The sequence below is a fragment of the Echiichthys vipera genome (assembly GCF_963691815.1).
Source record: "Echiichthys vipera genome assembly, chromosome: 6".
Taxonomy (NCBI): Eukaryota; Metazoa; Chordata; class Actinopteri; order Perciformes; family Trachinidae; genus Echiichthys; species Echiichthys vipera.
In genome coordinates, this window is record NC_139831.1 from 24,171,310 (window position 1) to 24,315,488 (window position 144,179).

The 144,179-nt window shown below is 41.4% G+C and overlaps 9 protein-coding genes across 9 annotated transcripts in view; 7 read left to right on the forward strand and 2 right to left on the reverse strand.

Moving 5' to 3' along the window:
* Positions 1-422, forward strand: part of nrg2b (neuregulin 2b) — a gene marked incomplete at both ends in the record, with an annotated part of 60,728 nt that extends 60,306 nt beyond the window's left edge. The window contains one exon of the mRNA XM_083915251.1: positions 1-422. This exon is cut by the window's left edge and continues 58 nt beyond it. Coding sequence (XP_083771377.1) covers positions 1-422 — 422 coding nt within the window.
* A 39,499-nt stretch (positions 423-39,921) lies between these two features.
* On the forward strand, positions 39,922-41,127 carry LOC310948356 (N-acetyllactosaminide beta-1,3-N-acetylglucosaminyltransferase 2-like; the record flags this gene model as incomplete). Its single annotated transcript, XM_083915449.1, has 1 exon — positions 39,922-41,127. One exon carries the CDS (start codon positions 39,922-39,924, stop codon positions 41,125-41,127), a length of 1,206 nt encoding a protein of 401 aa, XP_083771575.1.
* Positions 41,128-46,933: 5,806 nt separating this feature from the next.
* On the forward strand, positions 46,934-51,519 carry LOC310948357 (N-acetyllactosaminide beta-1,3-N-acetylglucosaminyltransferase 2-like; the record flags this gene model as incomplete). The annotated part of the gene is made up of 2 exons (XM_083915450.1): positions 46,934-48,036; positions 51,468-51,519. 2 exons carry the CDS (start codon positions 46,934-46,936, stop codon positions 51,517-51,519), a joined length of 1,155 nt encoding a protein of 384 aa, XP_083771576.1.
* A 6,200-nt stretch (positions 51,520-57,719) lies between these two features.
* Positions 57,720-69,991, forward strand: LOC310948358 (N-acetyllactosaminide beta-1,3-N-acetylglucosaminyltransferase 2-like; the record flags this gene model as incomplete). Its single annotated transcript, XM_083915451.1, has 2 exons — positions 57,720-58,105; positions 68,677-69,991. The coding sequence occupies 2 exons, from the start codon at positions 57,720-57,722 to the stop codon at positions 69,989-69,991; spliced, it is 1,701 nt and encodes a 566-aa protein (XP_083771577.1).
* Positions 69,992-72,495: 2,504 nt separating this feature from the next.
* eif1ad (eukaryotic translation initiation factor 1A domain containing) lies at positions 72,496-76,584 on the reverse strand. Its single transcript, XM_083915814.1, has 5 exons — positions 76,444-76,584; positions 75,772-75,890; positions 74,668-74,776; positions 73,646-73,754; positions 72,496-73,406 (listed from the first exon to the last, which is right to left on the reverse strand). The coding sequence occupies exons 2-5, from the start codon at positions 75,856-75,858 to the stop codon at positions 73,184-73,186; spliced, it is 528 nt and encodes a 175-aa protein (XP_083771940.1). The 5' UTR covers positions 75,859-75,890; positions 76,444-76,584; the 3' UTR covers positions 72,496-73,183.
* A 1,317-nt stretch (positions 76,585-77,901) lies between these two features.
* ctsf (cathepsin F) lies at positions 77,902-87,104 on the reverse strand. The gene is made up of 14 exons (XM_083915227.1): positions 86,725-87,104; positions 85,585-85,695; positions 84,860-84,941; positions 83,748-83,809; positions 83,274-83,346; positions 81,919-82,032; positions 81,611-81,759; positions 81,212-81,308; positions 80,974-81,054; positions 80,653-80,772; positions 80,302-80,366; positions 79,282-79,372; positions 78,768-78,826; positions 77,902-78,597 (listed from the first exon to the last, which is right to left on the reverse strand). The coding sequence occupies exons 1-14, from the start codon at positions 86,968-86,970 to the stop codon at positions 78,523-78,525; spliced, it is 1,425 nt and encodes a 474-aa protein (XP_083771353.1). The 5' UTR covers positions 86,971-87,104; the 3' UTR covers positions 77,902-78,522.
* Positions 87,105-89,610: 2,506 nt separating this feature from the next.
* Positions 89,611-103,443, forward strand: aup1 (AUP1 lipid droplet regulating VLDL assembly factor). The gene is made up of 12 exons (XM_083915677.1): positions 89,611-89,865; positions 91,092-91,229; positions 91,728-91,878; positions 93,418-93,605; positions 94,345-94,417; positions 95,905-95,978; positions 98,943-99,009; positions 99,299-99,401; positions 100,109-100,246; positions 100,424-100,563; positions 100,804-100,892; positions 103,074-103,443. The coding sequence occupies exons 1-12, from the start codon at positions 89,825-89,827 to the stop codon at positions 103,117-103,119; spliced, it is 1,248 nt and encodes a 415-aa protein (XP_083771803.1). The 5' UTR covers positions 89,611-89,824; the 3' UTR covers positions 103,120-103,443.
* A 4,785-nt stretch (positions 103,444-108,228) lies between these two features.
* fnta (farnesyltransferase, CAAX box, subunit alpha) lies at positions 108,229-113,556 on the forward strand. Its single transcript, XM_083915648.1, has 9 exons — positions 108,229-108,376; positions 108,799-108,884; positions 109,096-109,210; positions 109,570-109,674; positions 110,634-110,760; positions 111,005-111,153; positions 111,860-111,922; positions 112,178-112,370; positions 112,539-113,556. Exons 1-9 carry the CDS (start codon positions 108,249-108,251, stop codon positions 112,704-112,706), a joined length of 1,134 nt encoding a protein of 377 aa, XP_083771774.1. The 5' UTR covers positions 108,229-108,248; the 3' UTR covers positions 112,707-113,556.
* A 10,976-nt stretch (positions 113,557-124,532) lies between these two features.
* tmem271 (transmembrane protein 271) lies at positions 124,533-125,324 on the forward strand (the record flags this gene model as incomplete). Its single annotated transcript, XM_083914768.1, has 1 exon — positions 124,533-125,324. One exon carries the CDS (start codon positions 124,533-124,535, stop codon positions 125,322-125,324), a length of 792 nt encoding a protein of 263 aa, XP_083770894.1.
* Positions 125,325-144,179: the final 18,855 nt, after the last annotated feature.

Sequence of the window (144,179 nt, forward strand, 5' to 3'; positions counted from 1 at the left end):
CAGGAAGTCTACCGTCTAGCCCTTACCGTCTCCCTGACGATGAGGCCTACGAGACCACACAGGAGTACGCCTCTTCACGAGAACCCATCCGGAGCCGGCGCCGTCCGCGACGCAACCGCCTCAATGGACACGTCTCCCAGCGTACAACAGGCTTAAGAGACTATAGCTCACAGAGCTTCAGCCAGTCAGAGGAGGAGGAGGAGGAAGAGGAGGAGGAAGAGGATGCTCACGGGGAGAGCACACCTTTCCTTAGTATGCAGAACATGAACATGGACCCACCCTTAGCCGTACCGGGTTTCCGTTCATCATCTGGTGCAGAAACACGGACTCACCGCGTGCTGAGTCGGCCGGGGACACGCAGCAATGGGCAGAGCCGCGGCGCCCAGTCGCAGCGCTCCAAGGCTGACAACATGCCCCTTTAAGACCTACCCCCCCCACCCCCCCCCCCCCCCACCACCCACCCCTCCACCTCACACACTCCCCCCACAACTAGTGGACTACAGACCTGCACCTAGGAGAAATATTTTTATTTTGTATAACAGACAGATATTCTAAACAAATGAAATATTTATTTTCATTTCAGCAAAAATTGTCTACTAGCTAACAGCAAAGACTTTTTTTATAACGGGGGAGGTTGTGGGGTGGGGGGGATATTTATATGTAAAATTTTTTGATTTACAGCATTATGAAAGGTGAAAAAAAGAGAATTATGTGCCAATTTTTTCACAAGTTAGATAAATAGAATAATATTGTGGTGCCTTTTGCTGTATGCTGAATTCGGAGGTCCCATTGAGTTTTTGTAGCCTTTCTTATAAAGACTCCTCGTTTTTATAGAGACCAACCCTCTTACTTCCTTTTGCTTTGGTTTTTTCTCTGATTTGGGATCTTCCTCTTTTTGAACTGTGATCTGATTATGTCATCATGCAATATTGATTCCTCCTATGTAAAAGGTGTCTGTTTACATGAATATGATCCACGCGATGCGCTCGTTTAACAGGGACATTAGTCACTGACGCAACCGGAAGTGAAGAGTAGATTTCTCGGATGAATTTTGGATTAATCACATCGGTCATTCATGTCCTAATTCGCTGTAAGTCATGTGTTGTTATTTCTGTGAAAACAAGTGTGTTAGGGAGTTGTTGAGGAGAAGTAATTCCAGTTTCCTGTGTAGGTGTCCAGGGTGCTCCCATGACACTGGTGGTGGTTGCAGAGTGTGTGTGTGTGTGTGTGTGTGTGTGTGTGTGTGTGTGTGTGTGTGTGTGTGTGTGTGTGTGTGTGTGTGTGTGTGTGTGTGTGTGTGTGTGTGTGTGTGTGTGTGTGTGTGTGTGTGTGCCTGTATGTACACCTCATTAAGCCTCATATGGTTACCGCCTCTGTTCACCTTGGAAAGTGTTTTCTCTTGTTTGACTGACATGCTCCTATCACCAATCCTCACGCTGCCAGAAGCTCCATTGCACTGTAAGAGCCTCCCTCCGTGAGCAGTCATTGGCCAGGGAGCTGCCGATCCAAACCGAACCTAACCAATCCAGTTGTAATCCAGCCTGACTCTGGTCTCCCGTGGACTGCCCAGCCCGCCCGTTTCCTATGCCAGCAGCTTAGAGCCGCACTGTGTCTCAGGACTTCCCCATCACATCACAGCCAAAAGACTCAAAGCAGAGAGCGCACGTCATCTCAGTCACAGTTCAGTCCGCAGGCCAGATCGACATCGCCTCACTCTCATTTCTGTCTATCCCAGGTTTGTTGAGTTCACTCGTGGCCATGATTAAGGGTGTGTGGGTAAAAAGTGTTGGAATCAGAAGGGAGATTCAGTCGCTTTTTTTTTTTTTTTTTTTACTTCAGAAGGTTTCGTGTATGTGGGCATGTGTTTAGCTGTGTGTGGGTCATGAAGATGATGAAAAAATAATGCTGAGACCACATCTGTTCATTATGTTGCAGGGGCATAGCTAGGAATTTGGGGCCCCCTGAGAGGAGGATATTGCTCTGGGTTACCCCTTTCTTTTTTTACTTATATAAACCTACTACTTTACGGGCCCTCTCCAGCTGTGGGCCCCCGGAATCGCTACCACCTTTCACCCCTGTAGCGATGGTACTGCTCTGATGGAGAAATCGCTTGCGGGTCGCTGCATGCAGGGTCACACTGCTAGAGAGCGAGTTTCTGAGTCTGATTCTACGTTTTCTTTAGCTCACAGCCAAATGGTGGTATAAGATAATACTGATTACTGCATCCTTGATTTGCATTCCTATACCTTTATTGATTGAACTTATTTTGCTTGGTCATATTGACTGAATGATCTGTTATCTATCTGTCTTTGTCTGCCCCCTTCACCTCACATCAACCCTCACCTTCATGTCTTTCTCACCCCCTTACAAACCTTCAGAAGCAACTAGCAGATTAATTTAGGCCACATCTCCAGATACTGAACAGCATACTTACAGTAGGCTGATCGCGGCAGAATCTCTTTACCTTGTATAGATATACATTGGGTTTAGAGACCATTTCAAGCTCACAGAGGAAAATTATGTGTCAGATACATTATGTGTCCCTTTATGAGATTGTTTTGTTGACATTACCTTTTTTCACACAGGAGATGCATGGATCAGATATAGAAAGTCTCTAAAAATGGTGACAAACCCCTCAGATTTATGGGAATCATGCTAGACATTTCTAAAAACATTATTTGGGTTCATGGCCCAGATGTCTGACTAGTTTTGTCCTACTGTCACTGTTATCAATCTGGGATTTGCAATGTGGAAATGCTACGAGTGAGGGTAGCGTGCTTCTGGAGAAAGTTGAATTGAAGATCCTCCCACCCTCTTTCTCCTCACCCTGCACTCCCCTCTTTGCCCCTTACATACACACATACTGTATTTCACACCTCATACTGTACACACACACACACACACACACACACACACGCACACACACACACACACACACACACACACACACACACACACACACACACACACAATAGTCCTATCATATCTGTTTGTCAAGCAGTTTGCTTTTGTCTTTTTTACCTCCCGGCTCCCTCTCTCCTCCCTCGTCTCTCCCCCCTTCCTCCTCCCACTTTCCTCTCACCTCCAACCCCTCTGCATGTCCTAGTGGTACTGGTAGTTGGGTGCATGGAAAAAGCAGCAAGCAAATTGTTTTTCCACTCCGTGAAAAAATAAAAATCTTCATTTTAACATTCAGCAATAAATCCCCTTCTTTTCATGACCATCATTCTTGGAATATGCTAGAAGATTTTTTGCAAGTTTTATCAAAAACATACTTGTAAAAGAAGAAAAATCCAAAACCACCCATTCATATGAAAAATAAAACTTTATTCCTACCAATTTGAAACACTCCTGTCATCTTTGTAACACAAAATAATGGTTGTTTTTTGTTTTTAATTTAGAATCTGTCAGAATCTGTTGTGCCTTCTTTATTTATATATTCTTTGTTTACATAAAGAAGTTATTATAATAAAATTGCACCAAATGTACAGTAAGACTGGAGCTGAAAAGATATGACCAGTAGATGGCTGTGTGCACCTTGTCTATAATTTGATGTGCCAGTTTAGCAGTTGATGAGCTGAATGATGGTGCTTTCTGTATGGAAAATTTATCATAGACGATTATTCACATAATTATGATTATTCTCATAATACTCCAAAAATGTTCCACAAGTTTGATTGATAATATTACTTCATTGTGGCTGTATTCTATTTACATTTGCCACTTTCAGGGTTGGGTCTAAATGGTAACCCTGGATTTGCGAAAACTCTCATTTGCGTTGCCTGATGACCTAACCTTAGCCATTCGAGGTCAGTACCTTTAATCCATCTTAATCATTTTCTATTGCCTAACCTGGGCCATCTTACCCTAACCATTCATAGTCAATACCTAGCCTTAACCATCTAACCTTAACATTTTGAGAAAGACCTTACCTAACGATTTCCTGGTTGTTCCAATACGGAAGTGCAGAAATTGCAGTTCACTAAGTGTCCACTAGGAGCAGGTTTCATAACAGAACAATTTATCATTGACCCCCATGTTAAATAGGTCTCAGCACAGCATAGGTTTCACAGCGAAATTAAACCTATTTAAGGCCTAGCACAAAAATCCATTAAGGTCTCTATGCTTAGGTCATATCTCCATGACAACACAGAGGGGGGTGCATGCTTTTGTACCAGGCTAGTTAATTAGTAATTAATAAGTAAGGCTAGTAATTAATAATTAGGAGCGTGGCCTCTTGAGTGACAGCTAGCCTCTGGCCCTCATTTCTCCTCTGAGGTATTCGCCAGCCAGATGGACATATCTCCCTCTCCCCAATGTCCCATCAATGCCCTTTTTTAGTAAAAGGAAATGAGGAGGAGTCAAGTTTGACAAGATGGTGACTCCCCTGGACAATTACGATTGATGTAAAGGCTACATCCATTTTTTATGTAGATGGTGTCAAGGAAAATGACCTGGACCTTTTAACCTTAACAATAGGAGGTTAATACCTAACCTTTACCATTTAATCTTAGCATTTTGATGTTCACCTCTCCAAGAACCATCACCTTATTGTGGTGGAGTCGTTTGTGTGTCCCTGTGAACCTGATGGCTGTGTTGTCTGGAATATAGTGCTCCTGGTAGGGTCTCCCATGGCAGAGTGATCTCAGGTGAGGAGCCGGTCTGGAGCCAGGCCCAGACGGAGGGCTCGCTTGCGAGCGCTTGGTGGCTGGGTTTGCTACGGAGCCCGGCCGGGCACAGCCTGAAAAAGTGATGTAGCACCTCACTCCTCTCCATCCTGTGGGCCCACCACTCGCAGGAGGAACCGCTGGAGTCGGGTGCGTTGCTGCACAGGTAGCAGTGAAGGTGAGGGGCCTCGACGGACCAGACATGGGCAGCAGAGGCTGGCTCTGGGGACGTGGAATGTCACCTCTCTGTCGGGGAAGGAGCCGGAGCTTGTGCGGGAGGTTGAGTGCTACCAGTTAGATCTGGTGGGGCTTACCTCCACACACAGTCTCGGTACTCCTGGATAAGGGTTGGACCCTACTCTTCTCTGGAGTTGCCCAGGATGTGAGGCGCCAGGCGAGTGTGGGGATACTCACAAACCCCCGGCTGAGCGCCTGCAGATGATAGGGGGGAAAACTCTGACTGTTGTTTGTGCATATGCACCGAACAGCAGTTCAGAGTATTCGGCCTTCTTGTAGACCCTGAATGGAGTCCTGCATGGGGCTCCAGTAGGGGACTCCATAGTTCTGCTGGGAGACTTCAACACCCACGTGGGCAATGATGGAGACACCTGGAGAGTCGTGATTGGGAGGAACGGCCTCCCTGATCTAAATCGGAGCGGTAGTCTGTTATTAAACTTCTGTGCTAGTAACGGATTGTCTACAACTAACACCATTTCGAAAATAAGGATTCTCATAAGTGTATGTTGTACCAGAGCACCCTAGGCTAAAGGTTGATAATGGGAGGCCTGGGAGTATGCCCATCACCCTCTGGTGATCAGTTGGGTCAGAGGATGGGGGAAGATTCTGGACAGACCAGGTAAGCCCAAACGAGTAGTGCGGGTGAACTGGGAACGTCTGGAGGAGGCCTCAGTCCGAGGTATTTTCAACTCACAACTCCGGCGGTGCTTTTCTGGCATCCGTGTGGAGGTTGGGGGCATTGAACCGGAGTGGGCAATGTTAAAAGCTTCCATTGCTGAAGCTGCAGCGGTGAGCTGTGGCCTCAAGGTCTTAGGTGCCTCAAGGGGCGGTAACCCTCAAACACCATGGTGGACACCGGTGGTCAGGGAAGCTGTCCGACTGAAGGAGGCCTTCCAGGATATGTTATCACAGAAGACTCTGGAGGCAGTTGCAAGGTACCGACGGGCCAGAAGGGCTGCAGCCTCTGCTGTGTCAGAGGCAAAGCAACAGGTGTGGGTGGAGTTCGGAGAAGTCATGGAGACAGACTTTCGGGCGGCACCAAGGTGTGGGGGAAAGGGTGAGGGGGAAACGGGGAACCGTCCAAGCTGTTTACAGTAAGAACGGACATGGAACAACGGACCAGCTCTTCACTATCACAAGGATCCTGGAGGAGGCCTGGGAGTATGCCTGGATAGTCTACATGTGCTTTGTGGATCTGGAGAAGGCATATGACCGGGTACGGGAGTATAGGGTGAGGGGGTCACTTCTGTGGGCCATCCAATCTCTGTACACCCAAAGCGAGAGTTGTGTCCGGATCCTCTGCAATAAGTCTGATTCGTTCCCGGTGGGGGTTGGCCTCCGGTACCAGTACCTCGGGATCATGTTCACGAGTGAGGGGATGATGGAGCGTGAGTTTGGCCAGAGAATCAGAGCAGCGATGGCGGTGTTGCAGTCACGCTACACCGATGCACCGACGAAAAGAGAGCTCAGCCAGAAGGCAAAGCTCTTGATCTACCAATCAATCTTCGTTCCTACCCTCACCTATGGTCATGAAAGCTGGGTCATGACTGAAAGAACGAGGTCGCGGGTACAAGTGGGCGAAATGTGGTTTCTCAGGAGGATGGCTGGAGTCTCCCTTAGAGATAGGGTGAGAAGTTCAGCCATCCGAGAGGAACTCGGAGAAGAGCCGCTGCTCCTTTGCGTTGAAAGGAGCCAGTTGAGGTGGTTCGGGCATCTAGTAAGGATGCCCCCCGGGCGCCTCCCTAGGGAGGTGTTCCAGGCACGTCCAGCTGGGAGGAGGCCTCGGGGAAGAACCAGGACTAGGTGGAGAGATTATATCTCCACACTGGGCTGGGAACGCCTCGGGATCCCCCAGTTAGAGCTGATTAATGTGGCCCAGGAAAGGGAAGTGTAACCCAGGTCCCATGTAGTTAAAATAAAGCTAGAGTGGTTAATACTATGAGACTGGGCCTGGGCTCGTTGTAGGAAAATACAACTTTTTTTATGTTAATTTTAGAATGTGTACCTTTAATAATGTTTGCTACTTTACTAATAATGACCACCACAACTGTATTTTAAATGCAAAAATAGTCCTTTCACAGGTATTTATTTACAGAAAATGAAATAAGAGTGAATGATTTTTAGGAAAGATATATAAAAATAAAAAAACACAGAATTATCCACAACAACACAAAACCTCAAAAATTGTACCTGTGGGCCCACACACTGTTAAACCCATTGCAGGCCTGTTTACTGAAGCTTGTGTGCGGTGGGGCCTAAAACTGAAATGGCCGCTTCACTCAAAGCTGAGCACAAAATAACAGCACATGCATGTGTATGTTAGTACTCACGATTTCAGAGTTTTAGTTAGTAGGGGTAGAAGGGGAATGGGGGATGAAAGTCTCACGGTGATAATGGCAATGGCGGTGATGATCCAAACACACACTCACGGGCAATGGCGTAGCGAAGGAAAAAAACACAGCAGCAGCAGGACTCGGCACGACACAGCCGAACGCAGAAACAGGGCAGAAGAACACACACAGACAGCAGGGCCATCGGCTGGAAACCCGTCTCTCTCTCCAACGTCCGTCTCCTCTTGCAGGTCACACAGAAGTTTATATCAGGACCACGAGTAGTCGACCTCCACGATACAACTTAATGCTTCCCACACAACACGATGCCTCCTCTCTTTAGCTCTCTTTTTTCGCGGGTGCTCCTAATTCCCACACTAACCTGCGGCACTAGTCCCGCCCCTTACACGGTGACTTTACTCTGATTGTCTCGTGAGTTTTAACCACCAAAGGTAAAACAGGAATGAAATGTAGGTGCAACCGGCGCCCAAAGATGATTGTTCATTTTCTGGATTAACTCGAACTGTCAGTTTGATTAAAAGTAGAACCCACAGCCTGCTGGAACAAAGACCTCAAAAGGCTAGGCCGAAGCCTTTCTGCCATGCTTTCTCCCCCACAACAGGTCACACCCAGGTGTGAACTCTCCAAGGCACCCAAACTGTTCATTGGCTGAGTTGACCCCCGGACTATGACATCACCTGGGCCTATATAAAGTGAAGCACACAATCTCTCGCTCTCTTTCTACTGGATCTTTCTACCGGATCTTCCTCCTGCTCTTCTCCAACTCTACGCGATCCTGCAGATCCAGGAGACCAGCTGCCCGCTGTCCCCTCGGCCCTGGACCTGGCCTATGGCGTGGGATCACCACGAAGGTTAACCAACCGGTTATCCTCAACTGAGCACAGCACAGAGCGATCTGTTTCCTCTTTTGCCTAAGAGCCACAATCAGACAAGAACTACCACGGAGCTTCCTTTCTTCACCCAGCCACTGGCATCAAGCAACGCAAAACATCTCCCATCTCATGGACTGGTAACTAATCACCAACTGGGCATTACTACATGTTATAGGACTGTATGAACGGCTAGATACCATTGTAACTTTGTCATAAGAACTGAGAGATCAGGCTTCCGGCCTTTATGTAACAAAGAGAATGTTCACACCTTCTCCGAGCCCCCACCTCTTCCCTTTGTCTCTCTCTCTCAAACACACACACACACGCACACACACACACATACACACAAACATACGTTTGCTGTTAGCTTTAGTTAGTTTATTGTGTCTTGTTTGTTGCATTTATTATTTGTTAATAAATGTCTGATTATTTAATATTACACAAAGATGAATGAGCCAGCTTCTACTAAGAAAAGAACTTTTAAATCCTTCAACTAGTTAAACTATTATATTTATCGGTGTTTAACCCTTAATTAGTAGTTTAATATATTTTATGAGACTTTAATATTAGTTATCACTCCGTCTATGACGGTGGTGCCCCGAGGAACTCTGGTTTGACTAGAGTCATTTTTATTATTATCTTTGATAATTATTGGTGATAACTAATATTTCCTTGATTAACGATAAGTTTATTGAGAATACTCAATCTCATAATCTGAACGTGAGTCAAGGCACTATATTTGATTGGTTCTCCGTGTGACGTTTTTAATAAATTGAAGTTATTAATTTTTAGTAATTTTTCTTTGTTAATTTTCCTTATCAAATATTTCATTTGATAGTCACACTATTGATCCAATTAAACCCAAAGTACCAACATTGGTGCCCGGTGTGAGGCTTAGTTATGTTGGCTTGGCAATAATTCATAATTGTGTGATATTAATATTCGTCATATTTTTGGACATTTTACAATTTTTGGATTTTTCATCCAAAATTTTCAAAAGTCGTTCCATTTAACCCCACTTGTCTTCCACAGGAGTAGACATCCAGCTGTACTTACAAACAAGTACAAAGTGGTGTTATTTGATGAATTCTCCAAATTTAGCTAAAGCGATTTGAGAATATTGATAACCTCTGTAAGCCTGATAGTTACCCTTAAGATTTTGCTGTTGCTACTAGCTATTGAAGTTTGGTTTAGCATTGGAATATCACATATTCAATGCAATCCAATGAGTCTTGTCATAAATTGTTGCTAAATTAAGTGCTCCTTCCCATTTACTCATAGCGTGCCCCCGGCCCTATGAACCCGAGAGCGTGAACTGTTGGAACTGCCTTGCATTTCAACCTGAGTGGAGTTAGATAGAGCCACAGTGTGCTACCAGACCTGTGAAATAAAGTTACATGCCCAGCTGTTTCTTCCACGTGTCTCAGCTTGAGTAGTACTTTATAGATATTATTCCCTGACTGACTGCCCTGCATCTCAGTTAGTGTAAATTCTGGTCCCAGAACCACATGGTGCTCTAGTTGCCCCTCCCCGCGCAGTAAGCAAGCTACCCACAAAGTGTAGATCAGAGGAACTGTTGTTTTAGGCTAGTGTACTACCTTATTTACATCACAAGGTGTCTGCCAAGCAACACCAGAGCCAAAACAATTGCATTGTTGTACTAGACAACAAGTTTTTATCTCAACTTCCATTTTAAACAATGGAGAACCCATGTGTAGAGAATTTCATTTCTTCCCTAGCACAGAGCCTTAAACCTGGCTACCCTGAGTTCATTAACACATTGAACTTAAGTGAGTGCAGTAAAGAAATAGACTCCCTTCTCAGCGACACATCTAAAGGGTCAGTGTTGAAATGTTTGCTCCTGAACTTTCACCGGCAAATTAACATTGTCTGTCAGAGCAAAACAGCATTAGAAAAGGAGATAGAATCCCTTAAAGCTCAAAATGCTAATCTCATTAGTGAAGTTCAGATAGCAAATCACAAAGTCCTGCGTTATTTAGAAGATTTGCACTCAGCAGAGTCACAACTCTTCTCCCACAAAAAGGAATTGTTAGGGCTTAGATGTGAAGCTCTTGCCCCATCAAAGTCATTCATCCTTGCTGATTCTGGCCTTTCAAATTCAAATTCCTCCCTCAATGAGAGATTAACGCCCTCTCCAGAGCAGACCAAGGAAGTTCAGTCCTGCTCTACCTCCTCACAGCATCACTTTGAGAGTGATGACAGAGAGAGCATAGTCTCGCCTTCACAAACGGTGACCTCACAATGTCCCCGCCTTGAAGAGCTTGAGCTTCTAGCTAAAGATATGGACGTGTTTGATCCAGACAACTGCGATCATAACACTGAGGACTATTTTAGGGAATTAGATGAAAATCTAATTGACCTGCCCAATGCAACACAGAGAGAGAAAGTTAAACTTGTGTGAAAAACCAGCTCAAAGGCTGTCCGCAAAGTTATACAGTCTCAACCTGCCAGAGTCAGAAATGACTACAATGAGCTCCGTCATGCACTGACAGAAGAATTCTCTTCTACTGCAGACGAAATCGCTTCTTTGGTTGCAGCTAGTCAAATTAAACATTCCCGTCAAGAGAGTCCCAGAGACTACTTTAGACGTTTGAGACACGTATACTTTCAAGGAAAGAATGCACCAGGCTTGGAAGAGAACCCAACCTTTAAGTCCCTGTACTTGCAGAACCTTCATCCTTGTATACGTACACACGTTATTCTTGAGACAAGAAAAGATAACCTCTCTCTTAACGAGGTTAGGAAAATAGCACAGGTGGCTTGGGAAACTGTTGTCAATTGCAAAGCAAGGGAAACAACATCTGCTTCCAGCAGCTCAAACACTGTGAGGTCACACAGACCTTCTGTCTCAGAACCCCATCCTCAGAACAGATCGAAAGGGGGGGACAAAACACAGCATAGGGATGCAGAGCGTAAACGCCATGTCCACCAGCTGCCACGGGATAGTCACGCCCAGAGCAGGAGCTGTAGAAGGCCATATTCTGAGATCCTGGCCCAGCATAATGACCTGCCAAACCACTGCTCAGATGATGACCACAGCATCTCTGACCGCAGCTCAGAATCCGACAGTGACAGCGCCTCTGAGTGTCTTTCTGCACACGGCTACAGGCAGCGTTACAGCCCTGAGCCACGAGTTAAGAAGAACTTCAAACAACAGAGCTCCAGAGTCCGCTCCTCTCGGTTCTGTAGGTAACAGTCCATCTGCACTGATAGTAAGATTAATGCTACTCAGCAGCCTTACTTTTCTTACAGTTAAATTGGTAAACTTTGATTTGTTAGCAGCCGCAGCAAACTCAATAAGACCCAAATTGTAATTGGACTTAACACCTTGTACAAACTTTGCAAATACTTTGGGATCAACTCCTTGTATTTTGTAATAAGCTCACTGGTAAACACTAGTTTAGGACACATCTCATGATTGAAGCACCAGTCATACACCTGTCCTCATGCAACTGACAGCTGCATCTCATCTGTATCTCACCCCAAGTCATTTACATAACTAACACTTCTGTTCTCACAAACCTGAAGAGTAGCTGAGAAACAATGTTTATTATGTATTTCGTATAGTGCCATTGTCATGTTTAGATTTTGTTTTGTAGCTTTTGTTCTTGCCTAGTCGAGATATAAGTAGTGTTTAGCCAATTCCCAGTTGGTGAAATAACTGCCCAAAACGTTGCAAACACTAAATGAACTGACAAATGAACTCTGTAGATCTATGTACTGTGAAAGATGCCCTTAAAACCGCACATCGGGTGCAGTCTCAAGGACATCGGGGGGATATGAAGCTGCAACCGGCGCCCAAAGATGATTGTTCATTTTCTGGATTAACTCGAACTGTCAGTTTGATTAAAAGTAGAACCCACAGCCTGCTGGAACAAAGACCTCAAAAGGCTAGGCCGAAGCCTTTCTGCCATGCTTTCTCCCCCACAACAGGTCACACCCAGGTGTGAACTCTCCAAGGCACCCAAACTGTTCATTGGCTGAGTTGACCCCCGGACTATGACATCACCTGGGCCTATATAAAGTGAAGCACACAATCTCTCGCTCTCTTTCTACTGGATCTTTCTACCGGATCTTCCTCCTGCTCTTCTCCAACTCTACGCGATCCTGCAGATCCAGGAGACCAGCTGCCCGCTGTCCCCTCGGCCCTGGACCTGGCCTATGGCGTGGGATCACCACGAAGGTTAACCAACCGGTTATCCTCAACTGAGCACAGCACAGAGCGATCTGTTTCCTCTTTTGCCTAAGAGCCACAATCAGACAAGAACTACCACGGAGCTTCCTTTCTTCACCCAGCCACTGGCATCAAGCAACGCAAAACATCTCCCATCTCATGGACTGGTAACTAATCACCAACTGGGCATTACTACATGTTATAGGACTGTATGAACGGCTAGATACCATTGTAACTTTGTCATAAGAACTGAGAGATCAGGCTTCCGGCCTTTATGTAACAAAGAGAATGTTCACACCTTCTCCGAGCCCCCACCTCTTCCCTTTGTCTCTCTCTCTCAAACACACACACACACGCACACACACACACATACACACAAACATACGTTTGCTGTTAGCTTTAGTTAGTTTATTGTGTCTTGTTTGTTGCATTTATTATTTGTTAATAAATGTCTGATTATTTAATATTACACAAAGATGAATGAGCCAGCTTCTACTAAGAAAAGAACTTTTAAATCCTTCAACTAGTTAAACTATTATATTTATCGGTGTTTAACCCTTAATTAGTAGTTTAATATATTTTATGAGACTTTAATATTAGTTATCACTCCGTCTATGACGGTGGTGCCCCGAGGAACTCTGGTTTGACTAGAATCATTTTTATTATTATCTTTGATCATTATTAGTGATAACTAATATTTCCTTGATTAACGATAAGTTTATTTGAGAAAACTCAATCTCATAATCTGAACGTGAGTCAAGGCGCTACATTTGTTTGGTTCTCCGTGTGAAGTTTTAATAAATTGAAGTTATTAATTTTTAGTAATTTTTTTTGTTAATTTTCCTTATCAAATATTTCATTTGATAGTCACACTATTGATCCAATTAAACCAAAAGTACCTTCAAAATGATTGACAGGAAACAGGTTAGGTTACACATAAACACGGCTTCTTCCTCTCTCTTTTTATCTCGGATCACAGATATTTTACAGATTTACTGAACTTAAAGACCTTTATATGAATTTATCTTTTAACTGTAAATAGTCTTATTTATTACTTTATAACTGTACATATTATATTTATGCTTTTAACCAGAACACATTTTAACAGTTTTTAATTATTATAAACTCTATTTATTTATGAACTTTTTAATAAAGCACATTATTATACTGTTAATTACTTTTTATGCTCTGTAACTTATATGATTTTTGTACAGGGCTACAGAAGTCTGGGGTCCCCTGCTAAAGCTGCTGCCCCAGCGACCCAACCCCGGATAAGCGGTTGAAGATGAGATGAGATTTTGATGTTCATGCCTAACCTTTAATCTTAACCATTTGAGGCAAAAAGCTAACCCTTCCGATCTAACCTTAACGTTTCGAGGTTAATGCCTAACCTGGACATCTAACCTTAACATTTTGAGGTTAATGCCTAACCTTTACTATTTAATCTTAACCATTAGAGGGCATTGCCTAACCTTTACCATCTAACCTTATCCATCTGTTATTGCCTTATCGTTACCACTTAAAAGTAACCATTTGTTATTGCCTAACCTCAGCCATCTAATCTTAACCATTTCTTATTGCTTGGCCAATGGCACCTCTCCAGTTACCAATTCAAACCCCAAACTTAGCCTGAATCATAGCACCGAGACAGCAGTGGTAAAATACGATACACCTATAAAATGCAAATATCTGCTGATAATATCGGCCGGCCAATGTATCAGCTTAACACTAGTGCAAGGTTGCATAGGAATGTCGAGAGGACAACATTCAACAAAGGTTACTGGCCAGACTCAAACCAGGGATGTTGTAATTATATTGTAGCATCTCAAACCCCTAGGAAATCAGGACATCCAGGCAATTAAGATGTCTCATTATATTAGACCATTCAGAATAATTTTTACTTAAAAACAATGGAGCAAGTGGTAATATAGAAATGTTTCATCAAACAAGTTTTGTTGTCTTTATATTTCATCTTTTGAAAAATGTTTTCTTGACACTCACCTCTGGGCAAAAGTTGCTACACTAGATGTTTATCTGATAGTGCTGTAACTAGATTTAAGGAAGCAATTCCATCTGCATTTAATTCAATGCCTTATCCTGATACTCTATATTTCTGTACTAACGTCAGTTTCTCTGAAATTGATCACCTTGTAGAAAGTGTTGCGGGATCACTACGAATAACACTCTACTTTGTTGCTCCTTTAAAAAAGAAGATAATGAAACAGAGGAAGTTAGCTCCGTGGTATAACTCAAAAACCTGTGAATTAGAACAAGTATCGTAGAAATTGGAAATAAGTGGCGTTCCACTAAATTGGAGGAATCTCGCTTAGTTTGGCATGAAAGTCTAAAAACATATAGGAAGGCCCTCCATAATACCAGAGCATCCTATTACTCATCTTTAATAGAGGAGAATAAGAACAATCCTCAATTTTTTTTCAGCACTGTAGCCAGGCTGACAGAGAGCCACAGCTCTATTGAGCCATGTATTCCTATAACCCTCAGTAGTAACGACTTCATGACTTTCTTCAATGACAAAATTATAAGTATTAGAGACGGAATCAAATCGCTTGGCACAAATTTTTCTTTAAACCAAAGAACCTTATGTGGCGATAGCAGTTGAACTGCCAATGGCACCAACACCAACAATGCACCTAAAGAGTATACTCCTTTAACTTTAATTTATCTGAGGGTTTCCCAAAAACCACCCATACACATGTTCCTACACAAATGAATAAAGGCATTATGTAAAATAATTTAACAACCTTTATTACTCACAATAAAACAATTTAATTTATCAAGTTATGGCTTTAAAACATTTATATCATTATTTTCTTTAATCTCTAACAAGGGATGTTCCACCTACACCAATACAGTGGTTCAGTCAGGAAGTGAAAGGCAGTACACCAAGGCTAGCTCTGGCAGAGGTCCCTGCACTCAAATAATTCAAAAGGAGAAACAAAACAATATATTTATTCACAAATCACTGCAACTCAAAACAGAAGGGGGAAAAAACATACAAGAGGTATAAATGTGGCAGGTCCTCCACTATAGCTGCTGCAGTAACCCCTCCCGGCCCCACTAACGTCTCGCAATTGGATTGGGGCGGAGCACAAGTGAACTCAACTACACTTTAGAGATTAAGAGAATGTCTATACGACAACGGAACAACTGTTTCCTAATTAGCAAGGCAAGGCAAAAAAAGAAAGAAGAAAAGTTAGAGGCAAGGCAGGGCAAACAGCAGCATAACCCCAGACAAGCTTTAAAGGAAAACAAGATAAACTGTTAGTGACAACATCTAACCACATTAGCAGACACAATAGCATTTAGCTTAAAGTACTGGTTACCTGGGTCCCACACACATCAGTGCTTGTAGCTGCTAGCGGCTACGGCGGCAACAGCAGCTAAACGGACCCGGGCACATGCACACCACCCCAGCCCGACACGTCAACCTACAACAGAGGACCGTCAGCACAGCCTCGTATTACATCTTCACATCACGAGACTAGGCTACATACCTGTAGGACGCACATGGCATATACACACCACCCCGGCCCAACGCATCAGCCTGCAGGACGCACACGGCACATACACGCTCGGACACTACTACTATTTCGCCATCAATGGCTTCTACCTGTCTCATAGACTCTATTCATACTAGGTTACTTAAAGAAGTGTTACCTTTAGTTAGCACTCCTGTTAACTTATATATGATTAATATGTCTTTATCAGCAGGTTATGTACCCAAGTCTTTTAAAGTAGCTGTAATTAAATCTTCTTAAAAAGCCCAGTCGTGATCCAGAGGTACTAGCCAGCTATAGACCTATATCTAATCTTCCGTTTTTCTCTAAGATTCTTGAGAAATTAAGCTGATTTTGTTATGCCTAATGATGCTGTTATAGGCCTAGTCTGCAAGGGGATATTACTGTTCCTTTCTCCCTAACCGCAAGACAGATGGCCGTCCTCAATAGTGCTGGGCCCGTCCGACCTTCCTGCCTGTTATAGGGAAGGTTTAATATGCCACCTTACTCAATGGGGAAATTGTTGAGTTTATGTAAATCATAAATAAGTCATAGAGTGTGGTCTATATCTATTCTGTAAAGTGTCCTGAGATAACGTCACTGTAAATGAGATAAATGGCACTGTAAGTAAAATATAATTTAATTTAATTGAACTGCACTGTGTCAAAGGAAAGTTCTCACTCAAACATTTATCACTTTAGACTAAACTCATTTCGACGTTTGGGGTTGTTCTGTTGGAGGCTCAGTTCTAGGCGGCAATGTTCCTCAGCGTGCTCATCTGACTCCCAAATTTATTTTATTTAAAAAAGTCTGTTGTTATGAAAAAGAGTTCTCAGTACTTGTTTAACTAGACCTTAGTGCGGCCTACGACACTACTGACCATCGCATCCTGCTACAGAGACTGGAGCATCTAATTGGGACTAGACTTAGACTTCTCTTTATTGATCCTTTTGGATGACTCCCGCAAGGAAATTGAGATTCCAGCATTTTACAAAAGACACAAGGGAGGTATTAAAAAAAATGTATAACCAATAAACTCTTAGGTAAATAAATACAGAAAGTATAAAAAAACAATAAACACTTTGCAATAAACTCTTAGGGCGCACTCACACTGTCCATCCGTACCATGCCCCGTGCTTTAGGGTACTTGTCCCCCTCTCCCACTCCTCCCGCGGCCCAGGCCCGTTTGTACTCACACTATCTGGGCCTCGGCGCGAATGCGAAGGGAACCGCATTAAGCTGGTTTAAGTTGTATTTATCAGATAGATCTCAGTTTGTACATGTTTATGTCAAATCCTCCATGCACTCTAAAATCAGTCACGGAGTTCCACAAAGTTCTGTCCTTGGACCGATTCTATTCAAATTATATATGCTTCCCTTAGGAAATATTGTATTATATATATATATTATATATTTATACATAAGGAAACACTCCATATATTTTCATTGTTATGCTGATGATACACAATTATATTTGTCGATCAAACCAGAAGGAAACGATCAGATAAACTTCAATTGTGCATTAAGGAAATAAAAAGCTGGATGACCTGCAATTTTCTGATGTTAAACTCAGATAAAACTGAAGTTATCGTACTAGGCCCTGAAGGCCTCCGAAACTCAATATGTATAGATATTGTTACTCTGGATGATGTTGTGTTGTCCTCCAGCACCACAGTAAAGAAACTGGATATTATTTTTGATCAGGATATGTCCTTCGATTCTCACATAAAACTAACGACAAGGAATGTATATTTTCACCTGCGTAATATTACGAAAATTAGGAACATTGTGTCTTAGAAAGATGCAGAAAAACTAGTCCTTGCATTTGTTACTTCTAGGCTTGACTATTGCAACTCCTTATTATCAGGCTGCTCTAATAAGTCTATCAAGAGAAGCCCGTGCCAGGAGAGGATCCAACAGAACGCATAAAATAATTGATTTCTTCTTACTCGTTAACAACCTCCTTGACTACATGAATGCATATGAATATCGCCCAATAGTCACTTCTGACCACGGTCCTACCACAGTTGACTTTAGTTGTCCACAAGATACAATTCCACGTTCACCATGGAGGTTCGGCTCACACTTACTGTCGGATAGTAAGTTTAAAGATTTTGTAATCGGCTCTTACATAGAGTTGAATGACAACCCTGATCTCAGCAGCGGCACTCTGTGGGAGGCACTTAAAGTTACTGTTCGAGGACAAGTGATATCTTATATTTCTCAAATGAGAAGGGCTGAATGGGCTGGTGGAAATTGTGGAGGAACTGGTAAAACTCAATGGAACTTACTCCACCCTCGATCCCCCCCTCTCTATAAGAAATGGCAAATGCTACATTCGTAACATAGCCTCTTAATGACACGCGTAGTGGAGAGACAGCTGCGACAATCCAAACAAAACTTTTTTGAGCAGGGAGATAAGGCAGGGAGACTCCTGGCAGGCTAGTGCTTCCAGACTAATCTCTAAAACTCAACTACCAGACGGTAGCCACACTTCTGATCCAGTGGTGATCAACAAGTCTTTTTCTGATTTTTACACGGCATTACATACTTCTGAATGCAACCCAATTACTGCAGCGACCCCCAAACCCTTAGACTGCTTAACGTGCCCTCAGATTGATATAAATATCGCTAGGGAGCTCGACCCTAGACCCATCTCTCTGTTGGAGGTGCATGAAGCGATCAAGTCTATGCAGAACAGGAAATCTGCTGGTCCTGATGGTTTTACAGTCGAGTTCTTTAAGGCGTACTCTACACTATTAGCCCCTATCCTTGTGAAAATGTTCGATGACTCCTTTACTAAAGGCAGATTGCCAGCGACCTTGTATGAGGCATCTATTGAATTGCTTCTGAAGAAAGACAGGGACCCTACTTCATGTGGCAGCTACAGATAGGTCTCACTTTTAAGCATAGATTGTAAGATCCTTGCTAAGGTCCTCACCCTCCGCCTCCAAAGTGTGATGTCGTCGATAATTTCACAAGACCAGACAGGCTTCATATTAGGGAGACATTCATCCTTTAACACCAGAATGCTGCTCAACATCATATTCTCACATGGATCAGACACTCCTGAGGTCATAGTGGTGTAGGTACTTTAGGTTTAATTGGATCAATAGTGTGACTATCAAATGAAATATTTGATAAAGACAATTATTAAAGAAAAATTATTAAAAATGACTAACTTTAATTTATTAAAACTTTACACGGAGAACCAATCAAATGTAGCGCCTTGACTCACATTCAGATTATGAGATTGAGTTTTCTCAATAAACTTATCGTTAATCAAGTAAATATTAGTTAACACCAATAATTATCAAGATAATAATAAAAAATACTCTAGTTAAACCAGAGTTCCTCGGGGCACCACTGTCATAGACGGAGTGACAACTAATATAAAAGTCTCATTAAATATATTAAGCTACAAATTAAGGGTTGAACACCGATAAATGAAATAGTTTAATCAGTTGAAGGATTTAAAAATTCTTTCTTAGTAGAGGCTGGCTCATTTATCTTTGTGTAATATTAAATAATAAATATTAAACAGACATATGGTAAACACAAACATTTCTTAACAAATCATTAAATGCAACAAACAAAACACAGTAAACTAACTGAGGCTAACAGCAAATAAGTTTGTGCGTGTGTGTGTGTGTGTGTGTGTGTGTGTGTGTGTGTGTGTGTGTGTGTGTGTGTGTTGAACAAAGAGGGGAGGTGGGGGCTTGGACCCCTGCAGAGAAGGTGTAAATATTTAAGTTACACAAAGGCCAGCAGGTTGAAGACCTCAGAAGTTAGAATCAGGTTATAACAAATTACAGTTCTATCTAGACGTTCATACAGTCCTATAACATGTAGTAATGCCCAGTTGGTGATTAGTTACCAGTCCATGAGTTAAGATGCTTGATGCTAGTGGCTGGTCCTGATGAAGGAACTGGTTGAAGAAAGGTTCTTGTCTTGGTTGTTGCTCTTAGACAAAAGAGGACTCAGATCGCTCTTTGTTCTGCTCAGTTGAGTGGATAACCGGTTGGTTAACCTTTCCCAGTGATCCTACACCATACAGGCCATTTTCAGGGCCAAGGGACAGCGAGCAGCTGGACCCTGGATCCGGCAGGAGAGCGTTGAGTTGAGTATGGAGATTCAACGAGGGTCCAAGGAAGAGGAATCCAAGAGAGAGAGAGAGAAAGGGGTGCCCTACACTTTTATAGACACCGATGATGTCATCACCAGAGGTCAGGTCAGCCAATGAACAGTTTGGGGATCCCTTCGAGAATCACACCTGGGTGTGACCTGTGGAGGAGAGTGCATGGCAGTATGCATTTGGGGACAAAGGCTCCCAGGCTTTTGGGACTAGTTTTTCTGTTTGTCTGAGCCAGGCTGAGGCCTTGTCATAATCAAACTGAAAATTCAATTTAATCCAGAAATGAACAATCATCTTTGGGGTGCCGGTTGCACCTACAGTGGCCCTAGATGCGGAGAAAGCCTTCGACCGGGTAGAGTGGGGCTTCCTATTTTATATTTTGGAGACTTTGGCTTTGATTCAAATTTTATTTCTTGGGTTAAGCTTCTGTATGTAACCCCCTCTGCATCTGTAAACACTAACAGCGTCCGTTCAGCATGTTTCCCTCTCAGGCATGGGACCCGGCAGGGCTGCCCGCTCTCACCCTAATTTTTCAACATAGCCATCGAGCCATTAACCATTCTTTGTCAGTAACTCGGCAAGATCACTCCCACAATCCATATTCCCCTTTAAAACATCTATAAATGCAAGTCAGACTTGTCTAGATGGGCAGGCCTCTCCCTGTCCCTTGCAGGCTGGGCTAATCTTATTAAGATGGTAATTTTAAAGTTTTCTTTACCTTTTTCAACACCTCCCAATTAATCTTAACAATTTGTTTGTCAATAACCTTTATCTGGCAAAATAAACCAGCCTGTATCAAAAAACATATTCTTCAACTCCCTTAACCTGAAGGGGGACTAGCACTCCCTAATTCCCCGCACTACTTCTGGGCTTGCAACATTAATAAGCTTTTACATTGGCTCCGCGGTGAGGTCGCAGATGCCTGCCCGCCATGGGCTCATACTGAGATATCTTCCTCCTGCTACTTGCACACTATGATTTGCTCACAGCTCCCTATAACTGTCCACAAGGTCTCATCCAATCCGGTTGTCGGTAATGCCATTAAAATTTGGATCCGGTTCAGGAAGCAGTACGTCTTGCAAAGGGCAGATAAGGGCCTCAAAACTCTTAAGGACTTGTATGACGAAGAGGTTTTTGCATCCTTTGCATCTGTGTTGGACAAATACAGCCTGCCTCACTTTTTTCGGTACCTTCAAATGAGACATTTTATCCAAAAGCAATTCCCACATTTTCCGAACCGCCCCCCTGAAGCTGAGATGGACCAAAACCTGTCTCTCAACGTACAACACAAACGACTGATGTCTGTCATTTCTAATAAGCTTGCTCTTCTGAGCCCAGTCCCCACTGCCTCACCTAAAAACGCATGGGTAAAGGATTTGGGGTTAGACATTACTGAGGTCCAGTGGAGGGACATTCTGAAACTGGTCCACTTAACCTCGATTTGTGCCAGGCATGGCCTATTACAGTGGAAGGTGCTTCGTAGAGCCCATTTCACCAACGCTAAATTGGCTAAGATATACCCTAGTCACAGTGATGCTTGTAACCGCTGTAAGCTGTCCTCAGCTGACCACGCACACATGTTCTGGACGTACCCGAAGCTTGCTGGATTTTGGTCCCATATATTTCAAACCCAGGCTCTCAACACAAATTTGGAACCAAATCCTCTGACTACTCTTGTAGGGCTTCCTCCATCTAAAAATCTGCCCATTACTACACAACGTGTCGTAGCCTTTATCACCCTGCTCGCCAGATGTAACATTCTCCTTAAATGGAAACATGTTTCTCCGCTGACTCATAATAGTTGGAGCCGTAAAATATTGCAATGTCTCCGGTTGGAGAGGTTAAGGTTTTCACAGAGGGGATCTTTGACAGCATTCCACAAAACCTAGGACCCACTGCTTTTTTAAATACTTTATCTTACTTTATCTACTAATGTTACAATGTTGTTGCTTTTTCATTGTGACCGTGTAGGACGTGGGTTGTTGGGAGGGATAGCGGGATTCAGGTTGGGGTTTTTCTGTTGTCTGTGTTTTTTTTCTTTTTTTGACCTTAAAGCAGACCTACTGTACATGTGCTATACCTGTGGCTGTGTTCTTGTCTGCAAAAGCCAATAAAAAAATAAAAAATTTAAATAAAAGCTCATAGTGCTGACTAGATCGCTGCGCTCTGAGAATGCAGGGCTACGTGTCGTTCCTAGAGTCTCCAAAAGTAGAATGGGAGGCGGAGCCTTCTGCTACCAAGCTCCTCTACTGTGCAACCAACTCCCCAGTGTAGGGAGTCTACATGTATTATGGCTCAAATAGATTAATCACCGAATTAATTGTGAATTAACTCAACTCGTTAAAATTTAGGATTTAATTTACCTCGAAGTAGGGCACCACACCAACTAAGACAGGGTGTTCATTAAACTTTGGTAAAGGTTTAATACCTGTTAATGTAAAAGAATACTGTTAGCAACTTAAAGTAAAATTTCATCAGTCTCGTCTGAAACGTGTTAGTTTGTACCGTAACCTAACAGTGACCATCAACTTCTGCACAGAAGGGAAGATTCTCACAACGACATGAAGTTATAAACATTTATTCAATTAACTAGCAAGGATAACACAGAATCAGGCTGTACTAAATGGATAAGTAATAAAAGGGTTAAATGTGGATATAACAAGTTTAAGACCAGAGTAGTTCAAACCTAAGGACTGGTTTATAATATTACTGGCGGACTTAAACTGGCTGTAATTAGCTTATCAACTCTGATCAGAACTTAATTATCACCAACAGTCTTAACCAGGAGCAGTAGTAAAAGGGCTGACCTTACTTTTGCCGTTGGTAACACAGTCGCCTAGACGTCTCACAGTGACAGATGCTGGGTCCGTGGGTTTGAGGCTCGGTATTGACGGTTCTGCTGTTCGGCTGTGAACTGGGTCAACTGTCAGACTGGTGCAGTGGGAGCAGGGGGACTGCTGCTGCTTCATGGTCCTGCGTTGATTCAGGCCCTTCAGATGACTTGGCTCTGACTGTCGTTGCTGGTCAAAAAGAGTTTTGACCGGTTCTGTAGAGTTGGTGTTGCGCAAAACTAAATGCAACCTGCCGGCCGGACAGATGCAACAAAGATAGGCACGAAGTGGCTTTACAATAGTTACAAAAAGAAGATAAAAACTTATCATAGAAGACTTACAAAGTCGCGCGACAAAAATAGATTAATAAACGAAAACACTTGAGCAAGAAAACTAAATATAAAAGTAAAGTTTTTTGCGAAATCTTGAGCAACGAAGTTGAACAAAGGCAACTTATAACTTTGAAGTTAAAGAAGTGTTCTCCACGGGGAGTAAAGACTAGGTGCTGCAAACAAAGAGAACTAAAAGGAGCGAATGGAGAGGAGCAGAAGAAAAGAGGGTTAAAGAGGTAGAGCACCAAAAGTAAAAGTGAAGTGAAGAGTCCTCCGCTTGTGATTTTATCCCCAGGAGGCACAGAGTTGTGTCTTGGGTGGATCGACTTTCTTGTTTGGAGGGAATTATGCGTCTATATTCCAGCATTCTAACAAGGAAGATTAAATTATCTCTGGGTTATTTTTTGTTATTAATCTTTCTCATATCCAATTTAACCAAAATCTTTAGAAAGGCTGTTTAACAGATAACCTTACCGAGTGAATGGAAACATTATTTAAAACACAGAATATTCAGGAGCTAAACAGAGACTTTGCACTTCTGAAACTACATAAACATAATCGTGAACAATATACTAAACGCATACACAGTTACATATTTAAGAGAATGTCTTTGAACAGCCAGTTCTGATGAAACAGTGAACTTAGCTGTTTTTAATTTCCAGGAGTCCTTTTTGGCTGCTCCGTAATTAAAGTCTTTAGCTTGTCCTTACCCCGTCCTACCACTGGATGTCACTCTTTCTCCTTAGGTGAGACAGCCTCTTAGTTCAATAAGGGGTCAGATGTCTTGCTGATTTAAAAGAAAAGGGGGGTCAGATATCCTGCTGATTTATACTCTTAAAGGGGCTCCATTTGGGGAGGAGGTGTTCTGGAGTGCAGTTTTTATCACCCTAGCAAAAGGGCAAGAGCCGTAAAACTTCTCATCTCACACTCCCCTCCTGTGAGATTTAGCAGATGGCCAAAGGGGAAATAAGGAATGAGAGGTCAGTAAGCAGAACTTCAAACTGAGGTCCCTACAGTCCCCCCTGTTGTCAAAGAAAATACTTGTTGCCCCTAGTTGACTTTGTTAGGGGTCCTACCCAGTCAATTTGGAGGTTTGACTAGGGGAAAGAAATGCCTCTCCTTTGAAAGGGGGCTCTGTGAAGCGAGTTTGATGGTTGGAACTGGCAGCAGACAAGACAGCCTTTGATGTAGTCAGCTACATCTTCCTGCATGTGTGGTCAGTAGGCAACCTGTTGGAGCGCTTGGCATGTTACTTTGGTTCCTTTATGGCCTGCGCATGGGGAGTCATGGGCGTGCATTAGCATCACCCCCCCTGAGGCTCCTAAGAACCACAAAAGATGAGGAAGTGAGGTCCTTGGAGACGTGAACGAGTAGCCCCTCGACGACGTGCAGAGACGGCCGTGCATTATACAGGTGCCGCAAGCCAGGGATCGCGTCAAGGTCTTTGGCGAAGACGCTGTGGACCACACAGATCAGTGGGTTGGGAGGGCAGGGAAAAGACTCAGCGTCAAATTGCCATTGAGACCCTCTGACCTTCTTCCAGTAGACATGCATGTCGTGTGCCTCTACCAGGTGATCACAAGCCATGAAGAGTTCCTTGTGCTATTCAGGTTTCCTGTTGAAGGTCAGGTGGCATGAAAAGCTCAGACGTGCGTAATTGGAGTCCCTGCAGATGACCAATGTTTTGAGGTTTCCCCGCACTGCCAACTGGAGCGTGATCAGAGCACCTGTTATTTCAGCATATTGAGAGGATTTGGAGGCCAGGTTAAACTCCCGAGGTTCAAATGGATTGTCGTCGACCCACGCCACTCCTACACCTGCCGGCACCGTGGCTTTGTGGTGAAAAGAACAGCCATCCACGTAAGCTGTGATCATGCCTTCAGAGACATTTTGATCAAAGTAGTGGTGACATGTCGGTTCTGTAGGCTGGAGGTCTAAGATTACCGTGCTATCAGGGGAGTCATCACCTGTGCACCTTTGGCAGGCTGCAAGACCTGTGCCAAGGGCCGCTCTATTGTTTTGCGCGTAGCGCACCTCCATGTCAAAACTCTGGAGAGCCATCAGCAATCACGCAACTCTGGCGTTGGTCACAACGCCCTCTCTGATTCGTTGGCTGTTGAGGAAGGTCACTGGCTCGTGGTGGTTTTCGACGATGATCTTCTGTCCAACTAAGTAGTTATAGAAGTGCTTAACAGCCCACACGTCACCAGCAATGCCTTCTCACAATCGTTGTATTTGAGTTCGGGGGCCAATAAGGTTGTGCTGGCATAGGCCACGACTCGTTTATCGTGATCATGAAGCTGGTATAGGTCCTCACTCATACAGCCGTCAGAGGAGCCCACTTTCAGGTGGAATTCTTTGGTGCAGTCTGGATAAGCTAGACAGGGAGCAGAGCAAAGCCTTTCTTTCAAAGCCTGTATGGCCTGCTCTTGTGGTGCATCCCAGATGAAAGGAGAGTCTTTCTTAATCGTGGTTTGTGTTAGAATAATTGTACATAAAGTAATCTCATATTTACTCCAATTATCTTTACATTTAAACTAACATTACTTGGTGTGTGTGTATAGCCAATTCGTGCTGAGTGGATGCAGGTCAAGGAAATCAGATAAGCGTGACTGTTGAGGAGTCACCTAAAGGGGGGGGGGGGGGCGGGGGGGTCTGTGAAGACACAGACCCTGCTCAACTGATAAACGACAAGACATGTTTTAAGGCTTCTTTAGAGTTGTAAAGTCATAAAGACAATGAATTGTCCATATGTCTTGAGTTGCAGCTATGTGACCCTCACCTTAAGAATGGTTATTCATTGTAAACATTGTAACCACACCATAAGCCAATAAAATCAAGGGTCCGGCAGAGATTACCTCAGAGCGTGGGAGACTGTAGCTGAACACATCTCTGTCCGTTCTCCTTGCAAGTAAAATAACTCTTGTCTTTCTCTCTTTTGTTAAGTTTTGGGTGTTTTAGGTTGCTTAAACCTGACAGTTTGGCTAAATCTGCATAGTTTTTTATGAACTGGCGAGAATAGTTGCAAACTCCCAAGAAGCTGCGAAGCTCGAATATGTTTGTAGGAGCTTTGATGTTTGAGATGCCTTGAACGCGGTTTGCTTGCGGTTCAACTCCATCTGAGCTTACAAGGAGGCATCATAGTTCACCTTGGTCTTACACCACTGGCACTTAGAGAGGGAGACCCTTGCTCCAGCAGCAGTTAGTTGTCCGAGCACATGGTCCATTTCTTCTAAGTGGGAGTCCAGAGTCGAACTCCACAAAAGAATGTCATCCACGTAGATGACGGTGCCACGACTGTGTGCCACGACTGAATGCCTTGTTCAGGAAAATGTTGAATTCGGCAGGTGAGTTGGCATATCCAAAGGGGCACCTGGTAAAAGTATACTTTCTGTTTGTTAAGGTAAAGGCCAGCTTGTGCTGGTCATCAGGATGGACAGGCAGGGAGTCCAGAACCCTGATGCTATGTCCATGGACGAAAAGTACACCTGCTGGTTGAGCTTGTGATAGTCAATAGTCAGGCGACACTTGCCATTTGGTTTTATCAGGACGCTTTGTACTTGAAGTGTACATTGCGGGGTTTATCGTGATCATCTGCACAGGTAAGGGCATCTGCTTGTGCCACCACCTGCTCAACCTGAGCTGTGAACACTTCATTTGGGTTCCCAGTAGAGTCAGGTTCGGCCTCTGAGGGCTCTTGTCTGACGCTGTTTGAGAATGGCGGGGAAGTTGTGTTGTGGGAATTTTGGATATTTGTAATTCATAATCATAGTTTTGTCAGGTCAGACACAGTTCGGTGTCTCCTCTGTCTCACCTTCTTAATGGATAATGCAAATAACTAACTCATGATGATATATTGGCATATTTGTGCATCTGTACCCTGTGTTAGAGGCCTTGGGATGAGAGTGGTTCAGAATATTCAGAATTTTAATGTCAGGCATGTTTTTGTTTGGTCCAAAGACGTCACCCAACCAAGGCTATTCGCGTCCTGTCTCTTCAGCTAAAAGACTGTGCAAGATTTGGCACATGGTCGTTTCCTGCTAGACTCTTTGTGAGGATGTAGGGATGAATGTATTTTTGTCTGCAGAGGAAAATGCTTTGGAAAAAAAAACACAGAGAAAAAGCTGATCCTGTTTCTTCATCTTTATTGAAGAATCCATTTCCACAACAGTTGTTCTTTGTGACAAGTCAAGAGAGAGGACGGTGACGGTTTGTATTACCATTTTTATCCTGTCTGGCGAGGTCAACAAGACAGGCAGTGTCTGTCGTGGGTCCCGCGGCCGAGAAAATGGCCATAGCTCTTGAGGGCTTAGTGAACAGCACACCGTTCGCTGCTTGGTCTTGCGGCAAGGCAGCGTGCATAGGCCCTATCACAGGGAGTCTTAACTCAAAGTAATGAAACCTTGTGCTGATCATCCACCCCAGCGAAGTGGATTTTGGGATCAAAATGTCAGCTGTGGTATTGTTCTGTACCAGCAGGTAGGCTGACCTAGAATGTAGGTTTAGTATGGGTGTGGCTTCAAGAGGCAGCCCCAGTTCAAAGAACAACGGGGAAGGTTGAAAGAATGCCTGTGACCAATTCAAGCGTTGGCCAGGTTGGATGTACACCCACCTCCCCAGCGACATCTTTGGTTCTTGTAGGAACCACCATGTGACGTCCGCTAGCCACCTCGCAGGCTTCTTGGATAGTATGTCCAGACTTCATGTTTTCTGTGTCATAGACAGTGTCATCGTGTCACCACAAGATGTTGTTAATCATTTCCACCTGCACATTTAGTCTAGTCAGTATGTCACTACCGACATAGACCTGGCCTGGCAGATCTTGGACAATTAGGAAAAGATGGGTTAAGCTTTTCCACTGAACCTTTAAGGCGCAAACCCCCTCAGCCGTCAGGGAAACGCTTTTTCACAAGAGGGTTTGGGCTGTTACTTGTCAGTGACACGTACAGTTCTTTGCTGATTGCAGATTTATCAGCCCAGAGGGCTAAAACCGCGCCATCGCCGTAAGTTTTCTCCAGTTTGATGCCATTCAGGATCTGTGGGCAGAACGTGTTCATCGCAGAGGAGTTTTTCAATGAGCATAGGAAGTTGTCTAGTTGAGTCAAGGGCTCTCCCTGAGGCAATATGGTTGTGACACCGGTGTCTGACTTTCTGCTTTTGTAAGCTGTCTGAGGCCGATCCGGTAGACCGACAGGTGTGAGGGCGTCAGTCTCAAGCGTGTAGTGCTGAGCTTCAGCGACCTGGGAAGGGGTCAAGGGAAGAGGCCTCCTCACCTGTGCCCAGGGTTTCAAACTCTTGTAATCAAGCAGTGGCTCGAAGCGGTTAGAAGAGGAATGGACCCTAGATGAGACACGTACACTGGATGAACTAGGCTCATAGGCAGTTGGTGAAGTGAATGCCGCCTTTGCGGTCACAGTTTCACCTGTGGACGAGTATGGCTGAATCTCCAGCAAGCAGGGTTGTAGAGTCAAGTTCCGGTTGGATTGACGCACCATTCCCTGTAGCTTGTTGAAAAGTGAAGAGGACATTAGGGTGACATCCGCCCCTGTGTCCAGAAATGCTTCGTGTTCAAGCTCATCTTCAAGTGTGGTTGGCAGGTAAAACTTTTTTGCAACCCCCTTTTCTTTTAGGTCACCTAAGAACTGTTGAAAAAAGGTGGCTCACCCTGAAAGACAGAGTGACCTCTGTTTTCGGTGTCATTTGGGTTTACCTGGACCACTAGGACTGCGGTTGAGACTGGGTCCTCACACTTCCTTTCTGGTGATGTAGGTGTAGTAACCTGGGCTACTGGGGCCGAACTTGGCGGAGTCAAGTACAACTCTTCCTCTATCACCACCTCAGGCTGGTTAGGGGGAGTGTTTGAGTGGAGGCAGGGTTTGCAGGCACAGCGGCCATCACTGTATACAGTCCCACCTTTTTCTTCTTCTCCTTACTCAGTTCCTGTATTAGGCGTCTAATACTTTCAATGTCTTTTTCACCCAACGGTGGTTGGTTAGACTTACCTTGTGTTTTGTCGTCTTTGTTTTCGCCTGTTTGCTTGTTTTTTTCATTTGGATCTTCATCGACAGACGGACTGGCGGACTGGCGGACTGTTGTCTACCCCGCTCGGGGTAGTCTTGGGACCCATGTCCGTTGCAATTCCTATAATCTCGGTTTTGCCAGGTTTTCCACCTGTTAGGGGAAGACCTACCTCGACAAAAAATCCAAGGGGTACTGGTTTGAGTCAACCCGTTGAGTATGGGTCTCTACGTGACCACGGTGCTTGTGTGCGCTCACGTCCTGATTCAGGTCGTTGAGAGTGGTCTGTTTTCCGACTGGTAAGACTGTGAGGAGTTTGGGGCCGAGCTCTTCCAGCTCCAGGTCTGAGGACGAAGTGTTGACGTTCAAGACACCAGTAGGTTACGTGGTTTTCACCATTGTTTTTTTGTTTGTTTGACAAAACCCTTCATAGCTAGATCATGTAGCTGTTTACTGTTGAGGGTTTCCAGACATGCCATAACACCAAGATGATGACTGGTTGTAGGATGAAAAGTCGTTTGAAGTGGAATTCTTTTTCCATTTCAGTGTCATTTCTAGACCCAAAGTATGCGGTATGGAGACGCTCATAGTACTCCTGAGGGGTTTCTTGCCTACCTTGTCTGATTGCCAAGGCGTTGGTCAAGTCTGGCATGGGTTTATAGCCTTTGAACTCATGCTTCAAAGCTTTACAAAGGTGATTGTGCGATTTGTGTCACAGATCACCCGGTCAATCATACTGCGAGACTGATACGCGTTGGATGGTGGAGCAGGTTGAGGTGAGGGAGAGCGCTTACCTTTTTGGAGGAGTTCAAAACCATTTTGAGAATATGAAACAGAGGGGGCGGTAGAGGGTGTTGCCAAGATGTTTCAGGAATGTTCTCAGGGGGTTTGGTTTATACCTCCTCCTCACGAGGGGTGGTAACTGAGGAGTCTTGTCGATATAAGATATGCTCCCAGTAGGATGTCTTTTTCTTGAAATTTTCAAGCTCAGACTCTGCTCTTTTCTTTTGCCATCGAGCCGTCTCAACAGCATATTGAAGCTCCTCTATGTCAGCTTCTTTATTTTCCTGATGTTTAAGTACAGCTTCTCTAGCTAATTCAGGAATTTCCAGCTTGCTCTTAGCTGACTCCAGCTGCTTTTTAATCTTTTCGTCACAAGTGTCAAGGTTTCCAATATGGATCTTTGCCTTTTCCAGCTTGTCCACTGCCTCCTTGCACTGTTGCTCACGCCACTCAAGGCATCTAGTGAGCACTTCAGTCTCATCCGTCAGCTTGAGCTGAAGTTCGCTTCTTTCTGCTGTGGATTCATCCCGCTGTTGCTCACGTTCTCTCTTCTAACTCAGAAACTAGTTTTTTGGTTTCTACTAAAGACTGCTTTGTTTCCTCAAGTTCTTTTTGGAGGGCTTGGGTCTCCAGTACCTGTACCTTTGTGTCTGTATGTGTCCTGTTCTAACAGGTGGTTAGCATGTTAGAGCTTGTAAAACAACACCACAGTCAGGGATGCCAACATCTCTTCGCGGGCCTTACCTTTCAGTGATGTCGTTATGGTTCTAAACGAAAGCTCAGACAGGACTACCTCCAGGCCAGGAGGTGTTGTGTCACGTATCTTGGCTATATAACCAGGTATCAACACCGTGTGTACAGGTGTTAAATACCTAATTTGAGACCCACGTTTACTATCAAGATTAATTGACAGTGTCGGGTGCACAAACACCAAAATTATGACACTCCTCCCAGGGGCTTCTCATCGTATCGAAAGCAATGGAAATTGCCGTCTCACTTGTGACACCCTCCTGAAGGTCAATCCTGGCAGGCAACACTCTAAAAATTGAACTCAATTAAGAGTGTGCCTTTAGTCAGTGCTGGAGGGAGAGTAGACCCGGCTTTAAACACCTGACATCAGCTTCACGAGACAATAACATTCCAGGTAAAACCTAAGAAAAGGTGTGACAGTGAATGTCAAATAATCCCTAATTCAATCACTGTATCAATATATTTGATAAGAGTCAATATCAAATGTGTATTTGCAATTACTTTCCAAGTGTGTATTGCAATTGCTATTTGAGTATGTTCTTTCGGTTTACACAACACCTTCCTAAAGCGTGTCTTGGGTGTTAAGTGTTTAGACTTATTCACTTTAAGAAATCTAAAAGTAGTATGACAGATTTCAGAGTGTTGCCATAACGTTAAACTTATTATACAGTATTGCATGGGCCTTAGTCTGCTGACTTGATGGTCCAGGTTGTCAAGACCAAATGTCACCACTAGATGTAGCCACTTCCAGATTTTACAGTTTACTATCCAATTGGGCCACTAGGGGTACCTGTTCCAACTTTAAGGCAGCCAGCCACCAGGGGCTATTTCCTGTGTGAATCTCACTGATTACAGGAAAAGGGCAGACCTGTAGTTTTTAGGAAGAGCTTCCTTGGCTCCACCTCCTCTAATGAGGCTGGCCATCACTCAACCTCTCTCTCTCCGTTTGTTCCAGACACTAAAGAGTTAACTTCGATGCAGCTTAGCTTGCAGTAATTCACAAAACACACAGACGGGCTCTGTGGCCGTTGTTAATACCATTTCCAAACAACAGACCTCAGAATGCAGGGAACTTTCACAACGTTTCTGAAGCACTATATTTCACTTTCCAAGTGATCAGAATCTTTTTTCTTCTTCTATGTGGCTTTGTTTACATCACATGCAGGAATACGAGCCTCACGCTGCGAACAGTTGTCCATTAGAGTCAGCTGCTCTCCAACAAGACGGGCTATTTCTGGCTATTATTGTCTCTGGCTCAGCGCAGCAGGCAAAATACAATCAGAAATTTTTAACAGAACCTTGGCACGGCTTGAACGGTCCTAACACACAACGCACAACAGTCTGCAGAGTTTATTCACTCGCAGTCATTTCACGTTCGGCGACGTGGAAAAGTTTTGGTATAGCGTGGAAAGCTTTACCAGACAAATACCATACACAGTTCCTCAATCATATGCCCATATTCAACAAGAAACAAAAAAAGTAGCTTGCAATGGAAAGGGGGTAAATAACTGCTGATATTATGACAATAATAGTTCCGTTCTTACAGAGAGGATGGTTTGAAAGGCCTCACACGGGGCACCATTAATATGTAGGGAGTCTACAGGTATTATGGGGGGATAGATTAATCACCGATTTATTTTACCTCGAAGTAGGGCACCACACCAACTAAGGCAGGGTAGGGCAGACAGGGTGTTTATTAAACTTTGGTGAAGGTTTAATACCTGATCATGTAAAATAATACTGTTAGCAACTTAAAGTAATTGATTATTAAAATTTCATCAGTCTCGTCTCGAACGCATTGGTTCGTACCGTAACCTAACAGTGACCATCAACTTCTGCACAGAAGGGAAGATTCTCACAACGACGTGAAGTTATAAACATTTATTTGAATAACTGGCAAGGATAACACAGAAAAAAGGCTGTACTGAATAGATAAGTAATAAAAGGGTTAAATGTGGATATAACAAGGATAAGACCAGAGTAGCTCAAACCTAAGGGCTGGTTTATAATATTACTGGCGGACTTAAACTGGCTCTAATTAGAGTATCAACAGAACTCGGATAAGAACTTAATTATCACCAACAGTCTTAACCAGGAGCTGTAGTAAAAGCGCCGACCTTACTTTTGCCGTTGGTAATACAGTCGCCTAGACATCTGACATCAGACACAGTGACAGATGCTGGGTCCGTGGGTGCGAGGCTCGGTATTGACGGATCTGCAGTTTGGCTGTGGACTGGGTCGACTGTCATACTGGCGTAGTGGGAGCAGGGGGACTGCTGCTGCTTCACGGTCCTGCGTTGATTCAAGCCCTTCAGATGACTTGGCTCTGGCTGTCGTTGGTGGTCAAAAAGAGTTCTGACCGGTTCTGTAGAGTTGGTGTTGCGCAAAACTCAATGCAACCTGCCGGCCGGACAGATGCAACAAAGATCAGCACAAAGTGGCTTTACTATAGTTACAAAAAGAAGATAAAAACTTATCATAGAAGACTTACAAAGTCGCACGATAAAAATAGATTAATAAACGAAAACACTTGAGTAAGAAAACAAAATAGAAAAGTAACGTTTCTTTTCAACAAAGTTGAACAAAGGAAACTTATAACTCTGAAGTTAAAGAAGTGTTCTCCATGGGGAGTAAAGACTAGGTGCTGCATACAAAGAGAACAAAAAGGAGCGAACGGAGAGGAGCAGAAGAAAAGAGGGCTGAAGAGGGAGAGCACCAAAAGTAAAAGTGAAATGAAGAGTCCTCCCCTTTTGATTTTATCCCCAGGAGGCACAGAGGTGTGTCTTGGGCGGATCGACTTTCTTGTTTAGAGGGAATTATGCGTCTATATTCCAGGATTCCAACAAGGAAGATTAAACTATCTCTGGTTGATTTTTAGTTATTAATCTTTCTCATATCCAATTTAACCAAAATCTTTAGAAAGGCAGTTTAACAGATAACCTAACTGAGTGAATGGAAGCATTATTTAAAACACAGAATATTCGGGAGCTAAACAGAGATTTTGCACTTCTGAAACTACATAAACATAATCGTGAACAATATACTAAACGCATACACAGTTACATATTTAAAGGGGATGTCTTTGAACAGCCAGTTCTGATGAAACAGTGCACTTAGCTGTTTTTCATTTTCATTTCGAGTCCTTTTTGGCTGCTCCTTATTTAGAGTCTTTTTCTTGTCCTTACCCCACCCTACAACTGGATGTCACTCGTTTCCTTGGGTGAGATAGCCTCTTAGTTCAATAAGGGGTCAGAAATCCTGCTGATTTATACTCTTAAAGGGGCTCCATTTGGGGAGGGGGTGTTCTGGAATGCAGTTTTTATCAGCCTAACTAAAGGGCAAGAGTCGTAAAACTTCTTATCTCACACTCCTCTCCTGTGAGATTTAACAGATGGCCAAAGTGGAAATAAGGAATAAGAGGTCAGTAAGGAGAACTTCAGACTGAGGTCCCTACACCAGTGTTGTTCAGGAGGAAGACAATGTCCCCATATTTAAGAGCAAACTCAAAGCGTTCCTCTTTGATAAAGCTTACAGCTAGGGCTTACGAGCACTTGGCTATGTTGTTATTGTCATTCAATTTCTCTAAGAGCCTGCATGTAAGCTTATTTTGTTATGCTTAATGATGCTGCTATAGGCCTAGTTTGCCAGGGGACAATCCTGTTCCTGATACTCTAAGCTTTTATGCTGTCCGTCTGTATCATTCATATTTTATCAATGCATGTTAGTAATTCAACTTCATATTTATAACCATGATTATTATTGTCATATTCTGTCAACCTGGCTGTGCCTGTCTCTTGCTGTTCTGCTGAATGAACTGCCATAACATGTAAGTCATATTCACATTACTTTAGTTATTATTATAGTTACTGTTACTTTTGTGGTTGCTTGCATCTCTGAAAGTGTGTCTCTGTCTCTCTGTCTTTGTGTCTGTCTTTGTCTCACTCTGTACATCTGTCTGTCTTTTGTCTCTTTCTCTCTTCTTTTGTTCCTCCCCAAGTGGTCAAGACAGATGGCCTTCCTCCATAGAGCTGGGTTAGTCCGGTGTTCCTGCCAGATATAGGGAAGGTTTTCATTGCCACTGGATTCAATGGGGGAATTGTTGATTCTATGTAAATCATAAATAGGTCATAGAGTGTGGTCTATATCTTCTCTGTAAAGTGTCCTGAGATAACTTTTGATATGATTTGGCACTGTAAATAAAATTGAATTGAATTGAATTGAACTGCACCGTGTCAAGGGAAAGTTCTCACTCCATTATTTATCACTTTAGAGTAAACTTTATCTGTCACATTTCAAGGTTTGGGGTTGTTCTGTTGGGAGCGCAGTTACTCAGCATGCTCATGTGACTCTTTAAGTTATTTTAATTTTAAAAATCCATTGTCTTAATTCATTTAGTTTATGAAAAAAGGTGTAAAAAGTAAAAGTCTAAAAAACACCCTAAAATTTTCTCGGAGCTCTAAACCTGAAAGCCCTGATTGGAACTGCCTCCTTAATGATAATCAACAAGCTTTCTATGAAGTTACTAACATGGACAACATGAGAGACTTTGACAAGCTACCAAAGCAGTACCAAACTACCAAAGCAGACTTTATAAAACACATGCAAAAAATAGACTACCCAGTCCTCCTCCAGCCAGATTAAGTATGCGGAGCTGGGGCAAAGGATGAGAAGCAGCCCCCTCTCCTTCTCCTGGCCATCAAGTCATCACGGTTGAATTTTCAGAACAGGCAAGCCATTCGACAGACCTGGGGCCAGACGGGATGGGTAGCAGGAGAGAAATCCAAGAACCATGTAGTAGGAGAAGTTGGAGAATACGTCCGCAGGGTGTTCCTGCTAGGCAAAGAAGATAGTGAGTTACTGCAGATGGAGAGTAAAGAATATGGAGACATTCTTCAGTGGGACTTCAGTGACACATATTTCAACCTCACCTTGAAAAATGTGCTCTTCTGGAGCTGGTTCTCGAACTCGTGCAGCCAGACTCACTTCATCTTTAAGGGAGATGACGACATCTTTGTCAACACCCCAAAAATGATCACCTACCTCCAAGAACAACTGAACAAGCCAGAGGCAAACACGACCATGAAAGACTTCATAGTTGGACATGTCATGGATGGAGGCGGTCCAATCCGAGATAAAGATTCTACCAAATTCTACATCCCACTTAGCTTCTACAAGGGCCTCTATCTGATATATGCAAGTGGTGGAGGGGTGATGTACTCTGACCTGTTGACCAAAAACGCCTCCACGACCTGTCTTAAAGGGTTACCCTTCGAGATCTGGGGATGTGTTTGTTAAGACTTAACATTCGACCGGTCCAGCACTCTGGTTTTCTCATGTTTGACCTTCCCATGAAGGTGGGGCTGTGTTCCTATCACAAAATCAAAACACGTACAAGCTTCAAAATTCACAAGGGACTCAATGACTGATGTATTTTATCTCATAGAACAAAAGGTTTAAATTTCTTAAGCCTGTGTTAACCTCTAACCAAAAACACATTAAATAACCCATTGACTGCAAGACAAGAGAACTGGGAGTGCAAAAACGCTAACTCACTTCTGGGGTTAGGACTCATTCCTACAGCACTCTATACATCCATGGTGAAGTTAATGACATGATATTTAAACAAAATAAATGTAAGGATATAAACCTGCCATAATTTAATCAATGTTTCTAACTCTTATTGCATCTAGTGTGTTTAGTGTGTTTAGTATCTTTGTATCGAATCATGCAATAACAATAAGGAACTGTGTTTAAGCATTTTTCATGAAGCAATCTTTTGTTGTTCCCCTTTAGGAAAGGTTGTTTCTAACGTGGGACAGCATGTTTTGATTACAGTGGGACAATCCTTTAAATACTGTGTTACTAAAATGATAAAATGTGCACTTAGTGTTTTTGATCAATATTGGTGCTTGTAATGCAGCAACTGTATTTGTTTTAAGGTCAGAATCATAAACATTGTGATGATTGGCCAGTTCCCTATCTACAGGCTATGAGCATAGTACTTTGCTTATTAGCTACCAAGCTAGCTAAGCCAAAGTACAGTAATAGGTCTTAGTCTGACATCAAATATACCATATTTGTATTTACATTCTAGGTAGTTATGTTCATTGAACACATTTTTTTTCGTATTCATCTATTAAATAAATTGACTCTTTTACTCCATTGATATGTTTGTAATAAATTATTTAAGTAGTATGTGGTTTCTGTACATAATATTCAGTTTCACATTCCTCATGCTAAAATATAGGCTGCGTTTTGATCTGACAGAGACAGCAAAAACCTGTTCGGCCTCCTGAACTAAATTACCAAACATGTGGAGCAAAATGAACCATGAGGATAAATTGGCTTTGTATAAACTAAGGTAGGCTTTTCTAAGTCTAAAAGTTACTGCCCAACATTACAGCGAAAACTATCCCAGATTTAAAAATCCACACAGACTGAAAAAAATTTCCACAAGGAACACAAATGTGTATTTGTCCATAAATATCACACACACTGTGCCAGCCTGTTAGATCTGCAACTGGATAATATTGGCTGCCTGCAGGTTTTCAGGGATTCTCATCATGACGTTACCTGAAGTGTGGAAACAAGGGTTTCAGGATTCCAAAAACACTCAAAACATTTCAAGCTCTCGAGTCGCCCCCTCACACTTCCAGTTTTACCTGCTCAGTGTTTGGCTTTAGGGGATGAGACAGAGAAATGACTGGTATTTTAATAGGAGGATTCAGCTCCTACTGCACCTGTTCATCAGCTTCTACAACTGTAACCTATGTTTCAATCACGTGGCAGATGAAATCATATGTTGACATTATAGGTTGTTGTGGAAAAACAGTTTTCTTTATCTTATTTACACATTGTTGTGTTGTTTGTTGGTTTATGTGTAAATCCATCTTCACTCACTCTCAGATGAAGGACCAACATTCATCTGACATTCCTGTTTGCTCTCTTTATGTTGGTGGGTGTATTCCATGTTCACTTGACCATCAGTCTCACCTGTCAACAGGCCAGATTGCTTTAGGCTTGACAAGGGAACACATCTTTACTCACAGTTATAGTGACTTTCTGGATCCCATATACTGAGAGAGCTGTTAATCTTTATTGTTTCCTGTGATATAAGCTGAAAACAGGGCCATTGGATAACTAGCTTTGCTCATCAAAACAGATGAGTATTCAGTGAGTGTGAGAGTCTCCACTTAAAACAGGTAAGCACAGAAAGCTGCTCACTCTTGATTTATATTTCAGCACTCTAAGAGAAGACGATCTCTTCTCCTCCAATGATTTAGTGTAAATAAGCAAATTATAGGTCATAACTGTAATTAGCAATAACATTCAGTAAGAGTATTATTACCAACTTTCAGGTTTTGTGGACTTTGGTCATTTCTTTATATTTCATCATTTGAAAATGTATTCTTGACCTCAGAGCAGTAGTAGACGAGAAGATATACGATTTTATTGCAAATTACAATAAAAACACAAAGAATAAGTTGATCCCTGTGAAATTCCAATATTGGAATAATTGGTAATATCATGACTATCCTCACAGGTGACTTTACCAATGAATAACAATTCTTTTTTTTTTCAAACCAAAACATTAATTTGGCCACAACCCATAAGAAAATGTTCAATTCAAGTAGAATTATATATATATATTTTTTTTTTACAGAAAATCCATCATCTCAATTAATGAAGCCTATTAAAAAAAGATAAAGAAAGTAAAAGGGTTTGTTACATGAATTATGTATATTGTTATGTTTGTATTTGTAACCAACTACAACAAATGTAGCTTTGATTTTTGAATAGGCTTTATGCATGTAGAAATGTCCATCTATTCATTTATACTGGGTTTCTCTGTGAATGTCGCTCTCTCTGGGATGACTGCAAGTTTTCCTGTCATACTATATTACAGTTTCTTTATTTTTTGATAACAGGGGTTTATGATTTATAGTTGCCTACCCTACATGTTATGGTTATGGTTATTTTAATTCATAAGAAAATATTTAATCCTATTTTTTTAATACATTGATGCTCTCTGAAAATGTATCAGTGATCAAAATAGTCACTCTTTCCAACCCTCCAAGAATCTTTTGTGTCGTCTCAGGGCAACGCTGTGCTATAAAGGAAGTGAAAATATTTTCTTGTTTCAGATTCAGAACATGCATTTAGGGAAATACGTCAGATATTTATTTGTTTCTATAACGCATTTGTTCAGAACATTTGTATTGTGCAGCCAGCAGACTTTTAGTCATTGTATTGTAACCGATGCCACCATGGTACTGAGGAACATACTCTAGTGTGTTTTTTACACAATTTACAAAAGATTTAATTTGGAGGATCACACTTTTCTTATTTTCTCCTACGCCTTACTTCCACCCTGCATTGATTACAATCTGTTTCAAGATTATTCTTATACTGTGTGATGTAGATTAGACCATAGATTGTATTATATCATTTTAGGAATCAGACATTTGGAGTAGATTAGTATTTTCCTGCCTCTCAAACCTGATTCTTGGATGAAATCATCCTCGCTGTCACTTCCCCCAAACTCACTGTCGTCATTATCAGAGTCTATGTGAGATCCCAACTTTGTGATTAGGCCCATAGAGTCTCCCTGCAGACCCTTGCATATGAATTTCAGTGCATATGTTCGTAAAAAAACATTGACCAAACCTTGTTTTTTAATCACATTACATCTCCTTATTTGAGTACAATATTATGCCATAGTACTATATTGTAGCCTAACTACACAACGTTGCTCTGAGAAAACAAAGAGAAACCCCCTTTATTTCATATGTACTGAAATATTTTTTCTCAAAATCCTATAAATTTTCTTTCTGTAGAAGTTACATATTTTAATGTCAAGTTATCTCGATCTAAAAATGCAAAACAGTGAAATGTATCTTATCTTTCACTCACACCATGTAGCAACCTCACTTCCTGAAAAGAGCCCCCACGCTCATCTCATTGCTTTCTTTTTATTCACTCTTGTCTCTATTTTTTCTGTCTCATACACTTTGATTTATTCTCTGTCCATGTCACAACTCTGGGCTTTCATGGTACATTTACTCTGTTTTGAAAGATTTAAAATTTGTCCAAACTGACATTCTACTTGTGTTTTTTTAGTTGAATGGCGTGGTGCTACCGTCGCAGTCATAAAGTTTTAATCTGGTTGTGCACAGCATGCTTCTCCCTGGCCCTGCTGGTCAGCTACATTACTGCCATGTTGAGTGTGACCATGAAGAGCACATCAGTGCCGGGAACAGAAGTCCCGAACCAGCAAACAGCCCAATTCGCCCCACATCCTAAAAATTTCTCTGAGCTCTTCCTACCTGAAAGCCCTGTTTGGAACTGCCTCCAATTGATCATTGACTGGCATTTCAACTCTATTCTGAACCCCAACGTCATCATGAGAGAATCTGAATATTGTACTTTTAATAAGAATCAACAAGGTATCTCTGAAGTAACTAACTTGGACAGCATGAGAGACTTTGACAAACTACCACAGCAGATCCAAGACTTTATAAAACACATGCAAAGAAAAGACTACCCAATCCTCCTCCAGCCAGATGGAGTATGTGGAGCTGGGGCAAAGGATGAGAAGCAGCCCCCTCTCCTTCTCCTGGCCATCAAGTCATCACGGTTGAATTTTCAGAACAGGCGAGCCATTCGACAGACCTGGGGCCAGACGGGATGGGTAGCAGGAGAGAAATCCAAGAGCAATGTAGTAGGAGAAGTTGGAGGATACGTCCGCAGGGTGTTCCTGATAGGCAAAGAAGATAGTGATTTACTTCAGATCGAGAGTAAAGAATATGGAGACATTCTTCAGTGGGACTTCAGTGACACATATTTCAACCTCACCTTGAAAAATGTGCTCTTCTGGAGCTGGTTCTCGAACTCATGCAGCCAGACTCGCTTCGTCTTTAAGGGAGATGACGACATCTTTGTCAACACCCCGAAAATGATCACCTACCTCCAAGAACAACTGAACAAGCCAGAGGCAAACACGACCATGAAAGACTTCATAGTTGGACATGTCATGGATGGAGGCAGTCCAATCCGAGATAAAGATTCTACCAAGTACTATATCCCATACAACTTCTACAAGGGCCTCTTTCCGATATATGCAAGTGGTGGAGGGTCGGTGTACTCTGGCCTGTTGACCAAACGCCTCCACGACGTGTCTAAAAGGGTTACCCTTTTCCCCTTCGAGGACGTTTATCTGGGTTTGTGTTTGTTAAGACTTAACGTTCGACCGGTCCATCACTCTGGTTTTCTCATGTTTGACCTTAAAGGCAAAGTGGAGCTGTGTTCATATCACAAAATCCTGATGGTCCACAGACTAGGCCCTGAACAGTTAGTTAAACAGTGGGATGACATGAAAAAGACAGAGGAACAGTGTTTGGATCTCTCCCAGAGGCAGACAGATGAACTAAAAGACTAAGACTAAAGTTTCTCTATGGAATGATTTTGCCGCTACAGTCTGATTATGGTGACACTATAAAAACTACACTGTATTCACAGGGGTGAGGGGTGGGTTAGGGTAATGTGGGACTCTGAGCTCCAGTGCATTTATATATTTTTCTACAAAATGAAGGTAAACATGATTGGTGTGGAATTAAAGCAGGAGTGCCTTTTCTTTGAAATGACATGACTTAGACTTAGACTTCTCTTTATTGATCCTTTGGTAGGTCTCCCGCAAGGAAATTGAGATTCCAGCAGCTTACAAAAACACAAGGGAGGTATAAAAATATAAATAATTATAAATTCTTAGCTAAATGAATACAGAAAGTATAAAAACAACAATAAACAGTATGCAATAAACTCTTAGTCACGTATATATGAGGTAGATGTAAGAATACAGGTCACAGAACTGTGACTTTGTTACAACTGATGTTTAATGATGATTATGTGTGACTGTGTTGATTCAGTTAAGTTGAGGATGTTTGTTAGCAATGCTCCACACAGTTATTGCACACACTAACACTGACCTATAACTGTATTTGAACAGACTAAACACACATAACCTGAATTAGACCCTTTTTAGATCTCTCCAGCTGTTGACTTTTGTGTGATTGGAACATTCACATTTTTTCTGCAGGGGTCCAAGCCCCACACCCCTCCTCCTTGGTTACTCTCTCTCTCTCTCTCACACACACACACACACACACACACACACACACACACACACACACACACACACACACACGCACACACGCGCACACGCACAACCACACACACACACACACACGCACACACGCACACACGCACAACCACACACACACACACACACACACACACACACACACACACACACAGATATTTGCTGTTTGCTTCAGTTAGTTTATTGTGTCTTGTTTGTTGCATTTATTAATCTGTTAATACATTTTTGTGTTTTCCATATGTCTGTTTATTTAATATTACACAAAGATGAATGAGCCAGTCTCTACTAAGAAAGAACTTTTAAATCCTTCAACTGATTAAACTATTACATTTATTGGTGTTCAACCCTTAATTAGTAGCTTAATATATTTAATGAGACTTTTATATTAGTTGTCACTCCATCTATGACGGTGGTGCCCCGAGGAACTCTGGTTTAACTAGAGTAATTTTTATTATTATCTTTGATAATTATTGGTGATATCTAATATTTACTTGATTAACAATAAGTTTATTGAGAATACTCAATCTCATAATCTGAACGTGAGTCAAGGCACTATATTTGATTGGTTCTCCGTGTGAAGTTTTTAATAAATTAAAGTTAGTCATTTTTAGTAAATATGCTTTATAAATATTTAATTTGATAGTCACACTTTTGATCCAATTAACCTACAGTACCTACAGCGTTTACACTTGTAATCTCATCATTCATTATGTATAATAAATAATCCTGAGTATTGTAAATGTAAATTATTTTTACAACACCAGAGTTTATAATTTAGATATTCAGCAACAAAGACTTGACTAATAGTGGCTTTTTGTGGCTCATTCTCTTTAAGTCTCTCCAAACTTGCAAGAAACTAAAAATGCTGCCACCACTGTGCCAGCCTGTTAGATCTGCAACTGGATAATATTGGCTGCCTGCAGGTTTTCAGGGATTCTCATCATGACGTTACCTGAAGTGTGGAAACAAGGGTTTCAGGATTCCAAAAACACTCAAAACATTTCAAGCTCTCGAGTCGCCCCCTCACACTTCCAGTTTTACCTGCTCAGTGTTTGGCTTTAGGGGATGAGATAGAGTAATTATTTGCATTTGCATAGAAGGATTCAGCTCCTACTGCACCTGTTCATCAGCTTCTACATCTGTAACCTATGTTTCAATCACGTGGCAGATGAAATCATAAGTTGACATTAAAGGTTGTTGTGGAAAAACAGTTTTCTTTATCTTATTTACACATTGTTGTGTTGTTTGTTGGTGTATGTGATAATCCAACTTCACTCACTCTCAGATGAAGGACCAACATGACATTCCTGTTTGCTCTCCCTCTACAGTGCCTATAGAAAGTTATGATAGCCTTTATTTTCCCATGGAAATAGTCACTTTTTTGCCATCTGAAATGATTATACATTGAAAAAACAAATATATATATATATATATATATATATATATATATATATATATTATATATACACTTTCCAGTGGGATTGACACATTTTGCCTTATAACATTTGTCATGAACAGTTCAGGGAATAACACAGTAAACCGGACCCAAATGCAGCCAATGAAACAGAGAACTGTTTAAAACAAATATTTAATTTAAACAAAGAAAACAAAGGAATCCAAAAACAAGGGGAAAAGGACAAAACGAAACGTGGCGAGGCGGCCGAGGGTAGGCAGGAATGGGATCTCGGGAAACAAAAATGAAAGGGAACAAAGAAACAATATATAACAAACAAATCTACAAGCAGCGAAGATACCATCAAACAAAGAACGGGAGCCGAACGACATGGAAGTTACCACATAAATGAGGAAAACAGTCTGGAGCCGAACACGTCCCACATCCGGCTTCTTATACTGCAGGTACCACACCTCCCAGCTCCAGACAGACAAAACCGAGAGGTGAGACACATGCAGGGAACAACAGAAAGAGGGAGACAAACACAAGCACAAAAGGTAGGAGGGGATGACTGCCAGGAATGAAATCCTGACAACATTCATGTGAATCTTTTTTTTTCAAACATTCTTAAAACTAATAAAAACTGAAAAACTAGAAATGCAGTGTTGGAAAAAGAACATATAGAAGATTCGGATGCCATGTGGCAAAATGTCTTATGGTCAGATGAGACCAAAATGTAACTTTTTGGGCTGAACTCTCAGCTCTATGTTTGGCAGAAACCAAACACAACACACCACCAAAACACAGCATCCCTACAGTGAAGCATGGTGGTGGCAGCACTATGTTGTAGGCTTGTTTCTCTTCAGATGGATGCTGCTTAGTTCACCCAAATTCTTGAGGAAAACCTGCGGCCCTCTGTTAGACACTTGAAAATGGGCAGGTGGTTCACCTTCCAGCAGGACAACGACCCAAAACACACCAGAAAAACAACACAGTGGCTAAAGGACAGGAAGGTGAATGTCCTGGAGTGGCCCAGTCAGAGCCCTGACCTGAATCCTACAGAACGTCTGTGGATGGACTTGAAGAGTGCAGTCCATCACCGCTCACCACAGAATCTGACTGAACTCCAACAGTTCTGCAGGAAGAATGGGGAAATATTTCCCAGTCTAGGTGCACAATAGAGACCAATCCAAACAGACTGATGGCTGAAATTAAAGCTAAAGGTGCCTCCACAAAGGATTAAATCTGGGGACTTATCACTTTTCCAACACCGCCAATTTAGTTTTTCAATTTTTTTTTCATTTAAGAAATTTTAAAAAATATATTTCACCTGAATGTTGTGAGACAAAATGTGTAAATCATGCCAGATATATATATTTTTTTTATATATTATCATTTCAGGCAGTAAAGCAAAGTGACTATTTCAAAAGGGTATCAGCACTTTCTATAGGCACTGTACAGTATGTCAGTGGGTGTATCCCATGTTCACCTAACCGTCAGTCTCACCTGTCAACAGGCCAGATTGCTTTAGGCTTGACAAGGGAACACATCTTTACTCACAGTTATAGTGACTTTCTGGATCCCATATACTGAGAGAGCTGTTAATCTTTATTGTTTCCTGTGATATAAGCTGAAAACAGGGCCATTGGATAACTAGCTTTGCTCATCAAAACAGATGAGTATTCAGTGAGTGTGAGAGTCTCCACTTAAAACAGGTAAGCACAGAAAGCTGCTCACTCTTGATTTATATTTCAGCACTCTAAGAGAAGACGATCTCTTCTCCTCCAATGATTTAGTGTAAATAAGCAACTTATAGGTCATAACTGTAATTAGCAATAACATTCAGTAAGATTATTATTACCAACATGCAGGTTTTGTGGACTTTGGTCATTTCTTTATATTTCATCATTTGAAAATGTATTCTTGACCTCAGAGCAGTAGTAGACGAGAAGATATACGATTTTATTGCAAATTACAATAAAAACACAAAGAATAAGTTGATCCCTGTGAAATTCCCATATTGGAATAATTGGTTATATCGTGAATATCCTCACAGGTGACTTTACCAATGAATAACAATTCTTTTTTTTTAAACCATTACATTAATTTGGCAACAACCCATAAGAAAATGTTCAATTCAAGTAGAATTAAATTTATTTTTTTTACAGAAAATCCATCATCTCAATTAATGAAGCCTATTAAAAAAAGATAAAGAAAGTAAAAGTGTTAGTTACATGAATTATGTATATTGTTATGTTTGTATTTGTAACCAACTACAACAAATGTAGCTTTGATTTTTGAATAGGCTTTATGCATGTAGAAATGTCCATCTATTCGATTTCACTGGGTTTCTCTGTGAATGTCGCTCTCTCTGGGATGACTGCAAGTTTTCCTGTCATACTATATTACAGCTTCTTTATTTTTTGATAACAGGGGTTTATGATTTATGATTGCCTACCCTACATGTTATGGTTATGGTTATTTTAATTCATAAGAAAATATTTAATCCTATTTTTTTAATACATTGATGCTGTCTGAAAATGTATCAGTGATCAAAATAGTCACTCTTTCCAACCCTCCAAGAATCTTTTGTGTCGTCTCAGGGCAACGCTGTGCTATAAAGGAAGTGAAAATATTTTCTTGTTTCAGATTCAGAACATGCATTTAGGGAAATACGTCAGATATTTATTTGTTTCTATAACGCATTTGTTCAGAACATTTGTATCGTGCAGCCAGCAGACTTTTAGTCATTGTATTGTAACAGATGCCACCATGGTACTGAGGAACATACTCTAGTGTGTTTTTTACACAATTTACAAAAGATTTAATTTGGAGGATCACACTTTTCTTATTTTCTCCTACGCCTTACTTCCACCCTGCACTTGATTACAATCTGTTTCAAGATTATTCTTATACTGTGTGATGTAGATTAGACCATATATTGTATGATATAATTTTAGGAATCAGACATTTGGAGTAGATTAGTATTTTCCTGCCTCTCAAACCTGATTCTTGGATGAAATCATCCTCGCTGTCACTTCCCCCAAACTCACTGTCGTCATTATCAGAGTCTATGTGAGATCCCAACTTTTTGATTAGGCCCATAGAGTCTCCCTGCAGACCCTTGCATATGAATTTCAGTGCATATGTTCGTAAAAAAACATTGACCAAACAATGTTTTTTAATCACATTACATCTCCTTATTTGAGCACAATATTATGCCATAGTACTATATTGTAGCCTAACTACACAACGTTGCTCTGAGAAAACAAAGAGAAACCCCCTTTATTTCATATGTACTGAAATATTTTTTCTCAAAATCCCATAAATTTTCTTTCTGTAGAAGTTACATATTTTAATGTCAAGGTATCTCTATCTAAAAATGCAAAACAGTGAAACGTATCTTATCTTTCACTCACACCATGTAGCAGCCTCACTTCCTGAAAAGAGCCCCCACGCTCATCTCATTGCTTTCTTTTTATTCACTCTCGTCTCTATTTTTTCTGTCTCATACACTTTGATTTATTCTCTGTTCATGTCACAACTCTGGGCTTTCATGGTACATTTACTCTGTTTTGAAAGATTTAAAATTTGTCCAAACTGACATTCTACTTGTGTTTTTTTAGTTGAATGGCGTGGTGCTACCGTCGCAGTCATAAAGTTTTAATCTGGTTGTGCACAGCATGCTTCTCCATGGCCCTGCTGGTCAGCTACATTACTGCCATGTTGAGTGTGACCATGAAGAGCACATCAGTGCCGGGAACAGAAGTCCACAAACAGCAAACTGTTCAATTCGCCCCACATCCTAAAAATTTCTCGGAGCTCTTCCTGCCTGAAAGCCCTGTTTGGAACTGCCTCCAGTTGATCATTGACTGGCATTTCAACTCTATTCTGAACCCCAACGTCATCAAGAGAGAAATTGAATATTGTACATTTAATGAGAATCAACAAGGTATCTCTGAAGTTACTAACTTGGACAGCATGAGAGACTTTGACAAACTACCACAGCAGTTGCAAGACTTTACTAAACACATGCAAAGAAAAGACTACCCAATCCTCCTCCAGCCAGATGGAGTATGTGGAGCTGGGGCCAAGGATGAGAAGGAGCCCCCTCTCCTTCTACTGGCCATCAAGTCATCACGGTTGAATTTTCAGAGCAGGCGAGCCATTCGACAGACCTGGGGCCAGACGGGATGGGTAGCAGGAGAGAAATCCAAGAGCAATGTAGTAGGAGAAGTTGGAGGATACGTTCGCAGGGTGTTCCTGCTAGGCAAAGAAGATAGTGAGTTACTGCAGATGGAGAGTAAAGAATATGGAGACATTCTGCAGTGGGACTTCAGTGACACATATTTCAACCTCACCTTGAAAAATGTGCTCTTCTGGAGCTGGTTCTCGAACTCGTGCAGCCAGACTCGCTTCGTCTTTAAGGGAGATGACGACATATTTGTCAACACCCCGAAAATGATCACCTACCTCCAAGAACAACTGAACACGCCAGAGGCAAACACGACCATGAAAGACTTCATAGTTGGACATGTCATAAATAAAGCCGAACCATTCCGAAACAAAGATTCCAAGTTCTATATCCCATACAACTTCTACAAGGGCCTCTATCCGATGTATGCAAGTGGTGGAGGGGTGGTGTACTCTGGCCTGTTGACTAAACGCCTCCATGACGTGTCTAAGAGGGTTACCATTTTCCCCTTCGAGGACGTTTATCTGGGGATGTGTTTGTTTAGACTTAACACTCAACCGGTCCATCACTCTGGTTTTCTCATGGTGGACTTTAGCAACAGGTTAGAGTGGTGTTCATATCACAAAATCATGATGGTCCACAAAAGAAGCCCTGAACAGATATTTAAACAGTGGAATGACTTGAAAACGAAAAAAGTAATGTGTTGGTATCCACCCTTGAGGCAGCCAAGGAAGATGAACTAAAAGGGACTAAGACTAAAGTTCCTGTAAGGAACGATTTTGCCGCTACAGTCTGATTATGGTGACACTATAAAAACTACACTGTATTTACTGGGGTGAGGGGTGGGTTAGGGTAATGTGGGACACTGAGCTCCAGTGCATTCATTTCCTTTTCTACAACATGAAGTTAAACATGATTGGTGTTGAATCAAAGCAGGGGTGTCATGTCATTGTCATGACATGAGGTTGCCGAAGCAATGTTGTAGGTGTGGGTCCCTTCTCTTAATAGAGTGCTGCAGAGATGATGTATGTAAAGTTGTTTCTATTTTTGATTTATGTATTAAATAAGCTCCGTGGCCAGTGGATGTTTATAATGTTTAATCCCACAAATTGCCACCATGTTTATCATTTTTAAAGCGTGATGTAGTCTTGTAGTCTCATTGAGCTACTTAGCAACTGTCTTTTTAAAGACACGTACAAGCTTCAAAATTTGCAAGTGAGTCATTGACTGATGTATTTTATCTCGTAGAGCAAAAGGTTAAAACTTCTTAAGCCTGTGTTAACCTCTAACCAAAAACACATTAAATAACCCATTGACTGCAAGACAAGAGAACTGGGAGTGCAAAAATGCTAACTCACTTCTGGGGTTAGGACTCATTCCTACAGCACTCTATACATCCATGGTGAAGTTAATGACATGATATTAAAACTAAATAAATGTAAGGATATAAACCTGCCATAATTTAATCAATGTTTCTAACTCTTATTGCATCTAGTGTGTTTAGTATCTTTGTATGGAATCGTGCAATAACAATAAGGAACTGTGTTTAAGCATTTTTCATGAAGCAATCTTTTGTTGTTCCCCTTTAGGAAAGGTTGTTTCTAACGTGGGACAGCATGTTTTGATTACAGTGGGACAATCCTTTATATACTATGTTACTAAAATGATAAAATGTGCACTTAGTGTTTTTGATCAATATTTGTGCTTGTAATGCAGCAACTGTATTTGTCTTAAGGTCAGAATCATAAACATTGTGATGATTGGCCAGTTCGCTATCTACAGGCTATGAGCATAGTACTTTGCTTATTAGCTACCAAGCTAGCTAAGCCAAAGTACAGTAATTGGTCTTAGTCTGACATCAAATATAACATATTGATTTACTTTCTAGGTTGTTATGTTCATTGAACAAATTCATTTTCTTAACCATCTATTGAATCAATTTATTCCTAAATGCAAAGCAGCGAGAGACCTTTACTCCATTGACATATTTTTTTGCTGGTGGCAGAAATCTGACATGTTTGTAATAAATTATTTTAAGTAGTTTATGTTTCTGTACATATTATAAAGACATTCATCGTGCCAAAATATAGGCTGCTAGTTTCGATCTGATCAGAAAGCAAAAACACTGTGGGCCTACTGAATTAAATGATCCAACATGTGTAGCACAATTAACCATGAGTGTTTTGGCGGATAAATTGGCTTTGTATAAACTAAGGTAGGCTTTTCTAAGTCTAAAAGTTACTGTCCAACATTACAGCGAAAACAATCCCAGATTTAAAAATCCACACGGACTGAAAACATTTTCCACAAAGAACAAAAATACGTATTGGTCCAAAAATATCACACACACTGTGCCAGCCTGTTCGATCTGCAAATGGATAATATTGGCTGCCTGCAGGTTTTCAGGGATTCTCATCATGACGTTACCTGAAGTGTGGAAACAAGGGTTTCAGGATTCCAAAAACACTCAAAACATTTCAAGCTCTCGAGTCGTCCCCTCACACTTCCAGTTTCATCTGCTCAGTGTTTGGCTTTAGGGAATGAGACAGAGAAATGATTTGCATTTGCATAGAATTCAGCTCCTACTGCACCTGTTCATCAGCTTCTACAACTGTAACCTATGTTTCAATCATGTGGCAGATGAAATCATAGGTTGACATTATAGGTTGTTGTGGAAAAACAGTTTTCTTTATTTTATTTACACATTGTTGTGTTTTTTTTTTTACGTGTTAATCCATCTTCACTCACTCTCAGATGAAGAACCAACATAACGTCCCTGTTTGCTCTCTTTATGTTGGTGCGTGTATACCATGTTCACCTAACTGTCAGCCTTACCTGTCAGCAGGCCAGATTGCTTTAGGCTTGACAAGGGAACAAATTTTTACTCACAGTTATAGTGACTTTCTGGATCCCATATACTGAGAGAGCTGTTAATCTTTATTGTTTCCTGTGATATAAGATGAAAACAGGGCCATTGGATAACTAGCTTTGCTCATCAAAACAGATGAGTATTCAGTGAGTGTGAGAGTCTCCACTTAAAACAGGTAAGCACAGAAATTACATGAATTATGTACGTTGTTATGTATGTATTTGTAACCAACTACAACAAATGTAGCTTTGATATTTGAATAGGCTTTATGCATGTAGAAATGTCCATCTATTCATTTATACTGGGTTTCTCTGTGAATGTCGCTCTCTCTGGGATGGCTGCAAGTTTTCCATGACATACTATATAACGACTTCTTTACTATTAATAACAGGGGATTTATGATTGCCTACCCTACATGTTATGGTTATGATTATTGTTATTCATAAGCCTGTGAATGTTCTCATTTGTCCAGGTCATCGTTATCCTCAGAGCAATTTCAGTCAAAAGCAACTGGACTTGGTTATTTGTCTAGGAAGACGTTTCATCTCTTATCCAAGAGGCTTCATCAGTTCATGTACGAGTCTGACCAGGCTGGGACTTCATCAGTTCATGTATGCATCTGATCAGGCTGGGACTTCATCAGTTCATGCACGCATCTGACCAGGCTGGGATTTCATCAGTTCATGTACGCGTCTGACCAGGCTGGGACTGGTCCAACTAACTGGTGTGGAGATCCAGGTATTTAACCTCTCACAAGGGCGATGATGTTACTGAAACCCGAGTGGCAGATGTTGGTGGGAAGTAGGTTTTGGCTTCGTTAGTGCTCTATTGAGTCTTGATGACAGTCGTTTGACTGGATCCAACAAGGAATGCAAAGATATCTACATTGGAGAAACAAAACAACCACTGCATAAACGCATGGCCCAACACAGGACAGCTAACTACTCAGACCTGGACTCTGCTGTCCACTTACATCTCAAGGAGAAAGCCCACTCCTTTGATGACTACAATGTCCAAATCCTGGACAGAGAGGAGAGATGATTTGAAAGAGGAGTTAAAGAAGCCATCTATGCAAAAGTAGAGAAACCACCGCTAAACAGAGGAGGAGGTCTGAGACACCACTTATCTCCAATTTACAATGCTACCCTTTCACCCCTTCCCAGGAGATTCAACATAGACCTCAAAGAACAACAGTTCACAAATGACCCCATGTGACTCCAACAAATGTCGTCAAGACTCAATAGAGCACTAACGAGGCCGAAAACACCAAACGGGTTTCAGTAACATCATCGCCCTTGTGAGAGGTTAAATACCTGGATCTCCGTCTCAGGGCAACGCTGGTAGAATAAGGGAAGTGTAACACCAAGAAAAAAATATTTTTTTGTTTCAGATTCAGAACATGCATTTAGGGAAATACATCAGATATTTATTTGTTTCTATAACGCATTTGTTCAGAACATTTGTATTGCGCAGCCAGCACACTTTTAGTATTGTATTGTAACAGATGCCACCATGGTACTGAGGAACATACTCTGGTTTATTTTTTACACAATTTACAAAAGATTTAATTTGCAGGATCACACTTTTCTTATTTTCTCCTACGCCTTACTTCCACCCTGCGCTTGATTACAATCTGTTTTAAGATTATTCTTATACCGTGTGATGTAGATTAGACCATAGATTGTGTAGCGAAGCTTCAACATGCTGTCGAGATGGCTCGACAGCGACAGGAATTAGCAGAGGCTGAGCTTGAAAACCTCAAGCAAAAGACATCCTACCGGGAGCATATCTTGTATCGACAAGACCCCCTAGCTACCGCCCTTCGGGAGGAGGAGATAGAAACCAAACCCTCTGAGATCATTCCGGACACACCTTGGCGACACTCTCTGCTGCCCACAGCCTCTGTTTCATATTCTCAAAGTGGTTTGAAACCCCTCCAACAAGGTAGGCGTTCTCCAAAATTCCCCAATGCTTCAGTAGATGACAAAATCTATCTGATTAGGGTGACTTCCGACCAACGCGTCAGCAAGTTCATACAAAGACAACTTTCTCACATCAAAAGTGATTATGGTAACCTTTGTAAAGCTTTGAAGGATGAGTTCAAAGGCTATACACCCACGTCGGGCTTGATCAACACCTTGACAGTCAAACAAGGTAGGCAAGAAACCCCTCAGGAGTACTATGAGCGTCTCCATACGGTGTACTTTGGGGCTAGAAATGACATTGAGATGGAAGAAGAATTCCACTTTAAGCAACTTTTCGTTAGGAATCTTCATCCAACAACCAGTCATCACCTTGGGATCATGGCATGTCCGGAAACTCTCAACAGTCAACAGCTACGGGATCTAGCTATGAATGGTTTTGCCAAACAACAACAAACAATGGTGAAAACCATGGAACCTACCGGTGTCTTGAACATCAACACTCCGTCCTTAGACCTGGAGCTGGAAGGAGCAGCAGGGGCTAAGCCAAGGCCGGCCCCAAACTCCCCAGAGTCTTACCAGTCTGAAAGCAGACAGAAAGGTTACCCCTATCAAAGATCTGACTCCGGACGTGAGCACGCACAAGCACCGTGGTCAGGTAGAAACTCATACTCACAACGGTATGATTCAAACCAGTACCCCTCGGATTTTCGTCAAGGTAGGCCTCCCCCTAACCGGTGGAAAACCTGGCAAAACCGAGATTATAGGGATTACATCTAGGGTCCATCCCTCTTCCAACCGCTTCGAGCCACTGCTTGATTACAAGTGTTTGGAACTCTGGGCACAGGTGAGGAGGCCTCTTTCCTTGACCCCTTCTCAGGGCGCTGTAAACGGCTCGCAATGGCAATTCGACGCTGAGTCTTTTCCCTGCCCTCCCAACCCACTGGTTTGTGCGGTCACTCAGGCCCAGGCAGCGGCTCCTACCCCCGCTACGGCGCCGGCGGCTGCTCCTGTTGCGCCCGAGTTAGCCGATCCTGATCTTTTGTCCCTTCAATCCCTTGACCCGGCTATTAGCCGGATGCTTCTGACTGACGCTTCCGCCCACAGCGTCTCCGCCGACGACCTTAACACGATCCCTGTTTTGCGGCACCTATACAATGCTTGGTCGTCTCTGCGCGTCGTCATGGGACTACTCGTTCCCGACTCCAAGGACCTCACTTCCTCTGCTTTCGTGGCTCCAACAGCCTCAGCGGGGTGATGCTAATGCACGCCCATGACTCCCCAAGCGCAGGCCATAAAAGAACCAAAGCAACACGCCAAGCGCTCCAACAGGTCGCCTATGGGTACTACATCTTTGCTCAACCGAACAGAAAGGACAACCAGGGAGCCAGGAAACTTACTCGCAAGCTTCTCCCTCACTGGGCTGGTCCTTATGTAATCACAGACAAACTCTCTGCCGTGGTTTACCAGATCAAGCTTAGCAGAGGCCAGAAAGAACCAAGGTTTAAATGGGTACATAGAAACCAGATTAGACCACACAAAAACCCCATGGGACTTGTAGGGGATGCCAACGCCCCTATTTAGGTCATAAAAAGGGTTAAACACCTAAAGCACCTAAGGTGCCAATAGCGAGTAGGAAAAGAAGAAATCTCAGAATTATTATTACATTTTTATTTTTTTTTGTGGTGTGTTGTTTGCAAGTTCATAGAAAATTGATTGACTGTTCATCTCAGAGCCACCCAGTTGAAGTACTGGACACTTCAGGGGGGTAGCCGACAGACTAAAATGATATATCTAATCAGGTGTATTCTTCTCGCCAAGATGACCTGGCTGCTGACACTCCTGACGGTGGCGGCTGTCGTGGGCTCCCTTTTTGGATTGGGACTCTCCTCAGTCAACGCAGTCAGCCTGTCCATGGTAAAACGCCAAGTGGGTGAATTACAGGCCGAAATTCCAGACCTCAGAGCACAGGTTAACCGACAACAGCGCGAGTTACAAGTGGTAGGACAATCATTGAAAGGAACCATCCTCGTGGTGAACACTCACAGCGAGGCCCTGAACAAGACCATCCTTGCCGTAAACTCTCTCCTGTCAGTTGTTTCGATTGATCATGCTCACATTCAACTAGTTACCCTGCTGATGAACGACATGCTTAGAGACATAGGATCATCAGTGGATAGCTTAGCGATGGGTAAGGTTCCCCCATACCTCGTTCCCCTTTCTCTGGTGCAGAACATTCTGGCAACCACAACTAGGGACGTAGTCACCCCTCTTCAGGCCCTCTTAGCATACTCGCTAGGTATCGCCGTTCCCATTTATGTCAATCCCGAACAGGGAGTGATGAGTCACAGGAGATTATTTTTGTCCAGCCCCCCTTCACCTTCTAACAGATTTCGAATAACCGAAGAAATCAGTCTAGAGATAGTCAGGTTTGTTTATTAACGGTATGCCCTATCTTTCCTTATTCCCTTTTACCTTTACAAAAATTACCCCAACGTTTAACCATGAGCTGTGCCATAACCATTTTTGCCCCCTCAACGACGACGGGCAGAACTCCCCATCGATGACCAGCGGAGCCCTTCCACAAGGCCCTTCTCGAGCCAAAGGTTCCAAGTCCTTTGCTCGACAACAGGGGGGAATTGTAGGACCTCATGAGGAAGTGCTGTTTAAGGAGTTTTTGTGTCTGGTTGTCTGCTCAGTGTCGCAGGAAGACAACCATAGATAAGACATTTGTATGCTTGTTTCGATGGGAGATAAGGTGTGGTTTACAACCTCGGGCCCTCCTAGGGTAATAAAATAACCCAGAACTCCAGGATTAAGGACCCCCTTTTAACCTAAATCAACGTCAAATCTGACCACACTTCGAACTGGAGGAGCTGTCTCCGGGGGACAGATGGACTTTCATTAAAAAAATCTAAGCAACAGAACTTTGTGTAGATGTTTGGAAAAACAGTTAAAGTTTGATGTTTCATCGAAACTGGCTGTTCAAAGACATTCTTGCAAGTGTGTAACAGTATATGCATTATTTGTATCTTGTTGTGATTATGTTTGTGGTTTCAGAAGTGCAAAGTCTCTGTCTAATTCCTGAAATAATTTGTGTTTTAATAATATGCCTGTCACTATATCCAGGAGAATGTGATGATGTGTAGTATCTGTATCTGTTAAAACTGTCTGCCTAAAGATTTTGGTTAAATTGGATATCAGAAAGCTTAATAATGGAAAATCAACCAAAGATAGTTTAATCTCAGAATTAGAATTCCGGCGTAAAAAGCAGTTGATTCATTCAGAGCCAAAGGGATGTGTTAAACCAGACCCCACCTCTTCGTTCAACTGTGAGATAAAGGAACAAACAGAGGTGTCCAAAATCTCTCTTGTCCTCTTCTCTCTTGTTCTCTTCTGCATCTGCTCTCTTCCCTTCACCTCTCTTGACCTCTCTCTACCTTTCGCACCTCTGACCACCCCTCCTGCTGTTCGTTCCTTTGTTAACCCAAAGTTAGCAAGAGACGTTACTTTATATTTTGTTCCTTACTAAAGTATTTTCGTTTATTAATCTATTTTTATCGTGTGACTTTTTAAGTTTTCTATGACACGTTTTTTTAAATCTTTTATAAGTATAGTTAAACCCCTCGTGCTGTCTTTGCCTTTTTGTCCGGCCGGCAAATTGCATCGAACTCGCGACTCCAGCCCCACAGAACCGATCAGAACTTTTGTCAACCTACGAACCACCTCCAGAGGCAAGCCACCTGAAGCACCAAATCCAGGCCAGGACGGGACCCGACGAGACCCGCCGAGCCAACCGCGCAGCTGACCCAGTCTACAAACCGAGCCGAGGTCCGCAAAACACTGGGACCCGGACCCACGGAACCTGCATCGGTACTGTAAGACGCCAGGGCGACTTTAACATCAACGGCAAAGTAAGGTTGGCCTTTTAATGCAACTCTTGGTTAAACGTTGGTGACAGTTAGATTCTGATCCGAGTTCTGTTGGCAGGCTTATTAGAGCAAGTTTTTGTATCCGCCGTTATAAACAAGCCCCCCCTCGAGTCTCAAGCTTCTTATATCCACATTTAAGTCGTGTTAATTCATAATTAATTCAGCGACTACTATATTCAAGCCATAACAAAAGTAGGCTTAATCTCCTACAATTGTATTATATCATTTTAGGGATCAGGCATTTGGAGTAGATTAGTATTTTCCTGCCTCTCAAACCTGATTCTTGGATGAAATCATCCTCGCTGTCACTTCCCCCAAACTCACTGTCATCATTATCAGAGTCTATGTGAGATCCCAACTTTTTGATTAGGCCCATAGAGTCTCCCTGCAGACCCTTGCATATGAATTTCAGTGCATTTGTTTGTAAAAAAACATTGACCAAACCTTGTTTTTTAATCACTTTACATCTCCTTATTTGAGCACAATATTATGCCATAGTACTATATTGTAGCCTAACTACACAACGTTGCTCTGAGAAAACAAAGAGAAACCCCCTTTATTTCATATGTATTGAAATATTTTTTCTCAAAATCCTATAAATTTTCTTTCTGTAGAAGTTGCATATTTTAATGTCAAGTTATCTCTATCTAAAAATGCAAAACAGTGAAATGTATCTTATCTTTCACTCACACCATGTAGCAACCTCACTTCCTGAAAAGAGCCCCCACGCTCATCTCTTTTTATTCACTCTCGTCTCTATTTTTTCTGTCTCATACACTTTGATTTATTTTCTGTTCTTGTCGCAACTCTGGGCTTTCATGGTACATTTACTCTGTTTTGAAAGATTTAAAATTTGTCCAAACTGACATTCTACTTGTGTTTTTTCAGTTGAATGGCGTGGTGCTACCGTCGCAGTCATAGAGTGTTAATCTGGGTATGCACAGCATGCTTCTCCCTGGCCCTGCTGGTCAGCTACATTACTGCCATGTTGAGTGTGACCATGAAGAGCACATCAGTGCCGGGAACAGAAGTCCACAACCTGCAAAGTGTTAAATTCGCCCCACATCCTAAAAATTTCTCGGAGCTCTTCCTACCTGAAAGCCCTGTTTGGAACTGCCTCCAGTTGATCATTGACTGGCCTTTCAACTCTATTCTGAACCCCAACGTCATCAAGAGAGAAATTGAATATTTTAATTTTAATGAGAATCAACAAGGTTTCTCTGAAGTTACTAACTTGGACAGCATGAGAGACTTTGACAAACTACCACGGCAGTTGCAAGGCTTTATAAAACACATGCAGAATAGACTAGACTACCCAATCCTCCTCCAGCCAGATGGAGTATGTGGAACTGGGGCAAAGGATGAGAAGCAGCCCCCTCTCCTTCTCCTGGCCATCAAGTCATCACGGTTGAATTTTCAGAGCAGGCGAGCCATTCGACAGACCTGGGGCCAGACGGGATGGGTAGCAGGAGAGAAATCCAAGAGCAATGTAGTAGGAGAAGTTGGAGCATACGTCCGCAGGGTGTTCCTGCTAGGCAAAGAAGATAGTGAGTAACTGCAGATGGAGAGTAAAGAATATGGAGACATTCTTCAGTGGGACTTCAGTGACACATATTTCAACCTCACCTTGAAAAATGTGCTCTTCTGGAGCTGGTTCTCGAACTCATGCAGCCAGACTCGCTTCTTCCTTAAGGGAGATGAAGACATCTTTGTCAACACCCCAAAAATGATCACCTACATCCAAGAACAACTGAACAAGCCAGAGGCAAACACGACCATGAAAGACTTCATAGTTGGACATGTCATGGATGGAGGCAGTCCAATCCGAGATAAAGATTCTACCCAGTACTATATCCCATACAACTTCTACAAGGGCCTCTTTCCGATATATGCAAGTGGTGGAGGGGTGGTGTACTCTGGCCTGTTGACCAAACGCCTCCACGACGTGTCTAAAAGGGTCTTCTTCACCGGCTCTGAAATGGAGAAAAAGGAGGTCAACAGAGAGGTCAAGCATGCCATAAAAACTGCCAAGCTGGAGTACAAGAACAAAGTGGAGGAGTGCGTCACGCAGGGTAACCTCCGCTCAGCCTGGCAGGGACTTAAGAACATGGCTGCTGTGAACACTGCTGCCAGCAACACAAAAACCATCCAGGTTTCAGGCAGCAGCTCTTCATCTCTCCCCAATGACCTTAACTCTTTCTACACAAGGTTCGAGCAGGACAACACCACCCAGCTGGAAGAAGCGATGTCCAAGCTCAAGCCCAGAGACTCAGCAGCCTTCACCTTCAGTGAAGAGGACGTGGTTAAAGCCCTCAGGAAGACAAGGGAGAACAGCTCACCTGGCCCAGACAACATCAGCGGCCGCATCCTGAAGCACTGTGCTGAGCAGCTAGGGGCGTGTTTCAGACCCTGTTCCAAAGATCCATGGACAGCAGCATAGTCCCCCAGCAATGGAAACACTCTACAGTTATCCCCATCCCCAAGAAGAGCGCCGTCAAATGTCTGAATGACCTCCGGCCGGTGGCCCTCACCTCTCTTGTGATGAAGGCCATGGAGAGGATCATAAAACAACACATCATCAGGGAAACCCACTCCCAGATGGACCCGCTCCAATTCGCTTATCGAGCTGGCAGGGGCGTCGATGATGCGAAAACATTCATAATAGACACTGTTCACAAACACCTGGAGCGCCCCAACACCGCAGCCAGACTCCTGTTTGCAGACTTCTCCTCTGCATTTAACACCATGCAGCCCCACATCCTGGCTGACAAACTCTCAGCCCTCTTTCATCTGGACCAACTGCTAATCCTGTGGATACTGGACTTCCTGAACAACCGTTCACACAGAGTCCTGGTCAACAGCACCTTCTCCGAACTCCAACACACCTCAACCGGCTCCCCTCAGGGCTGTGTGCTCTCACCTCTGCTCTTCATCCTCTACACCGATGACTGCAGAACCACACAGCCTAACTGTCATCTGGTGAAGTACGCTGACGACACCGTCCTCCTGTCTCTGCTGTCAGGCCCATCTCTGCACCACGGACCAGCTCTTCAGGAGTTTGTGGAGTGGTGTGACAGCTCCTGCCTGGAGCTGAATGTCAACAAAACCAAAGACATGGTGGTGACCTTCTCCAACAAGCAGAGGGAACTGGCTGCATCAGCAAACACCGTGATCCACGGGAAGCCTGTTGAAGCAGTTGAGGAGTACAGATACCTGGGCACCATCTTCGACAGCCTGCTGAAATTCTCCTCCAACACAGAGGAGATTCTCAGGAAATGTCAGCAGCGGAAATACCTCCTTAGGAAGCTCAATTCCTTTGGAGTCAGCAAGAACATCCTCCTGACCTTTTACTACTCCTTCATCGAGAGCATCATCACGTTCTCCATCACATGCTGCTTCTACTCCACCAGCCTCCAGAACAGAAACCGCCTGCAGAGCGTAGCCATTGTCTGCTCTAAGATCATTGGACTTCCTGTTAGAACTCTGTCCACCATCCATGAGCAGCAGACACTCAGGTTAGCTGGTCGGATCATGCAGGACCCCTCTCACGCTCTCTTCTCAGCGTTTGAGTGGCTCCCCTCAGGACGCCGTCTTCGCTGTCCCTGCTGCAGGACACAGAGGAGAAGAGCAACCTTCATCCCCAGGGCTGTCCAGCTCCTCAACTCCTGACCCCTCTGGCCATCCCCCTCCCCACTCTTGACACACTCCCCTGGACACTTCACCCCCCCCCCCCTCCCCCCCCCCCCCGGACACCATCCCCCCCACTCCAGACACCCTCCCTGGACACCTCACCCCCCTCTCCCCCCCGGACACCCCTCCCTTCACCCCTCCTCCTCCCCTCTCCAGACACCCTCCCTGGACACCATCACCATCACCCCCCCTTCCCACCCCTGACACCTTCCCTGGACACCTTCACCCCCTGGACACTTACCGGACACGTGAACTGGCTATCTACCTCCACTCCTGTCCTCAAAGCTGTGAACTACTGGTTTGATGCACAATTCCACTTATTCTGTTCACTCGGTTTATAATGTTACTGGACTGTTGCACTACGCCACTTATTTATTCTGTTTATAATGTTACTCCGGTCTGTTGCACTACGCCACTTATTTACTCTGTTTATAATGTTACTCCGGTCTGTTGCACTACTCCACTTATTTACTCTGTTTATAATGTTACTCCGGTCTGTTGCACTACTCCACTTACTTATTTATTCTGTTATTATGTTCACACCGGACTTATTCTGTTACTCTGTTCTTACTGGTACACTTGATTCTGTTAGTTATGTTAATTTATGGTATTAATGCACTACTCCACTTTATTGTGTCTATCAGGTATTATATTGTATCAATCACAGCACTATGGTCACTTTATTTTTCAGTATTCATCTGTTACACAGAGCTAGCATATACTTAGACTGCTGTTTTCCTGCCATGCACCACTATCACTTTATTATCTAGCTTATAGTTATATATTATATTTATACTCTATTACTGCACTATAGTTCTGTTTACGACTGCTCATTACACACATGTATCACGCCTGACTTCATCTGAATCTGATCACTGTCCACTTATAGCTTCTCTGCACTACAGTTCTGTTTATACCTGTTTCAACAGTCTACTGCATGTTTACATTGTTTACATCATATACACCCGTTCACATGTCTGCTTACATCTGATACACACATGTCTTTCTACATCTCACGCCGACGATGTTCTCTGTATCTAACCTGTACTAACACACTAACATCCTGACACTTATTCTACCTGTACTAACACACTAACATCCTGGCACTTACTCTTCTTTTACACTTTATTCTTGTGTTAGGTAAAAATGTTTTTTGTATAATTGCACTGTCGTTATTTGCTGCTCTGTGTGCCCTGAATTGCCCCCCGGGGACAAATAAAGTTTTTTTGAATTTGAATTGAATTTAATTGAATTACCCTTTTCCCCTTCGAGGATGTTTATCTGGGTTTGTGTTTGTTAAGACTTAACGTTCGACCGGTCCATCACTCTGGTTTTCTCATGTTTGACCTTCATGGCAAAGTGGAGCTTTGTTCATATCACAAAATCCTGATGGTCCACAGACTAGGCCCTGAACAGTTAGTTAATCAGTGGGATGACATGAAAAAGACAGAGGAACAGTGTTTGGATCTCTCCCAGAGGCAGACAGATGAACTAAAAGACTAAGACTAAAGTTTCTGTAAGGAACGATTTTGCCGCTACAGTCTGATTATGGTGACACTATTAAAACTACACTGTATTTACTGGGGTGAGGGGTGGGTTAGGGTAATGTGGGACACTGAGCTCCAGTGCATTCATTTCTATTTCTACAACATGAAGTTAAACATGATTGGTGTTGAATCAAAGCAGGGGTGTCATGTCATTGTCATGACATGAGGTTGCAGAAGCAATGTTGTAGGTGTGGGTCCCTTCTCTTAATAGAGTGCTGCAGAGATGATGTATGTAAAGTTGTTTCTATTTTTGATTTATGTATTCAATAAGCTCTGTGGCCAGTGGATGTTTATAATGTTTAATCCCACAAATTGCCACCATGTTTATCATTTTTAAAGCGTGATGTAGTCTTGTAGTCTCATTGAGCTACTTAGCAACTGTCTTTTTAAAGACACGTACAAGCTTCAAAATTCGCAAGTGAGTCATTGACTGATGTATTTTATCTCGTAGAGCAAAAGGTTTAAATTTCTTAAACCTGTGTTAACCTCTAACCAAAAACACATTAAATAACCCATTGACTGCAAGACAAGAGAACTGGGAGTGCAAAAATGCTAACTCACTTCTGGGGTTAGGACTCATTCCTACAGCACTCTATACATCCATGGTGAAGTTAATGACATGATATTTAAACAAAATAAATGTAAGGATATAAATTTGCCAGGGTTTAACCAATGTTTCTAACTCTTATTGCATCTAGTGTGTTTAGTATCTTTGTATGGAATCGTGCAATAACAATAAGGAACTGTGTTTAAGCATTTTTCATGAAGCAATCTTTTGTTGTTTCCCTCTAGGAAAGGTTGTTTCTAACGTGGGACAGCATGTTTTGATTACAGTGGGACAATCCTTTAAATATTGTGTTACTAAAATGATAAAATGTGCACTTAGTGTTTTTGATCAATATTTGTGCTTGTAATGCAGCAACTGTATTTGTTTTAAGGTCAGAATCATAAACATTGTGATGATTGGCCAGTTCCCTATCTACAGGCTATGAGCATAGTACTTTGCTTATTAGCTACTAAGCTAGCTAAGCCAAAGTACAGTAATAGGTCTTAGTCTGACATCAAATATAACATATTGATTTACTTTCTAGGTTGTTATGTTCATTGAACAAATTCATTTTCTTAACCATCTATTGAATCAATTTATTCCTAAATGCAAAGCAGCGAGAGACCTTTACTCCATTGACATATTTTTTTGTTGGTGGCAGAAATCTGACATGTTTGTAATAAATCATTTTAAGTAGTTTATGTTTCTGTACATATTATAAAGACATTCATCGTGCCAAAATATAGGCTGCTAGTTTCGATCTGATCAGAAAGCAAAAACACTGTGGGCCTACTGAATTAAATGATCCAACATGTGTAGCACAATTAACCATGAGTGTTTTGGCGGATAAATTGGCTTTGTATAAACTAAGGTAGGCTTTTCTAAGTCTAAAAGTTACTGCCCAACATTACAGCGAAAACAATCCCAGATTTAAAAATCCACACAGACTGAAAAAATTTTCCTCAAGGAACACAAATGTGTATTTGTCCATAAATATCACACACACTGTGCCAGCCTGTTAGATCTGCAACTGGATAATATTGGCTGCCTGCAGGTTTTCAGGGATTCTCATCATGACGTTACCTGAAGTGTGGAAACAAGGGTTTCAGGATTCCAAAAACACTCAAAACATTTCAAGCTCTCGAGTCGCCCCCTCACACTTCCAGTTTTACCTGCTCAGTGTTTGGCTTTAGGGAATGAGACAGAGAAATGATTTGCATTTGCATAGAATTCAGCTCCTACTGCACCTGTTCATCAGCTTCTACAACTGTAACCTATGTTTCAATCACGTGGCAGATGAAATCATAGGTTGACATTAAAGGTTGTTGCGGAAAAACAGTTTTCTTTATCTTATTTACACATTGTTGTGTTGTTTGTTCATGTATGTGTTAATCCAACTTCAGTGACTCTCAGATGAAGAACCAACATGACATTCCTGTTTGCTCTCTTTATGTCGGTGCCTGTATACCATGTTCACCTGACTGTCAGTCTCACCTGTCAACTGCCCAGATTACTTTAGGCTTGACAAGGGAACACATATTTACTCACAGTTATAGTGACTTTCTGGATCCCATATACTGAGAGAGCTGTTAATCTTTATTGTTTCCTGTGACATAAGCTGAAAACAGGGCCATTGGATAACTAGCTTTGCTCATCAAAACAGATAAGTATTCAGTGAGTGTGAGAGTCTCCACTTAAAACAGGTAAGCACAGAAAGCTGCTCACTCTTGATTTATATTTCAGCACTCTAAGAGAAGATGATCTCTTCTCCTCCAATGATTTAGTGTAAATAAGCAACTTATAGGTCATAACTGTAATTAGCAATAACATTCAGTAAGAGTATTATTACCAACATGCAGGTTTTGTGGACTTTGGTCATTTCTTTATATTTCATCATTTGAAAATGTATTCTTGACCTCAGAGCAGTAGTAGACGAGAAGTTATACGATTTTATTGCAAATTACAATAAAAACACAAAGAATAAGTTGATCCCTGTGAAATTCCAATATTGGAATAATTGGTTATATCATGACTATCCTCACAGGTGACTTTACCAATGAATAACAATTCATTTTTTTTTCAAACCAAATCATTAATTTGGCCACAACCCATAAGAAAATGTTCAATTCAAGTAGAATTTTCTTTTTTTTTTTTTCTACAGAAAATCCATCATCTCAATTAATGAAGCCTTTTTTTTTAAAGAAATTTAGAAAGTAAAAGTGTTAGTTACATGAATTATGTATATTGTTATGTTTGTATTTGTAACCAACTACAACAAATGTAGCTTTGATTTTTGAATAGGCTTTATGCATGTAGAAATGTCCATCTATTCATTTATACTGGGTTTCTCTGTGAATGCTGCAAGTTTTCCATGACATACTATATTACAGCTTCTTTATTTTTTGATAACAGGGGATTTATGATTACCTACCCTACATGTTAAGGTTATGGTTATTGTAATTCATAAGAAAATATTTAATCCTATTTTTTTAATACATTGATGCTGTCTGAAAATGTATCAGTGATCAAAATAGTCACTCTTTCCAACCCTCCAAGAATCTTTTGTGTCGTCTCAGGGCAACACTGTGCTATAAAGGAAGTGAAAATATTTTTTTGTTTCAGATTCAGAACATGCATTTAGGGAAATACGTCAGATATTCATTTGTTTCTATAAAGTACTTGGACAGAACATTTGTATTGTGCAGCCAGCAGACTTTTAGTCATTGTAGTGTAACAGATGCCACCATGGTACTGAGGAACATCATTCACCCATCACTCATCTTCCACTGCTTATCCGGGGTCGGGTCGTGGGGGCAGCAGCTCTAGCAGGGGACCCCAAACTTTCCTTTCGCGGGCCACATTAACCAGCTCTAACTGGAGGATCCCGAGGCGTTCCCAGGCCAGTGTGGAGTTTTCATGACCACAGGTCAGGGTAGGAATGAAGATTAACCGGTAGATTGAGAGCTTTGCCTTCCGGCTCAGCTCTCTTTTCGTCACTACGGTGCGGTAGAGCCACTGCAACACTCCCATCGCTGCTCCGATTCTCCGGCGCACTCACGCTCCATCGTGCCCTCACTCGTGAACATGATCCCGAGGTACTTGAACTCCTTCACTTGGGGTTAGGACTCATTCCCTACCTGGAATAAGCAATCCACCGGTTTCCTGCTGAGGGCCGTGGCTTTAGATTTAGAGGCGCTGATCCTCATCCCAGCCTGTTCACACTAGGCTGCGAACCGATCGAGTGAGTGCTGAAGGTCACTGACCGACGATGACACCAGGACCACATCATCTGCAAAAAGCAGAGACAAGATCCTCAGCCCACCGAACTGCAACCCCTCCCAACCACGACTAAGCCTCGATATCTTGTCCATGAAAATCACAAACAGGATTGGTGACAAAGCGCACCCCTGGAGGAGGCTAGTGTTGCTTTCGTCAACAAAAATGATGACGAAATATTGTCGTCAAAGAACCTTTAACACGTGACGAAAACTAGACAAGACGAAACGAAAATGCTGGGCATGTGACGATGACTAAGACTAAATGTATAATGCAATTTTGTTGACGAATAAAAACAAGACGAAATGTCTCTTCATTTTCGTTGACGAAAACGAGACGAAATAACGCTGTTTCGTCTCATTTAGTCACTGTTACGTCCCAGCCTAGGGGAACTGGATGCAACATGACGTGTTGAGCCCCCTCGCTCCTCCCATCCCCAAGAACAATGGCCAAAAGCAGGTCTTTCACTCTATACAGTAGCCTTTATTTGCTCGGACATGAGAAACGGCCCAAAACAACAAACAAAACTCAGTTCTCTAAACTGACCTACTCAAAACAAGGAAAACCGAAATACAGGGATCTAACCTAACTAAGGTGCAAAAACAGGAGAAAAAGGGTTAAAGTAAAGGGCTTCTCATTCCTACGGCTACTACTTTAATATAAGAGTTACCAAAAGGTTGCAGAGACACACACATCAGGCCTTGGTTGGGGATGAAGGAGGGAGAGAGAGCGAAGGCCGGAACCAGGCAGTATAAATAGTCCCCATCCACCAATCAGCAGCACTCCTCTTCGGCCATGTGGTCCTGCAGCACACACCTGCACACACACACACTCTTCCACACACACACTGATTGCATAGAGGGAGACAGAGAGACACAGGCACCACACACAGCTTAACACACACAGCCTAACACTAATAAACATAGGGCTATAACAGTCACGTTATTATTATTATTATTATTATTATTATTTTGTAGTTTTTTTCCCAGTCTCACATCTGGGCGACGTCACTTCCTCAATCCCCACACGCGCATTATTTGGATTCTGAAGATGCCGCTGCTGTGGGTCAGTGTTAACAACAACTAAAGAAACATGAGAACAAATTGTGACACCAGTCGGGGGGTCGTGTTTGGGAGAAAAAGAAGAAACACTTTTATTACATAGACGTGGAAAGCAAAACGGAATGTGTTGTAGAAAAAGAAAGAAATGCAGCCACAAAATCACAGGAAAAAACACCACGGATCTTAAGAGACACTTCAGGGCATCCCATAATGACATTTGGGTAAGTCAAGACATTAACTTAACGATACTTTCTGTTTTAGAAAGCTCATGCGACACAAGGCTACGGTTAATGTGTCGGGTTTCAACGCTAGCTTTAGCGTTAGCCACTGGAGCTGAGAACAAGTATGTGTGTGTGTGGGTGTGTGTGTGTGTTTGGTGTGTATGTGTGTGCGTGCACGTGCGTGCGTGCGTGCATGCGTGACTAGCGTTCAACTTGTTGGCCAGATACTTTCACTAGTTTTGTTTTTCACAGAGCAAATCACACTGAACTGAATTGAGCATCAACATAAATTGGATTACTAATTCTAGACCCGTACATGCATGTAAACTAAAGATATCTGCATGGGTTTGGCTAAAAGAAAATGTTGGTTTCGTCAATACTACTAGGTATTTTTATTATATTGATTAAATATAATTGTATTTGTAAATTGTATATAATTGCTCAGACTTTTAGTCATCTAAAACTAGACTAAAATGCTCAGACTTTTAGTCGACTAAAACTAGACTAGACTAAAAGTAAAACAGGCCGCCAAAAACAACACTAGAGGAGGCCAACCCCCACCGGGAACAAATGCGACTTACTGCCGAGGATCCGGACACAGCTCTCGCTTTGGTTGTACAGAGATTGGATGGCCCACAGAAGTGACCCCCTCACCCCATACTCACGCAGCACCTCCCACAGTATCTCCAGGTGGACCTGATCATATGCCTTCTCCAGATCCACATAGGACATGTAGACTGGATTGGCATACTCCCTGGCCCCCTCCAGGATCCTTGCGAGAATGAAGAGCTGGTCCGTTGTACCGTCCAGGACGGAATCCACATTGTTCCTCTTCAATCTGAGGTTCCACTATAGGACGAACGCTCCTTTCCAGCACCTTGGAGTAGACTTTACCAGGGAGGCTGAGTAGTGTGATACCCCTGTAATTGGCACACACCCTCTGGTCCCCCTTTTTAAATAGAGAAACCACCACCCCGGTCTGCCACTCCCTTGGCACTGTCCCAGACTTCCCAAGACAGCCCCTCCAAACCCAAAGCTTTCAGCATTTCTGGACGAATCTCGTCAATCTCTGGGGCTTTGCCACTGTGGAGTTGTTTGACTACCTCAGTGACTTCCACCAGAGATAACGACAATGATTCCCCATCCAGCTCTGCCTCTACAAAAGTGGGCATGTTAGTCGGATTAAGGAGTTCCTCAAAGTGCTCCTTCCACCGCCCGATTACCTCATCAGCTGAGGTCACCAGCGTCCCGTCCTTTCTGTAAACAGCTTGGACGGTTCCCCGTTTCCCCCTCCTGAGGTGTCGAATGGTTTTCCAGAAGCACCTGGTGCCGCCCAAAAGTCCTTCTCCATGACTTCTCCAAACTCCTTTCCACACCCGCTGCTTTGCCTCTGACACAGCAGAGGCTGCAGCCCTTCTGGCCCGTCGGTACCTTGAAACTCCCTTTCGGAGTCTTCTGGGATAACATATCCCGGAAGGCCTCCTTCTTCAGTCGGACAGCTTCCCTGACCCCTAACCTCCACAGGGATGCCAGAAAAGCTCTGGACAGGGGCCTCCTCCAGGCGTTCCCAGTTCACCCGCACTACTCGTTTGGGCTTACCTGGCCTGTCCAGAATCTTCCCACATCCCCTGAACCAACTCATCACCAGATGCTGATCAACTGACAGCTCTGCCCCTCTCTTCACTCGAGTTTCCAAAACATATGGCCTCAGATCAGATGATACGATCACCAACAATCAACATCGATCATCGACCTTTAGCCTAGGGTGCTCGGGAACCACTTACACTTATGAGCATTCTTATGTTCGAACATGGTGTTAGTTAAATACAATCCATTTATTTCATATGTATTGACATTTTTTTTCTCAAAATCCAAAAAATTATCTTTCTGTAGAAGTTGCATATTTTAATGTAAAGTTATCTCTATCTAAACATGCAAAACAGTGAAATGTATCTTATCTTTCACTCACGCCATGTAGCAACCTCACTTCCTGAAAAGAGCCCCCACGCTCATCTCATTGCTTTCTTTTTATTCACTCTCATCTCTATTCTTTCTGTCTCAAACACTTTGATTTATTCTCTGTTCATGTCACAACTCTGGGCTTTCATGGTACATTTACTCTATTTTGAAAGATTTAAAATTTGTCCAAACTGACATTCTACTTGTGTTTTTTCAGTCGAATGGCGTGGTGCTACCGTCGCAGTCATGAAGTGTTAATCTGGGTGTGCACAGCATGCTTCTCCCTGGCCCTGCTGGTCAGCTACATTACTGCCATGTTGAGTGTGACCATGAAGAGCACATCAGTGCCGGGAACAGAAGTCCACAACCTGCAAAGTGTTAAATTCGCCCCACATCCTAAAAATTTCTCGGAGCTCTTCCTACCTGAAAGCCCTGTTTGGAACTGCCTCCAGTTGATCATTGACTGGCCTTTCAACTCTATTCTGAACCCCAACGTCATCAAGCGAGAAATTGAATATTGTAATTTTAATGAGAATCAACAAGGTTTCTCTGAAGTTACTAACTTGGACAGCATGAGAGACTTTGACAAACTACCACAGCAGTTGCAAGACTTTATAAAACACATGCAGAATAGACTAGACTACCCAATCCTCCTCCAGCCAGATGGAGTATGTGGAGCTGGGGCAAAGGATGAGAAGCAGCCCCCTCTCCTTCTTCTGGCCATCAAGTCATCACGGTTGAATTTTCAGAGCAGGCGAGCCATTCGACAGACCTGGGGCCAGACGGGATGGGTAGCAGGAGAGAAATCCAAGAGCAATGTAGTAGGAGAAGTTGGAGGATACGTTCGCAGGGTGTTCCTGCTAGGCAAAGAAGATAGTGAGTTACTGCAGATGGAGAGTAAAGAATATGGAGACATTCTTCAGTGGGACTTCAGTGACACATATTTCAACCTCACCTTGAAAAATGTGCTCTTCTGGAGCTGGTTCTCGAACTTGTGCAGCCAGACTCGCTTCGTCTTTAAGGGAGATGACGACATCTTTGTCAACACCCCAAAAATGATCACCTACCTCCAAGAACAACTGAACAAGCCAGAGGCAAACACGACCATGAAAGACTTCATAGTTGGACATGTCATAAATAAAGCCGAACCATTCCGAAACAAAGATTCCAAGTTCTATATGCCACACGACTTCTACAAGGGCCTCTATCCGATGTATGCAAGTGGTGGAGGGGTGGTGTACTCTGGCCTGTTGACTAAACGCCTCCACGACGTGTCTAAAAGGGTTACCCTTTTCCCCTTCGAGGATGTTTATCTGGGGATGTGTTTGTTTAGACTTAACACTCAACCAGTCCATCACTCTGGTTTTCTCATGTTTGACTTTAATAGCAGAGTAGAGCTGTGTTCATATCACAAAATCCTACTGGTCCACAAACGAAGCCCTGAACAGATAGTTAAACTGTGGGATGACATGAAAAAGACAGAGGGAAAGTGTTGGGATCTGCCCTGGAGGCCGGCAAGGAAGATTAACTAAAGACTAAGACTAAAGTTTCCGTAAGGAACGATTTTGCCGCTACAGTCTGATTATGGTGACACTATAAAAACTACTGTGTATTTACTGGGGTGAGGGCAGGGTTAGGGTAATGTGGGACACTGAGCTCCAGTGCATTCATTTCCTTTTCTACAACATGAAGTTAAACATGATTGGTGTTGAATCAAAGCAGGGGTGTCATGTCATTGTCATGACATGAGGTTGCCGAAGCAATGTTGTAGGTGTGGGTCCCTTCTCTTAATAGAGTGCTGCAGAGATGATGTATGTAAAGTTGTTTCTATTTTTGATTTATGTATTAAATAAGCTCCGTGGCCAGTGGATGTTTATAATGTTTAATCCCACAAATTGCCACCATGTTTATCATTTTTAAAGCGTGATGTAGTCTTGTAGTCTCATTGAGCTACTTAGCAACTGTCTTTTTAAAGACACGTACAAGCTTCAAAATTCGCAAGTGAGTCATTGACTGATGTATTTTATCTCGTAGAGCAAAAGGTTTAAATTTCTTAAACCTGTGTTAACCTCTAACCAAAAACACATTAAATAACCCATTGACTGCAAGACAAGAGAACTGGGAGTGCAAAAACGCTAACTCACTTCTGGGGTTAGGACTCATTCCTACAGCACTCTATACATCCATGGGAGTATATGAGAGTATTTGTTAATGAATAGACTACATACCTATGTAAATTATTTTTCCAACACCAGAGTTTGTAATTTAAATGTTTAGTAACAAAGACCGGACTTATAATGATTATTTGTTGCTTATTTTCTTTTATCCTCTCAACCAGTCTGTTAGATCTGCAACTGGAAAATATAATCTCGAGTCGCCCCCTCACACTTCCAGTTTTACCTGCTCAGGGTTTAGCTTTAGGGGATGAGACAGAGAAATGATTTGTATTTGCATAGAATTCAGCTCCTACTGCACCTCAGCTGCTACAACTGTAACCTATGTTTCAATCACGTGGCAGATGAAATCATAGGTTGACATTAAAGGTTGTTGTGGAAAAACAGTTTTCTTTATCTTATTTACACATTGTTGTGTTGTTTGTTCATGTATGTGTTAATCCAACTTCAGTGACTCTCAGATGAAGGACCAACATGACATTCCTGTTTGCTCTCTTTATGTCGGTGCCTGTATACCATGTTCACCTGACTGTCAGCCTTACCTGTCAACAGGACAGATTGCTTTAGGCTTGACAAGGGAACACATCTTTACTCACATTAATTGTGACTTTCTAGATCCAATATTCTGAGAGAGCTGTTAATCTTTATTGTTTCCTGTGATATAAGCTGAAAACAGGGCCATTGGATAACTAGCTTTGCTCATCAAAACAGATGAGTATTCAGTGAGTGTGAGAGTCTCCACTTAAAACAGGTAAGCACAGAAAGCTGCTCACTCTTGATTCATATTTCAGCACTCTAAGAGAAGACGATCTCTTCTTTGCCATCTGGCAAAGAAACAAGGAGAGCTGCCAGATAAATAGGGTGTGTACAAAAAATTAAGTAAATTGTCACCAGGCTCAAGATCAACACCAATTACTGGAAGGTATCTGATAGTGTTCTCAAATTTTTGCTCTTTTTTTTGCCTTACAAAATAAAGGTTTTTTAAAAATGCCTTAGATTAAAAACACAACATGCTAGTACAGCAGTGGTATGGCCACAGATGATATTCTATCAAATTCTGAACAATAGAGAATAACATTTCACAATAAATAAAGCATTAATAAATTGTCCTCTAATTTTAAACTCTAGTATATCATATATTGTTTTTGTTTTTAGCTACACATCAGTAGGCTATATAGAGTAAATCAAATTGTCCCTTTTTATCAGCGGCAAGGTGATATTTACATTATTCTATCATTTATAATCTAATGATATAATATTCTGTATAAAAACTTTTACTTTTTGTACTTTAAGTAAATTTAATGTAGTTTAGCTAATGTTCAGACAGGAAGGCTGTCCCTCATGATATCTTGCGTATCTGTCATATATTTTAGTGTCCTCAGCCAATCAGGCTGTGGCTGTTAAAAGTTTAAAAGCTGTCTCTCTGTGCTGTCAGCCGTCATCAGGTGGTGGCAAACACCCACCTCCTCCCCACTCACCTCAAAGTCTTCAGCAGCACCTCTCGTTCCTGCTCTACCTTTGGCTTCACTACCCTTTTAACATGATTTCTCAATGGGGTCTAAACGCCAAAGACTCTCATTCAATCATATTATTTGCCCTGCACTTTTAATAAAATCTTACTTTCACATCTTAAACTGGAATCATTAAGTCTCTCCTGATTTAAATAGTTTTGCACTTTTACTTAAGCAACATTTTGAATTCAGGACTTTTACTACAGTGGGGAATTATTACTTTAATTTAAGTAAAAGCTCTGAGAACCTCTTCCACTGTGGATATTTGAATAAATGAATGTTGTGAAAATCAGTATTATCTTTGAGTTATTTTTTATTCACTGTAAAAATTCAGAATGTAGTAATGAATGATTTGCAGATATCAGCAGCCGGTTACACATGCCAACAGGTAAACTTAAAGCAATGACTGGCAGTATAGATATACTGCCCACTGGTTTTATGTTAAATATTGTGAGCTCAGCTTTTAGGAAATTATGTGTAATACATGTTGGAGGAAATGTGTTTAGTTTCATATCCATGCATGTGTGACTTCGGCACAACTGTTTCTAGAAGAGACAGTTCTTTGGATGTGAAATAAAAAGACAAACTTTATTTACAAGGAGTAGATGATTCATCCTTGAAGATGTGGAGAGGATGGTGTCAAGTCAAGTGATGAAAAAAACTGCTCAAGTATTAATCTAAGACCAAACCAGAATAAGCAACTGGGTAAGGAATGTCAGAAAAAGATGAGGTACAAAAGGAGTCACAACGGCCTACATATATTCAATTGAAACTTGTGCATTTTGATCTTTCGATGCTTATGACAAAGAAAATCACCCAAGCTACCAGCAGCCTTCATTTATAAATCAAATCACTACAATCAGCACTACAAGGAGCTCTGTAAAAGAATGGGAACATTCCAGCTAGTTATGACAATATCCCTCAGGGGACCTATACAACTGGAAAGATGTATACATTCTCACCACACCCCTTAAACTAACAACTGCGGCGGCACACTGTCTCCTGATATTCACAACAACACAAGTCCTCAATGCTGCCACTACAAAGGATTTACTGTCCTTTCCGCTTTGTCATCATCTTCTTCCTCGCTGTCCTCCTCCTCACTCTCACTGTAATGGTAGTTACAGCGGTTGGTGTTCACAAAGAGGTCACTCTCATCATCTTCAGAGTCACTCAGTTCCTCATCTTTCTCCTCCGTCTCCTCTTCCTGCTGTTTTTCTGTCTTGTCCTGCTCTGAAGACTCTTCCGTAAACCCCTCTGGCCTGGAGGAAGTCAAGGAAAAAACACAATACACTCAGTAAATAAGAATTTGGTTGTGTGATGGATGTCTTGTTTGTGTGTTTGTGTGTGTGTGTGTGTGTGTGTGTGTGTGTGTGTGTGTGTGTGTGTGTGTGTGTGTGTGTGTGTGTGTGTGTGTGTGTGTGTGTGTGTGTGTGTGTGTGTGTGTGTGTGTGTGTGTGTGTGTGTGTGTGTGTGTGTGTGTGTGTGTGTTCCAACCCACCAAAGCTGTTGTTTTTGCAGGTATTGAATTTGATCTTTGTAGAGAATGAAACTGATCTCTGCCTTCACCTTCTCTCCTTCCTCAATGGGATCAACAATCACGTAGTCACCTAGGGGATCATAAAGGAGAAATATAGAAATAGGGATGGGAATTATGTAAGATTTTATTGATACAAATGCTGTTAGTGATTCTGCTAATCGGTCTGACTCTTCCTAATCTTCTTCTTCTAATTCCTTTATTGATTACTGATCCATTTTCTGTGTGGAAAAAGTAGACCTACACGGGTTTTAAGCGACAGCACAACAGTTTTATTATTACTGGGTCTGAACACAGTACAGATGCTGCTTGGGGGTGGGAAGCAGTGGTACTCGTGTGTGGAATGTCAAAACTGCAATCAGTTATTGATTCCCATCACTATGTATGAACTGTAAACCCAAAAATAAAGGTCATTATAAACAAAGTAAAATAGAGATTTTTTACCGTTTAGTATTTACTAATGTGTCGTCACACTGGTGATTGATATTGGCCCCTTCTACTGATATGTCAACATCTTTTCCCTTGAAAAATCACCAACTACCAAGCTCTCAAAACAGCATTATTTTAAAGCTGCAGACCAATAGACATTGTAAAAGCACATGAAAACACTATAAATGTTCAAAAATGTATTGCTATCACAAGAGCCAAAAATTAAAAGATCAACTGATAATATGTTGGAGTGCATTTTAGAGACTAAATGAAATGAAAGATCCAGCTGCAGACATCAATACAGAGAATATTTAACGTCTAAAGTACACATTCTGATATTCACAACATTTCTGATAAATAAAAGATAATACTGCATGTGATACGCTGCCACCTTAACCTTTTTTGAGTCCTGGGTTATATTTAAAAGATATCATGTTGAGTTATTGATATCTAGTAGCATGATTGAGCCCTTTTTATGAGTGGCTCCTCCTGGCAAACTGAACTGTCTCTGTAATAATCAATAATATTGAATCTACACATCCCACTTCGTCACTTACCTCTTTTGATCCAGATGTTCTTGCGGAACTTGGTGGGCATGCTCACCAGGAAAGTCTCCCCCTCTGCTGTGACAGTTTCATGGAGGTTGTTACCACGGCTACCAGTAACCTACAAGAGGACGGAAACAGAGGGGGGTATGACTTGCTGTATGCTGTAATGTGGGTGGGTGTTTACCGAAAGAGGTGCCACTTGCCAGACGGCGAGGCAGGCAACTGCTTGGGGCCCAAGGCCAATAGATGCCCCCGTGGGCTGACAGACTTTAAACTACAGCAGTGACAATGCGCAAAGCAGGGCTTCCCTAAGGGAGCCCCACCTGACTCCACCCACTCCTTTAAGTTTTTAGACTTGTTTTACTCCTGTTGCAAGTGACGTGCATGATTTAGTTTAAACTAACCCATAATGGTGATGAACGCAGGTTCGAGGGCACCCATGTGAAATGAATGAATGGGCCCCAACCAGGTCCCCAGGACAGGGCTCTTGCCGTATGCCACTATGGGCTCAGCAGCCAAGCCCGGTATTGCAGCACTTGCCTGTTTGTGTGGCGGTCCTGTGTCCAGAAGCACATTGGCCCATTCACTCCCATACATGCAGGGAAGTTCAGATAAGGGAAGAGGCTCATAATTATCTTGAGACCCTCTGCTAAAAAAAATGTAGGTGGGCATAATTAAAGACCCTACCAAAATGGAGTTATAGGCAGGAGAAGGAGGGTGTGATGCTAAAAAGAGCAGCAGCTTAGGCCCCTGTCTCTGTAGAGCCCAATGCAAGGCTCCAGCAGAGGCACAACTCTTGCTCAAACTTTTTCTACATTGTGTCTGATGTTTTCTATTGTTTTTCGTGTTGTTTCGTGCTTGGCGCACGGATATGGACTCAGGGACTTGAAGAGTTCTACATTCGGCAAGTCCTGCCAGGTTCACAAGAACCAAAAATGGCGGCGTCCTTAAGGGAGTCTGCACCACTGAGTAGCTTTCCATAGGACTGAATGGGTTCCATTTTTTTTTATCCCCTGTCCATTCTTTTCTGTGTCCATGCTCTCAACAGACTCTAGAAGCACCTCTGTTTACATCGGTATGTTCAAATCAATGCAGTCAGCACACACAGCTCACCTTCACAATCTGCTGGTTTTCTGTGGGCGTGACAAAGTCCCCAAGAAGCTCCTTGACAACGTGTTTACGTTTGGTGGCCTGTGACATCTCAAATGGTGAGCTTCAGGCTCCTTCTCCAGCTGAAAGAAGAGGAGAGTGGACAAACGGAGACGATAAACTGAAACTTTCATTTGATAAAACACAAGATGAATATAATGTAGTAAGTAAAGTATTATAGTAATTCATCAAGTTAATGTAAAGACTAAGGTTAGCTGAGCTCAGACGAATATTGTTTTTTTTTATTCAGGCAGATAGTATACCTAAAACACATCATATAATACAATGGGAAGACAAGACACATCGACAGCATAAAAAGTATTCAAAGAAAAAAAGGGTAAATAATAATAATAATAATAATAATAATAATAGCCAAACGGAAAGACAAAATAAAAATACATAATTAATAGTAGGTAGGACCCACACACAAATGAGTTAGTGAACGTAAGCTAAGCCACTTCTAGTAAATGAAGTTAACTACAGTGATTACGATGGTTGGACGCATGGAAACGCTTCAAATTCCCTTAACACTATGCTACTTTAGTGCGCGTTTACACATTAAACGAGTGATTTACCTGACTAGGCTAACCTTAGCTATCTCAAAACTCCAGCCGAGTTAGCAGGTTACATAACTACCTTGAAAGCGGAAGAGTGATTCTGTCTTTTCAAAGCTGTGTTGGCGGGTTGCTTGACAGAGGCTTAAAATACACTCTTAAGATAGGACACGTTGAAGTATTTTATCAGAAGAGCCCAACAAACACGCGTTCCTGTTTTCTGACGACACCAAATGTTACACTTCCGGTGTCAAGTGGTCTACCCTTTTCAAAATAAAGTTCAGCGTCTATTTTCTTATTTCTGCAGGCTAAAGGGAATTACACTTAACATGTCAGATGAAGAGGTGGGCACTCGAATGCAACGTTGTCATTTCAGGATCAATTACTGTTTTCTTCCTGACTTTCATTTTGTTCCTTGAAATATGCTGCTCCACTCTGGTGTAGTTTTTCCGTGGCAGTGCCGTTGCATTGTGGGAAATGGAGTTTTGATTGCTCTCCGTTTAAGAAACATTAAAGATCTCTCGCATTCATTGTTGCCAACCTGTTCTCACATACTTAACAACATAATATACAACACAACATGGGTATGACATCTTTTTATTATTAAAGGTTGAATATGAGGGGTATAGAATGAAAGTATTGCTTTTCCATAGAAAATTTATATTTAGTCTGAATTCATATTTTATTTTATTTTTTTACAGGTTTGACAATGACTTTCTGTAATGTTCTGTTTACATTTTACTAGCTATTAAGCGGCCAGCATTGCAGGTTGCCAGGGTTGTCTGTTGTTTGGTGCAGCTACTGTAGGCTGGCACTGGGGAAATGGACTTTGCCGATCCTGCAGCTGAGTGACCGGAGACGAGCAAAAACCAGAGTCAATATAGACCGAGCATTCGCTCCATGGACTGAGAGAAAGGAGTTAAAAGGCATTAAAACGCACGCCCAAATGGCTACAGTTAAGGTAAGCTAACTTTCATGTTTACTTAGCTGTAACAGCTAAAGTAATGGCTAAAGTAATGGCTTACGATAACAGTCAGTCAAACCCCTCTAACACTTGTTTTTATGGTGCGATTTGTCCGAGTGGACGGGTTCAAACAGGCTCAAACAGACTCCGGTCTACTGTAGCCTACTGGACCGGGTCTGACGAACATGGCAACGCCAGTGCTTTTAATTAGTTTCTGTTGTTGCGACTACGATCTTGAGACACTAGATGGCGGAGTTCTGCTCATTCTACATATTCAACCTTTAATGTCACATTTCAAACATCAGCTATTTTTTCTTTAGGCCAATTTATTGTTAAATGTTTATAAGCAAACCACAAACAAATTCATTCTCCATAATAGCAGTGCAGGCTTAAAATGTGTATTACTTTTTACCAGTCACTATGGCACGTTGGTATTTTGATGTTCATTGTGGTTTATGAATTGCCATATATAGACAGTCTAATCTAATTCACAGTGAAATCTTATGTATTTTTAATTGATAAAATTTTATTCTGTCATTCCAGTGCATATAAGAAAAGACCACCATACACAAAGAATACGATTCCACACTTTTTAATTCAACCTTCATTAGTTTCTCACTGTCTTACAGCAGTTTTTACAATTGCATTGGAGTTATGTATTAATGTGCAGACCAATATAAAGGTAAAACCCCCATGTTTCAAAAGCCCTCTCAAATTCTACATAGCATTAGCACGGGCACAGGTAACAGAACATTCAAGAAAACTCACAAGACAGAAGTCTAACTACAATTAGTTGGTTAATTCTGGGCTCAGTGACTCTGAGGAAAGATGAGTTGAAACAGACACTGCCTACGAAAAGCAATCATGACCTGCAGGGCCAAGGGAATTAAATGCACACATAAAGTCTACTTTAAAATTACTATAAATTCCTCAGCAAAGCAAGCTTTATTAGAGCTGGTAAGTTTTTAGTAAACTGACACAATGTGTGAAGTATGAGGGAATACTTGTCTGGTTTAACGGAAAAGTAACATCAGTAGGACTTTACGTTTGCATGACTGTAATCATCAATGCATTCTCGATAGAATGTTTGTGTGAGTAGTGTGATATGATGGTGTGTGTGTGTGGGTGTGGGTGTGTGTGTGTGTGTGTGTGTGTGTGTGTGTGTGTGTGTGTGTGTGTGAACGTGGTGTTAGTGCTTTAGTTGACTACGGCAGAGGAGCACATCTTGTTGATCCCACATGCATTGGACCCCCTGTATAAGTAGTAGTAACCCTGTAAGAGAGAAAGTAAAAGTGGGGACTGGTTTATTCTTATTGTACTGTCAAGTCAAAAAAATGTGGTGAGATCTTTAATTTTAAAATCATAATGTATTATATTTTCAATAAGAATAAAGTATTATTTAAAAAAATAATCTTCGTCACTAATCCACAAAGACTTTTTACCTGTTCTCCATAATCCTCTCCCCAGCTGTTTTTGATGGCCCAGAACGGGATACTTTTACCTGAAAGTATGGAAACATTAGAGTATTAGAGCTGAAAATACAATTTCATTTCTTTCACATTTGCTGAAACTTTCACTTTATCCCGACAGCACAATGAGACAGACACTCTGTGTCGTTCTATCTCTATCTCTGTGTGATCTTAATGGCACGAGAACCAATCAGAGCCGAGCAGTCTCTGATGCAGCTTCATAACTGCTCTGAACTCTGATCAAACTGTGAGACAAACTAGCTTGGCTGGACAAACTTTCTCAATTTACAGCTAAACGGTACACTAAAATATGTTTCTGAAAACATTTTATTTATATGATATTTATATAATTCATTATTTCACCAGGGCTGCCTGAATTCACAGTTTTCAGAGCAGTCATGATCTGGTTCTGAGTGGTTGTTTTTCTTTGGGCATATTGAAAACTAGCAGATGGCACTATGAGCACACAAAGAGAACGAACACTTACGTTCTCCGTATCCCACCAGCAGCACAGCATGGTCTATCATCCAGGGGTTGCAGAAGATCTTCAAAGGGTGAGACACACCCTTCCTATAGAACTACAGGAGTTTAAAGGACAAAATAAATTAATAATATTAATTTATGTTTAAATAGGGTTGTATGCTAAATTATCACATTCTAAAAAAATATGAAGCATGATTGGGCCTTATTATAGGTTTATAGTGGCTTATTTTACTGTCAGTACATGAAATAAAAAAACATGCTTTACAAAGTGTTGTGTGCCATGGTATTTTGCCCTGTTAAAGATTATTAGTTGTGGGTTATAAGTTAAAACCGTTAGTGAAGAGGGGTACGCAGCTTACATAGTCCCCTCTCAATATGCTCACAGCGTGCCCCAAACATAGCGCTCTTTTGCAGCGATACATTATATATTTTGATGCCTATTGATGAGTAGCAGCAACTGTTTCATCTATTAACTGGTATGGCAGTATATATAGTAGGATGGAAATGTGGGTAGGCCAGGAGATCTGGTGGTCCTCTGCATTTCTAACAGAGTAGATGTAATTTCCTGTATTCTGGTTCCTTTTAACAGGGTTTCTCATAACAGGTCAGATGTGGATTTAGTCAACCTGACCATCACTATCACTGGCATCATTACTCTCCACATAAATATTTAGGGCACCATTTCATTACAAAAGGCGGCATTATTATATATATGGCATAGGTATGAGACGTGTGTGTTTGTAAACAAATCCATTAGCGGTGCTCTTGTGTATGTGTGCATGTGTTATACAGCATGAGAATCTGCCTAGGTGTAAAGTCGCGGTGAAAACGAGGTGTGGAATTTAATTTATTTTGGAATTCTTTCTTATGATTAAGAAGCACTGACAGAGCACAGAATGAACAGGCATTGTAATCATTGTAAAAACATGGTAATGGTGAGGGGGTCTGAACGTAGAATTTCATTATAATAATAGCTGCAACACCCGTGGATTCAGTCATTGCTGTGGTGGTCAAAACAGCTTACCTGCATGGCAAAGGCATTCAGTGCAACAGAGATTGGTCCATTCTCTGCCAGCCAAGCTGCAATTTCTGAGGATAGAATTTAAAAAAGAGTCAATTTAACAGCTCTTTTTTGTAGTTACGATTAAAAAAAAAAAAGCAAAATCTCCACTACATATTTGTCTTTGAAATAGGAAATGACAAATCATGTACTAATGTCATTCTTACTGTTCATGCATTAAATTTAATTGGGTGACATTCAGATAAAAAAAAAGCTTCTTGTGCATGTTAGTGATATTTTCTGTTGACGCGTCACAATCAGTGCTGTGTCTTCCTTTCCTTCTTCGTTCCCTCTCTATTCGCTCAGCCCACTCACCCTTCTCGTCTTTGGACAGCTCGAGAGAGCTGTTGATGTAGGCGGCCACCTTCATGGTGGTGAAGTCGCAACTCTGCTTCTGCCCGGTGTAGGAGTAGTCAGTCTCTGTCTCCAAACCACCTAAGAACACATGAAGGATGAATATAAGAAGATTAAAGCTTAATACACTGAGCGTCAGCATAAATCACATGGATGCTTTTGCAGGCTGCTAAGAGTTAATAAATATGTAATATCCAGGGTTAAAAAATTTGTTATTGGAAGGTGAAATTTTTTTTTAAAAAGTTACACATATCACTTGGCCTCCGCCCATGTCTTTCTTACCCAGCTTCTCAATAGCTTCATAAGCATTTGACGGGAGCCCTCCCCTGCACGCCTGGTCCAGCCCGTCACAGTCAACCAGCTCTGTGAGGGACCAATCAATGAATCAATCATGAGACAAGTTATTGAACTATTGTATCATCTGTGTGTGTGTGTGTGTGTGTGTGTGTGTGTGTGTGTGTGTGTGTGTGTGTGTGTGTGTGTGTGTGTGTGTGTGTGTGTGTGTGTGTGTGCGTTTTACCTTGTTCAGAGAGGGACAGCAGTGTCCCATTTTTCAGGAACCACTGGCCTTCAATGTTGCCTGTCACAGAAAATGCCCAGCAGGATCCACACATACCCTGCAAGACACACACACACACACACACACACACACACACACACACACACACACACACACACACACACACACACACACACACACACACACACACACACACACACACACACACACACACACACACACACACACACACACACACACACACACACACACACACACACACACACACACACACACACACACACACACACACACACACACACACACAAATCCTACCTTGAGTTTCTCACACACGTTAGCATGAAATGGGCAGGGGGTATTTGGGCTAACAGTCCTAAAATTAAATCTGTTTGTTGGCACCTGGTTCTTAATTGAACTGACGGCTCCATGATCCCGCCAATCCCAGCTGGCTGGGGCGGGGCCTCGGGCAGGAGAGGCTGGTTTCATTGGTCGATGAAGAGTCCACTGACTCAGTAGGGGGTTCAAGTATGTAGAGCGAAACTCTTCCTCTGGAGAAACGTCAAAGGAGAGCAGTCAAACTTTTGTGTTACTTAAAAGCATTTGTGAAGAAAAGCTGATGCAACAAACGGAAAGCAGAAGGTGCATTACCTCATGGAAACTGTGTGGAAATACAAGAAAGGCAAATGCACACGCATGCTGACACGTACCAGTTAGGTCGCTGAACTTAGTGACTCCATACTCCGCTGACCCTTGATCCAAAGACTGGAGCTTCTCAGCAGTTTTCAGGTTCTCGTGGAAGATGCTCAGGCGATGATCTGCCTCTGCAGGGTCAAAGGTCAAATCATTACATTTAAAAAAGTGATTTGACGTGGCAAAAGAGTTTTACTGCCCTGTTTATTTATTTATGTTTACATTTTATGCGCTAGTTGACTCAGCAGATGTTTTTAGTAGGTGTGTTGAGATAGTCTCTGTTGTAGTGATTTTTAGACTCCTCATTTTATCCATAATTATACATTATATACAAGTATTTTACACCAAAAAGCAAAAAGAAAAGCACCAAAAATCATTTATGTATCACTCCAGCCTTGAGTCTCTTTTATCAAATAACCAGTCAGTCCTTATCTAATCTTTTATTGATTATCTACTATCTGACATAAACAGTTCCTCTGTCTACAACTGTTAATGTTTTTATTAATTGAAAGGGTATCCATGTTCATGTGATTAATGCCATGGTTATGCGTGTTGCATTTAATTCTAAATGTTCTGAATCAATGGGGGATATTTAGCCTGATGTTTAGGTTTTCATAGAGGAAGAATGTCTTTCAGTGTTGTTATGAGTAGGGAGTAAGTACATAAAGGGTTCAGGATGCCTTGACAGGACTCCAACACATTATGCACCTCACTATGTTTGGTGTGTATACTGGAGATCAAAATTAGAGAACAAAGTATTAATACCTGATTTATTCTGAAATACTGTTATTTGTATTGTTCATTATTTGATTGAAGATCTGCTGTGGCTATACCACTGCTGTACCGGCATGGTTTTTAAATATCCAAGGCACTTCAACAAAAACATTTATTTTGTGAAAAAAACGACCAAATCTCTGGAAAATTGTTGGCAACAAAGTAATGTGTAAGAAACCCACTCCAGTTAGTGAACTGTGGAAGAGACTGAGTCAGAATGAACCAAGATCAAACCAGAGCAGTGTGAGAAACTAGTGATGTCCTGTGGGCGCAGATGTGCTGAAGTCATTTAAAGATGTGGCCTCTACACTTCCTGATCATTTCTGAATGAAAACATTATTTAAGTCTTCTCTTCTGACACAACGGTTACTGTTCTCTAATTTTGCTCACTGTTTTTTTTTTAACAAAAAAATAGTTTTTGTTGAAGTGCCTTGGTTATTTAAAAAAAAAAAAGGTACAGCAGCGGTATAGCCACAGCTGATATTCTATCAAATTCTGAACAGTAAAAAATAACAGTATTTCAGAATAAATCAAGCATTAATACTTTGTTCTCTAATTTGTCTCTCCAGTGTACAATAGATCCATGTCAATCACTCACCCTCCTGGCTGCTGTAGACCTTATTGTATTTAACCATGAATTCTTTGAACTGGCCCAACAGTTCCACAGACTCCTGTCAGATAAAGAGAAGAGAAACACGCAGAATCAACAACACAGAACACTGTCTGTCTGTCTGTCTGTCTGTCTGTCTGTCTGTCTGTCTGTCTGTCTGTCTGTCTGTCTGTCTGCCTGCCTGTCTGTCTGCCTGCCTGTCTGTGGCCAGTCACCCCATTAGCACCACAACTGTTCGAGATACAGTTATGAAATGTTACAGGCTTGTAGTTGACGTCAAAATGGAGGTTGGGTATAAAGATGGGTGTGGTCTGAGCAATGGTGTCAGAGGTAAGGGGAAGAGAGTAGTGAAAGAGCCATTGGCCCAGCACTTCATGCCCCAGGCCTCGTTTGTCATGGCAGCTGGTATGATCCCATTGCAAGATGTTCTCTAGTACATACAGAATAGGACATCATTTTTACCTCCAGAGGCTGGCTGGGGAAGGCATCCACAACCTTGTTGGTCTCTTCGGGTTGAGGTTCAACTGATAAGAAAGACATAGAGGACAACATGTCATGGGTTCAAAAATACATTCACTGAAAGTCAAATACATGGAAGCTGCAGGGTGATTTTTGACATGATTCTTTATTGCTTGTGCTTGTAATGAACCAGGTTAGTAAACATTACATAATCAAAGAGCAATGAAGGTCACATTTATCAATGTGCTTTTGGCAACATGCAAAGTTTAAGGCCAGAACAGAACAAGATGGTCAAAATGAAGGCAATGTTTGTACAAAGTATGTCCCCTGTGCCTTTGACCATGCACTCACTGACTGGTTAGTCTGCTTGACAAGATCAGTGACAATCAATAAAAATAGATCATTTGATTATCCGGGAATCCTTCATAATGGCGGTGTAACCCCCCTCCAAGATGATTTTCTGTATATATATTGTTTTAAAGGAGCTGTACTTCAAAACAGAGTTTTTCTGTTGTTTGTTTTTAAAAGCCAATCCAGTCCCATGTTCATGTTTGTGCAAGTGGCCGTTAAAGAATATTGGTATTTCACAAGTTTTTCTTTTTTTTTTTAACCACTTTGATAGAGCCACTGTCATCCTGGAAAACACTGCTGCTATTACTGAGGAAGCAAAGCATCATGGGATGACACTAAAACCACATGAAAAGTACATAAAATACCAGTTCAGAGGAACCCCAGTCACTCACTATGAACCATAGCTTAGTGTTTTTCAGATATACTTTGACCACAGGAGAGCTGGAACTGCAGGCCACAAGACTCTTGAACTGATGAGCTTTTCCACTACACTGTCACTGTCCTTTTACCGTATATACTTACTTACTGTTTTTATATGCGGGTTCACCTCTGTGAGTGTATATAATATACAGTATATATGTATTTATTCTTATTATGCACATACAGTACATTTACTACATACCTGTTTATATTCAGATTATTCATTTGCAGAAGGGAGCATGATTTTCATTGCCAACGCTCACAATAAATGACTTCAAACTAAGTTAAAAAAAAAACATGAATCTCAGATGTTTAATGATCAATTTGTTTATCTCCTGACTGACCTTTAAGCTGGCACTTCTGTTTGAGCAGAGTTGAAGTGCCCTGCCAGGGAACATCCCAAACTTCGAACACACACACCTCCGTCTGACATAAACAAAAACATACACAGGACAGCGATATTTTATATTATAAACAGTATCTCAACCTGATTATGTTGTATTATACAGAATACATTCAAAGCACTGAAAAGTGATTGAAAAAGCCCCCAAGAAAGGGGAACAATGTGTTTAGACCATCAGTTTTCTCCCCATATAAAGGGTTTTTTTAAAAATGGGAATAGGTCTCCATTACGAAGTCTAGAAGAGAAACAAAGAAACAATGAAAACATACGTCCATGGGTCAGTGTTGTGTATGCATGCATGTGGTCGTGAGGCATTAGAGCGCTTGGGGTTACTTCATGTCAAACTCAAGTCACAAGATCAGATGACTGGTGACACCGCTGCCGAACACACAGCACTACACTGCTGCAATAATAAATCGATGAACAATCAGATGTGCATTCCCCATTTTTGGAATATTACATAGCATACATTTAAGAAAACTCTGACAATGACCTACTTATTTTACCACCCCCTCTTTCTCACACACACACACACACACACACACACACACACACACACACACACACACACACACACACACACACACACACACACACACACACACACACACACACACACACACACACACACACACACACACACACATACACACACACAAATCCTACCTTGAGTTTCTCTAACTCGGGATAGAAGTCACATGTCCGGAGCATGGTGGATTTCTTACACTGAGTGTTACTCAGTTCCACTGTTATTGTGTAGCGTAAACCCTTAACCAGCTGGAAAACAGACAAACACACACATACAGTGGTCACTTTTGATTTACAAACAAAAAAAATGAACCTTAAACAAATTGTGTTAGCGTCTAGTACAGTGGTCATTTGATATGTGTGTAATGTGTACCGGTGTTTGAATGACACTTAGCCTGACTAAGCTTTTTTGTGAATGTATATTGACTTTGTTGTAGTATTTGGATGCTTCTTTTGCTGCACAGAGACTCTGGTGGATCTAGCCAATACTGCACAGTTGGATGCGTTGATAGCTGAGGCAAGTTGGTTGTAGTGTCAATAACCCAACGAAAAAACCTCTGGTCAAAATGAAAAGATGAACATATTGAGAAGCATATGTTGTCTATAACACTTCATGGTAGACTTTTTTCCGAAAGTGCCAGGATGCCAATAAAGTCAAAAGCTATGGAAAGTTAAAGACGAGTCTGTAAAAGGTGAAAATAAAAGTGTTCTCTTAAAAATCTATCAAGATACTACTGTTGGTTTACAAAGCACTTAATGGTTTAGGGCCAATATACGTTTTAGATCTTTTGCTTTTCTATGAACCATCTCCTCTCAGATCATCTCTGTGTCCCCAGAGTTCAAACTCAACATGGAGAGGCAGCGTTCAAGTCTCTTTTTTCTTTTGTTTCTTACCAGTGCTTTTAATGTTTTATGTAGAGCACTTTGAATGACCTTGTTGGAAGGTGCTGTACAAATAAAGTTGCCTCTTTCATTTTTATTGTATGCATACGAATTAATTGCGCAGTGACAGGATTATGCCATTATTTTGAAGGTAAATCAGCTTCCTTCCGGCCTCTGTTATCTAACAATCGGTAGCATAATGCAGCTTTAAATGCCCCAAACAAACGTACTGTTGTTTACCAAGCACAAATAGACATTACTGCGACGTCACAAATTGTCATATTATACATGTATAATATGTTAAGACAAAATAAGACGCTACAATACGAAGTAAACGTTAAAAGCTTGTTAAATTCACCGTCTCTGTTCATGTAAAGGGTAATGTTACCATGTTACCTGTTTGGTGGCGGAGAGGAGCCGGCTGACTTTGCGGAGGTGCATGGCGTTGGAGCCCCGGTTATAGCGCTCCTCGGCGAACGCCAGAGCCTTCTTCAGGCCGGGGTCGGACTCCTGCAGCCGGATAGGAGAGCCCGGAGGCCCGAACAGAGGCCGGTCAATGTCCTCACCGAGCCCGAGTACCGAGCCCATCACGGCGGCCGTGGCCAGCCACAGGATTACCGGACAGCGAAATCCGACCGCCATGGCTCCGGTGTGTTATCAGGAAGAAAAGGAGACCTGGGTCCAGTTCTGCGCAGTTAAATAAGAGGGGTGTTTATTTTCCTAGAAGATAAATCGATATTATCATCAGCAGTGGTTATACAAGGTGTAACGCACAGTGTTGCCAAACAAACTGGGTCGAGGGTGTGGGAGGAGACAGGGGTATTAATGGGCGGGGTGTGTTCAAGAAACATACAGTTAACATCGCACTCTCCTGACTCAACCACGTCTCTTATAAATCCGTAATAACCGGTTAACATATAACATAATAACATCACTACATATAAATGGGACGATCAGAATATAATTAATTACGTTTATTGTCAGTGCGTAGCGACTGTGCAACGACATTTCAGTGCGTCTGAGTCTGTGGTTCACAATAAAAGCGCAGTATAAAATATTTAAAAGACCAAAAAAAAATAAAAAATTAAACATTAACCCTCGTATTACCAGCAAGACCAGTGAATAACGTAAATACCTATATAGATTAGATATTGTACGTTATATTGCACACTCCAGCAGACACGTTTTTATATTGCACTACGAATTGTGTTGTGTTGTAATATAAAAAAAAGTGTTATTATTTGAGTTTAGATATTTAATGGCACACGGGCAGAAACTTAATTAGTATTACTTAATTAGTAATAAGTGCGAGTCTTCGGAGACCTGTATCGCCTCCCAGAAGGCAGCAGAGTGAAACGGGGGTTGGGATGCGTCCTGTAACCCGGTTATCACATATGTTTGCCACGTTATATACTAGAAGAAGATCCCGCACGGGGAAATGTAATTTTTTCACTCTTATTATTATACATGTTACACACACAGATCCGAAATACACACATGCACTCTCCTTAATAGCCTATACATGCTATTAAGGAGAGATGTCAGAGCGAGGGGGCTGCCAGTGACCGGCGCCCCGAGCAGTTGGGGGTTCGGTGCCTTGCTCAACGGCAACTCGGCAGTGCCCAGGAGATGAACTGGCACCTCTTCAGCCACCAGTCCACACTCCATACATGGTCCACACAGGGACTTGAACCAGCGACCCTACGGTTCCAAGCCAAGTCACCTATGGACTGAATAATAATAAATAAATGAATAAACAATATATTTAACATCTTTCTTTAAAAAATAACATATGTATTTTAACACAATGTGTGACACTCCTTTCTTTTTAAATGTATATGACATATATAAGAAATCAGGGTACCCAGTAAAGGAGTATTTGCTTATACCAAGCACAATAATCGAGAGCGGATAGGCTACATGTGCACAGCCTACGTTGATGCCTTAATACTGATATGGGCATATATGACAGGGATATTTAAGAACACGGTTTATAATTAGTAACCGTTTTTAATAATCTGCTATGCAGCTGAATAAATGAACGGGTTATCGTACAGTAGCCTGGTGTATCCATCCTTTGTCATGTTCGTGTCACTCTTTTCCATGAACCAATGCTGCGTTATACTTGATATTACGTGACAGGCCTCAACAAACAGTGAGCAGAAATGAATCTCGTGCTCAGACAAGACTCTCGAGTTCAACAAGAGAGTGGGCCCTGCAGAGTCTGCAAAGTGACGCCCCGGAGGATGTCTTATTGATTTTTACAAGCACCAAACAATTTTGTAATTTAGAATATAGATTTTTTTTCTAGTTTTTTTAAAAATACTATATAATATTTTTATGAGCCCTCAAAAGTACGTTAGAATCGAAATTTTCCTTTTTTATACTAGTTTACCACATCATTTATTTTATTTTAAAAACACATATTTTTTTGGTCTTTTTTTGCAAATCTAATTATGTATCAACAGAACAAGTTCCATAAACGCATATTATAAGATGAGGCGCCCAGGTTGAATTTCCCGTTTTTATTCTAACTTTACTTTATTTTATTTTTTATTGAAAAGATTCGATATACACATTACTTTTCTTACATGTTTCAGAGTTATATACACAATACTGAAATTGTATTTGTAATTGTAGAAATAATAATAATAATATTAATAATACTAATAGCAGAAATTAAAATGTAAAAATACAGTAAAACATAGAAAAAAGAATGAAGAATAACAAAAACAAAAGGTATGAGGTCTGCTGCTAAACTAAGGGTGTACTACATCTGTTAAGTTTTATCTGCCTAATATTTGGGATTGTTAAGAATTAATAATAAATCCATCTTTGTTAGTATTACATTTTTACAAAACATTTTAAAAAGGTACTTCTGTAAATCAAACCAAAAAGTCTACATAACATGTTAAATAATCATTAAAAGAAAACCATAATTAAATACAGCCACTAGAGGGTGACGAAATACCGTAGCCTTCCCGCCCCTGGGAACTTTAATTCTGAAAGTAAAAAGACCCGGAAATATAAATGCTACACAGCTAAATCAGGCTGGTTTGGTGGCCTGTAGTTGTTTTCTTTCAGAGCTACAGGTTACACGCTATAATGAGACTAACGTTTGGGTTAGGATGAGTATTAATGTGCATGTACAGTATATTCCAAATGTAGCTAAAGTTGACTTTTTATTGACGCGGCGCTTTTATTCTGGAAGCTGCTGGCCGGAAGTCTCGTTGCTGCTGCTTCCGTAGCGCACACAGGCGCGAGCGTCGTTAGCTCCGAGGACAGAAACATCTCTGCACAGTTGCTAAGCTAACGTGTTAAACTTGCTGAAATACGCTGCAGGGAAGACGTTTAACTCCAATATCGCCACCTCGACGGGGCAACATTAACGTTAGCAGTCACTTTATTGCTTTCGTGAACGTTATGAGTAGTTTATTGTCAGGGTTCAGGTTGTGTTGTTAGCGTTAGCCTCCGAGCAAAGGTCTGACGGGCAGACATGGAGAACCGGGGGGTTGAAGACATGTTTGACTTTCGTCGGTAAGAGCTGTTCACCTTCAGATATCGCTAATTAGCCACAGTTGCACTGACGTTACGGTCTCACCCTGTGTTCTACGTCAACATGTTATTGCTAACGTTTGATATTATGCAGCTTTGTGGAACGCTTTCAGAGCCTCCAACCACTGTAACGATAAATGCGTCAGGTAGCTAGCGTCACCATACATTGCATGACTTGGTAATATTACTCCACAGATAGCTGAGTAAAGTTTTCTGAAAGACCCATATTCACATTATTAGGCTGAGATAACGTTCACCTCTGTATGTAGCGTGAACACCTTTGCCATTACCTTCACCTCACATTTGAAAAGTTTAAAACAACGTTAGGGGGCCCATCTTTGATGGGAATCTGACTATCGGACTGAGAAAAATAATACAAATATTGAGTTCAATATTACCTGTCATCATCATCGTGTTTCAATCATATTGGTTATATTATATGCATTATCATGTGCAATATATCTTCATTACATCATGTTATGTCATTTGCACGTTACCTTAGACACTTTATTTTATATTTCATATCTTCGATGCTCTTTTGTTATCGTATATTGTTATTGGTAACTTGTTTTTTATTTTTTTGTTTATTATTTATGTTTTCTTATATATCTTATCTGTCTTTGTAAGTGTTACTGCAATTTTGGAGCAATCTGGAACAAGACATTTCGTCAGGATTAATAGAGTTATATCTTATCTCTTTACAGCACCAGCACATATTATGTTGTTGAATTTCAGGCCACACAACAGCCAAGAAATTCGTAGAGACATGTTTAATGACGTGTAGAAAAAGAAAGGTGCAGACAGTTTAATCAGAAACTTAAACAATTGCGCAATAATAAAGGAGACAGTGAAGAATTAACATACTCTCAACTTGAGAGAAATGCCCAAATTCATAAGGCAGCGTTAAACTGGGGGACTAGATGTGTAAGCAGGAACAATTATACAATATATAGGGGCAATGTGTATTTTTGTTAGTATGTGATATTATATTGACTAAGAGTTTATTGCTGGTTCAGTACCAGTATTGCAGTCCACACATTTTTGTTGTTTGTTTACTTCTTCTTATTAAATGTTTGTTATTGCTTTGAGTCACTGTGATTCATGTGATCTATTAAGATCTTACCCGCAATTACATTTTGCCGTTTTCAAGTAACATTCACAGCATTTAAAAATATTGTTTGCAAATCTGATTTTTTTTTCTTTAACAGGTTTCCAAAAGATGCAATTGTTCTCCTGCTGTTGCTGATTTACTTTCCAGTTGGCATCTGTTTGATGTTAATACGGATTTTTATTGGTGTTCATGTGTTCTTGGTCAGCTGTGCACTTCCAGAGAGTTTTATTAGAAGGCAAGTATAAAATATCTTCTTTTTTATGAACACATTTATTTATTTGCATGTTTGTCATTAGCACTAGTCTTATTCTAATTCCTATAAAAGTGTATTAATGCTAATTGAGGTACTAGTTGAAATATATAGACAAATCATGCATTTAAGTCATTAAAAATAGTTGAAGCACGGCTTCCTCTTACGGTTATAATAACTGTATTAAACTCAGCCACCCCATAAAATACCATTAAGGCTCGTGACTGCTCAATGTATATTAATGTGTCTCTTAACACTGTAACCTCTTGTAAATGAGACCTGGCTCTCAATTATTTCCATGTTAAATTAAATTTGCTGAGAGGGATTGAAGAACCATAACATATCGTTAAATAACACATGTAAATTACCTCGATGTTGCTGTAAGAGCAGTGAGAAACTGGGTGTTATTGAGAATGACAGTACCTGCATATTAAGAACATACAAACTTCAATGAAATCCATCTTCATTTCTTTGTTCTCTTAGATTTATTGTCAGGATTATGTGCTCAGTCCTGGGGATGCATGTGAGACAGAAAAACCCTCACTCAAGAGACAAAAACACCAAGCTGTACATGTGCAACCATGTGACAGAGTTTGACCACAACATTATCAACCTCCTGACCCCCTGCCATACTGTGAGTGTTTGACTTTTAGATGTGCTAAATTGTCGTATATAGTATGTTTTAATAATTTTAGGAATTTGTAAGAATGCTACATGTTTCCCCGTTTCCTGCTCTGAAAACTGCACATTGTTTAATTCAAAGCTGTTTGCTACACTCTTGATAGTTATATATTAACCCCATGCAATGGCAGCTTATTTCTCTAGTTCTCTTTTGCTTCTATCTGTGTGAATATCTGGTGAACTTACAAACTTTGTTATATCACCTTCATGTCAGTGTCACATTGAAAGCAATGTGAATGTTCTCTTAGAGAAACAGCAGAGATTAAAGTAAGTGTTCTGTTGCTAAACTTCAATGGCTGCAGATGAAACATGCACCTTTTCACGGTAGACTGTACACTGGTGCACATAGCATATTAAAGCAGAACTATTATGCTTTTCTCTATTTTTTGTCATCACACTCACCGATCATTTCATGAGGTACACCTGTACAATGTAATACTTTTAATAATTATACCTTTTTATTATTATTAAGGTTGTAGCAGGTGGTGCTGTTGAGCTGGAGTGCATTTTATTGACCGGTGTTTCTAATATTCAGGCCCTCTAATGTATGTACATGGGGTAGCCAAATTATCGGGAACACCTCTCAATATTATGTCATCCAGTTAAACACCACTGCAAACTACAACCCCAGTAATAAACATGTAGCTCAATTAATAGCTCTCTGACACTGTCATTCAAAACTGGACATTATTGTCTTTTGTAAAGGCAGAATGTATGTCAGAGCTATTGTCCTGGATCACATTAGCCTGTACAAATGTACCTAATTAACTTGTAGGTTTGTGTGTGTATAATGTTACAATGTTGGATGTTTGTGTTAAACAAGGCCAATGCTTCAGATAATGATGTGGAAGTTATCCCTGTGAGCAATGACCTCTGTCTGTGCCATGTTTCTTTATATGGTCTCCTGCTCCAGGCACTACTGCAGTGTCGACATTCATACACTGTTAGCTGTAAGCTTGGTTGCTGATCTTGTTAATTTCTCCCCAATTGCGGATGTGTTTCTAGTTTTTGGTTCAGAAGCTTTTCATCGGTGATATTTCACAGTTAAAGTGCCACCATACTCCGTAACAGTCATTATTTGGCTGCAACGGGCAGCGCAGAGACGGCGAGAGCACATTTACAGAGACCTGGAAACACTGACCAATCAGAGCAGACTGGACTTTTTTGGGAGGGGAGCTTAAAGAGACAGGGGCTATATCAGAGCATCTCAGACAGAGGGTGAATACAGATTCAGAAGCCATGGGCAGTATGAGAAAAATAGACTTTTTTAACATTAAAATATATGAACATATTCTAGTAGTAAACCAAAAATGAAATGAACCTGAAAATTAGCATATTGGATCTCTTTAAAGTCTTACATGTTTAGTGTCCAGGGCAACTTTAGATCCCATCTTGGACTTTTTTGTTTAACCAATGCAAATTATGGCATTTTACTGTTAATACAGTAAAGGCAGTTTTAGGTGAGCTTGCTCTGTGTCTTTCTGCTCTGTAGCCCCAGTTAGAGGGCTCAACAGGCTTTGTGTGCTGGGCCAGAGGCTTCATGGAAATCCATTCAGCATCTGGCCAGGAAGCAATAGGAGAGTCTCTTCAGAGGTACTGCTCCACTGAAGGCACCCCGCCTTTGCTCCTGTTTCCTGAAGAGGACACCACAAACGGCCGTGCTGGCCTACTGAAGTTCAGGTTAGTACTAACATTTCTGTTGCAGGATCCATCTACTGTAACTCCACCCACTGCATAATTTTGAAAAATGCTACAATGTTTGCAAGGGGCTCAGAGGAGGGCAGAGAGAGGGCATGGGTAGGGGGGTTGCCCACATCAGATAGAGGGAGTTTTCATTGTTAAATTTGATGACATAGAGACGCCCCAGCTGTCAACTTTACCTCAGCATTGGACTTTCAAGGTGACGGCTGATTTAAAACAATGGCGTGTTGAGCCATTTTCAACTCGAGTGCTGATTTTTATGAATTTGGTGAGAAATGTTTCTATTAACACCAGTACTGATGTGTTTCATCACAGTACAGTCATTATTTAGTTTACAGCTCAGAAAACATGTTTAAGTATGCAGCATCTCTTTAATTAAGCCAACCACAAATTTACATTCTTCTTTCATGGCACATGAGATAGAGATGAATTACTTTGGTGGTTGTTTGTCCTCACTAATTTCCCTCTAGAGTTCTATGGGCATATTACTGAAAACAGCTGAAAAATTGATTCATTTATAACCGGGAACTTGGAACCAAATAAAACTGTGAGGATCAAGAATATTACAATGCTTTCATTTGCAGAGTTCTAAAATTCAATTGAGTTTAGTTTTTTTTAGTTTTTCACCTTAATTGTATTTTATGAATATATTAAAAAAAACATACAGCCTCACTACCTAGCTTGCTTAATCTAATTTGTCTTTTTTTTTCCCTCTCAGTTCCTGGCCTTTCTCACTGACTGATTCCATTCAACCTGTGGCCTTACGGGTGACCAGACCATTGATTGCTTTGGTAATGTCATTTAAACATACATTTTAAGACAAAAAAAATGCAGACATAATAATATTTAAATTTGGGTTGGATACTTCATCAACATATGATTATTGTGTATTTACAACATTTGTTGTTTGAATCTTCAATGTGCAACAAGTAGAAGAAGCATAGATTTGTTAATGTGAATGATAATGACATAAACCATGCAAACAGCACAAGACACACTCAAAATGCTAATTGTTAATGGTTCCATGTTGTTAAAACTGAGATTCCCATGTTGCTTCTGATTTTAAAGCAAGTCGAGGTGCTACATACAGTACATACTGTGATAGTATCAAAACGCTCAATCCTCAGAGTAATGCCGACAGCCTCTATTTAGGCTATATACCTTAAACAAGCCATCAGGACTTCTGTACGGTTGTGATGTGACAACTATACTATTAATACGTAGAAAGTTCTGCTACAGTGCTGTCACAGTCATCCCCAAACTGTTCAAGGCTCCCGTTCATTATATGTTCATTATAACTATGAAAGCTACTCAGCAGAACAAAAAAAAGTTCAAGTGCCACGTTTAAAAGACGTCTAAATCGGCACTACTTCTGTACTATTGGGCCCATAGAGCAGGCGCACTAGAAACATCTGCCGGTCGAGGTGGCTACTTCTAGATTAGCGCTATGGCTAACATGAATGGGAATTAAATTATATAATCCTGCAGCTCTTCTAGATTTCTAGACACAAGTTGCAGTTCCACCATTTGGCCACTATGTCAAATTGGCTTCAAAGTGTGGAGCACTTCCTGTGGGTCTGGTGCAGAGAGCACAGACCAGGAGATGCTGACCAATCAGAGCAGACTGGGCTTTTTCAGGAGGGGATCTTAAAGAGACAGGCGCTAAAACAAAGTGTTTCAGACAGAGGGTGAATACAAGTATATTCAGACTGTATGAGAAAAATAATGTGGTTTTGAACATTAAAGCATGAAAACATGATCTCTAGAAACAAAATATAAGGTTCAACCTGAAAATTAGCATAATATGGGACCTTTAAAATACAGAGGAAGGAAGGAAGTCAGTAGGGAAAAATAATGCATTTGATGTAACATTTACAGTTGTGGAAAACCATTACAACATGAGTGAACATTCCTGGAAGTAACAGCAATCTGGGCTCCTTAAATCTAGTAATCTCAGATCTGAGAATAATCGTGTCTTGTGTTGCTGTGGACAGCAGTGCTTACAGTTGAGCTTTTATAATCAGTGATGGTATTTTTAAAAAGTTGCAGGGTTGTTAGGGTCCCCAGGACACCAGCCCCCAGCTATTATTGTCCATATTCTCTCTGTGACAGTTTGTGCATCCATAGGTAAATATAGAGCATGTCACACTACACTGTAATATTTTTTTATTTCGGGCATGTCAGTTGGATCAATCATCATCACACATTATCTTAGTTTAAATCATACAATGCACATATAACGGTTTGATTGACTTCATTGCATGTTATCTGTCCACAGAGTACACCTGAGTCAAGCTGGCTGACTGAGCTCATATGGACATTTTTTGCTCCATGTACAGTGTATCATGTAAGGTACTAAATAATTTGTATCATTATTTCTATCAGCAATTGCTTTAAGTGGAATCCTGATACTCTGCAGCTGAATGATCAACAATAATCCGATAGAATAGAAATACTTTATTAATCCAGGATGGGAAATTGCAGTGTAACAGCAGCATTACACACAGACACATCAAAACAGTTATATAAAAATACAATATAAAAGATACCTAAAAAATAAAATGTATAAATAAGCGGTCTAATTGTGCAAAAGTGCAAATGTAAACATATAATAATACAAGCTGCAGCGAACAGATTATGAGAAAAACATAAGGTGCTTCTGATTGTATTGTTTGAAAAGTTGAACTGTTATTGTACAGTGTGATGCATGTGGCAGGAAAGATTTCCTGTATCTGTCCCTTCGACAGCGGAGATGGAGCAGCCTGTGTGAGAAGGTGCTCTGCTGTCTGACCACTGTGTGATGGAGAGGGTGCTGATCATTGTCAATGATGGCTAACAGTTTGTTCAGCATCTCCTCTCCGCCATGGACCTAAAAGACTCCAGCCTGAGACTTCCGGTTTGGCTGAGTTGACGGGACCCCAAAAGTCACAATAATAGTAATATTTGTCTTGTTTAACTGATACACCACCTAAATATGCAGACAAATTCGACTAGACAGACTGTAAAAGACCAGGGGGTGAGGGCTAGCCCTGCAGAGGAGGCAGGTGGCGAGATTAGCATTGCGGCCATTACTCACCTCTCGGAGCATCACCGTGCAGCCCTTTCCGCCAAGATCAAAGCCCTCTCTGCCGAGTTCAAAGCCTCCATTTCAACGCTCGAAGCAAAGCTGGACTACGTCTATGCCACAGTGTCCGACCACGCTCAAAAGATAGGCTCCCTCGAGGTAAATGCAAATTAACAGGACAAACGTCTGCTAATGCTGGAGGCCTCCTGTGCCGCGCTAACAGAGAGCAACGATAAGCTGCTGGCTAAAGTCAGCGACCTGGAGTCCGGGAGACTGCGCAATAACATCTGAGTGATTGGATTACCAGAATCTGTTGAAGGTCCGCGGCCCACAGCCTTCTTCGCAGAGCTGCTCATGGAGGTTTTCGGGGAAGGCTTCCTGGAATCACCGCCTGAGTGTGACAGGGCTCACCGCACACTAGCTGAGAAATCGAAGCAGGGGCAGAGACCATTGGCAGTCATCATCAGGCTGCACAGGTACCAGGTGAAGGAGAAAATCATACACGAAGCCCGCGCCAGGAGAGGCCAGCTACAATAAAGAGAGTCTGCCATCTACGAGGACTACGCTCCGGAGGTGGTGGAGCAGTGCCAAAAATACAGAGAGGTGATGTCGGGGCTTTACAACCGGGGCTTCAGACCCGTGCTGCTGATACCCTGCAAGGCTGGTCATCAGGATGAAGGACGGAGCCAGGAGACTTGCTATCCAGGTTGTACAGATGTCCAAGTACAGGCGACCCCTGGCTGCCGCACGTCTTCAGGGTCCTGGGGGGAGGGCCGAGCCATTTTGGACGGTGTGAGTGTGTTGGGGGTTGGGGGTGTCGAGGGAAAGCTGGAGGTGAACTAAACCTGTTGAAAAACTGGTTATACTTGTTAGCCGTATCCAGGCTTCCAGATCTCTGCCTGTCTTTCCCCTTCATCCCTGTGATGTGCTTCATTCCTGCCCACACATCCCTCACACTGTTCTGTTGGAGTTTGGCCTCCAGCTTTCTTCTGTAGTGCTCCTCCTTGCACGTCCTCAGCATCTCTAAATTTGTTCTGCACGCTTCTCTGCTCCTCTCTGTCTCCTCACCCGAAAGCCCTCTTCTTCTTGTTCAGGAGTGCCTTCAGGTCACTGGTAATCCAGGGCTTTGAGGTGTTGTTTAATGAGGCATGATTAAAATCACCTGTAATAACCATGAACGCATCGAGATGTTCAGTCTGCGGTTTTGCGGTGGCGGAGCTGATAACTTCACAGGCCAGCGCTGTGTCAGCTGACGGGGGATGTAGACAGCGATAACAATGGTGGACATGAACTCCCTCTGCAAATATTATGGGCATATTCCCACAGCCAGCTGTTCAATGTCCGGGGTACAGAGATGTTCCTTCACACAGACATGTCTGGGATTGCACCACTTCTCATTCGCATAAAGTGCAAGCCCACCACCCTTCTTCTTCCGACTTTTGGAACAATCTCTGTCTCCATGTACCAAACAGTAACCGGGAACCTCGACGCTGCAGTCCAGGATGTGCGGGTGCAGCCAAGTTTTACTGAAGCAAAATAAGCTACACTTCGCGGTACTCCCTCTGGGTCTTCACCAGCTTTGAAAGTCCATCTTATTCCCCAAAGACCTCGTTTCCTATTATAATCACTGGGACCGCTGGCTTTTGTCTTCTTCTTTTCTCCCTCCGCTTGTTTCCAGCCCTGCAACCCCGGCGTCTCCTCCGTAACTCCTGCGGGACCACAGGTCTGTCTCCAGGCAGCAGCACAGGCTTACACAGTGCAATCAACTGTTCATGCGTGTAAACGATGCCCCCACTACTACCGGCAAGGTTCTCTGTTAAAAAAAGTAAAAAAGGGTTACAGAAGAACGCGAAGAACTGCCACAAAACTTAAGCCAGCCATTGTCTCCGCGTTTTTGCACAGAATGTGATTAATTCGACAATACAAATGTAAGGATTGAAAACCAAAAAATAACAGTTAGAAAAAACAAAGAATGAGAGCGCCAGAGAGTATTTAGATGTCAGATATGTAAATAAATAAACTCCACTAAGAATAAAAAGACAAAATGTGATGCAAACACTTGGCTATGGCACTCTGGCCAGTAATGTTGATTAATGAGCACAAGTTTCAAATGGTTTTAAAACTAAATTGCTTACGTAATTAACTATTTAATGCTCTGAGTTCCAAATTCAGTTTTTAGATTGATTTTGAACATTTCTTTTGCCGTTATTGTTTTTTACCTCACATGTTGCTTTTCTTCATTTTCATCACAGTTGGCTCCCACCAGTATCCAGACAAGATGGCGAGTCCATGCAGGAGTTTGCCAACAAAGTCCAGGAGGTAAAACCAATGTTTGCTGGTTGAGTGATTTCATAAAGGGCTCGATTTGTAACCGTAAAAAAAACAAGTTATACAGTAATACAATTTAGGCAATCCAATTACCAGATTTGAGCACCCATACCCACGTCCTTCATTATTAAAGAACAAGAATCTTGCTATAGTTCTCTAAAAGAACAAGGTTATTAGATGTAGGATTTCTTCCTATTCCGTCTCACTAAATGTCTCTTTTTTGTCTTTGTGCTGCAGTCGTACACAAAAGGTGTTTCTTTTGTTTGTCTTTTAATTTCAGCTTCTAGCCGGTGAACTTGGCCTGGTCTCCACCAAGATCACTAAAGCTGATAAAGCGGAGCACATCAAACGGAAAAGGCACACTGCACCACAAACCTCTACAAGTAAGTCAATGACATAAACGCACAATACACAATTCTCAATTAAACATTGATTGAAATGAGAAGTTTATTTTGATCATAAAAATTAAAGCTCAGGATCAGCGATTTTCCTAGTATTTTTTTTCTCTCTGCCACTTCCTACTTCCACACCTCAGAATTCTAATTTAAAAAATACAACTCTTCATGGACAACACACAAGCTGCACTTTCTGATACACCATGGCCACTGCCGCAGACACATGATGGCGAAACCACAGCAGAAAAGATTGTCACGCTTCCCTGCAGTGGTCTGTGTGGCAACATTTTACCATTGTTCTATGTTATTCAAACAAACAACAGTGCGTGCGTGCGTGCGTACACCACAGGATAAAAGTGTCTACTCCGCCGCGTTGTGGTGGCGTCTGTACTACAAATCCCGCTGAGAGCTACATTCAATCAGCAACCGGGTATATCTCAGGGGACAAAAGAGGCTCTGCTCTCAATTTTCTACTCGGCCAAATGGCCTCCTGAGCGACTCGCATGCAAATTAGGGCGATTTTTGGCGAGATAGACCCGCCCCATTCAGGGTAGTCGACCATAGTGGAAACGCACCTTATATTGGAAGTTAAATCAAACTGTGGATCTGGAGAATTTTTGACGCACTGAGAGAGGATCCAGCTGGTTGTTTTTGAATGTTTGGAGAGATATCAGCTGTTCTTTCCCTTACTCTAGGTGTCAGACCCGGCTCTAATGGCCTTCGTTTCATGGTCCAGAGTTTGGGTACAGATGACCATAGGATTGCTAAGATGGCCCAGCAGGTGAAGGACGTGCTGCCTCATGTCCCACTGAATGTAATCTCAAAGGACTTAGGTAGGGCCATATTTCATTACATGTTTACATTTTGATCCCTGTCACCTAATTGGTATGTACTGTCATTATTGTTCACCCTGCTCTGTCCATTTTTCCATTATGTAATACAGTACATCAAAAAACTGGAACAGGGTATTAACTGCTATGCACTTAAAGTTGTCCCTTAAATGTGTACAGCAAAAACCAACTGTGTTGACACGACCATTACAAATCTGCTGGAGAACAAGGAGGAAAGTCCAATGGAAGCAACTGGGACGTCTGCATTTGGGTCCTCTAGGAACAGCTCCTATTCCTGTGGTTCTGCTCCCACCACAAAGGTTGGTCTGATGTCTCACTGGGGAATTCATCATTTAGGGTCCATTTAACCATTGTAAAAATTTTAAGTTCATATTTCCTAGAATTTAACTGGGGAATTACAAGTTCAGTTTCAGTTTAGTTCAGCTACTTTATTTTGTGCAAGATTGGTTGATTTTATTTGTCAACTACTCAAGCGTTTTTTTTTTTTTTTAAAGACAATTGTACTGAATAATAATTCCATTTCCTTTTTAAATCCACAGCCTGCTGCCAAATCTTTTGGGAAATCACCAGTTGACAGACATTTGTCACTCCAAGAGAGAAAAGAAGCGTTGTATAGTTTTGCAAGAAGGTGAGATTTTCCTGCCATTAGCAATGTTACATAATTACCTCATACAAGACATTATTGTATTATTTGAAAAAAGGAGCAGGATTTGTGTTAATCTTGCAGCAGAGCCCATCATGGTGGAATGAAATCTTCCATTAGTCTCTCACCTAGGGTTTTTAATCAACTATTTCTGGACTCTTGTGTTGAGTCTGCTGAGTTCATGTTAATAAGACACCTCAGAGAAAAGCCAAACCTGCTTCATTATGCACAACATCTTGCAGTTTTGCAGAAGTCAATGTCTTGTAATTTATCTGGCTTGAGATTCCCTTTTAATTAATTCCTAGGGTCATGTCCGTCGCTGAATACTGATTCTACATAGTGTTAAAGCTGCCCCAGACAAAAGTCTCGAGTAGAAATACACTTGTCTCCACTAATTTTGACCCCTTCAAACTGTCTCTAAAACAGCAGTGAAGCAGAAATCATTGAGAGAAAAGTGGACTGTTGGAACCCAACAAACGAATCAGCCTTACTACGCAAGCCATTTTATTGTTTCTCCCAGGAGATTTAGGATTTAATGCTGTCATACAAGGATCCATAAGTTTTGTATTTTTGCCATCACCCAAGTTGCCAGATTGTCTATGAAGCTGAAACAATCAACACACTACAAACCCATCTGTCACCACAAACCACAACCTGATTCGAGGGGCGCAGCTGCTCTCTGCAGGCCGATGGGTCAGCTCACTTAACGTAGCTGTTAGCTGTTGTCAAAATGCCAGGACAGGGCGGCGTTCTGCCTAAAACAATACACCTGCAGATTTTAAAGGGCTACAATAGAAAGTCAGAACATTAATATAGCAGCAAACAACACTTTGCTATGTAGAGATATAGTGGAGTAATGGCGACCTGAGCAGAAAATGAAGCATCCACCAAAACAACTCCCCTATTTTTAAAGCCAACACTTAAGTTAGCAGCTAGCTAACATTAGCTATTAGGGGTTATGGGATGATTGAGGCTAAAACACAGGGTAGAGGTAGTCTGGCTTTGTGGATGTACATAGCAGGCCTGATGTCAGGCCCCATCTGCTATCTCTGCTATTTGTTTTTTAAGGGAACCGTTGCTGCGTCAAGGGCTTAACAGCCCAAAAGCATTTTTCTGCCTTGTATCATAATAACTCGTGCAGCCAGACCATACTGCAGTGTTAACTATGGTCTGGCACGTGTTGTCATTCAGTGGGTATAATCTAGCATGTGAGACCTCTTAACTGTCTTGTCTCTTTGGCATAAAGCAAAGTCAGCTTGTAGTGTGCAGGTCACCTGACCATATTCTGAAGTTCAAACATCTTGATTAGATACTTACACTGCACAGCTAATATCTACCTATAATATCTAATGTAACTTAAAAGTTGCACTTATCAATATTTTTACATTACCAATAAGCCACATAGCTGTTATGTGAAAGGGTTCAATTGTAGTGACTTAACTCTCAGTAGTCATCCAACTCTGCAGCCCTCAACTTTACCTCTCTCATCAGCATTGTGTCAAGTGTCAGCAGCCGGCTGTTCTCAGTAGAAAAGCTCTGGTAAACCACTGTATGCTGCTTGCTAAGCACGAACCGACAGACAAATAAAGTTAGGTAGTGAATATAGTGGGGAAATTTGCAGTGCGAGATATATTTTTATCTGGAGCTAAAAGCAGAGTGAATTTGGGACTATACATGTGTCAGCTCACCAGAAACATGACTCCAAATGAATCTTAATGTCGCTCTGTAAGAGCTGGATGTGTAAATAAGTAACTGTTTGTTAGCACGGTTGCCACAACAACTGTTATGAGAATGTTGTTAAGAGCCAGTGAGTGGCCGGAACATTTTCTCAGGTTAAATTAAAGCTCGGAAAGTAATGTACATGGAAAAATTGATCCCCAGTGGGCCTCAGTCGAGTTCTCCATTGATTACAGTATTCAGAATTCTTGTTAAAATCCTGGACAAACTGTTACTCGAGGACAAAAACAATTGGCATGTACTGTATATTGTTGGTAAAATGTGGCAGATTAGTTATACCTTAAGGTACTGCTTTCATTATAATTTGGTCCAGAAAGGCACTGTATCATATTAACCATCTATACCAGGTGTGTTTGATTGTTCTTGACAGAGTTTTCTAACTCCTATGAAGTAACACAGACATTTTTAAATCTGTTTTTCCTCATCCAGACGCTACATTGAGAAACATGGACTGGATCAAGAAGACTGTCACTGAACACACCATGGGTCAAGCCATCATTGAAAACATGTCAGAGAGAAGCATATTCAACTTGCATAGCTGTCTAATTTCAATGGTGATTTTATATTCTGTCAGCAGGTTCTGTTGCAAAAACAGATTTTGTTAATTGCAAGTGGAGACAAGTATTCAGAACATGTATATGTTGATGGAATGGTGATTATGCATGTGTTTAATTCTTCATTCTGGCTGATACATAATTTTGATAACGATTTGTATTACGATCCACTGACTGTGAATCATCTATTTATTTTTATAATGTCCAGAGTCGATGAAAATAAATTTCAGCTTGACCTTAAGAAAGTTGTCACTGATGGTGTTTCAATTGATTGTTGATTCAAATGTCCACGGCTTGGCTTGGGTAATAATGTGGATTGCATATTATCTGTTATTTGAATATTTAATTCAAACATTTAAGGACTACTGTCATATTTCTTTGTATGTAATTTGTAATGTCTCCATTTCCCCTGAATGCAAGAAAACCAAATCCTGCCATAAGAGGGAACCAGAGAGTCAATCTGCTTGTGGGAGTGGTCCCACAATTAGATTATAGTCTGGACTGAAATCTCCTGTCCTTTTCAGGAGAGATGGTAACAGATGTACTCAAACAATAAAACAAAAGACTACATTCATGCACTGAGTGTAAGAAATTCTGTGCACTATGAGTAAATGTGAAGGTGCAGGTTGAAAGTCAGAATGGTCATATCCATAGACTGTAGATATATATGGCGGGCATATCCTGCTGAAACACGTCAAATACATTTGAACGTGATAATTCAATGCAGTATGAACGGACGTTGACATGCAGATCTAGGCCAGCCAGAAAGCTGTTAGTACAAATCAGTTTATTGTTTTCCACACAAAAAAAAATCTATTTCATCTGGTATTTGATGGTTTATTTGCAAGCTATTTACACTGGAGGTCAAAATTAGAGAACAAGTTATAATACTTGATTTATTCTGAAATACTGTTGTTCTTTATTGTTCAAAATTTGATAGAATATCAGATGTGGCTATACCACTGCTGTACTGCCAGGTTTTTTATTTTAAATAATCAAGGCACTTCCACAAAAACCTTTATTTTGTGGGTAAAAAAGTGAGCAAAATTAGAGAACACTTTCAGATCCCTCCCAGTTATTGGTGTTAATCTGGCACCTGGTGACAATTCACTTAATTGTTGGACACACCCTATTTATCTGGCAGCTTTCTAGGTTACTTTGCAAGATGGTAAACTGTTCTAAGGTGCCTTGGTTATTTAACAAAAGCAGTGGACAGCAGTGGTATAGCCACAGCAGATATTCTATCAGATATGTATTAAAAACGTGTTCTCTAATTTTGATCTCCATTGTATCTTGTGAGTAGCTGCGCTCTCCATGTTTCAGGCGTATTCAGTGTAAAAAAAACAGTGTAAAACAGTGTTCACATAGTACGTATATAGCACAGTGGTAATTCATTTTTTGGTCAAATAACCTACATTATGAACTATCTGATGGAAGCTGTCAAAGTTGTGTAGAAGATTGATGATTATACAGTGATGAAGTGCAAAAACAAGGACTGGTTATGCTATGTCTGGTAACTGAAGCCAGGTCTGCTGTGGGGTGTCAGTTAAGAAGAAACCAAATGCGTCTTTATTTTTTTCAATAGTCCTTATTTATTGCCACACATCAACACATCCGCTTCCCTCCATGGAGGTATGGGTGGTCCTGAGATGATATAAAAAGATAAAAAAGATGCAAATAAAGCATCAAATACCAGATGAAAGAGGGAGGGAATGATACCGACGTGTTGGAAAAGTGCAGCATTGTTTACCATAACAAGCCTGGTAAGGATCCCGCTAATCCTGGTAACTAATGGCCCAGTGCATTGACATCTCAATCATGCAAGATGGAGAAGATAGTAGTTTGCATCGCATGTGGAACAGAGGATTACTGACTGATACACAAAGTGGGTTTTTGAAAAGGACGTTCCACAACAGATGCTCATGTTAGAATACTGTAAGTAACGAGGTGAAAAGGAGCTGATGTATATTTTGACATCGAAAAAGCATTTGATACTATGTGGAGGGAAGAACTGCTTATTAAACCAAGTAGAATGGGTTTTGAAAGTAGGACATACAGTATAATCAGATAATGGACTTTTTTTTTTAGATCAGAGGTATCTAAGGATATAAATGCAGACATTGGTATTCCCCAGGGGAGTGCAGTCAGCCCTTTACTGTTCAACATTATGATAAACGACAACTCATCAAACTTAGATGGATGCATCAAATTAGCGCTTAATGCGGACGATGGTGCCATATGGGTGAGAGGAAGGAATGTGACGTGTGTTAGAGAATATAAGGAAGGCAGTAGGCAAAGTGGTGGTATGACTGGGGGTTTATGATATCATCAAGCAAATCCTGCTACATGATGTTCACAAATTTATTTAACATTATATGAGCAGCTGGTGAAGAAAGTCAATGAATTTCAGTACTTGGGTCGGGATAGAAAGTATTCATGGAAATCACACATAAAGCACTTGGAAACAAAATGCAAAAAAGTCATAAATCTCCTAAGAGCTGTGGCCAGATGGGACTGCATAGGTCAACAATAGACTATGACTGTTAATTTATGGAGTAGCAGCAAAAACGTCCCTGGAAAAAGTGAATAGAATATTTTATAGAGAATTACGTGTATGCATTGGAGCTATTAAGTCTACCCCCACTACTCATGGAAGCAGGAGGGACACTCACACTGACATATTGGATCAGATTAAAAGGACGTAGGAAAGAAAACCCTGCAAAGGAGATAAAACAGGATTGTTGGAAGTATTCCATATTTGGGACATGGGTTTGGATGGACATGGGAAAAGAGAGCGAGGGGATATGAAATGGAAGCGTTATATTTCACCACACCTAACGCAGTCAGGGACATTTTCCAAAAATTGAGGCAGATTTTAATATCCTGGGGGAAAAAAGGAGAATGGAGAGACGGGGAAGAAGGAGTTAAAACGAGCAGATATCTGAGAAACAGTTACTACAATTTTGAATTTCAGAGTTTAGACAGAGGGTTCCAAGACCAAAGAGGAATGTGTGGGAATTGGTATATCCCATAATTCAGAAAGAATATCCCAGAACAGCAGAAAGAGTGGCCGCTACCTTGCACTATGTGGGTTGAGGAGGTCAGACCTGATAGGGTGTTATTACGCACAGGCTCCTTAGCCGTCATAAAAGTCATATACAGTCAATGACATCTGTCAGAGAGGACTTCCATAAAGAGCTCTATCACAGTTTGCTAAGATTACACCTGGCAGGCATGGATGTACAGTTCTGTTGGGTGACAGCACATGGTGGGGTGAAAGGGGACGAGGATGCGGACTAACTAGTATTTGAGGCATAAAAGGATAAAACAGTTCCAAATCCATTTGGAAAGGAAAAGCAGTGGTTAGGAAGCGAGGAACTGGAATATGGCAGAAATGTTGGGAGGATGACAGGAAAGGAAGAGGATATAAAATACAAAAGTTTGTTAGTACAAAGAATTGTAAGGAAAGGACCAGATGGGAAGAAATGAGGGGTTAAAGAAAATTCTGAACATGTCATATTGCACTGCACCATGTATGAGATGGAAAGACAAGTATTTCAAGATAGGGTTCAAGAGGCAGGGCGGGAATGGAGTCTGATGGGGATACAGAAGGAGAAGGAGGGGGGATAAGACTCACGAGAAAGGTACTATTACCATTTTAAAAGTGACTCAGAGTTGGTGAGTAGACTATAACAACACTACGTGATGTCACACAATACTGTACAGTAGGTGGCGGTATGCCCCTAAAAATCCAGTAATTCAGAGAAGTAGAAGACATCATCTCAAGAAGGAGATTTGGACATAGTGAATTAAATAGTACACTTAAAATAATTGGCAAACATGAAACTGGTATGTGAGAGCCCCGTAATAATGAAGAAACATTAGAGCATGTAATTACTGACTGTCCAAAGTATCAGGCAGATTTTACAAGATACACTAGCCAGGGCACCTTTATTTGTATAGCACTTTTCATACACAAGGCAGATGCAAAGTGCTTCACAGCACATATCATGAATTAAAATGAATGACAGAAAGACAAAGAGAATAAAAACACAGACAATAATAAAAACAGTGCGGATGTTAAAAGTGCAAAGATTTAGCAGAAAGCTGAGGTGAACATAAAAGTTTTCAGTCTAGTTTTAAAAGTGGTCAGAGTCGGTGAAAGTCTCACATTTTCAGGATTTCCAGCTGTTTGTTGCATAATGACTGAAAGATGCTTTCCCTTGATTTGAGTTTACTCTGCGAACCACTAACAGATTGGTCTCAGAGGATCTTAGTGATCTAGAAGGCTTATGTAGTAGGAGCATATCAGTGATATACCTCGGCCCTAGACCATGAAGTGATTTATATGTGAGCAGGAGGATTTTGAAATCAATTCTCTGACGTTCAGGAAGCCAGTGTAATGATTTAAGAATTGGTGTAATGTGCTCACATTTTCTGGTCTTTGTTAGAACTCTAGCAGCAGCGTTCTGAACAAGCTGTAGCTGCCTGACAGTTTTTTTGGGAAGACCTGCAAGGAGACCGTTACAGTAGTCTAGCCTACTGGTGATGAAGGCATGGACAAGTTTTTCCAAGTCTTGAGCTGACATGAGCCCTCTAAGTCTTGTTACATTTTTAAGGTGATAGTAGGCCGATTTTGTTACTGATTTGATGTGACTGTCGAAATGTAAACCCAGAATCCATAATACACTAGAAGGAGAACACATCAAAGTCAATATTAAAGAAATACTGTAAATTAACTCAGGACATGTAGGGTATAGGGCAATATTTACCCTTTTGGAAAAGACGGTAAGTATCAGAAGAATATAGAGTCTTTTTTTTATAATCATAACTATTTTTTAATCTTGAATGTTATTTTTATTTTTTATTTATTCACCCAGTAGATTAGGCCATTCTGACCCTCACTCCATGTCAGAAGGTGGCGGTAATGCGCACTAAATAAATTGTTTGCCAACCGCTATAAAAAGTAAGAAGAAGAAGAATAAACCGGATGTGACGTTTTTGTTTCTTCCTCACGGGCTACAGACGGGATTAAGCTACAAAGTTAGCGATGTCAGGTGTCGAGGACATGTCAAGCGAATCTTTAGGCGTGAAAGAAGACGAAGAGTTTGATGTAGAGGCCGAGGACCACCTCGGAAGTGAATATTTTCTTGACCCAACTCGATATATGTTTTACAGGTAGTTCATGTTTGGTTATCATTTAGCTTTTAGCTCGATAGCTGCTCTAACCATCACGTTAACCACTCATTCCATTAGCTTCACGTTAGTTTGTGAAACATTCATGTGTGATTACTTCTAACGTTAGTTCAATGTCAGTTTCGGTAATGTGTTTCGGTAATGTTTACCATAATAACGTCCCTACAGTGGCGTTGAATCCAACAGCGAGTAGAGGAATAGTGTTGTTGTGCTAAGTTCATCCCACCCCTGCCAATGACCGTTAGGGACATTTAAGAGGCAGAGGCACAGTTCAACTTTGCCGACCCAAAAACGTTTATCTAAGTTATTTCACTATGACATATTTATTGTATTTGTTGTAACAAAGTAGTGCCAACGTTACCTTCAGCAGCCAGGAAAGCCACCCTCGTGTTTTTGTGTTTCAGAGACCGAAAGGAGTGGGCGGACCTGGAGCCCGTTCCTCAGGATGATGGACCAAATCCTGTAGTGAAGATCGCCTACTCTGAAAAGTGTAAGAGTGTTATTAAGAGACGGGAGTCACATGGAGGCGGAAGAGTGACCAGCCAACACCTGCTGACGCCTGAACCCTAGCTGTTAACATGATACATTTGTAAAAGGGGTTATAACTAGTTATGTTTAAGACATTAGAGCAAACAAATATTTGTTTAGGTCACAACTTTGTTGATGTTTATTAACTAGCGTATATATGTTTCTTCCAACAGTCTCAGATGTGTATGACTATTTCCGTGCACTCCTGAAGAATGATGAAAGAAGTGATCGAGCCTTCTCCTTGACAGCAGAAGCCATTGAGCTAAATGCTGCCAATTACACAGTTTGGTGAGCGTGCTGCTGCAGTTTCACATAATTAGAAACGTTTCTTTTTAAAACTGTGTTTGATATAATCATTAGCAGTACCTTGGAGTAAGTGTTGAAAAGAGAACTCCTACAGATGTTGGGGCTCTTGATCATAAAAGCGGCACCTTCCTCAGTCAAACAGTATCATATTTTATCTTTGGATCTCAAGGTTTTTTTGTATAGAGCTGTGCCCTAATTAGCAATGAGATCCCACTCAAATGAGCTGTCAAGTAGTCAATGCATTTATATTGCATATCATTTTTATTGTAACCTTCTGAATCAAAATGTAGTAGGACCAGTGCATTTGTTTATTGACGGTTGTTGGGTTTGGGTATATGCAGGCACTACAGGCGAGTACTGCTGCAAGCCCTGTCAAAGGACCTGAGGGAGGAGATGAGGTACATCACTGCCATCATCGAGGAGCAACCCAAAAACTATCAAGTCTGGTGAGTGCTGGCAAATTAATTTGAGGACATGTTTATATAGCAGTTGTTAAATAATGTGACATTTCTTAAAGTCTTCATGAGGAGGTTGGGTGGTATTACAACTTCTTTTGAGGTTCCTCAATTAAAGCTTGAAAATCTCAAACAAAATTCACAATTTGGATAAAGTGATTAATCAGATTAATTTAATAAAATAATTTACTATACTACCATTAGAGCCAAATATAATTGAAATCTAAGGTTTTTGTTATTGTGGTTACACAAATGTACTTATTGTGCTATTAGATTGCTGCTAGACTGTCCCGTTAATACAGTTACCTGCCTCATTGTGCTGGAGAAATGTTTTTTGACAGCTGTGAAAATGTTGTTTTTGAAAGGCTAAATGCAGACAAATATTGATTGAAGCAGAATATTTCGAGAGATATAAACATTGGGACTTTTGATTATGATTACATCTACCTTTTTTTCAACAAATCATTAATTTTGGACCTTACAACACGGCAGAAATAATTCTACGCAGCCCCCACTGGAATGTATTTCTACAAAAGTATAATACTAATAACATAAGTGTAGCCCAATCTTTATCTGCAACTGTGCAGAAATGGCAGTTTTAAACAGAAAGAGCAGCTGCTGGTTGAGACCAAAGACGAATCTCCACACCGTGGACAATAAAGAATTAACTAACTAACTAACTAACAGGCAAACATTATGAATGATGGGTTCAAACTGTTTGGTAGAGCTTGGGCAAGACATTGAACTCCAAATTGCTTCTCGTGCAGCACATGGGTTTGTGAATGTGGTTTGAGTGATTAATTTAGATGATGGGCATGCAGCCTCTGCCGTCAGTGTGTGAGTGTCTGTGTGAACAGGTGAATGTTAGTGTAAAAAGTGCCTTGAGTGGTCATAAGACTAGAAAGGCGCTACATATTCAAGTCCATTTACCATTTTAACTGCTTTTCCAGGCATCACAGACGTATGGTCGTAGAGTGGTTGAATGACCCCTCGGAGGAATTGGAGTTTATTGCGGACATTCTCAGCCAAGACGCAAAGAACTACCACGCCTGGCAGCACAGACAGTGGGTCATCCAGGTAAGTGTTGGTGCTCCTAGCAGAGTTTGGCTTAAATAATGAGGGCCAAGATCCAGTTTTCTGCCTACAGTCAGCGATTCTGCCAGAATGAATCCATGACTTATTCATTTGGTTGTTTGTTGATGTGTTGTTTGAGTTCCTCTGTGGTCAGTATTTGTCCCATGCATTGCAGGGCCACCACTAAAAGCACTCGAGGATTACATAAACAAGGGCATTGCCAACATTTGTCTTATTCAATCTGCAGGAGTACAAACTGTGGGACGATGAGCTGGAGTTTGTGGAGAATCTTCTGGAAGAAGATGTGAGGAATAACTCTGCATGGAACCAGAGGCATTTTGTGATTTCTCATACTACAGGCTTCTCTGATCCAGCCATAGTGGAGAGAGAGATTCAGTGAGTACTGTTACTAAATATCTGGAAGAATTTGGACTTTAAGTGTAAGTCCGGTGAAAATGGAACCCACTGTCTTTTTTGGCATGAAAATACTTCAAATAAGCTATCGAGACGGGTTTTTTTGTTGATCAACTATGTATAGAGAATGCCAGGAGAGACTCTAACAGTGGTCAAGCTGTTAGTTTTTAAAGACTTACTCACTGGCCCCTGTACCAGCTCCTCTCGTAGCAAAGTCCATTCAAGTCGATTAACAAATGCAATCCAAAAGGAAGGAGCCCATTGGTGCTTTGTTTATTGTGTAGGGACTCTTCTCATGCTACTGCAGAGGTTTGGTGTTATTTTGAGCAGTATATAAGTGGGTAAAAAACCGTTTTAATGCGTTCACCGTACTGCCCCGAGCTAATTGTTGTTAGCCACATCCGACTGTTAGTGGCTCTCCAGGAGATCTCCATTAATAGTTCATACACGAAAAAAAAACTGTCTCAATGGCTTATTTGATGACCCTGGAATGATTTTACACTGGAATTACGCTTCAAGACGTATGTTTTGTTAATCATTTCCTGAATTCACTTGCCAAAACATTGATGTCCTATGAACAAGCTGTATAACAGGTTTCTTTTTAAACCAGACATTGTTCCTGCTTCAATGCAAGTGCATTATATTTTCTGTTGTATGCATTTGATGGACTTTCCTTTCTTTGTGTAAGGTATTGTCTGAACCAGGTCAAGAAGGCTCCCCACAATGAAAGTGCATGGAACTATTTAAAAGGGTAAGATGTCCCATATCGGATCATTCATTTCTAAAGTATATCTAAATCCCAGTAAATGTGCAAGGGGAGTTTGTAGTTTCTTGTATTTGTTCATCAAGCTCAGTCTGACCAGAGAAATCACTGCTATTTCAGTGTGCCTTCCCCATGCAGACATTCACAATATAAGCCATGCTAGGGAGAAAAAACAAGTGGAGCCTCTGTTATTAAAAATGGAAAAGCTCACTGACAGTATCCCCCCCTTTTTTTCCCCCCAAGGATGCTGCAAGACCAAGGTCTGTCGTCCCCGCCAGGTCTGCTGGAGAGGGTCCTTGAGCTGAAGGAGACACACTGTTCACCTTATCTTCTTGCTTTTCTGTTTGATTGCTACGAAGACGCCTTTGAGAACAGCAATCAAAAAGAAAACATGTCGGAAGAGGAACGAAAAGAAACTTTAAGAAAGGCTCTAGAAGTAAGTAAAATACAAACTTGGAAATAGATTTTAGAAATAGTTAGACATTTGCTGTGTTAATGACCAACATGTCTGAACCATTGGGATTATTTAGTTTTAGAATTAAACTGAAAATAATGTTTTCTGTTGTTTTCTGACCCTTTTTGTGTTTGTTCTCCCCCCTTGAAGATTTGTCAACTTCTGGCACAGGAGAAGGACACCATCCGTAAAGAGTACTGGCTGTTTTTGGGACGTTCTTTAAAGAACAAATTCGGAAGCAGTGGCCCCTGTGATGAGTCTCCGGCAGATGATCCGGAACCATCAGGTCCAGCATCTGGGCAGCAGGAGATGAGCTAGACCACCAGGAGGCTCACGCCATTTCCACTCCGATACTGCTTCATCAATACTGTCAGCAGAACCAACCCATACAGTTTAATTTTTCTGTTAAATGCTATAATGTATATGGCTGAACAAGCTTCTTAAAATAACCACTAACAACAATCAAGCAGATACTCCCTCTTACTAAAATGCATTTACATACGATAGCGTGAATTTCATGTAATTATGTGTTACCCATTTTCACCCCGAAGAACTAAATAACAACCCAAGTTGGTTGTGTCACACATCAGGGGCCACATGCAAAAAAGTCTCTAGATTCACGGCAATGTAAGCACAAAGAAAAATACTCTGTCAGATTTATAAAGTAGTGTGTACGTCTGATTCTGTTCTGCAGGTCTCAGTTATTGTGGAGCTGGGTGCCGCGTTTAAGCCTCGTGTCCACCCCCACAGTTAGCCAAAAGTGGATGTAGAAACGCTAAACCTCCGTTTACATATCAAAAGTTGTGCTCTGCTCCACCACCCATCAGTGAGATGGACTGTGACTATTTGTAGTGTCCATTTCCAGTAACTGTACCGCTAATTCATTCCATGTTTTTTATACCAAAAACATAAAATATCAATCATTAAATGTCAGAAGGATGATCTATGATTCATTCATAGAGCTCGTGTTGAAACACACTTTACAAAGTGCTTCATAATGGATAAAATGACCTGGTCAGTAACAGGAAAATGATGCTCAAATGTTAAATGAAAACTGATAAAATTCATCACCCGTAAATAATGTAAAATTAAGTTTAAAATATGCACTTGATTGCAATTTTACAGCACTGTGTAGCCTGCAAAAATAAAAACAATCAGCAAAAAAGAACCTATAATCAATTTTTTCCTGTCTGTCGACTTCTCTTCAGTCTCCTCGTCGTCACATCGCCTGCAGCTATCAGCTCAGTCTGCACCCCTAGTCTGACGTATGCGTGAGGCTCCATCTCTTCGCATATTCTTTGTTCCTTTAAATACCAGTTTGTGTGGGGAAAAGACGTACACATTGTTGATGCATGTGGCCCCTGGAATTAGACATTTAGCCAGTTTATCATCACCTTTAAATTTCTTAAAGTGTCCGTTCTCACTTTTCGCAACTGTCGGTCTTTCTGCCTTCTGAACCTTTTAAATCTGTGTTTTGGCTAATTTAATATCTTTGAGAGAGAGTATGCATCTTATGTTAATGTCTGTTTAGGAGAAAAACATCTATCCTACCAGGAGCTTTCTGACAAGGTTATCATATTCTGGTGTTTTTTTTAATATAATTTATAATTTAGTTTTATGATAGTCCCTGAAGTTTTCCCCAAACCGTGGTGGGGGCAGAGAATACATGTAGTTGTGTTTTAATAAAAAAGCAGCAGAAAGTATCAAAGCATCAAAATAAAACAGTTTTTTAGTAATGCTCAGAGTGGTTTGTAAAAATCAGTGATGAGTGATGATAAAGCAGATGAGAGATGAAATGCAGTGGTTTGCTGCTGCATTCTGATCAATGAGTCACACAACGTCACAGCATTTTTCTAAATCTGTATCAGCTGCCCTAAATAAGCTGTTTTCTTGCTCTTGGGTAGAGGTGGTTCTGTGTGGTCCTCTGAGCCGTGCTGCCTGAACTCTAACAGCGAGCCTGTGCAAATACAGCACATGTATTGACACTAAGCCTCATGTCCTGGCCCCCTTGGAGCTAGAGAATGGATTTACTCCACTAGATGCAGCTGTTTCTACTTCTGCTGACACTACAACACAATTCATCCCTCCAGTTTCTCACAAAGAAGTTGGTTTGCCAGCAGTGTGTAATTACAGCTTCTCTAAATACTTCATATCGGAGTACTGTAGAACTGCTCGCTTTTCTCTGCTCTTCCTCCTTAATGTGGAGGACACTGATCACGTCATCAGCAGTTAAGACACGAGCGAGCACGAGGGCCACACGACACTGATGCTCCAGGGCACACAGGCAAATGATGGGGTTGGTTCAGTTGGTGACATTTTATGGTAACCATAAATTAAGTATCATGAATTCACGCATGGCTTAATGCATGAAAAAGCATGAACTAATCCATGTGGTACTTTGTGAACTATAGGAATGTACAGGAATAAACTATCTCATGCATGAGAATAATACGTTAAACAACTCCAAGTTTTTGGCCCTTCAAATAAAGTGGTAACCAGTCCGCTTATGAACAATTGATTTAACAATATAAACATGGTATAACTATTGGACAGTGGATGCAAGTCCCATGTTTCTTGTGTCTTTGCCAACAAAATACGATTGCTCTCTTATGTGAAAATCTTACTTTGTTGGCTTTGTAAGTACGAGTGCGTTATATCCACTTTGTCGTGAGCTTTAAGTTGATACTTTGTGATACATACTTTTAGTGTTGACAATTGAAATGATAAAAACGTATGATATATATTTGTTTTTGCAATTCCAAATGCATGTCTGCATACACAGAAGGGCCGAGGTGTGAGACGATGTATTCATAATCAGCAAATAGTTAACACACCACCATAAATCATATGTTACTAATGAGTGTTAAAGACGGCCTGGTCACCATTTTATTTGAAGGGCCACAAACATGGTGAAAAACGAATGCTTAGTTAATCATGATCACAAGGAGAGATTAATGAACGTTTGGTCTCTCCCTTTAACTGCAGACTTACATTACGAAGATGTGAACATTATTAAATACTCAGAAACCATGCTTGAGTTACCATAATTGTTGCTTTAATGTGCGTATCCATGACGTACTAATAATTCTTGTACATTCCTGATGGTTCATGAAGTACGAAATTAAATTATGCTTTTTTCATGCATTAAGCCATATTAATTAATGTACCCTCACCATATAGTGTTAGTGTTGTAGTTCTGTCCCTGTAAATGTGTGTGAAGCAGCTCCTTTTTTGAATAAAAGCTGAAATAAGATCAAACCACAAATCCAGGCTGCCCAGTGAATACGAACGTTGAGTACACCGTTTCAACTTATAAGACAAAACAGATCAGGTACCTGCTGTATCACTTCAAGCAATGTTTGGAGGACAGGATTCCCTCGTGGGTAAGCCCAAACCAAAAAACAAAAACGGGTCCCAGACAGTGTTTAATTAAAATACTAATTAAACCTAGCACAAGTCCAAACAAACCACCCAGGCTCCTTTGCAATCTGCAGGATTGTTATTAAATACAGGTGAAGAAGACAGGCGGTGTCTATATGTGATGTCCACTAAGATGCATGCAGACGCCGTGGGTTACCAGGAGACCAGTGTATCAGTGTAGAGTCCTGGAAAATATCCAGCTTGGTTCGGATACATCTGTTTCTTCTAAATGGTGGAAAAGGCAGGTTATCCTGTGTGGGACTCTGCAGTCTCTCCGTTTATCAGAGACTCAACCACAAGTTTTGTTTGCAACACTGAGGCACAAGAGCATTCAACTGAACAGTACTTGTTACATTTTTAAAGGGGAACATGTTTGCATAAATACTGTATTTTCATTATGTCATTCAATACAGAAAGCAGACAGCAGATATCTGCAAATTTGGCATTAGAGAATCCAATGCCCTTGTAACGGGTGGTGTATGGACCCAATTGCAGTACAAAGGACTCAGAAACAGTGGTAAAGTTCAACGGTTTACTCAGACTCAGGCAGACAGGCAAACAGTTCGGAAAATGTCAAACAGGAATCAGGAGAGGAGAAGCTAAACTCTTGGTCAGGGACAGAAGGCTGGGTCGATTTACCAGGATGCAGACGAAGCAGGGAATCAGGGACGGGCGAGGTCGGTACCGGGAAGACAGGCAGAAGAATGCTGGAAAGTCTAGCATGGCATAGAACAATCTGGCAAAGGAGTGAGTGTGGAGCTGGGGATTATATGCTGGGCTGATTGCATGTGATGAGAGGCAGCTGTGTGCACAGGTGAGTAGAGTGAACTGACGAGGGTGTGGCTGACAGGCTGAGTGGGGCAGAGGCAGGATCAATGGAAAACTACTGAGGGCTGGATGACTGACCTAACCATTTTCTCTGGCAATTTAAACATCTGCTTAAAAAAAATAACGTCCTATGTCACGCCAAAGGGTTTACTGTAACCAAGAACTTTGTGACGTAGAGGAAACTGGAGCAAAAGACTGCTTCACGAAAAAATTATGGTTTCACTTAAGAATTAATTTAAATGTAAAATACTTACAAAACAGTTTAGCCGCACAAATATATACACACAGCAAGCTAAGCTAAGGTGACTGTAACAATACTAGAAAGCATTTAAAATGGCCTCTATCTTTAACACAGTACAAAAAGCTCTAGTAGAAAAATACAATACAAAAGTGCCCCATACAATTAAATTAAAGGGTACACTTAATTGAACATTGAATATTGGAAAATAACACGTACTTAAACAAATCACAAACCATGTGTGCTTAAAGGAATAATCTGATACTATTATACATGGTTTTTATATTATGTTCATATTTGTATTTTGTTTTTTTATAAGAACATATTTTCATGCTTTAATGTTCAAAAACACATTATTTTTCTCCGTCTGTCTCTGTTTCAGCGCCTGTCTCTTTAAGACCCCCTCCTGAAAAAGCCCAGTTTGCTCTGATTGGTCAGTGTTTCTGGGTCTTCTGCTTCTGTGCTCTCTGCGTCCCTGCAGTCGGGGAATGACTGTACAGCATTGTAGCAGCACTTAATAGCTGTATAGTAAGGGTGGGGGTGGGGGGGGGGTCAATTCTTAGATGCATCGCGATGCAGATGTGGAAGATTCTGATTTGATTCACAAATGTAAATCGGATGATATTTCATAATAAAGACAACCAATATTTCCATGTGTTGCTGCTGAGAGCACGATGAATGTCCCAGCAAACCGTTTCCTTCTCAAAGTTTCAAAAGACGCCGACAAATCAATGACATAGATAGGTTACTTACTTATATTAAAAAGTAATAAATAAATACTTAAAAGTAATAAGTAGTCAGAAATTCTGTATAGAAAAAAGATGCATGGATACTAATTTTATACTTGCATCGCAGCCCTCTGAATCATAATCGCATCGAATCGTGAGGTGCCTAGAGATTCCCAGCCCTAATATATACAGTATATATATATAGTATAGTTGTGACATCACAACCGTACAGAAGTCTCAATGACTCGTTTAAAGACAGTTTCTGAATGCAGGATGTGGATTGAGCATTTTGACACTTTCACAGTATTTATATAGCACCTCAAACTGATTTATGATTTTTTTTTAAATATATTGAGCTTTGAAGCAGGAAAAAATTTTGGTTGGGTCAAAAGCCCTCTCAAATTACACCTAAGCAATACAATTAAATGTGTTTCTGGTAGGTGGTAAGTTGTACTGAATGGAGAGCGCCAGTTATGTAACTACTACTGTATTTGAGGCTCCTCTGTCAGTCAGCGTCTTAAACCCGTCCCACATGAGATAAACGGTTGTGATTGGCTTCCCCAGGACCTGGATGGCTGGAAATCTGCCTGAATCTAAGAGGGCCCAGAGGTATCTGCCAGAGCAAATGAATCACAAGCTCTGCAGATTCATCCAGGCTAGCATACAATGTTCTGGTACCTCAAATATTCACTAGGGCACAAAATGTGTAATAATCCTGGAAATAGTCCCCAGCAAATATGAGCAACAGCTTGAGCAAGAGTTGCCAAAATCTACAGCTGTTCTAGGAAATGATTTAAAAGAAACATAACATTTCTGGCCCGTTTTTTAAAGAAGAACCAATGGGCTTGAGGATTAGAGAATAGGGAAGTGAGACACAGACTGAAACATTGTTAGTTCTGGCCATAGCATTACTATTTTATAAAAAGGCAAAGTGCCAAAGAGTGTTTCATGAAAACCTCCCTCGTTGACTATGTAAACCATCGTTACACTTCGTCCTTTCGTACTAATGAACCACAGTCATAGCGTGATCATCATCATCATCATTACCACCACCGCCTTCATCGTCATCATCCCAGCACAGCTCTTGATTAGAGAAGGGGAAGAAATCTTTTAATAAAAAATGCATGGATATCCATTAACCAAACAACACTATTCCTCATCTTTAGGACGTCGAAGTCATGCTACTGAATGTGGAAGAAATGTACTTAATGCCTGAAGGATGCTTTATAATTAGACTAGATTTTTTCATAACAAATAACAAAATGAACTGAGTATGATTTTCAATGACACTGTTTTTAGTCTCTATGATTGTATTATATTTCCTGGATTAAGTCTGTGTGGCAATTAGTTTACTCTTTGAAAATATAGTCGACCAGAAGTTCTTTGATTAAACGTCACTCCAGGAAAACCACTTACGTCGAGTAGCGCAAATTAAAATCACCAAAGGAAGAGTATAAAGTTTAATTGACTTTTGACTGACATTATTGAGAGGAGTTTTACTTATTTGCTTTGAATTCCTATTAGACAGTGACTGATAATGGTGATGGTGACACTGGTGACGGCAGTTGGTGTCAGAGCAATAAAGTATTCTGAGGGCTGATACTGTGTTTTTGTACTGATCCCAATACTTAAATAAAGTATTGGGATCAATGTGTTTTGTAATGTATTCTGTTTTTATTCTAAAAAGTCTACAAAGATTGAGTGTTTCCTACCAACTGTTATTCTCCCCCTGGTGAAACAATCGTTTAAAGAGCATTTACTGTGTATGGGGACACTTTCTTCAGCCGTTATCAAAAAGTAGCTTCACAGATATATTAGTCCATTAAATGAAGAAGTGGCTTACAACAGTATGATCGTACAAGTATGGAATATTTCATAAAATGCAAAAATTATATAATATCTCACTTGATTATTTCTATGGGTGAGGTAAGTTCAATCAATATATGTGAACATGAGGTCCTCCCCCTTTAATGCCAGTAACCACAGACGTTTTAAAACTTGTGATGTCATTAAGTATAAAGTCTGGAGCTGCACCACTGACAATGAGTGGGAGACTGATTTTGCTTGTTGTCTTTTTTTAATTTCTTTTTACACCCAAATGAGCTTTATTCTTGTAGTGTTGTGAGTTGTGAAACAGAAAATGTTCCATAAACTCAGAACATTCCCTTGGACCTCTCAGAGTCGTCCATAACATCTTTCACAACTCATCGTCTACGGAGCCGTTCCGCTCTTAATTCCTGATGACATCACACATTTGAGTTTGAGCACTTTAGTATTTGGATTAAGGAGCTCATATGCACTGATATTTTTTTACTTACAGATTACAGATATAACATAAAAAATCGGAAATGCGCGTAGTTCCCCTTTAAATTCACAGCAGCGGCGTGAGCTCAAAACACAACAAAACATCAAATAAAGTCAATACGGCTAACATGCTAGCAAACAATTGCTACAGTAAGAAACATTCATTGGGAGTTGTTTCTCATACAACTGAGGTTTGGGTTAAAATAAGTATGTTTCTTATTTAATTTAAGTGACATATACATAAGTTAAGTTAAGGAGGCCTACATTATGTAAACAAGTCAATCTTGACATAAGTTTTCAATCTTGACATGAACAGCGGCCTCCTGAAAGAAAGTCCTGTATTCTTCCACCCTATATAGGCTTGCTCTAGCCTGGAAATCCAGACCCACATCGATGCAGACGTAACTACGATCAACTACGACCAATCATCTGCAGCCATCTTTGTTGTTTACTGTCATGACTTTGACGGCGCATCACTGTCGTCATCAATTTGATTGGTGAGTCGGGATTTTCTGACATAGTTAATGGGCTCCAACAGTGCCTTTCCAGAGGCAGCGGCAGAGGAAATTGAAAGTTGCTAGCGGTTTGACAGCTGGATTTCCAGGGTAGACTTTGATTTTTGATTAGGAACGTAATTGTGAAACATCAAGGACAAATGTAATTGAAGATGCAGTGTCATTATGTGGGAATGTCATTTTAGGAGACAAGGCAGCGAAGGCAGCAGAAGTTGTTTGCTGGAGAACTGAAAATGTTAGCTAACAGAGACTAAAAAGGTCTGCAGAGCTCAGGAGAACTGAGTTAAGAGATGATTTTCTGAGGGATTGTCACAACAAGCAACACCTTTCGCATTACATTGTCCTTTGATGCATTGTTAATATAAAAATATTGACCGGTGCAGCTTTAAATAATATGTATGCCCCTTGACAACCTTGCCTCTTTGCTCATCTTCCTTACAGTCCTGTCCATTTGACAGGTCCTGTCCCTTGTCTAATCCTGGCAGGACAGGACCTTCGCCTCTGTATGGATTCTATAGAGTCCTGAATCAATCCCTCTTTGAGATAAACATAGTCTAAGGCCCTTCCAGTTCCAGCCAACAACAGTGAAGACTGTTTTAGATTCATTAATATTTATAGAGTTACACAGGATTTTACAGGCTGACCTGTCATCGCTGTTGTAACTGCTGCTGTAAAACTGCATCTTCACAACTGACTCTTGGCACAGCTGAAGCAGTGGACTTTAAACACACACACACACACACACACACACACACACACACACACACACACACACACACACACACACACACACACCCACACACACATGCATACACTCACACACGCACACACACGCGCACACACGTGTGTGTGTGTGTGTGTGTGTGTGTGTGTGTGTGTGTGTGCGCGTGTGTGTGTGTGCACGTGTGTGTGTGTGTGTGTGTGTGTGTGTGGGACGATCTTACCTATTAGGATGGGAATTACTTTCCTCTTCAGTAGCAGCATCTTCCAGGTTTGTGACCATGACAGGGAAATTGTCTGTGTTATGGAGGTGAGCAGGGCTCTCCTTGTGCCCTGATGAAAGACATATGCTGTTAACAACTTCTGCTTCATCAAATTTGCCGGACAATTGAATTCAGTAGTTTTCCCCAAGATTAAAATGCATGCTGCGTACCTATGACTGCTCCTACTGTGAGTTAACTGAAGCCATTTTCTGAGCTGGCCTGGTCCAAGTTTATTTGTATAGCTCTTAATCACAGTTACAATTTCAAAGGCTTCACAACGCCCACCTTATGGAACAAATGTGAAAATTGGTTTGAATCTGCTGATCAGCAATGTGTGGACATTATACAATACTGTAACAGAAGGCTGGACTAAGAGTGGTGTTTTTTCTTGCTGAAGCCTGGTGTGTCTGGGTCAAAAGATACCTCAGTGTTGCTGCTGATGGTGTTGACATTCGCAGTGTTGCCAACGGAGCAACTCACGCCCACTGCCAGTAAGCAGGACCGCCAATCAATCAACCAATCAGCAGATCATCAACACATCATGCATAGCACCTTCTTTTATCTGCAAACCTATGCAAAGTAGCAATGTTCTAATTAGACACCCCCCCCCCCCCCCCACACACACACACACACACACACACACACACACTTACTGGCAGCTAGCTGGTACAGTCAATGAGGTGGCTCATTGTGATGAATGGCTGAGCGAGGGCTTTCCTTGGTGTAATTCTCTTACCTGCACCCATCAAATGTTTGGTTCATTAAGTCAAAAAGTCGAGCTTGTCCTCTGAAAGCTTTCATATCCAGGGAAAAGTAATTGGAAACAAATCAAATTTAATAACCTGCCAGGTCACACCATGAGATCATTGTACATATCCTTGAACTTTCTTCAGATGGTTGCCTCTGAAGTTTGGAATATCATTTTGTCCTTTTTCTAGTGTTTCCAGCTAGCTCTGGTTCTATATGGCACGTCTTTAACATTGCAAATAGGTACACTGCCTGTTAGCGTCAGTCGGTCCACCACCTTATAATACTTTGGTTTATGACCAAATACCTGTAAAACAAATGAAATGAAACAAACAGTCTCAGCTAGTGCTATTTAGCAAATGTTGCATGCTAACAAGCTACCCCTAACTACATGCTGATGTAAGCATTTAGCTCAAAGCCTTCTGCTTTAGCTTTATGTGACCCAGTCTTCTCCTCATGCCCCTCTATCCAATCCTAAAGACACACTATGAACAAAATGGACCACACAGGCCTACTGATATTTCAGTTTAGAGTGTGGGCTGTATCAGCTTATGTTTGATGACTCGGTATTTCCTCCACATTTGTTTTGGAACTAAAGAGAATATCTAAACTACCCTGTAACACATTTGCTTCTTTTGATTTTTAACATTTATTAGCTAGACTGGATATTCATAACTGATATCTGCAATGACATTTGACCTAATCAAAGCCAGCAGGCAGGGCAGGCAACTGCTTGAGGCCCCAGGTAAGCAGCCCCCCCCATCCCCCCAACACTGAGGGCTGACCAACTTTAAACTACAGCAATGAGATGCGTAAAGTTTGCAATGACAGTAGGAGACCTGACCTCACTACGGAGGACTCCACCCATTTCCCTTTTTTGTTGCAAATGACATGCAATATTCAGTTTAAACAAACCTATAATGGTGATGAACGCCAGTTCAAGGAGGCTCCCTGTGTAATTTGGCCTAGGCCCCAACAGCCTCTAGAACCGCCTCTGCTTATTCAAGATGTAGCCGATAGATTTTAACCCGTCAAAACTCTCATTTAAAGATTATTTAAACTATACCTTTGGCATTCATGTGTGTGAGGGTTCCTCATTAAAACTCAGTTGTAGATGTCTTTATCACATTGCGGATATACGGAATTATGAATATAGCTGTAATTCCAGTTTAAGATATCTACAATTTACCTCAAAACAGATATATATTGTCTTTTGAAGTTTGAAAAACCACGTCACACAATAAATGATAAAATGTTTGCCATAGACCGCAGTTATGTCCCCACCTACACAACAGGTTATTTAATCTGTGCTAAATAAAACGTGAGAAGAATAGTTTCTCCTACAATACATGTATTTTCAGGGAGGTTGGCTGAGAGGAAAGATGTAGAGGAGTCCAGTCAGCTGCCATCTGGCCCGGGCTGGATGTTTCAGCACCACGGACAGCGCTCTGAGCAGCGCTCTTCTATTATTAATGCTTTTGTTGATGGTTTCCAGAAAGATCCACCTGACAAACAGCAACCCTAACACAAGGATGACGTGGACATAGCACAATGTGTGTGTGTGTAGCCTGGGGGCTATATAATATCCATAGGAATGAGCTCAACAGAGTTTTATGTTAACATTGTAGAAATGTTAATGAATCAAAACTCACATTTTATTTCCACCAGTATTAAATTCATTGACTCACAGCTACTGCTACGAAATTGATTTTACGACAAGGCTATGGGGCTTTAAATGGGTGTGAAGAAATTAATGTTGCTGAAAGCCAATGATTTCTCTTCCTGCTGGTGTTTTTCTCGATCACCAACCAAAAGTCCTTTACCCACCTTTTCATTTAACACCCCATTGCAATAAAGTCACTACGGGGTGCCTTAGACACATTTAAAGAGCCCGGAGGAGTGTTGCAGTGATTTAAAGGCCTGTGGGTCATTGATCATTGGTTCACAGGACCCTCAAGCTTCTCCGGCGCAAGCAGCCGCCTCCTTCTCTGACACAAAAAAAAGCCACACACCATTCACTCCGACGACTTGGCGGACTGCAGATGAGACTGCTCTTCAGGAGGAGAAAAAATAGGAAAAACTTTTGGCCAGGAGAGCGCCTCAAGAGTCTGATGGGCGATAGGTGATCTGGGGTAAAGTGATCATTACTTGTGCATGGAATATCGATAAGTGCAAAGAGGAGCACGTTCTTGGCATTAGTTATTTATATATTCCTGTAAATCGGCGGGGATGCGAGAGAGACGCCACAGTGGCGAGGATCGCCCGCTCTGAACCGGAGGAGTCACCGGCAGAGGATGTCCCAATGTGAAAGTGCTTCCAGAGGAGACGAAGGAGGATGAAGAAGGGGGGAGAGGGATCGAGAGAGGCAGAGGTGGATTATAATGAAGTTGAGTGGAAAAGGACTGTGCACCGTCTTCTCCAGCACCCTCCTCTTCGTGTGCGCCCTGAGCGAAGTTGTCGTTGGATTAAGATGCGTCTCGTTGGGATCTACGGTGAGGGCGCATTTCCACCTCGGCGCCGCGGCCGGGGCTTTCTACTCCGGGCTACTTGTGGGAATCGGGCAGGTCCTTCTGGGATCTGCGCTGCTCTTTTGCATGGAAAAGCCCGGCTGCAGGAATTTCTTTCTCCTCGGTGTTGTGGTCTTCTTGTTGGGAGTCCTCACCGCCTTCTCCGGCGCGGTGGTGGATGGGGACACGGCTTCTCTGGTGGAGAGGAAATATACCCACTACTGCTTCCACTCTGTGGTTGTGAACCCTGCCTGCGAGCAGCTGAGGGATTACCAGCGGAGTCTGATCATCTCCACTGTTCTCAGCACCTTGGAGTGTCTCCTCGGGCTCATCAACCTGCTGGCCATCAAAAGGTACAAAGCAGCGCAGTTTTCTAGGAACCGGCAGTGTCAGAGGCAGCGCGCCGGCGCGATCATCTTCAGCGAGGAGCGGGACTGCTCCTCGGCGGATTTCCAGCCGGTGTCTTACATCAATTTAGGTGTTTTTAGTGTTTTTGACGAGACAGGTGCTGAAGTGCAGTGCGGGGGACACCCGTCAATCGAGCTGCCGGGATACTCGCCCACGGACCCGGAGCTCAATCATTGCTTCCCTTTCTCATACCCGCTCCCCAGCGAACTGCCGCCCGCATACGAAGACATTTTCCCCGCTGAGGCATGCAACACATAGCCGCTCCGGAGCAGCGCTTTTTATCTCTGCTGTGACAATCAATGATGACTTTGTGCTTAAACAACCCCCCTCTTTTCATCCTCTTCCAATACCCCCAACAAAAAGCAGTAAGTTACACAGCAGGGCAACAGCAGTGGATTTAATTCACCTGATTCCTTCTCATTGTGATATTTCTCTCACATCTGTCTGGTAAAGTAGGTTACATCACGACTGATGTGGAGGAACAGATCAAAGTGATACAGGCCCAGACAGCGCAGATCAGATCAAGGCCCATAAACGCAACAGCTTGTCAGTATATCAAAAGCCGAGTTTGTGTTTTGAATGTTTGCTGTGAACCTTTTTACTTGTGAATAAAAAGTGTATTTAACCTCAACTGACGTCATGCAGCTGCTGCCAGTAAGGAAATCCTGTTCACAAAACTTCAACCAACTTCTTCCGATTGTTATATGGTTTATCATTTCTATTTTTATAATAATCAAGAGTGGTGTAGTCTTCTATATGAGCAGTTGTGTTTTTAATCATGGTCACCTGAGAAAAAACATGGAACACATCAGCATCCATAGGTTAAGATTGACAAAAAAGGACTCTGACTTTAAAGGCTATACTTTAAATGTGCACTGCAGTGATTCATTATTTTTATTATTTCACTCAAAAGAGATGCATAAAAATACAATAGAAATAAAAAAGAGCCTTTAAAATCGAAGAGACAAAAACACCTGACCTTTAGTCCCAAGTGTGGGTCAAGCTAAAAAAAAACACCGGGTCCTACATTTCCCATAATGCAACAGTATAACATTTTCTTTTTTCATTAGACCATCCTTGCCTTGCTGGGAAACATCTTTAAAACTCCACACCCTCCAGTTTGTAGCACAAGCTTTCTGTTATAAAGATAACAGAGAATAAGAGATAACCCCAATGACATCACTATGACATCGTCACGATCATTTTTTCACATCTTGACAACTTCATATACCTGTTTTCCCAGGGTAAATAGCCCTCCTCGTGACAAGTAAAGGGAACTTTATAAAGTGTAAAATTAGTGGAGTGAACCATTAAGGTTTTTTGAAAAATTGAATTTACCCAACAGATCAAAGATAAGCACGTATATGGTAAGACCGATATAACTGCTACCACTGATAATGGGCATGTGGGAGGAAGCAGAGGGACAGTCTGAATACACGGTCACTCGCCCGCTTTAAAGTAGCAGTAGGGGTAATGATACCCAAACCCCTCATCTTCAGGGTATTTTAATGCTCCCCCAGATGTAGCAGGCCGTCTGGATACGATGCAGACTGAAGGTGGTCCTGCACTGTTTCCAATTTAAAAGACTGCGCAGCATTGCTTCCCATATTGTTCAATTGGATGTGACTTGAAATTATTTATTATCTCCACCGCACACAAATAACCACATCAGCCTTCAGCATGGATCCTCTCTGGACCATCGGGACATTATCAACCTCACTGTTATTATTTTCTCTTAACTGCTAGAACAATGACAGAAAAAAAGGTAGCTGTTATCGTTATATGCACACTTTTAATCAATATTTCTCCGTGGTAAATCACACTGGAATTGTCCATTTTCCCTCATATTTAATTCTTCAAATGAGCATCTGTGGCCAAATGTCTGTTCAGGGGCACTTTGAAGGAGAAACTTAAAGAAGAGCTGAATTGGCTCGGTGTAATAATCCTCCTCTTTTCCTTTTCAAACCGTGAGATGATGCTTTCCACTCTCTCATTCTACTTAAGTTGGGCTTTGAGTGCCGGAGTTGAATGCAGGGTAGAGAAAAAAATATGCTCTTCTCTTTCTACTAAAATTTCATGCCAGTAAAACAAATATACAGCTATAACCTCAGATTGAGCAAGCAACCGACAAAGGAAACTAAAGAGGTCTTCAAGGAGCTGGTGTCCTAAACGTTTCATAGAGTAGTGGCAAAAGAAGGATGCACACAAAGCTAATGGAAAGAGCTCTGTCAAGTGACTAAAAAATGACACAACAAAAAACAGGACTTGCGGCTCAGACCATTTCAAACAAATAAGGTGCGTGCCCTTGCCAGCGGCAACTCTTCAACCTATAGCACGGACGCCTGCGTCCTGACAGGTCAGCACAAGGTTTAATGACTTAATTGGCCTTGGTATGTTTTTTTTAATCTGCTTGCAAAACTACATAGATGGATAGATTTAACGTTACCTTTAGAGAAATGATCACCTTTTGTTATTTACTCTTAACACCTTGAATTAAAGTAAAAGTCAGTTTTGGTGAAGATGCAATGAAGTAATGCTGCTTCTAATTCCTATTATTTTTATTTTTTATCGTGCACAGCACTTGTTACTCACCATAAATGCTCCGACATTCAATGAATGAAGTCAAAATAAGATGGTAAGTAGCTAAGGTAAATAAGCATCATTTGTTTTTACTCAACTGCCTTATAATGTCCTATTGTTTAGGATCTTAAGGAGAAGTAAAGCTAAAATTTCAACACTTTCACACTCCCAGCTCGTCATATTTGGAAACTTTGTCAAGACTCATTGGAGTTACGTTTTTAATGCGCTGGGTACCCCTTTGGCTTCATATTTCAACGTGCAGAGTAGGGTCAGATTTGGAAAAGATTGGGATTTAGATTAAAATAATTAAGATTGTTACCAATCTTATGTACGTGACATTACTTAAGTAAATTATGCACATAACGTTGACTTACACTGACAAGATATGAATGGCAGTCTCCTTGGAATGTTATGTTTTGTTTGACCCATCCATCCACCCTGACCCTTAGATGGATTTTATCACTTTATATTAGTTATATTAAAGCTGTTTCTAGATGGTAACACAAGATTTGTGAAACTCTCGAAATGGTTGAGGTTAGGCACCTACCTTGACAAGGTTAAAGTGGACCTCTGATGGTCTTTTGCAGCTTCATACATGTGTTTTGTTTCTACTAGAACATGTAAACATGCTTTACTGTTCAAAATACACTATATTTTTGTCATAATACTCATGGCTGCTGCACCTGTATTCACCCTCGACGCTCTGTTGCAGAGCCTGTCTCTTTCAAACCATCCTCCAACTCTGATTGGTCAGCACTTAATGGTCTCCGCTCTTCCTCCCGTCTCTGTACTACTGCAGAGGTCACACTGAAACTGAGTGTATAGTGGAATTTTCTACCTTCAGAAGTCACAAATAAAGCCTTCTGAACCAAACACAACACAGCCGACATGTTGCAGCAGGAGTGTGATACGAAACACAAGCAACCAATAGTACAGCTTTGTCTGCTGTTAGCATGTAGCTGCATATAGTTAACAGCAAGAGATAGGTCGGGTAGCAAATCTTGCAAGAGTTTCACAAAACCAGGGTTACCATCTAGACACAACCTATTATTACAGACTTTTAAGCTCTTTATACCACGTCATGGGGCCCAGTGAAAGCCAGGTGCTTCTCGTACAGACGCTAAAGGGTGCCTTGTGTGTCGATTAAGATACGGATAGCGGAGTTGGTAATGAGAACTGGTTGAACATTTTGACAGTGGTATAAACTATATAAGACTCCAGTCTACTACTGTGATCCCCTTTATTAAATCACTGGAACTTTAGTACTGGCTTTGTTTGCATCGGGAGTTATCGACTGAAGATGATTTGCATTTCTATTTTGCAGTTGATCGTCTGGTTAAGCTAAGCACAGACATTTCATATATTTTCAAGATGCACAAGGTCTATTTACACGAGGAATAAGTGAAAAGATGTCCAGAATATACAGAATCCAAACTTTGCACAAGATAAATTGCTGATTATATCTTCAAGAGACTCGTGCAGACGTCCAGACTAACATTTTCTGACATTTACTGCTAAAATATATTATAGTGACAACATGGGGAGGTTGTTTGGCAGATTTCACTCCAAAGAAACAGAATGATTTAGTGAAGATTGAGCAAAGTTCAGTCTCCTATTAGGAACCCTGTCACAGCATTGTAACATTTAATTACACTGATGATGCCACTTTAACATCAGACTGTTACTGCCATCGTAACAAACTGGGCCACACAGTTTGGAAACCATGACATTTGATTTGTTTGGGACATTTTGAGAACAGTTTTAAAGGTTGTTTGCAAGCACATCACTCATATATTGTGGATAAATTCCTATCACGTGAAGAAAGGTTAAAGTTGAATAAAAAAATATCTATACTGTATTCAAAAATCAGAAATGATTTTGTTGGACAGTGTGTGCTACATCTTATTTCAAGTGATGTGCTATAAGGTTGTTGACGATAATGCGTAAGTAAGTACATATACTGAAGAACTTGTGTGTCCATTCAGAGGGAGATATCATAGGCTACTTTTTTTACTCCACTTTATTTATTTGGCAAAAGTTTTTTCGTTTTTTGACAAATACAGATTTTACTTAAACAAAGTGTTAAGTGAGCAAATAAAATATGATGCATTGTTACAAATTAAACTACTCAACTGTTTAAAAAATACTTACAAGTAGCTCCATCTTAACAAACTACTACAGTGAAATTAAACTTCCACATGAATGCATCAACAATAATAATAATACAATAATATAATAGTGCAGCGCTTGCAGGGCCATATTCTGCATAAAGTACTGTTGATTTTCATACTTTATGGGCCCTTTTTTCTAAAAAAAAAGAGAAAGATATACATGTATTTTGATGATAAAAAAGACATGCTCAATCCACAGAAATACACAGAACCCACATTCAAAAACTCTGTCTATATATCTATCTAAATAGATCTATATCTGGATATATATTTGTACTAATTTTAAGTAACAATAAATACATTGACTCAATCAATTACGAGATTGAAACAAACACAACAGCGAGCATGCTATTGTTTATGAATTTTTTGTTGAATATATCATTGGAATACAATCTATAGATTTACACCGCCGCTGAAACAAAAGCTTGACTGACACCAGTTAGCTGGCCGAGAGGATTCTCTACTAAATGTTTGAATGCTCTTTTGTGCTTCAGGGTTGTTGAAAGTCCTCTGGACAAATACATGTTATGTGTATAAAAGGTTTGTTTTTGGTATGACAGTAGCTCAGACTGTGGGGACTTGGCTTGTGAATCGAAGGGACCAAGTATGGTATGTGGACCGATAGCTGGAGAGGTGGCAATTCAACCTCCTGGTCACTGCCAAGCTGCCTTCAAGCAAGGCACCGAAACTCCAACTGTTCACAGTGCCCTTCACTCTGACGTCTCTCCAATGGATGCATGTGTGTTCCCTGTGTGTGTAATATGAAACAAGAGATCCCAAGAGGGGTTAATTAAGTGTATATTATTATTTCTCTTTAATATAATTTAATTGATATAACTTTATACATTGAGAACAAAACGCTGTACAATGATGCAACCACATTCAAACTGAAACAATTTCAAATGTAAATATTTTTGTGTCTGAAATCTACTATTTTTATTGCTGTGAAAAGACATTTTTGAAGGAACAGCTGATTCCAAATGTTTGAATGGTAGAACATGCAGATGTTTTAGATATCGTGTCAAAACAGTACGTCTGCAGTTTATCTGCTTATGGTAATTTACATTGAACCAGGAACTTAATAATCACAAATGGTCTAAAAATGATCAGAACACTTACTGTCAGAAAACAACAGAATCCTGTCTGAGAAATTCCTTTCTTCATTCCGGCTGTGTACGGATTTTCTCTCTTTGCTTTTTTCCCTCTGTCCCCCCTTTGGTGAGAGATGTTGTCGAGCCGTGCCGAAGAGCACTCTGAATACCTTTAATCATATTTGTATGATAGAGGGATCGTGTTTCCTCAGCTTTATGTTTCCTGAGTCTCATGTTCCCTCGGCCCTCTGCCGGAGTTGATGACTATCGATCCACACAAGTCAAACGCCGTCACGTCACATACTGTCACAACACTATTTCTGTATTTATTTTGATTTAAAATGACTTGAAAACCACAAAACATGATGACTTCACAATTAATGTCAACTCTGTCATTGGTCCGTCACCACCGTTGACACGAGGCACAAAACAAAAGTTCATGCAGTAGCCATTTTGTTTTCTCCGTTGGTGCTGGATGCTAATAGAACAGAGTTGAAGAGAATAAAATAATTGAAACAATTTTTTTAAGTCCTCAGAAATTGGAAGAGGATGATAATGTTAAGTTTAAGACTTAAAAACAAATTTGAAGGGGGTGATTGTGTTATGTGCATTGTATTATTAACCCCTCAGAACATCTACAATTTAAGATATTTTATTTTTAAGCCTAAAAGCAGAAATGGCTGGACCTGATTTGTCCCATGTCTCCAGAATCACTGCTTGCTGTGTAAATAGCAATGTTAGCCAACTGCTGACTATCTGGCAGAATTTAGCAAGTTACCGACCACGGGATTTATTTACAAACAGAATTCATATATTTATTATATTATAAATGCCCATCCACTAGCTTTGTAACCAGAATTGTATCAATAACTTATGTGGATGGCTGTGGTGTTCCTTCGCACTAACGGGAAAAAAAGCAAATCAGAAATTACCTATTCATTTTATTCCTTCTTAAAATTGTGGTGCATTAAACTGATCTTTCATGTCATGGTAATTTCTCTACAAAATATAATTTATGTGTTTGAAATTTATTTCAGTGAATGTCAAAATGTCCCATTGTGTGGCCATGTTCCCAGGGTCCTATGTTCCCCAGCTCAATATCCTCTTAATGTGAGTCATTAGGGTGTCACATTCTCAACATGCATTGAACATTTGAGCTAGAGAAAAAAAAAACATGTTTCCCTCGGCCAATATGTTAAAATCACCCACTAACAGCTTATAGCCTCCTGATGTTATACTTCCTGAAACCAGCATTTGAAACATCCAGAACCCTTCATTCTTTTAGAATTCAAACTGTGAGGACTATGGGAACCTGGGGATGACCCCTTCAGGATTGAGACACAAATCCACAATTTTTAAAAACAAAACAAAATCCAACTAAAGAACACTCAGTTCATGTCCCACTTTGTCGGCATGTTTAAATATCAGCTCCATCAGAAATAATTACAAAATGGCAAAGCTCATTCAACCTTATAAGTAAAAGAGAGATTAACTTTCTAAGTCACCACTGTGGGAGAAGTCAACCTGCCTTGACGTGTGTATTCTCTGTGGTCGTAAACAAATGTCACCGCTGGAAAGAAAATCTAAGGTTACTCAATAAATCTAATCTGTTTTAATCCAGGGAAGTTGAATGAACCCTGATGCTATTTCCAGATTCAAGTTCACACAGTACACTCAGTGTCTCACACTACGGGAGAGGAGCTGTGACCTTTCTCGTCACAAGCCTGAGGAAATCGAAACACTTACGCTTTACAATGCCAATGGCAGTGTGTATCTTTAAGTGATTACCTCCATTAATGTATGAAATGTGCCTTTGAAGCTCATGATATCCGTTCTACCGTATACATCCTGCTGCTTCAGAGGTATAATGATGAGTAATTGCACGTTTAAAGAAAGCAAAGACATGTCAGGTTGTAATGTCGGACACTCTATTATCTTAAGATCTGTGTTTCTGTGGTCTGGAGGTTTTTTTCCTGGTGGCTGATCCTTTGTTGGATAGCAGTGCAGCCTGCATTAGTGTAATGACAGCCTCCAGCTCTGGTTACACAAAGTAAAATCGGCTGACTTGCATCTTTAAGTTCCTGATGAATATAAGGGAGGGTTTCTGCACAAGCGATTACACAGCAGATATTTGGATGAGTGATATACATGGACAGGAGGAGCGTACAGCTATGGAGCCTCGAGGCGAGGAAGGGAGCTACTTGAGACTCATAAACAAACGTAATAACCTTTTAAATGTAGCCGGTTACAGAGAAAATATCAGTGGTGCTGCACATGGCCTTCACACGTGTATCTTGCATTACATTGTTTTTCTTCATCTGCATACGTCAGAATATGTCAAGGACAAAACTTCCAACCATACTTGTGGAAAAAGAAAACATCAATACCCCCTAAAAGCCTTTCATTAGACACATATCCATTTGTCTGTGTGCAGCTGCCAGGGGAAGTTGTGTCTGGAAATGCTCCAGTGGCTTTTAAAAGCCAACACTGGGCTTTTCCTGACAAAAATGTGGTTCATTACCTATGTGTGAGCTTCCAAGCCATTAGACCCGCTTGTGCCAATTTCTGAACAGCTTGATTCTTCTTTGTACTCTCTTTGAAGAGTTCTGAAGATTATGATTTTTATTTGTGCTCTGCAGGAGCAACAGTGTTAGAGCTCTCGTTATGTCTGAATGTACAATGAGCAACACAGCTAAAATTAAAAAGATAAAAAAGGCAGCATTGCAGGCACTTCCCATTTGTTTAGCAGCTGAGCTGTTAGTCCCGTGTGTTCACATTATTTGCAGATAATTATGAATTTCTAGCTTGTAGCTTGACATGCTGGAATCACAATCAAAAGCCACTGATCCCACTGACACCGTATGTTTTGAAACAATATTATCTCAGTGTGCACTGTGTGGTAGCTGTCATACAGCTCATTGATGTTGTATACACTGAAGCTGGCTCTCAGCGTATTATTCACTGGAAAGCTACACACACAGTTTGTAATAACCACGTGCACTGATTATCAGCAGCAGCACATGTGCAGCAGCTGATATTAAAATGTCAAAACGATCCCAACCCAAATCAACACTTAGGTTTTTTTTCAGGACTTCTAAAAATATCAGATGGTGTTCACCAGAGGATGGAATTTGCTCAGTTGTCATGGAGATGGATCTGTTGACAAAAACACAACATGGGAGCTCAGTGGATGTTTTAATTTCTGGGACTTCAACAGTCACATTTTGGACACAAAGACCACATTTTTCATATGTAATTGTCACACTTTCAAAAGCAAATATGATGTCAACATGCTGTCAATCACGATTACACACCGACTCCAGAACGTTTGGACGGGATTTAGTGTTATGCTAAATCTCTGACAGGCTTCGAAGCAGTGTTTCATTCATGGGCAGCTGTATCAGTTTGGTTCACTAGTTCATGAAGCTTCGATTTCACCATCTCTAACCTGATTAGACTGTCCAAAAGGTCTGAAAAGTGAAGCCAATGGTGAAGTGAACCAAACCTGCTGTCCAGCCAGGGGGTGACAAAAATAAATCTGATTGTATAGAAGTCAATGTGAAAATAATGCTACTTCTCACCTTAATGAGTTTATAGTCTCACACTAATTTCAAGTTCTCTTTAATACAGCGTGACATTCATTTCGTGAATTATGCTCCAATGATTACGAGGTTTGGTAATGTATATTCACGGCACTGTGTACATTAAAATAGCTGGGAACATAATTTTGGGTGTTAGTGGTAAAGTCTTAACTTTGACCCCTCCATGTGTGTTTTGACTAAATTAAAGTCAATTGTAACATTTTGGTCGTCTAAAAAGGTCTTGTTGAGCGTGTGGTTGCACCTTGCTAACACGAACCAGATAGCAGGTAATTGCAGGGAAACTGCCAATTTTCAAACGGGGTCTGTGTAACGGCAGTGTGGACAGTACACAGATAAACGACGCCAGCACCCTGAGGTCCCTTATCACCCACTGGCAATAGTCTGCTGGATGACTCATGTCAGCTTGTTGAAACTCTGTTTCCCTCTTTTCCCTCTCTTAGCATTTAGCTAAGCGCAGAGTCATTGAAACGACCCTGGCTTATTGCTCAGCCACACCCTCTCGGCCAAATATGGTCACGTTTTCAGAAATGCAAGATGGTAACGGCCGAAACGCCAAATTCGAGGCTTCATAAAAGGGTAGTCGACAGATGACAAGAAGAACAGATGTCACGGTACCTACATTCACTTTCTTTATACAGTCTATGTAAGAGGTCGGGAGAGGACCCAAATGCAGCACACATAGGCAGGCAGCCAGTCGGTATTGACTTTTAGTTAACACCTTATATATGGACATTTCAAAGATGGCACAGTAGAATAAACTTGCTTTTTGGGATGACACAAAGTGTCCAGGGAAGACACGACGTGGGAGCTGACATGAGAGAAGTACAACAGGCAGGGGTGTGTGGCAAAGTCAGACAGCCAACATACAGTTTATTGTCTGCACACTGCACCGTAGGAGGCAGACGGGGATCCCGGTGGTTGGAGCAGTGAACAGACCCAGAGGGGATTTCAGTAAGGGATCTGATGCAGAGCTGTTCCGTCACAGAAAGGAGCAGACGGAAGACAGGCGGAGAGCAGGCAGAATGCGTTGTCGGGGGCAGGAAGGTTGGGTCAATCACTAGAACAGAGACAGACAGGGTCGATACCAGGGACTCAGTCCGAAAAACCGCTGGCGAGACTAGTGCAGAAGACATAGAACAAACTGGCAATGAGTGTTGGGGAGGAGTATTCATAGCGGACAGATGAGTGATCAGATGCAGCTGCTGTAAACAGGTGAGTGGAGTTGAGCTGGAGAGGAGAGTGGCAGGTGAAGAGAAGGAGGGCAAATTAACTGAGAGGGAAGATCATGACTGTCTATGGTTGGTTGTTTGACCACTCAGAGCCACCGTACTTGCAAACATTATCTTCCAAAATGGCATCTGATAAGCTGATTCACATGGTCTCCAAACACATAGCACTTTACAACAAAGTGAAAAATATAGACTTGTAATCAGGGGGAAAGATTAGACAGCAGTGACTCTGCTCCTGGCAACAAATGATAGCTTCCTGCTATTGACATTCATTCATGAACCCCATTTGGGACTAGCTCAAAATTAGCATCTTTAGGAGACAGGGGTGGAACGGCTATAAAGCAATCTCCATGACAACTAAGAAAAGTGGTGGTTAGCACTGTCCCCTCACAGCAAGAGGGTTCCTGGTTTGAATGTTCTCCCTGTGTCTGTGTGGGTTTTCTCCGGGTTCTCCGGCTTCCTCCCACAGTCCAAAGACATGCACGTGTTTAGGTTAATTGAGGACTCTTAATTGCGTGAAGATGTAAATGGTTGTCTGTCTCTGGCATCCTGTCCAGGGTGTACCCCGTCTCACGGCGGATGTCAGCAGGGGGATAGGGACAAGGAATGGATGGATGGATATTAGTGATTAAGTGATCACAGCCAGGTGCTGAGACATCTGGCTATTTTCCAGGACTGTGGTAATTGAGTCTGGTCTCAGTTTCGAGTCTGGTCTCAAGACCACCTTTTTAAAAATCTTGCACTTGTCTTAGTCCTGTGCCTTGTTAGACTCGTCATTGTCTTGGACTAATGAGAATTGTTGCTGATTCTGGATCAGTTGTACAGAATGTTTCCTAAATGATCTGCATTGATCAGTTTGATGTTAGAATAGATCGGTCTTGTTTATAGATCTATCAGAACTCATTAATCATTATATTAGCAGCAGGGGTGTCTGGATTTTTGCCTGTATTCAACTCATACCATATACCACCATAAATCACAACTTCGTAGAGGCTCGCCATATCATTCAAAAAGTACTGCACATGGAATCATTTACTGTGCTTACCTTATTTGTTTATTTGTCCTAAACAGCCAACGGCACAGATCACTTATCGCTTCCTTAAATGTTATATGAGTAAATCGTAATTTTAAGGGTCTCAAGCATGTAATGTCTACTCACCCCCAAGTTCTTCTCACCATCTTCGTCTTCTCCCAGTGTATGGGACTACTGTATGCATGATCAATTAATATGGATGAATATGAAAATATGTATATGTATATATATTTTTAAAGCCTGCTGATCATCAGCGTCTGTGTAAGAAACTACCCGTTTATTTGTGTTGTAGTGGAGGAGAGCAGAGATGGATGTGGAGTCAGAAATAGATTTGTCAAAAATATTGGTGGAAATATTGTTTCCACCAAGTCAATCATATGTGTTTAGATGTGAATCTAAAATGTGAAGAATGTGACATCTGAAAATACATTTGGTCAATTTTAAAGAATTTAGGGTATTTTATTTGGGGGATCTGCACCCATGGTTAGCAGTGAAAAGACACTATTGCCTTTTATCGATTTGCTCTGGATCTGACTTGGTCTCAACCGTCTTTGGACTTGGTTTTGACCCAGATTTGACTGGACCTGGTCTTGGACTTGATTAAGTATAGACTAATGGCCCTGCATGCCATCCAGTAGTTTCAAAAGAAACCTCCCTACCTCGAGAAATATCCTGTTTTAAAAATGGACTTTATGGTTTGTAGTTACAGGCTACTGTAATTTAAAAGTACAAAATACTTTGTAAAGAAGAAGAAGTTCTATTGAACTCCTGCTGGTTTCCCAAAAATGGTCGATGAGGGTCATGGATGACTTAACAGCTCTTTCACCACTGACTGACTCAACCATCGCTGACCTGCAGCCGGATTTGTGGATTAGAATCGACTCATCCCACAAGGTGGCCTGCTGAATTAATAACAAAAGAATTATTTTCCTTGCAGTTATCTTTTATACTCAGTATGAACCAAACGCTCTGCACCAGATGTCTGTTTGCTCCGTTTATCTGAACACAAATGAGCACGGGAAGGTATTTTCTATTATAGCTAACTCCTGGGAAGTTTGTTCAACCTATTCTTAATACTGAAAATTATAATGTTAATGGAACTGCTGAGTGCCACAATTCTCCCATAAAACTTCTCCGAGAAAGACACACTGCTGTATTATTCATGAGTATGGAGTCATTATGGAAGTCCAAGAAAGTGTTCGCAACACATCCTGACATTAAAGGGGAAGTCATACTCAGGTTTTCAGGGCCGAATCACCTCTATCTTTGTGCCGTGATTTGGACTCATAATCTAATGGAATTACCAATAAAAATGTAAAATGTAGTTCACGATGGGTTAACAAGCAGCTTCACCGCTGTGTAAGTGAAGCCAGTAGTAATTTTATGCAAACAGCAAGTGTTCCCCTCCAGGCTTCTAAACAACTGAGCAGAGTTTTAGTGAGCTGGATTCCTCTCAGTAGCTTGGAACCGAAAGTGTGGCAGAGATGCAGTGAGGGGAGAAGGGGAACCCTGGCAGCGTCTGCAGCCACAGAGTGAGTCGTGCGTCAATCAATAGCTCCTGCAGTGACTGTGTTTTCAGAGCGAGCCAGCTCTAAACTTGCAATAACCTCTTTGGCTAGCTGCCATCTGCCACTCAGCAGACAACTCCTGGAGCATCAAAAGAGCGCAGCGGTGCAGTTGAGGTAAGGTCGCTTTCACAGGGAAAGCTTCAACTTAAAGTTAAATGTTTAGTTTGCCAGCTGCTCTGTTCCTGTAATTGTAGTTTCTGCTGGATGGTCAGCCATAGCTAGTCCTAACTTCACATAAAAGATTAAATCGGCAGCACAAGGAAATCAACATGCTTCATACATAATGCATACATGCTGATGATTTACAATATGTTCTACAGTATGCCCTTTCACATGCACACAAACGGCCCCTGATGATTTAAAGAGGCAGCCACATGTTCTGTTTTCCTTCACAAAAGAAACTAGAGACCATCTTGTTAAGGGATTATATCAGCCAAATTGGGGCCAGGGGGTGTAAAGTGGTGGGGCAATGGTCCCTTTACTACTTTCTACCCCCATCTTCCCTTGCTCAGAGTATCTCCAGAAACCCCCATTTTTACCATAATGACACACACATACACACAAACAAAGATTCACAAGTTAAAAACATCACCTGCAGTGCTGTCCCAGTAAAATCTTTCTATTGCTTTTCTTTTCAATATTGTTGAAGGATGGTCTTCAGTGTTTTAGGTTTATCACTAAAACCTGCTCTGGCTGATTTTTTAGGGAATTTGGGAGTAGTGTAAAAAGATTTATTATCACCTGTTAGCAGTGTAGAATGTAACTAGGACTTTGAATGTTCTCATTTGTCCAGGTCATCATTATCCCCAAAGCAATTTCAGTCAAAAGCAACTGGACTTATTTGTCTAGGAAGACGTTTCACCTCTCATCCAAGAGGCTTCATCAGTTCATGTACACATCTGACCAGGCTGGGACTTCATCAGTTCATGTACACATCTGACCAGACTGGGACTTCATCAGTTCATGTACACATCTGACCAGACTGGGACTTCATCAGTTCATGTACGCATCTGACCAGACTGGGACTTCATCAGTTCATGTACGCATCTGACCAGGCTGGGACTTCATCAGTTCATGTACGCATCTGACCAGACTGGGACTTCATCAGTTCATGTACGCATCTGACCAGACTGGGACTTCATCAGTTCATGTACACATCTGACCAGACTGGGACTTCATCAGTTCATGTACACATCTGACCAGACTGGGACTTCATCAGTTCATGTACACATCTGACCAGACTGGGACTTCATCAGTTCATGTACGCATCTGACCAGACTGGGACTTCATCAGTTCATGTACACATCTGACCAGGCTGGGACTTCATCAGTTCATGTACACATCTGACCAGACTGGGACTTCATCAGTTCATGTACACATCTGACCAGACTGGGGCTTCATCAGTTCATGTACACATCTGACCAGGCTGGGGCTTCATCAGTTCATGTACACATCTGACCAGGCTGGGACTTCATCAGTTCATGTACACATCTGACCAGACTGGGACTTCATCAGTTCATGTACGCATCTGACCAGGCTGGGACTTCATCAGTTCATGTACACATCTGACCAGGCTGGGACTTCATCAGTTCATGTACTCATCTGACCAGGCTGGGGCTTCATCAGTTCATGTACTCATCTGACCAGGCTGGGACTTCATCAGTTCATGTACACATCTGACCAGGCTGGGACTTCATCAGTTCATGTACACATCTGACCAGGCTGGGACTTCATCAGTTCATGTACGCATCTGACCAGGCTGGGACTTCATCAGTTCATGTACGCATCTGACCAGGCTGGGACTTCATCAGTTCATGTACACATCTGACCAGGCTGGGACTTCATCAGTTCATGTACACATCTGACCAGATAGGGCCTTCATCAGTTCATGTACGCATCTGACCAGGCTGGGACTTCATCAGTTCATGTACACATCTGACCAGGCTGGGACTTCATCAGTTCATGTACTCATCTGACCAGGCTGGGGCTTCATCAGTTCATGTACTTATCTGACCAGACTGGGACTTCATCAGTTCATGTACACATCTGACCAGACTAGGACTTCATCAGTTCATGTACACATCTGACCAGGCTGGGACTTCATCAGTTCATGTACACATCTGACCAGGCTGGGACTTCATCAGTTCATGTACACATCTGACCAGGCTGGGACTTCATCAGTTCATGTACGCATCTGACCAGGCTGGGACTTCATCAGTTCATGTACACATCTGACCAGGCTGGGACTTCATCAGTTCATGTACACATCTGACCAGGCTGGGACTTCATCAGTTCATGTACACATCTGACCAGGCTGGGACTTCATCAGTTCATGTACACATCTGACCAGGCTGGGACTTCATCAGTTCATGTACACATCTGACCAGGCTGGGACTTCATCAGTTCATGTACACATCTGACCAGGCTGGGACTTCATCAGTTCATGTACACATCTGACCAGACTGGGACTTCATCAGTTCATGTACGCATCTGACCAGGCTGGGACTTCATCAGTTCATGTACACATCTGACCAGGCTGGGACTTCATCAGTTCATGTACACATCTGACCAGGCTGGGACTTCATCAGTTCATGTACACATCTGACCAGGCTGGGACTTCATCAGTTCATGTACTCATCTGACCAGGCTGGGGCTTCATCAGTTCATGTACTCATCTGACCAGGCTGGGACTTCATCAGTTCATGTACACATCTGACCAGACTAGGACTTCATCAGTTCATGTACACATCTGACCAGGCTGGGACTTCATCAGTTCATGTACACATCTGACCAGACTGGGACTTCATCAGTTCATGTACACATCTGACCAGACTAGGACTTCATCAGTTCATGTACACATCTGACCAGGCTGGGACTTCATCAGTTCATGTACGCATCTGACCAGACTGGGACTTCATCAGTTCATGTACACATCTGACCAGGCTGGGACTGGTCCAACTAAGTGGTGTGAAGATCCAGGTCATTAACCTCTCACAAGGCCGATGATGTCACTGGAACCCTTTCAAGATTCAAGATTCAAGATTCAAGATTCAAGAAGCTTTATTTATCCTGAGGGGAAATATTGTGCAACAGTTTGATTCCAAAGGTGGGAAAGGATCAGAGTGACAATAAGCTAACTTAAAATAAATCAAACAATAACCAAGTGCCAACAATTGTCGTTAGAGTGACAGTTGTTGGTGGGAAGTTGGTTTGGACTTTGGTCGTGCTCTATTGAGTCTTAGCAACAGTCGTTGGAGTCACAGGAGGCCATTTGTGAGCAGTTGTTCTTTGAGGTTAGATTGTTAATGGGTTCCAGTGACATCATCGGCCTTGTGAGAGGTTAAATACCTGGATCTCCACACCAGTTACTTGGACTAGTCCCAGCCTGGTCAGATGCGTACATGAGCTGATGAAGCCTCTTGGATGAGAGGTGAAACATCTTCCTAGACAAATAACCAAGTCCAGTTGCTTTTGACTTAAACATTTTTTGGGGGATAGAATGTAACTACATTTACTCAAGTATTGTAGCAGTATTCACACATGGGCTCACGGTTAAATTAAACATTAAACAGTTGTTGTATGAGGGCGCTGGCAGGTCAAACTCTGTTTGATGCCCGGTCTGAGTGAATCAGATATTTGTGCTGTGTACATACAGGCCTGCCAGGTAATGTCTAAATAATTTCAGGTTTGCAGTGCATGTGTGAAAGGGACTTTAGATGCATGGCTGTAGATGAAACTACCCAACAAGGATTTACAGAGACATACACATACAAACATACACATTAATGCAGCAGGAATATTCATCCAAAATCATCATATATAACAGTAACACACTGACAGGGAACACTTTGCTACACAAATAAATACTTTCCGTACTTTAAATACGATTTTGCTGATCATATGTACCTACTTTTAGGTAAGTTAAGTTTTGAATGTAGGATTTTTACTTCATCAATTCATCAATAAGAGCAACTCCTTTCATATTACATGTAGTCATCTGTTTTTAAAATAAAATATTGATTAAGCATGCTTTAAGCTAAGAATTACCATATACATATTATTAAGATCAAACTCGTTTTAATACAGGGTCCTCATATGACTTGCAGTCTAAAGGCGTGGAGCTTTTACAATTCAGTATAGGGGCAGCTGGATTTAATGGCAGACATGATGAAAACTTTAAAACCAACCAAAACATCAGTAAGAATGTAGGTAAAGTATGTCTCACAACAGCTCTGCTGGGATGTGTAAAAAAGAAAGGACCGTATCAAGGAACTAAGTGGGCAAAGATGATTATTTAAAGAAATTCCAACAATATAAAACAATACCATCAGCTGTTAAACCAAACTCCTGCATAGAGTCTGGCCATTTTCTTTTTCCCCGAGTTGCCTGGGGTAAAAAGTGCTCGCCAGATGTGAGGTTTCTCATTAGCCCCTGGCTAAGGATGCTGTGCTGCTCTGTGCCTTATGTCGGCACCCTCTAACAGAGTTACTGGCCTTCTTGAATTCACAAAGTTGTGTCCTTCAGAGGGCTCTGCCTGAGGGTATCACATTCTGATGGGAGACTTAAGTGATCACTTGGGCAACAACCCGAGGAGTGGGCCTGGGGGAATGACCTGTTTGATCTGAAACAGACCCAGTAATAGCCATGGAGTGTGCAATGTGGCTTAGCAGAAAGTGGTTTACAGGTATATCCATTACCAGAAAACTGGAGCCTGAAAGAATCAGAGTGTTTTTTTTGCTGAGGCAGATACTCAGTGCTGTGACCAGGGGGTCATCTGTGCCAGTTGGTGGTGGTGGTGTAGGGGCCTTTTGGACTAAGTTAGCCAAATAAGCTGTTGGATCTGCTGACTGGTATTGGCAAGCCAAAAGGATTCCAGCTTCTGTGGTCATGGAGGTGAAAACTCACATGCTGGATGAGCCTGATGAGTCCACTGACAATCACTTTGGTTAATCTCAGTTCCAGAAAACCGTCAGACGCCTCAGGATGCAGGGTTTTGTCCAGAGTTGTCTGTGGAGAGTGAAGTGTGTCCTGTTTGGTGACACATGGCTGCACCTTTGCAGTGACAAGAACCAGTAGACGTGGTTTGGCATCTGATCAGGGTGCCTCCTGGACACGTTAAAGATCACAAATCTCTTTTCAGCCTTTTTAGCCTAAGGATCCCAGAGAAGAGCTGGAGGACATGACTTGGAAGACATGGCAATTTGTGATATTATAAACATACATGTTATGTCAGTTTTGAAGACTGCAAAGAGATTCAAATAATGAGACATATGAAGAACTCTGTTGAAAATTTGTTCTGCTGAGAATAAATTTAAAAATGTAAATGCAATCAGGCAGTAGCTTTTGTAAGATCTACCTTAAGTTTTGAACACGTATTAAAAAGGAAATGGTAAAAAAAAGAATGTATTTATGAATGAAAAAAATAGGTTGGGCAAATGCTCCCTTATGCCATTTTGGGTAATTTATGGATGCTGGCAGATATCTTCATTCATGGACATTTTTCATTAAAAATGAATTGATTTCAGCTTTTTGTCTGCAACATTTCTAATACCAGGGCAATAATACATCTTACGTGCATCCTCACTTCAGGGGTTTTAAGAGAGACTCCCACTTTAAGTGATTACAGCATGAAATGTGCGGTTCTGTTAATGATGGCATTGAAGTCCAGCTCCTGAAGGCATTCAATAATTATTTAGTGGGTGGATAGCAGATAGAAGGATGATACTAAATTATCATCCTCCTACTACTACAATGTGTGTGGAGATACGATAGCAGCCCTTTCCCAGATGGTTTCATGTCCAGTTTTACAAAGTCAGTATGAAACTGTGACAGGAGAAAG

Coding starts and splice junctions, on each gene's coding strand:
- aup1 (XM_083915677.1), top strand. CDS start 89,825: ATGGAGAACCGGGGGGTTGAAGACATGTTTGACTTTCGTCG. Junction 91,879..93,417: donor TCCTGACCCCCTGCCATACT/GTGAGTGTTTGA, acceptor TCTGCTCTGTAG/CCCCAGTTAGAGGGCTCAAC. Junction 100,893..103,073: donor TTGTATAGTTTTGCAAGAAG/GTGAGATTTTCC, acceptor TTCCTCATCCAG/ACGCTACATTGAGAAACATG.
- eif1ad (XM_083915814.1), bottom strand. CDS start 75,858: ATGTCACAGGCCACCAAACGTAAACACGTTGTCAAGGAGCTTCTTGGG. Junction 74,777..75,771: donor AAAACCAGCAGATTGTGAAG/GTGAGCTGTGTG, acceptor GTCCTCTTGTAG/GTTACTGGTAGCCGTGGTAA. Junction 73,755..74,667: donor GAACATCTGGATCAAAAGAG/GTAAGTGACGAA, acceptor ATGATCCCCTAG/GTGACTACGTGATTGTTGAT.
- ctsf (XM_083915227.1), bottom strand. CDS start 86,970: ATGGCGGTCGGATTTCGCTGTCCGGTAATCCTGTGGCTGGCCACGGCC. Junction 83,810..84,859: donor ACAGAAGTGCCAGCTTAAAG/GTCAGTCAGGAG, acceptor CTTTCTTATCAG/TTGAACCTCAACCCGAAGAG. Junction 80,367..80,652: donor GCTGTCCAAAGACGAGAAGG/GTGAGTGGGCTG, acceptor TTCTATCCTCAG/AAATTGCAGCTTGGCTGGCA.
- fnta (XM_083915648.1), top strand. CDS start 108,249: ATGTCAGGTGTCGAGGACATGTCAAGCGAATCTTTAGGCGTGAAAGAA. Junction 108,885..109,095: donor GATCGCCTACTCTGAAAAGT/GTAAGAGTGTTA, acceptor TTCTTCCAACAG/TCTCAGATGTGTATGACTAT. Junction 111,154..111,859: donor ATAGTGGAGAGAGAGATTCA/GTGAGTACTGTT, acceptor TCTTTGTGTAAG/GTATTGTCTGAACCAGGTCA.